Source organism: Carassius carassius, chromosome 9, assembly GCF_963082965.1.
Source record: "Carassius carassius chromosome 9, fCarCar2.1, whole genome shotgun sequence".
Taxonomy (NCBI): Eukaryota; Metazoa; Chordata; class Actinopteri; order Cypriniformes; family Cyprinidae; genus Carassius; species Carassius carassius.
The window spans coordinates 6,081,968-6,193,994 of record NC_081763.1 but is presented as its reverse complement, the minus strand read 5'-3'; the positions used below and the strand labels follow the sequence as shown (position 1 = coordinate 6,193,994).

The 112,027-nt window shown below is 39.7% G+C and overlaps 8 protein-coding genes and 1 long non-coding RNA gene across 10 annotated transcripts in view; 1 reads left to right on the top strand and 8 right to left on the bottom strand.

The window, feature by feature from the left end:
• Positions 1-5,859: 5,859 nt before the first annotated feature.
• Positions 5,860-29,448, bottom strand: mosmoa (modulator of smoothened a). The gene is made up of 3 exons (XM_059557516.1): positions 28,695-29,448; positions 13,276-13,488; positions 5,860-6,186 (listed from the first exon to the last, which is right to left on the bottom strand). Exons 1-3 carry the CDS (start codon positions 28,798-28,800, stop codon positions 6,002-6,004), a joined length of 504 nt encoding a protein of 167 aa, XP_059413499.1. The 5' UTR covers positions 28,801-29,448; the 3' UTR covers positions 5,860-6,001.
• Positions 29,449-30,479: 1,031 nt separating this feature from the next.
• On the bottom strand, positions 30,480-37,567 carry LOC132148722 (uncharacterized). Its single transcript, XM_059557423.1, has 12 exons — positions 36,838-37,567; positions 35,700-35,793; positions 35,607-35,658; positions 35,218-35,392; positions 34,144-34,498; positions 33,594-33,797; positions 32,746-32,861; positions 32,254-32,627; positions 31,862-31,928; positions 31,510-31,675; positions 30,808-31,037; positions 30,480-30,547 (listed from the first exon to the last, which is right to left on the bottom strand). The coding sequence occupies exons 1-11, from the start codon at positions 37,565-37,567 to the stop codon at positions 30,923-30,925; spliced, it is 2,448 nt and encodes an 815-aa protein (XP_059413406.1). The 3' UTR covers positions 30,480-30,547; positions 30,808-30,922.
• Positions 37,568-39,726: 2,159 nt separating this feature from the next.
• LOC132148721 (cytochrome b-c1 complex subunit 2, mitochondrial-like) lies at positions 39,727-45,782 on the bottom strand. Its single transcript, XM_059557422.1, has 11 exons — positions 45,696-45,782; positions 45,490-45,630; positions 45,342-45,406; positions 45,202-45,259; positions 44,372-44,436; positions 43,246-43,370; positions 42,175-42,374; positions 42,017-42,097; positions 41,767-41,843; positions 40,261-40,414; positions 39,727-40,023 (listed from the first exon to the last, which is right to left on the bottom strand). The coding sequence occupies exons 1-11, from the start codon at positions 45,780-45,782 to the stop codon at positions 39,940-39,942; spliced, it is 1,137 nt and encodes a 378-aa protein (XP_059413405.1). The 3' UTR covers positions 39,727-39,939.
• Positions 45,783-48,697: 2,915 nt separating this feature from the next.
• LOC132148498 (NHP2-like protein 1) lies at positions 48,698-50,027 on the top strand. The gene is made up of 3 exons (XM_059557189.1): positions 48,698-48,861; positions 49,248-49,368; positions 49,461-50,027. Exons 1-3 carry the CDS (start codon positions 48,859-48,861, stop codon positions 49,721-49,723), a joined length of 387 nt encoding a protein of 128 aa, XP_059413172.1. The 5' UTR covers positions 48,698-48,858; the 3' UTR covers positions 49,724-50,027.
• LOC132148499 (uncharacterized) lies at positions 49,924-50,787 on the bottom strand. Its single transcript, XR_009434920.1, has 2 exons — positions 50,302-50,787; positions 49,924-50,239 (listed from the first exon to the last, which is right to left on the bottom strand). It is a non-coding gene; the product is annotated as an uncharacterized LOC132148499 (long non-coding RNA).
• A 473-nt stretch (positions 50,788-51,260) lies between these two features.
• LOC132148799 (kelch-like protein 20) lies at positions 51,261-60,437 on the bottom strand. Of its 2 annotated transcripts, none has more exons than XM_059557514.1 (11): positions 60,317-60,437; positions 59,077-59,360; positions 58,647-58,973; positions 57,167-57,310; positions 55,168-55,354; positions 54,387-54,533; positions 54,150-54,278; positions 53,751-53,927; positions 52,118-52,264; positions 51,882-52,047; positions 51,261-51,500 (listed from the first exon to the last, which is right to left on the bottom strand). In XM_059557514.1, the coding sequence occupies exons 2-11, from the start codon at positions 59,341-59,343 to the stop codon at positions 51,329-51,331; spliced, it is 1,863 nt and encodes a 620-aa protein (XP_059413497.1). In that variant the 5' UTR covers positions 59,344-59,360; positions 60,317-60,437; the 3' UTR covers positions 51,261-51,328. The 2 variants fall into 2 exon arrangements, with proteins under 2 accessions (XP_059413497.1, XP_059413498.1); XM_059557515.1 differs by having other exon boundaries at positions 60,361-60,383.
• A 33,654-nt stretch (positions 60,438-94,091) lies between these two features.
• On the bottom strand, positions 94,092-100,394 carry pycr1a (pyrroline-5-carboxylate reductase 1a). The gene is made up of 8 exons (XM_059557188.1): positions 100,254-100,394; positions 99,975-100,047; positions 98,029-98,099; positions 97,737-97,916; positions 96,902-97,123; positions 96,717-96,809; positions 96,453-96,616; positions 94,092-94,594 (listed from the first exon to the last, which is right to left on the bottom strand). The coding sequence occupies exons 2-8, from the start codon at positions 100,039-100,041 to the stop codon at positions 94,429-94,431; spliced, it is 963 nt and encodes a 320-aa protein (XP_059413171.1). The 5' UTR covers positions 100,042-100,047; positions 100,254-100,394; the 3' UTR covers positions 94,092-94,428.
• A 1,032-nt stretch (positions 100,395-101,426) lies between these two features.
• Positions 101,427-103,482, bottom strand: LOC132148798 (myeloid-associated differentiation marker-like protein 2). The gene has a single exon (XM_059557513.1). The coding sequence runs from the start codon at positions 103,057-103,059 to the stop codon at positions 102,148-102,150; it is 912 nt and encodes a 303-aa protein (XP_059413496.1). The 5' UTR covers positions 103,060-103,482; the 3' UTR covers positions 101,427-102,147.
• Positions 103,483-108,657: 5,175 nt separating this feature from the next.
• LOC132148496 (palmitoleoyl-protein carboxylesterase notum1a-like) overlaps positions 108,658-112,027 on the bottom strand; it is an 8,603-nt gene continuing 5,233 nt past the window's right edge. Inside the window, exons 5-11 of the mRNA XM_059557186.1 lie at positions 111,833-111,891; positions 111,499-111,601; positions 111,229-111,420; positions 110,400-110,497; positions 110,143-110,290; positions 109,990-110,037; positions 108,658-109,818 (exon numbers count right to left, since the gene is read on the bottom strand). Coding sequence (XP_059413169.1) covers positions 109,512-109,818; positions 109,990-110,037; positions 110,143-110,290; positions 110,400-110,497; positions 111,229-111,420; positions 111,499-111,601; positions 111,833-111,891 — 955 coding nt within the window. The 3' untranslated portion in view covers positions 108,658-109,511. The remainder of the gene's footprint in view (positions 109,819-109,989; positions 110,038-110,142; positions 110,291-110,399; positions 110,498-111,228; positions 111,421-111,498; positions 111,602-111,832; positions 111,892-112,027) is intronic.

Genomic DNA, 112,027 nt, shown 5'->3' with positions numbered 1-112,027 from the left:
CTTCTCAAATTAGAATAGTGGAAAAGTCTATTCATTTTAGGAATTCAACTTAAAAGGTCCAATATGTAAATTTCTTCGCCGCTGGGGGTTGCTAACCTCTTACAAGACACACGCGACACGAGTCCTGGAATATAAAGCAATATTGACAATTCTACCGAAATACATGGAAGTGTTGAATTACTACTCACAGGTCAGTTTATTAGACGAATGAAACTTGCAGCGCTGTTTCACTTGGTCAAACTGTTACACGATCAAACTAAACTAGTGTTTTGTAAGTTATAATGTTATTCTATGTGTTAGTTTGTCTGTATGAGACTAGCAGTAATTTCAACATTAGAATAACATACAGATCTTATAATAACATTTCATCAAGTAAACTATATAACATTGATTAGTTTTACATACATTTTCTTACCTGTCTAATAAATTACATGTAAGAGCAGTGTCAAGTGGAAGTTAGTCTCGGACATAGAGCTCTCAACATCTTGAAAACACCGCGCTGATGTTGATCCACGTTTTAGTTTTTTTTTTCATCTAAAGTCTGCTTGCCATGGTCCATAATGTTTGAACGAAACAACAAGCGTGCAGGTAGACATTTCGAACTACACAGTTGTCCATGTCTGTCGCCTTGGTTACAATCAGAGGGCTCTGGTTACTATCCTGTTGTTAAGTGATGACGTAAGAAGCGCTGTTTCCGGGTCCAGGCCTCAACTCGCTTCACTTGAGAATACAACCTCAGCAGCCGTTTATGAGCACTGTTTATTCATATTGATAATTTAAGCTAAACGCTTTCAATCTTACGGTATACACCACAGTCTCCGTACTCACAGCGTCCCAAACACAAATAATTTTTATATACAGTATATTTTTTTATATATATATTTTCATTGTCTGGCTATCTGGGACTTCGGTATGGAGTTAAAGGTTAAGATTATAACTTTTTCGCTAGTATTCTGTCATATTGTGAGTTTATATTAGCACCTTTTGTTATTTTCTCGTGGTAACTGATGGAGCGTTTGGACACGGAAGCGCTGCTACGTTACGTCAGACTTAACAAGCGAATACAGCGGAAACCAGGGAGAACGCGGATATTACGTCAGTGACAGGCGACAAGTGAAAAAAATTTCTGGGGCGGATAATTATTTAATTTAAAATTTCTCTGAAATTAAAAATCTTTGGGGACTTTTGGGATATTTTAAGTACACAACTGCAGGAAATATAACACTGTTCAAGTGATTTGGGAATATTTTATTACAAAATTCCTACATATTGGACCTTTAACAGGTGAAACAAATTTATTATATAGACTCATTACATGCAAAGTGATTACATGCAAAGAGATTTCAAGCCTTTATTTGTTATAATTTTGATTATGGCTTATGAAACCTACAAATTCTAAATTTCAGAAAATTTGAATATTACATCAAAATTGATAAAAAAAAGGGGATTTTAAATCCAGTAATGTTGGCTCTCTGAAAAGTATAATCATGCATATGTACTCAGTACTTGGTTTTTTAAATGGAATTTATTTTATTTTTATGTATTAGAACAAAACTGTGTGGTGTCTATATTAAGGCACTGGGCATTTCAAAAAAATCTTTGCTTCTTTTCTAAATAAATTATTTGTTTCCAGTTTAATTTTCTGATTTCCCATGGGCCCCCCTCACTAGTTCTCTTGGTCCCCCCATTTTTTAAATCCTGGAATCACCCCTGCTGAATACATATGCATGATTATACTTTTCAGAGGGCCAACATTTGTGTATTTACAATCTTTTTTATGTAATATTTTAATTTTCTGAGATTTTGAAATTGGGGGTTTCATAAGCTGTAAGCCAATAATCATCAAAATTACAACAAATTTAAGGCTTGAAATATCTCACTTTGCATGTAATGAGTCTATATAATATATTAGTTTCATCTGTTAAGTTGAATTCCTGAAATTAACTTTTTCATGACATTCTAATTTGAGGAGCACCTGTGTATATATCTACTTTAGCTTACCAATTGTATTTCTTTTGGCAAGGTATGCAAATCCATGCAATTGATAATGTAAATACAATGTGTAGTATGTAAGATGATGTAAGACGTGGTTTATTCATGCACCATCTAATATATTTTCTTTTGCAGCCGCAGTAATGAAGTGGAGTAAAACAGCCACAGAAGTGGAAATCAGGGCTGCCATGGCTGAGACACTTAAACATGCTCCAGGGAGAGCTGGAGGTGGAGGTCGCAAAGTGTGAACATTTAGTGTACATTTTCTTTCTTAGAGTTGTGGTTTGTTGACTCTTGGAAAGTGAACTGTGTTGGTTACTGGACCGACCTGTGTTTATTGCACTACTCTAATGTGAAATCTGTGTTGGTTACTGACTGTTTGCACCATTTAAAATGTCTTGTTTTAATAAAGTTATTAAAAGCTAACCATTTAAAGCTTTATTTCTTTCATATGTTAATATAAAATGTTATTTGGCATGTTAATGTGGACTTGAGAATTGACAATAGGCATTTAGTAAATGTTAAAGATCGACCTGTTTTCAACGTTGAAAAGTAGGACAAATTCACGTCTTTTCAACCTTCAGTGGACCGCAATTAGACGTTGAAGATCGACCTGTTTTCAACGTTGAAAAGTTGGACAAATTTGACGTCTTTTCAATTTTCATTTTCAACCTTCAGTGGACCGTAATTAGACGTTGAAGGTTTACGTCTATTCAACGTCTAATAGACGACTTTTTGCTAGCTGGGATTAGAATGATTTCTGAAGGACGTTAATTAATCACCGTGATCCATTACATTTAAAAACACAGCCCACTCAGAAAACACTTATTTTTAATTTGTAGTAACGTTAATATTTCAAAATATTGCTGTTCTCACTGTAACAAATACCTTAAATGCAGCTTTGGTGAACATAGGAGACTTGCTTCAAAAACACGAAATCTTACCTTTATGTTGTTTGCTGCTGTGTTTATGTTTGCTGAAGCGCTTTACTGGTGTTGTTATTATTAGTAAATGATGATGTAGTCTCCTGCTCGTGTATTTTAACGATGTTTGAATTTAACGACATAAAGAAAAAGAAGCGGTTCTGAATGGAGACTGTATATGGTTACTGTAGAAACGAGCAGTAAACAGAGCGGTTGCCATGGTGAGGCGTAGCAGGGTTGTGAATGTTGACTCCTCGTGTTGCTCAAACACTGATCTCTAGAATCATTATATGATATAACTAATGGTTCACACTCAGCAGTGACGGACAGCTGCGCCTCCAGCGCACGCGCGCGCTCGTGAACACGTCTTCATGATCGCGTGAGTATCAGTGCAGTTATTAAAGGTCATCAATAAACACTGAGCGAACAGGTGTGCTGCACCTCTGAGGAAAACCTTGAATATCTGTTGCAAGGGAGAAAATATATAAACACTTTTTATAAATTATTTTACATATAAACGATTTTTTTCTATTATTTTTTTTTTTTTTTGGCAAAAACAATTTTATTATCCAACTATACGCATAATTGCTTACTGTTAAACAAGGCTGTGAATAAAAGAATCATGCATTATGCAGTGTAATGAGTATCACTGACAATACCGGTATAGTTTTTATTAGCATTCAATTTACAGTTAACATATTAATTTCAATAACATCCATCCATCAAAAATGCACCCTTGGTAAACATCAAGAGACTTCATTCAACAAGATTGATTTTTTTTTTTTTAATTATTCAACAATTTTAGTGCTTGTATGAGGGATGCTCCACATTTGAAGATACTGTAGATGGTTTGAGGTACTTCTGCTGGAGTTAAATCAGATCATTAAGCCCTCCTCTCAGCCAACACAAGGAGAGGAAACGAGAACGTGCAAGAGCTGAAGAACCTTTAACGTTACATTCCATTGAATTACATTGACAGTCTGACACTTTCATTCAACAAATCCTTTTCAGTTTTGCAAACTTGCAAAAGTACACTTCCAAAAAACGACACCAGCAATCTCGGGATTTTTTGTTTTACTTCAATATCAAATACTGACAAAAAGGGCCCGTTCTCTAGCTCAAACTGGGCGATGTTTTGAACATTGCAAATTTACCTAGCAGTTGCTAGGAAACCATTCCAAAAATTACACATAGTGCAATTAGCCCCGGAGTCTCCATGCATGCAAAGTTTGGTGAATTTTCACCATCGGGATGGAAAGTAGAGCAGCTGGATTCCTAAAGAAGTAAAGCTCAGTTGAACTGAAGCAGTTCGCCTTCTTTAATGCCTTTATTGTATACAGTGAGATACTGAAACAGAGAGAAGCAGAGAAAACAGCTGTCCTGTCAGTAATACAGATCTGTTAACAGTAACTGTGCACAAGGACTGCTAACATCCTTAGATAGATAATACTGTTACTCATACATTTGTTACCTTCCCTTTTAAATAACAGCTTTTTATTCCACTATATGTCCTTTTTATTCCATTTTATGATGGGTTTCCAAAAATATCCAAAGCAGAAGCAGTCTTTAGCACACAAGTTGTCCACCGTCGCTCTCACAGTTCACATTCATTTAGGTCCCAGTGCGATGCGGAGTCACATCTTTTGCCAAAAGAAATCGTACACATCTTGCCTGAATGCAGGAGGGAGTTTCTTAGAAACATTTTTTTTCTAATCAATTCTTCCAACAAAGGGTGCATGTTTTTACCCCATATATTTACGAGAATCATCTTAAATTTGAATAAATATACTTTACCTGTCTGCCATCCGTTTCCCAGGAAAATGCAGTCTTTCAAAGCATTAATGAAATTAATTTAGGAAAGAATGTAAAGGCGACTGTGAGCATGACCTTTCTTAAGTGGATTAAACAAAACAAGCACATTCAAATAAAACAACACACACTTTGAAAACAACAGCTTGTGGGCAAAATGTAACCTTCATATCACACATCCATCATAAACAAACACTTCTGCTTTTGTTCCACTGTAGAGACACTCAACAAAATACATCTGCATTACAAAATGGGGAACGGATTAAAAACAGAGCATTCTTGAGTTCCTTTTTATTCAGTGTCATATAAATAATTTGCCAAGATCGCAGCATTTGAACAAAACGTCCATGACCAAAGCAGAACATAACTTAAATGGCACATATTTTGTCATGGTGGGGGAAAAATAATTCTGAATTGCAAAATAATGAGGTAAGGAGTTCATTTTTGTACATCTGTAGTGCTTCACCTACTGAAATGGCTATATGGCATATACTGCTCCCTAAAACCAAACTCATGCCCTTAGCATTCATACATCAAAACAGGTTTATGGCAACTTAGCAAATCAAACCAAACAAATAAGGGCTCTGTAAACCCAGAGATCAAAACAAGAAGAGATGAGCAGGTGTAAAGTCAAAGTACTAATACATCCGCCTGTGACTGAGCTAAACTCGCCTCACGCTCAAGTGAGCTCAGGCGGGACTTTATTTTGGCATGAGGTCAGATTCAGAGACGCGTCCATCAATATCTGAGCGTGTAACAGCGAGGCACAGCCTTGCAGGGTCCTGACCGGCAGTCCTGGAGCGCTCGCCTCATGTAGCTTGCAAAATTGTTCTTAATACTGTTCCCTTTTTATTTTCCCTCTTTTGTAAACGTGCAGTGTCCAGGCCAGCTCTCGGGCCGCTAGAGAGAATGTGGGAGTCCCGCTGTAGCCCCTCTGGATGGACTGAGCGCCCGGTCCATTGTGTCGCTGCCCGCATTCGCCACCATTTCTTGTCTTTCCTCTCCACACAGGCAGGGGGCGCAATTGTGTGAAACTCTGCAAACTTAAATGAACTATATTCCAAAGTAAAGGAGTACTGGAAGCAGTCGCTGTGGATGCGCTCAGTCCTTTCCAGGAAGGGGAATATAGGTGTGTGCAGTAATCGTCTGTTTAGTTTCGCAGTTTAATGAGTTATTACCATAAACCACCGCCCCCTGTCATTGGCCCTTCTCAATGAGTGCTGCTTCTCTCGGTCTCAACTTTGAACACCGCAGCTGTCCCTCCTGGGAGCGTCCCCTCAGCCAGGAAGACAGACTTTTCCCGCAAACAGGAGCCCCACTATTGTGAAGAAGATGGAGAGCACGAACAGTACATAAGAGGAGCCCACCACGGTGTTGTTGGGTAATTTGTACGGTTGTCCCCCTACTTCGTTGATGTAGAATCCTATTGGGAAGATGAGGGCGGCCATACAAAACAAGATCACTGTAAAAGAGAAAAAAAGAAAGAAAGCGTCTCTAAAGAGGTGATACAGGAATTTACACACACAATAATGAGGAGGGAAAACAAGGGCAGAATCACTCATTTATGCAGGTCCACAGAATAAATTATATTAGATACAGTTAGCTCTGACCAACATATGGATCATTCATCATGATTTTAGTATCAGTATTAAATTAGAGGACATGGGAAATGAATATGAATGATTTTAGCATATTTTGTGTTAAAGGTGCTGTATGCAGTCAAGTTTTTGACTCTACTAAAGCATAAAAATACCATAATATGTTTGCAGATATTTATGAAACATACTAAAGTTAACATACTTGTTTATCTAAAAACAAAAACAATAATACGGTCAGTTATTCTCCTTTGAAAATGTGAGTTCTGGGCCAGAATGTCGGTCTTTGTTTAGGTTTGTGAAACCCGCCCACAGCCAGTTTACTCAGTTGTTTCTTGCCATTCCGGGGAACCAGTTGGTGGAAAACAAAGTGTATTTAATTTAATTCATTGTCAAGTGCTCTTGTTGCCGTTTGTGTTGTCAATCTGGCAACCTGTGTGTGCCAAGTCTGAGGAAGAGGGGCCGTGTGAAAAAACGCTCTCCAATATTTTGAATTTGGACTGCAATATCTAGTTCAACCACTCTGTCAATCCTACTTAAGCCTGGCTCACACTACAGGATTTTTTGCTCGATTTAGCCCCTCCCAAAAATCAGAGCAAACATCTTGTTGAGCACCTTGATCTATCCCGGATTATTTGGTAGTGTGAGGCATTCATCGATCTAATCTCTCACCTCCCGATCTGCTTGCACACAAATTGGGGCATCCCCGATTTTTATCAAACATGTTTGGGATGATGATGGCTATGTGATTACGTCAGTACTTTCACAGCCAATGCTCAAAACCGCAAAACAGCTGATGTATGGCTTCGTTGGATAGTGGAGATAGAGGAAACCGTTTCTTGACATTTTGTAGTAACACGAAATGCATCACAACTGTAAGCAGAAAGAGAAGCGCTGGAGTGAAATCACCTCACTCCAATTCTCTCAAGTATAAGAACATGATGATGCATGTTATCACAAATACAGTGAAATCACCCAGTCCAAGATATAGTGAACACACACACACACACACACATTATTTGATGAGGCGCCGGGGAGCAGTTGGGGGTTCGGTGTCTTGCCCAAGAGCACCTCAGTCGTAGTATTGAAGGTGGAAGAGAGCACTGTACATTCACTCCACCACCTACAATCCCTGCTGGTACAAGACTCGAAACCCGAACCTTTGGGTTACGAGTCCGACTCTCGAACCATTAGGCCACAACTTCACCAGAAACATATAGGTGTTTGATTACTTTAATAGTTAAATAACAGAAGTCCATTTAAAGGTGCAGTATGTAATATTGATAGCTAGTGGTTGAAATAAGCCTCAAAGTCAAGGTCAAGATAATAGAGAGTTGTTTCTCCTGCCCCCTCCTCCTCAGGCTGGATGCTTAAGTGGGTTGCCAGATTGAGGATATGCAACAGGAATGAGCGTAGTTGCAAAAGAAAGCCGACAAGCCATACACTATAAGTTTATGAGTTAATTTATCCATGTTTTAATATGATTCTGGTCATAGAGATTTTTAGATGGATGCCAACCTAATGCTTTTTAGGTTGGGAAGAAATCTGCGATCGATTGCGGACTCATTTTTGGCTCCATGGCTGCAATATGCTGTTTCCCCCACCAACTGCCAACCCACGGTGTTGAAATACTATTGGGTAAATTCACAGTGGGCAGAATCACAGAGCAAAACACAGACATTCCGACATGGAACACACACATTCCAAAGTAGAACACGGGCGGTAGCACTGTTTTTCTGAGAAACAAGTATGTGAATTAGGGCTTGAGGAAGCATATGATAAAAAGTTTGGCTGGGGTATATCATTCATGGTGACACTTTTGAAGGGGGAGGGGATCCAGTCTCCGTTCAATTCAGATCTCACAACATAACAGCAGTTTTACGTTCAGTAGCTGTGTTTCCACTATCGAGCTTAAACCGGGCGTGCTAGTGCGTGCCAGGGCTAGTCGTGTTTCCACTGTCACTTCCGGGGCTTGATCGTGCCTCGCTGGGGCTTCCTCGGGGCCAACGGCCAGGGTTTTTTGGCCCGACGAAAACCTTGGGCCAAAGCGGGCCAGCTGGGACTAGAGGAGGGGTTATGAACAAAGGCGGAGTTTCTCCCCATCTGGAGAGCTCAGCGCTGCGGATCATTTCAGAAAAATAACCGCTATAACACCAGCAGTATTAAAGACTTTTTAAATAAGTTGAGCTCAAAACTCACTTTCAGTCATCAGCGAGTGTTTGAAATAACTTGATTCGATGTGAATTATAATCACTAAAAATATTTATAAGCGATGCAAAAGACTGTGCACGCTAAACATTAACATTACCATAGTAAACATGGTAAATATGACCGCTTGAAGAAATCAGACGTCAGCTTCTTATTCTCTATCCCAATCGTGTATTTATTTAGTAACTTATATTATCTGTCACAAGCCTCGTCTCGAGAGATTAGCTCCACGTGGCCCATCATAAAAATATAATGTTTTTTGTTCGGGAGCTTTTATAAAAATAGAGATATCATTCATTCTACATGTGACGTATATAGGCTACTGTGGCTACAAATAAACAGAAACAGACTCGACTGAATAAGCAGGCTATTTCCATAAGCGTTAAAATTAAAATAGAAACACATTTATTTCTGTGTTATTAATTTTGAGTCCTGATAAATTAATTCATTATGCTCAATGTATCACCTATTCTATAGTAAAACATTGATGCTTTGAATTTAAATATCTACCAAAGCATACAAACACACGGCCGCTTTTATCGTGTTCGTTTTGTGATCGCGCATGTTCCAGTGACTTATTTCTTAGTTTTCTGATAACTTCACTTTGCTGGTAAAATGATGGGGTTTCGTGAAGTTGTCCTGAGAGGCGTGTAAAGGGTGTGGAAACCCTGCGCTATTCTGGCCTCGAGGCTATTAGCCCCACTCGGTCCGTTTTAAGTCCTGGCTCGCACTGGCCCGACAGTAGAAATGCGGCTAGTGTGGAGAGACAAACTGCTTGCTGCTGGAAGCTTTCTTGTCCCTGTGGATTTTGTCAAAAATGTAACCTACATATTTTGGCTTAAAATTGGGATTTGACAATCTTCAGATTGAACCTCTATGATCTTCTTTAACAGCTACGTCTGCAGTTATTTTAAGAAACTGCTAAGTTGTCTTTCTATCCCTTCCAAGAATCATTGATGTCTATGAGTTCATCATATACTAGACAATATACAGCATAGCTGTGATGAATCATTAAGCAGAGAGCCAAATTGTAGGCTTTCAAATGCATTTCTGTACCCATCTATCCAGAAATAGGTCTTTTAGCAACATAATTGGTGTCAGGGCCAAAACTCGTTTCTATTTCCTCTATCCATTCAATTATATTTGTTTTTGTGCTCAAAAAAGCACCCCCTTTTTTATGGATCATATTCTTCTTTTTTTTAACACCATGCATTTACACTGGCATTTACCACAGCAGGAAGTGGCTTTTTTATACTGCGCCGAGGGCATGACCTTTCGTCCAGCAGCCTAGTCGCCATTCATCTCCTTAACTCTCTCCTTTGTGTGTCTAAGAGCAGAGACCGATGAAAATAGTTTATGCAATAAATGTGCAAAGGCAGAAGCTTAATGCCGACATGCAGAGCCTCAGCCAGATCAGTGCACTTCTCTCGAGGCGAGTCGTGTTTAATTGCAGAGCTGCATTCTGCTGAAAGATGCTATTATCTTACTAATGGGCACCAAGATTGAGCCGAGACTGCACTCAGGCATCTATTAGCGGGGTCTGTTTTATCTCACTAAAAGCCCTTCTGCCAGGCTAACATGAACCCGTTCTGAGTGTTATCACTCCGGTCGAGTGGAGGTCTGTTTCACACCAAACAGGCCAGAGGTTTGAAGACTTGATCATTCAGAATAGATGTTCCCAGGGTTTGCGGTTGTCAACACGGTCATTTGGTCTGCAATTATAAATAGCTCAATTTTACCCACCACCGATAACAGATGAATTTTTATAATACAGCTGATGCCTGATATAAACATTGATATAATGATATTACACTATCATATATAACTTTGCCTGTTTGTTTAATAATAATACATTTAAACAAATTATATATTTATACAACAATAATAATATTAATTGTGCATTTAAATAGTTAAATGTATAACTAAATTCTATATAATACATGAATACAAACATACATATCAGGTTGATGTGACATGACTTATACATACAGTACAGAGCAAAAGTTTGGACACACCTTCTCATTCAAAGAGTTTTCTTTATTTTCATGACTATGAAAATTGTAGATACACACTGAAGGCATCAAGGGCTATTTGACCAAGAAGGAGAGTGATGGGGTGCTGCGCCAGATGACCTGGCTTCCACAGTCACCGGACCTGAACCCAATCGAGATGGTTTAGGGGTGAGCTGGACCGCAGACAGAAGGCAAAAGGGCCAACAAGTGCTAAGCATCTCTCGGGGAACTCCTTCAAGACTGTTGGAAGACCATTTCAGGTGACTACCTCTTGAAGCTCATCAAGAGAATGCCAAGAGTGTGCAAAGCAGTAATCAAAGCAAAAGGTGGCTACTTTGAAGAACCTACAATATGACATATTTTCAGTTGTTTCACACTTTTTTGTTATGTATATAATTCCATATATAATTCCACATGTGTTAATTCATAGTTTTGATGCCTTCAGTGTGACTCTACAATTTTCATAGTCATGAAAATAAAGAAAACTCTTTGAATGAGAAGGTGTGTCCAAACGTTTGGTCTGTACTGTATATATATATATAGTCTGAGAAGACAGCAGCTAATATTTGCATCTGTCCCCGCTGGCGCACCATACGCTGAAGCCGACGGGAGCGTGACCTGCTCAAGCTGGGCCTGGAGTGAGGGGACACAGGGGGCTTGTGTTACTCACACAAAGCTGCTCTTTCAGGTTCGGGAGGCTTGAGGCCAGTGGCAGCTTTAGCCCAGACACCTGTGTTAACCCCACCCGGAGAAAAATGCTTTAAATGGATTAGAAGCAGGCCGTCCAACTCTACTGGAGGAGAAGCTAGTGGAGCCAAATGTAAAAGATCTAGAGAGAGTTATGAAAGAAATGATGCATGGGATTATTTGATTTGATTTGTTGATATTTCTGGAATTTTATCACATTTTAAACATGTTTTCGCTACATCGTGGAAAAAAATAAATCTACCCATGTGTTTTTTTTTTAACCATTAGCACCATTAAATTTTTTTTGATTTGCACCATTTTGTGGTTGTTTATTTGTATTGTTGTTGGTCTTCACATGTGACCCCGGTGGTCCAGGTTGTGATCCCAGCCGGGGGCTGATGCTCTTTTAAACGGCGTAACTTCCGCCCACACGCAAGCGATAGAAAAGACAACTGAGTCACGAGGTTCAGACACGGTTAGCAGAACCTGGACAACTGGGACCATTTCTTTCCTGTTACCATGGCAACCATGTCACTATGTATGCAATGCTTGGTGAAGTGACTTCTCCATTCAGCAGCATCTCTGTGTGAGAGCTGCCAATGCCACCCATTAGACAACGGAGAAAGACTTTCATAATCACACTGTAATGGGCTATTGTGACACTACAGTGCCGATTATAGATACTGAGCTTTTGATTACAAAACCGAGACGACAGCCATAATCAGGAGCTCTTTATTAAAATAGCTTTTATTTGATAGACTCAAGACTCTGCACAAAACCTCAATCTTACAGCTTGTTCAGGAGAGGAACGCTGTAACTCTTCTAACTAGCAATGGGTCGGCTTTCTCCCACCAATGTTTTTTCTTCTTCTTCTTTCACTTCTTGCATGCGATGAAATGGTGATCAAATTTGCATAGACTTTGAAGGAGCAACCGGAGCCATATCTAAGCAAATAGACAAATAGCAAATTGACTACTCAACAACCATCACACAGCAATGTGCTAAAAAAAAATATAGCAACACCCTGCCAGTGCCAACAACAGCCTAGTGCAACAACTCGGACACTTCGGCTGACGCTAGAGATGATGAATTTACAGCACTATTGCTGCTGCTCATTTACCCTTGGTCCTGAGAGGAAGTCTTTACAGAATACACAAAGGATGTGTAAACTAGCTTGAGGAATAGAAAAGAAAGTTAATAGTGTCTCCAGTGAGCGAACACAGCAGATGTTACACACACACTGGACAGAAACACACAACTCAGCAGCGCCATTCAAGCCCAAAGCACACAGATCATCCATCTCATGGACTTTACATACTCCCCACAGCTGGGAACCCACACCTCATTTGATGGGGTAAAACCAATATTTTGTCTAGAGCATGTGCATGTCCGGCTGAGAAACAGGTCTGAGTGTGAAATAATGTGCGTCGTCTTTTTAAGTCTAATTATCTAATGTAAAAATAAGTCTATGTAAAAAAGAAAATCTCAAAGTAACTGTATTCATCTCACGCAGCACGGTCATTTATTGTTTTATGTTTGGGTAGAATCTATGATCTCTGGCTCACTTCCATGGCTGCCCTACGCTGGGTTTTTCCCCAGCTGGCATCCTGTGGTGTCGAAATACTGCTGTGTGAACTGGCAGTGTGTGGAATCAGACCGATCAAAACAAAAACAGACATTCTGACACAGAACACACATTCTTATTAAGTATTGTTTTCAGGTATGTGAACTTAGTATGTTCTGAAATGTCTGTTATTTTTAATGCTTTACTACAGTCCCCTTTAATCCTCAGTATACCTAGTACAACAGATGTAGACATATTTATGGTCAACATCCATATTTATCATTATACAGGACACATGCACAGACTTGTTTCATCATGCTCTGTGTATAGGTTAAAAAAGGAGTGTAGGTTCTGTACCCAATTTGAGAACAAGTTCTCTAAATTGGGAGCAACATCACTGGTGCACTGAACCTACACACTTCACATCTCTGGTGGGCGGGTCAAAAAAGACAAGAAGGAAAACAAATATGAAATGAGTCACTCACTTCCTGTGAAGGCGATCCACCTGGCATACTTCGTGGCTTCTCGGCGCCAGTGCGAGGCCACCAGCAGGCCGCAGGTGACCGTGAGGGAGATGATGCCCATGATGATAAAGAAGAGCGTGGTGACCCACTCTGGAGGGAGTCGAGGGGGGATGCAGGTTCGATCGCGTCCGTGAATGGTCTGACACTGACGAACCAGCCCCACAGTAAGAGCTCCTGGAATCAAATACAACAACATCAGTGACGTGTGAGTCCCATTCAACCCACGAAAACCTGAAGGGTGCTTGGCAGGATCTGCTCTTTATCAGGAATGGAGAAAAAAGAAAGACTCTTAGCTACGGACTAAACGATAACCTGGCACACAGGAGACAACACAGCCGTTGAGTATAAAGTTCAGAGCTTGTTTTCTGCAGAAAAACACAGTGCAGCTGTCAGACACACAGTCCCTGAGGATCGTTCAGGCAAGAAAAAAGCATTTCAAGACTGACATTTACATTGATTTAAACTACATTTCACCGGCTGAACAGCTGCAATGTGCTGAATGCACACTGTTGTCTGGGACAGGGACTGATATGAACAAAATAATAACATCCCTCCACCGTACCATTAGAATATTGGGATGACAGTAGTTTTAGTGCCTGTAAACCATGGTGCCTTACTTTACTCTTTACACACACTTGTCTTCACAGCCAGCTAAACCCTCATAGCTGCTTACAGTCAGATTACACACATGGCCACCCAAACAGATTAACCAGTAAGAGACTGTACATTAACCTGTGGGGATCAGTCACACCATCCAGTTAAGACCATACACAAGGTTAATGTGTTTGGACTAGAGGTTGCACATACAATTAATGATTAAGTTATTTTAGTAAATGAATGCATTAATTGCATTCCCAAAATTAACTGATAAAAACAATAAGAACATGTATAAAGCTTCTTGTTACAGTGCACCAAGCAGGACTTCATCCACACAAGTGTTTAATGTGTTTGGTTGCAGTGTGAGCCAGTCTTAACACGTATGGTATGTTCATGCTTTAACGGTGTAAACTCCTATATCATTGAAGTCACAGTCTATGTTTAGGGCTGCATTAGCCCAGACTTGGCAGAAAAGAAAATTGTCTCACATTTTAAGGCCTCGCTGCATTCCAGCCTGACTGGGAGGTTTGTTTATGCCCACGCTGGCAAGCATTTTGGCCTTTTGGTCTTAAAGTGCGTAGGATCCCTTTATCGAGCAGAAAAACAAGGGAGGCACTTAATCAGTTTAAGAGACTGGTCACTGGTTGAGCTTACATCTGGCAGCAGTCTCGTTCTGCTGAGCTCTCTGGAGTAAAATACAACATTTGCATGATTTTGATATGTGGCAAGCACAATGGCATCCAGAGCTCTGTGTTGATGAGTGCACCTGCTGGCGCTGATACTCAGACTGGTGCCGTGCGGTCTGTCAATTTACAAGAGCAGGTCTAGAGGAGCTGTAAGAGAACTTCAAATGCATCACTGAACCAGGGTTCACTTAGGGGAAGAATTCACATTACGCCTTGACATCCTTACATCAGCGGTCACATTTATCCAGATATGGTGAAACTCCGTGGGCAAAATGAAGCCATCTGAACAGGAATCCTCGCGGTTTGGAATTTGGTGTGAGCGAGCAACTACATTTGATTCAAGTTTGTTGAACCTTTAACAAGCAGGCCTACATTTACCGCATGTACCAATATAAAGCGGTTTGGTTTGGAATTGACCTCTGAAGGCCTGTTCGCACAAAGATGAATATTTGATGTGATAAACACTCTAATTTGAATGATCGGCTATTATTTCGTTTGTTTAGATTGACATTTTGTTTTGTTTTATAGAAACATGTTCTGATCTCTTTCTCATGCCCAGAGCTACTATCGTTACAAAAAACGACAACTTACGAACAGAGTATGCAACATTAAACAGCAGAGGAAAAATCCTTGTAATACAAATGTCTGAACAGTTGTTTGAAAACATGTAGCTAAATACTGTTGTGCTTTGGAGTAAATGCTACATTTCAGCTTTAAGCGCCACCTACTGTCAGGGCAAGAATCCCCTGCAGGGGGATCCTTCTGCAGGTTTGTTAAAGGTCATGTTTTTCATGTTTTTTTTAAGCTTTTATTGTGTTTACAGTGTAAAAAATATAACATGTTCATGTTTCGCATGTAAAAACACAGTATTTTTCACACAATTCACCTATCTGTATACCACTGTTTTCACTGTCATAAAAATGGGCTGATGACTTCCTTGTTCTATAAAGTCCGTCCTTCAGAAATACGTAATGAGTTCTGATTGGGCCAGCGGTTCCTGTGTTGTGATTCGACAGCAGCTGAGCGCACGCTGCCCTCCTGGAAACGCTATTGGGCTAGTTTTGAGAAGCAAGTGGGCAGGATTTGTTTTGAAAACCTGGCAATCCTGATCTGAACACACGTGCTGGAGATGTACTTATATTCACAGGAGCGTTTTTACTGACGACGAGATGCGCATGAAAATCGCATTCGTTTTTTTGCACAGCCCTAACATCTAGTTAACAAAGCTAAACAGTGTTGCCCTTTGTGTAATAAGTTACAGAAACTGTTAAACGCACCAACTTAAATAATAAAATACACTTACCCGTTGTGGTCCATAAACAATGCCTTCTCCAGAAAAAGAGGGAACTGCTCCATCTTTCAGGAATAATCTTTGTGTGAATCCGACATTAAACTGATTGAGATTGAGGAAGCTGTCCTCGGCAAAATGTGCTGCACATAGTTTTACATGTGGATTATAATTTTCGGGAACAGAGTTAAACATAAATTGTAACCATTAATCTCCAAGTACAGCGTCCCTGGGAAGCCCAAACAAAGATGGTTGGACTCTGAGATGAAAATAACAGCGTTTTGACGACATGGAGACAAACACAAGCGCAGCTCTTCCTCTTCTGCGTCGGAGCGCCACAAGACCACGCCCCCTTTTTGTGTATTCCTGTGGGCGGAGGTTAATCAAAAAACTGTTCTAGTGACGTCATTACTGCAGGAACTAGAGGGGTGTAGTCCAAACGGGTCGTTCGTTGTAGGCGAATTCTGTTAAATAAAATATCTCGCTTGGCATTGAACTTTGAGCTTAATTTTAAAGATATTATTTATACTCTAACAACAACATTTCACACTAACTGAAGTTTGAAACATGGGATCACGAAGAACAGGACCTTTAAGCATTTGGTCTAAACCGACAAATTGCATACTAAAATTCAGATTGAGTTTTTGTGCTGAACATTCATGTGCCTGTGAACAGACCTTGAGAAAAAATAAGCTTCTGCAAGAACCAAACGGTTGCGCTTCTGTTTATGTTTGGTGATCAATGTTTATATGTGAACAAAGCCCAAATTAAATCTGTTAAAGTGACCGTGCCTCTTCAGAAAACCTGGACCGAACTGCTCAATTCATGTGGATTTAATTCTCTTCACGAATGTTTTGAAGCATCAGAGTTTTGGGTAAATAGACTTTCAATAGACGGTCTGAAATCTCTCAGGTTTGATTAAATATATCTGTATTTGTGTTTTGAAGATTAATTCATTTCTTATGGGTTTGGAACAACACAAGGGCAAGTAAGCGGTGACATAATTTTCTAATTATAGCCATCTGATTTGACTTGACTTTTTTTTTACACAAAAAATATATAGTTCAGAGTACACAGCATAGCACTAAGAATTAAATTAGTTCAATAACCAGATGTATTCATTTTTCTTAGGGCAAAATAGGTTCATCTGCATTACAAGCTCTAGAGGATTTTCACAATTTATAAAGCAAGAAAGTTGATTCATGCTTGGCTTTATCATCATGAGCTGTTACAAGGTTGCAAATGTAAAACAGATCTTGGAGTTTAAGCCCAAGTTAGATGAAGGGAAAGAAGTATTGGTGGGAAGAAAGCCTTTAAAGGGCTTGATAATGACTAGTGTGTGCATCCGGTAAACATTTCCCTCATCACCCACCAATCCCCCGCTGATTCCTAACTTCACCATCTAATTCCATCATTACAACCAGCTGGCACGCTACGCTACACTAAAGAGAAAGACAACACGGACGCAATCGCACCCACAACTGCAGTTTAGACACTCGCAATCACAGGGCACAATCTCACCGAGCTCTTTCCCAAAACACATGCGCACACACAGAGACGGCATCATCTAGAACAACACATCTGGATAAACAAACGAAAAAATTTCATGATGCGCATCAAAGAAGTCTGTGACTTTGCACAATGGACTAAACAGAGGACTGATCTTATTGCACAAGATCTGAAATATTGCTTTGTTTATTCTGAAAAAAGTCAAAGTCTGTTGTCAAAGTTGTGTTTTCTTACGCGACTGCATTCTCAAACAGCAGGCATCCTCCTCCGAAAGCAAGATAACATGACCGTTTCATTTCGTCTGCATGCTCTGAGGCACAAGTAATTATGTACGAAAAAAGGCCCACAGTGGTAGCTTTTTCTAAGTGTCAATTGTCGCCAGTTTATCGGGAAGTGACGATCTTGTTTGCTTCGTCTCGCTGGATGGAAACGGTGCAGATGTTCCCATTTTGCACAAGTTAAATTGGCAACTCTGGATGGAAACATAGCTAGTAACGAAGTCAAGTTGTACTTTCAAGTGGAAAAACACAAGTTGCTGTGTCGTGACGACATAAGTAGCATTACGATATGAAAGATGGCAGAAATATGGATCTATAATACACATAATGAGCTTCATTCATGAAACACAAGCAGAATGATTTTTTAGTAAATCATTCATAAAGCTGCTCAGACACAAATTTTGAATTCATGAAAACTTTAGTTTGCACCTGCTCAATATAAACAGAGATATTTTTTTAACTTCAATAATATACATGTCATAATAATGAATGCCCAACTTGGAAGGACAATGATGCACGGAATAAACCTTTCAGTCAAACAATGACAAAAAATACATACATAAACTTCAAGCACTCTTGTTCTATTGCTTGTAATTATTTCTTCATTCTATAAGTGACCCTTTTTATCATTTTTCCCCTATTGTTAACTTCATTGAATAATACTCAACAACTATGCCACTGGTGAAGAAGCTATGAAGGAGGGAGGGAGGGGTTTCTCTCACAATAAGTGGCCACTGTTTGCATAAATCAGTAAACACTCGTAACCTTTGAAAAACTTGACAGGTTTAGACAGTCTGGACCACTCTCCTGTTCACAGTCTGTGTGTGGAACAACAGGAAATGGAGCGAATGCATCCTCTTCCTGAGCAGAGCTGTTCTCTCATCAGCTCTGGAGATCTGGAGTGCTGGATGAGTCAAACAGCCTCTGAACCCTGGTGGGTGGAAAGAGGAGGCCGCATGCGCCGCTACAGGCTTCTTCTTCTTTAACGCACTGAATCCTCTCAGATGCACACAGATGCATACACATCCTGTGCCCGCGATGAACCCTCAGTGAACACAAGGAAAATGTATTCATTGCTGGAAGCATTACGAGATTTTACCAAAGCAAAACTTGAAAAAAAAAAAAAGAATAATAACAATAGACTTAACAGTTGATGACAAACTACACACCACCAAAAGAAAAATGCCTCCTCTAGCTACAGTGATCCGTCACGACTTACCACACAGCCACAAAATGGTATTCATTGTTTGAATTTCCAAAACAAATAAAAAGAGACTTTGTTTCATACCAGAAGTAACCTGCTCTGCCTTGTCTGATGTATTTTTCACTGCGTGAGAACATGATGTGTGGCGTGAGAGTGCCATGGCTCGTCAGACATGGCAACAGAAACTAAGGGGGGTGGGTCTTTGCGAAAGGTCAATTGCTACAGAGATGTTGGTGGAGGGAACTGCTTCTCGCGCTCTTTAAAACTGCCCACATTGGTTTCTCTTCAGGGGATTTACCCGTCCAGGGCGGATGTTGAAGTTCATCTTGGTGCTAACCCTGACTCTAACCCTAACTAGGGTTGGGTACCTTTCACTTTTTAACCGATACCTGAAAATCAGTACAACAGTACCTTTTTGTTAATTTACTCTCCATGTAATGACAAAAACATTTCTTCCAGTCAAAAAATAAGTCCAAATGACGTATTCTGAGTTGTTTGGACACGGTCCTTCTTCGTGATCGATGGTCTCTATCATTCATTTCTGTTTTTTGCCCACTTTTCTTCTTCACTGATTAAGTCTATCAAGATTAAGGCATGATCATGAAACAACAAAACAAATTGGCTGTTAGGGTTACAAATACTCCTACTAAACAGACCTCCACGATTTTTTCCCTTTCTGGAAGTCTATCAAGTCACCCATTTGACACACAAGTGTTGAACAAACTAGATAATACACAGAATTCTTTCCACTGTAGTCTGCACAGATGTTATAAATCACTTTAATAACGGGTGTTCACATTATTTTGTAATAATGTATAGTGTTGTCAAGTCAAGTGGATCCTAAAACTATTCAAATGTGACAAACCCAGACTTTCAGCATTAGCAGTAGAACTAAACGACTATTCAGTACTGCTGATCAGCATGCAGTTCATACAGTGCCATGTGTTGTTAATATCATAACACTAACCATGAAACAACTAAAATTCAGGACATGACTAGATTAGATCATAAAACATTGGTTAAAAGGATAGTTCACCATCAGTTATCTGGTCTCTGTTGACTTACTCAGTGTTTTTTATTTTACTATGGGGAGCAGCAACTGAAGGTGAACTATCCCTTCAAGAGTACAGAGGAAAGTTAGTATTAGTATTGGTCATTATTTTTCAAGGGTAATCCAAAACTAGTGCATTCATTTTTTTAATTGTCATTTCAGAATATAGATACACATATCACATAACTGACAGAGAGACACAGAGTTTTAAAACATTTTTATTTATTGTTAAATGCCAAACAGCAACAAGAACATGCGTTTTCCAATATTTTTTTTTTTTTTAAGAAATCAAGTTCTAACATGTATTACATGTATGTGCGCGCGACTTTGGACAGCAGCGGAAATCTAGACTGATTATCGCGTCACCGCTGGCCCACCAGGACAGTGGATTCGCGCTGGAGTCGATGCACTCCTCAAGCAGATAGCGCGTGTGAGCTCGTTATCTGCTCACGCTCTCTTGGGTATGGGCACTGACGCAGAGGTTGTCCGTGACTTCAGCAGGTATGCCTGATACTTTCACGGCTGTATTTTACAGATTTCGCAAAGGCTTCAGCTACTCCTAACTGTCGGCCGGTCTCAGCTGTTCTTTTTGATGTTGCTCCGCGATCTGATGCTTGAGGGGGCAGCTGCGCTGGATGACAGGGGACACTCGAAAACGCTTAACATGGCCTAATGTAGGCTACTAAAACAGTGATATTAACAGACCAAACTCACTAAAAATCATACTAATAAAGTATACTATCTATAAAAAATCAGACGAGCCCTGAATATGAATGCAACTCGTTTAATAACACGTTAAGCCTTTTCCTCCCATAGAAAACCGTTATTTATAGAATTATTTATATAGAAAACGCTTAAATGTGGCTTAATGTACTAAGACAGTGATTTTTAAAAACCAAACTCACTAAACATTATACTAATAAAGTAGTATACAATGTACATAAACAAAACAAAAAAACAGATGATCCCTGAATATGAATGCAAGTCGTTTAATAACACGTTAAGCCTGGTTAAGATGGTTTTCTATGAGAGGAAAAGGCTTAACGTGTTATTTAACGCGTTGAATTCATATTCAGGGATCATCTGATTTTTGTAGATAATATACTTTATTAGTATGATGTTTAGTGAGTTTGGTCTGTTAATATCACTGTATTGGTACATTAAACCACATTAAGCGTTTTTCCCGTTAAGCGTTTTAGAATGTCCCGATGACCTCAAATTATATGTATTGCAGTGTAACAGGAAACATTTTTGCAGCACATTTTGCATATCGGTTCATCTATATTCGCTGGCTCGTCCTTTTCATTGGGTTGAAAGCCAAAATGTTCCCAAACTGGCAACGTGACATTAGGTTTTGGGACGAGATCGAGCGCCTCCCATCATTTCAGCCGGCCTATTCAAAACTAACGAAGCACCATAAAGCTACAACGGCTCACGAGAAAATTACAGTCGTGACCATATTGTATCATTAATATAATTTATTTAACATTGAATGCACAGTGACAAATTGAAAAAAAAAACAATAAGGCCACAGCCTCATAAAAAAAAAAAAAAAAACCTGAACACTGCGGTTGCCGCGGTTTCTGCGGTTGCTATCTTTCCTCTGCGGTTTGCTTGTCAATAGCGCGGTATTATAATTTTGCGGTTATCGCGACAGCCCTACTTCACACCAGTGAGAACATTCTCTCTCTTCTTATTCCTTTATTCGCAGCACTAAAGCGTCTCCTAACAAAGAGATTGAGACGGACCACGAAGTGAAAACAAAGAAAAGTACAGTCTTATAGAGTCTGTTAGCACACGTCTCACTGAGATCTTTTCGGATCCTCTGCACTTCATCGCGAATGTGCTTGATCCGCGTTATAAAGACCATTACTTGGATGCAGAAATAAGGCAGCGCGCACGAGAAATGATCCGCTACATACATACATACATAATATAAGATCGTAGCCATATTTCTGCTAGATTTCTGCTTTAATTTGATAAAAATGTTTATTTATGCCCTGGCCCTATTTAAATACACTCTCTCAAATATTTCTCAAATGTCAGGCAGATGACAAGCTCAACTGCTCAACAGCTAGATGGTTATCTGTCTGAAGTCCCCATCTGCAGAAGTGATAACCCTCTTGCCTGTACTGGAGAAGTAATGCACTTTCTAGTCCTACAGAGAACAATTTCGAATGCACTTCTCCTAAATGCACTTTGTTTTTATGAGAGACCAGTTCATTTTAAAACCTTTCTGCAGGCCAGTAGGCCTGTACATTATTATTTAATATTCACATGAGTGGGATACATTTTAGTTTGAATTTTATTTTATACTGTGCATTGTTGCAATGTGCTTAATAAATATTTGCATAATTTCTAATTATGTATTTTTGTTTTTAAATAATTTATGTAATTGTAATTATCTTTGAAACTAATATTAAGTTATGCAATTGCAATGTCTTAATTTTAGTAAAGTTAGTACACGGTCATAGCAATAAATGCAATGGTACTAATAATTGGCATAATTTCTTTCGGTGTTTCGGTTTCGGTTTTCGGCCTTGGTTTTCTCTTTTTCGGTTTTCGGTTTTGGCCAAGAATTTTCATTTCGGTGCATCCCTAGTATTATCAATTTATCAATAACATAAACGAATAGTTATAAATGATAAAAGAGGAACATTAACTAAGGAAATAAACAGGGTCAGTCTTGGAGCAGCAAGACCCCAGAACAGCTCAGGGTCAGCGAGATTATGTTCTCAAGCAGCTGTGAGTCAGTGTTGTAAAGCGACCGGCCTCTTCACTTTTAAAGAGGTCTGTCTCTCAGTCACTTCTTGTTCAGATAAGCATTGCTGAGAGCACGTCAGTCCTTTTCATAACATCCTTTTCTAAGAGCTCCTCAGTATGTAGCTCAGTGAATGACAATGACTGGGACAAAATAACCAGGCCCACATATAACCCTGTCCCTCACGGTTGAACTACTGATGTCACATGGACTATTATACGGATGTCCTTACTATGTTTCTGGACCTTGATCGTGCTAGTACAACTGCGGTCTATGGGAGGGTCAAAGAGCTCTCAAAAATATCTTAAAGTGTGTTCTGAAGATGAACGAAGGTCTTACAGATGTGGAGCCACTTGAGGGTGAGTCATTAAATGACAGAATTTCCATTTTTGGGTGAACTATCCCTTTAGGAAAGCTCCAGGGGTTTCCTCAGAACTGGAACGCCGGGCATTTACAAACATCTAGTAATGGTCTGCCCCTTTCACATGCCTGTTTTTGAAATATTTGCTATAATTTGATTATGTTCTCAGCTTCCAATAAAAGCAGGGCTCAGCAGTAAGAAAGTGAGAGAGGTTTGAAACTCATTTTTGTCATTCTAACGCTGCATTTATGCTGTCAGTTCAGTCTCTATGAAGCGAAGAGGGCAAAAGAGTGAACATGGGCAACAGATGAACTGACGGGAAGAGAATGGAAATGAACCAAACGTCTTGAGATGAACAGCATCTAAATATTGTGTAGTAAAAAAAAAAAAAAACATATGTTTGTCCATATTAACACACCCTTAAAACGGCTGTTATCATCACATCCAGTGGGCAATATTGTTTTGAATTATTTTTCTTGGATAATTGGTCTTTCCCAAGTCTAATTACAGGTTTTCCACTGATCATTAAATTAAGTACTTTGGTCATCCACTCAGATGTACTTTATGTGATACCTTGCACAGATAGCAGGAAGAACAGGTTCACGTCAGGCATTTGTATATAATACATGTCAAGACACCTATATGGAATTTTCAATAACAATATGACTAAACTCAAAGTGTTTTCTTAATGTCATCCCAGTTTAAGAAACAACATCTGCAGATTTCCCCCTTACAATCAGCTCAGAGAGAAAGTCTGAACACATCCTCCAGTCATATTTAGTTCTGCATGAGCAAGTGCTTCAGAAACAGTGGGAGGAGGTGGCATTTCTAGCTGGGCGCTTGTTTTTCTGCAAACAGAAACAGGACTGTTAAACGCCGTCGACACCTCTAAAACAAGCTCCAAACAATCAGCTCCCTGCCTGAGAGTGAAATGAGCACTGTGTGCCATCACTAATCATTCCTCTCACTCCAAGGGTTTCTCTGGGAATAAAAGGCTCCGAAGGCTTTTTTTTCATTTTGTAAATGTCACGAACACCAATGTCTTGTGTTTGGTCGCTGCGAGCTCTTGGGTTGATTTTGAAGGTCTCCGCTGCATAATTACCCATCTCTACGTGTAGAAACACAAACCAACCATCCTTACAGCGGTCTCACTGGCCCCACAGATGTGAATCGGAGCAGTAAACGCCAATCAAACAGATCTCCATTTGTTCAGCTAGGGTTCGAGGGACACTATAGCTGGAAGCGGATGAAAGCCAGACCCCCCCCCCCCCCCCCCCCCCCCCAAAAAAAAAAAAAACTACAAATGGCTGTGCTCACTCCAACGGGAAGAATAAGGTGGATAACAGAGCTATTTTCTGTCCTGTTTTGACTCCCCTCATTAGAAACCTCTGTCTGAAGATGCATGCTGGATCCACGTCTCTGAATACAGATGTCTCAACTGACAGACTGTGATACACAACAAAACACACCTGAACCGTTCGCTGAAGCAAATTATGATGGCTGGACAGAAAAGTGAATAAATGGTCAGAAAAAACTGTGCAAATACAAAACTGCAAAAATGCAGACTGCATCACTGCAGTCCAAACAAAGCACTGGCTACTGCCAACAAAAGCAGAGAATCTGATGTGCGGTTTCTACATTTTTAATAAACTTTTGGACATCTAAATGACTTTACTGTTGTTTTTCCACCCTGCTGATGTTGTAAATGTGAAATCCTGGGGAATTTAAAAGGCGAGCGTTTTCTAAGTCTCTGCAGATTGACTCATTAAAAAGGCTCCAGATGCTAAAGGCTAAACATTTTACTTAAAAAAAATAAAATAAAACTAAAAAAAAGTCTTTAAATTTCTTAATAATACGCAAGTGTTTTTTGTCAGTGTCAACACTAGGGCTGTAGCTATCAAATATTTTAGTAATCGAGTATTCTACCAAATATTCCATCGATTAATTGAGTAATTGGATAAAATGTGTTTTTGCTTAATTAAGTGCAATATTAATTATGCAAGAGAAAATAAGACTCCTGGGTCTCTTAAAATGAACAACTAAGTTTCCTTTTTTAGAATTTTTTATTTTTATTTTTTAAATGCATAAAATGCAATGCATACATCAAAAATAAACATTTAATTATTACCCATTGTTTCTCTGTCTGTACTTGTACTGTGAACAATTACAATAAAGTTGACAGATTAATTAAGTGCATTTAAGTGCCATTCAGTTGGGGTTTTAAATAAAGCATTTTCTGAGATGCACATTAAACATTAAACACATAAAACATTAATTTAATTTATCTTTTAATTATTAAAATTAACTTTTTGGTAAACAAAGGGAATTTACTATTAAAAATAAAACATGGAAGAAATGTTGTGTGATTAAACCTTAAAAAAAACAGACTTTTATTTTGACGGGTTGACGTACCTTTACAGTTCTGTGTATGTGATTATGTGTATGTATGTGTATGTGTAGTTTTACTCAAATAAAACGGTCAGATGCTCATGAAGTGACTCTCAGAGCAGTTCTGGAGATGTTGTTCATGTGTTCACGTCTTATTTAGTGAGACAGCAGACACTGAAATCACCGCGAGTGTCACGCGCGCTTCAGTGTGTGTAAATAAAGGAAGAAGCGCTTCTGATCCATTCATTAACAGAGACATGCAGAACATGCAGGATTCATATTTAAATAGACTGTTCCGGCTTAATATTAGGGCTGCTCCGATCACTGAGAAGATGCGCAAATCCACTTCATTTTCAGTGTTTATTTGCGCATCTTCTCAGTTAACAATGGCTCTGTGTAGTAACAGCTGCTCTATGTGAAATCACGCACCTGATGGAATTTACCGCTGATTAGAGAACTGGCTTTACTGACGAGATGCGCATTAATGATCAGCCGATCGTGATCGGAGCAGCCCTACTTAATAACTACTTAGTCCATATCGTGATTTGATGTAAGTGCAATGACGTATTTTTGATTAATTCATTCAAAATTTGGCAAATTCCGTGCCATTCCGCAATAACATGTTAATTCCGTTTTTATGACTGGATTCCGCGATTCCCGCCGTGTTTTCTGCATCGCGGAAATCATAGGGCCCTAGTTGTGGTATGCCAGCTCTGCTTCTGTCCCTACTTCAAAGCAAAGCATTTCTTCTACCAGGAGAAATTTGTTGCAAGTCTATTCATTTGTAACAAGCACCGATATCTGAGGGATCAAAGCTTTAAGGGACTCACTCTCAAGCCATCCAAAATGTAGATGAGTTTGTGTCTTCAGAGGTTTGGAGAAATTCAGCCTTCCATCACTTGCTCAGCAATGGAACCACTGCAGTGGATGGGTGCCGTCAGAATCACAGTCCAAACAGTGATCGGTTTACTCATCACATCACTTGCTTGGAAACCTCAACCATTGTTTAAGCGGGCCCTGCTGTGCAGTGGATAAACACCATTAGAGTGATTCACTTACACTGATAACGAGCATAACATTAGCAAACAGAAAAAAAACGTTTCTTGAACTGAGAGAATGTGTCTTTGTGTACCCATCAAGACAGAGAAAAATAAACAATCAATGACAGAAAACAAAACAACAACAAAATCCAATTGCAAACCTTTAATCCAAATGTCCAAAAGTAGATCAAAGACACGATTTCTGTGAAAGAGTCTAAACAATGTCTCGTCAGCCAATTATTCTGCCTCATCCCGGTCACAGACCACATCAAAGAGAGGGCAGGGACTCCACCAACACTTTAATGATCTTCCCATTCACAGGAAGGAAACTACCGGACAATGGCTCACAGAGAAGCTCATTCAACTACACACAGCCACGCATTCAACAATGAACTCTGAAGTCTTCAGCACAATCTGAAAAAACCAAGAGGGCTTTCCAATCCACTTTACCAGTTACCAGAGATAAGTGTGTGTGTGTGTGTGTGTGTGTGTGTGTGTGTTATCAATCATCTACTTTCATAACGCGTTTTATAACAGTGCAAAAAAAGGACTATAAGATGACAGTGTTATGTCACTTTTGTTTTGAATTCTATAATGAGAATTACCACAGAGAACGAGAACTACCAAAAATAATAATAATTAATATATATAGAGCATACTGTAATGTATATATTGCATATAAGTTATATAATATATAGAGTGTGTGTGTGTGTCAGAACCTTTATTTCCCAACAGACTTTACTGAAGAGTCTGAGAGATGTTTGTGTGTGCGATCCATCATCCGTTTTTTAATAACTTTTGAGTATAAAAAGGACTATAAAATGCAAAAGTGTTGTGTAACTCTAATTTTGAAATCTATACTAAAAATTACCACTGAGAACTAGAAAAAAAAAAAAAATTAATAAATCCTCAAAAGTAAAACAGACACCGGATACATTAGATAAATGATAATTTGGTGTGCAATGTGCTAACATGTCATTTAAACAACATCATTTAACGCAATGTATCTCAATGTCGCTAAACTGATTCATTCACTATATGAAAAACATTTTTATTATGTTTTCTGAATGATAGTCACCTATAATAATAACTCACCACTGGTTTCATAGCCATGGAACAACAATGCCTTCTCCAGACAATAAGAAAGCCTCAGACAAGTGGGCTGAATGAATTCAATAGGAAACATGTGCCGAGTCTCTTGTGCTGGATGGCTGAAAATGACACAAAGGGATCTGTACACATGGCTGCTTGTTTTAGCACCTGATTCACCGCCGCAGCATGTAAGACATGGAAGAAAACACCACAAGGCCAGCGATTGTTGCTGAACTGAGTGGATTGTGCTTGAACCCGTGCTGACCCACTTACCAAGCAGTCATGTGTGCTGAACAAAGAGCAGCTGTTTATCAACAGACACATGGACATCTGAAGACACTGTCATGAATTTAAACGATTAATAACAGTGTAGAGCCACATAAAACTGCTAAATAACCAAAACACGGCAGGTGAACACCTTGACATGGAGGCCCTGATGTAACTGGACTTGGAGAGATGTTAGTGCTCAGATGACTGTGATGTGGTCAAACATTACCAAAGAATCGTGATGCAATTCTCAACTGCAATGCTTGATCCCTTCATAATGATTGCTAACATGCTTTTACAGTGGATTTACTCACAAAATGAAGTCTGATAAATGTTTAATAATTGAGCTTAAATTGACAAAAAAAAAAAACAAATTTTTACATTTTATATTTAAATGAGATTACAATGTTTCATATTTCATTATATAAACCAGTAGTGATCTGCAAAAAAAAGACAAATATTACATACAAACCATTCTATATTGTAACAATACTGATTGTTTTTAGCATTAAAGGCCTGAAAATGAAACTTTAAATCCTGTGAGCGACAGTAAATATTAATTTAGTAATGATTTCCAGCTCAGTGGTTTATGTCTCTATATAATCATATTTGTATGCACAAGAATCAAAGCTTCATCTACACTCACGTGAACTATTGATCTGTTCAGCATTTTTCTTAATGACATTAATGCTAGTTATTATAAAGAGCAGCTGTACAATAAAATGCGATCTCGAAGTAGAAGACTTGTTTGTCAAAATCCTGAAAACTGATAAGGAGCAAGCAGGACATGAAATCAACGTCTGTTCAGTGATGCATGCAGTCCCCACACCTGAAGACATGATACCTCAGAGATCTCACCTGCTGACTCGCCAGTGTTGATCCAGTCTGGGTTGGCTATGCTCGCTATGGCGAAGATATCCGCAGCCAGAAAGAGACATCCTGAAATGATGGTGAGTTTATCCATCTCCGCTGACTGTGACAGACAGACGCGAGAAGAACCGAGCTAGTGTCTCAATCAGTGAACAGTCACGGCTAGAGGTCCAGCAGCTCCGGAGAGCGACACGAGCTCATCAGAGAACCGGATCTGTGCCTGATCTTCCTCCTGGTGAAAGCTCAGGGCTGAAGCTCGCTCCTCATCATCCCCCTCACACGGTGACTGCGCTCTTCTTCTCTGTCTATCGTTAGCTAGCAGGCTACAAATCCTCGCGGTTTGTTCGCCATCCGGAGGCCCTGCTGCCGCTCGACGTCCACATATCCATCTCCAAGAAGCTCTCGACTGCGGGAGTTTAACGGCTAGTGCGGCAAGACAACCAGTTAGAGAGGTATGGAGCCGTTTTCATCGACGGTGCTACTGTCCATCTGTCTCCTCAGCTGCACGCGAGCACAACAACACCGCCGCATCATCATCCTCAGGACCCCGTCAGAATCCCGCGCTCGTGCGAGGTCGTTAAACGAGTGTATTTGGAAAGAAACGTCTGGAAGACGCCGCAGAAGCGTGAGAAACAGCGGCGTAGACGCACCTCTCGCTCCGTTCCTGATGACATAAAGCAAAGCCCCCCCATGCAGCGACTCTCGTCAGACACAACAGGCCCGTGAGATCACGCTCAGTTGCTATCGCGAGACTTCCGGTGCTTAAAGGGGGTCTGTGATGAGTGTGGGCGTCATAAACATCCATTACCCGCTTAATGCGCACAGTCATTTCAAAGTGCATTGATGAATAAAATATATGTTCTGTGATGTAGAGAAATGGATTATAACTTATTTATTTTATGAACGAGCAGTGGGAGCGAAAAACCCGAGGTCACAATAAAAAAGCATTTATTTATAATACGTAGTTTTGATTTTAAATTAAATGCAATATGTGCAATTACTATTTAAAAGCATAACTATTTGAAATAATTAAAAAAAAAAACTTAATGATTCTGAACATGTATTAAAAAAAAATTTAAATACTAAAAAGGCATGTAATTTTTTACAATAGGGTTGTATTAACTAATTGTAACGGTATTAACATTCGAAAGGCTGTGAGTTCGAGTCCCGGGCCGGCAGGAATAGTGGGTGGGGGGAGTGCATGTACAGTTCTCTCTCCACCTTCAATACCACGACTTAGGTGCCCTTGAGCAAGGCATCGAACCCCCAACTGCTCCCCGGGCGCCGCAGCATAAATGGCTGCACTGCAAAATTTTTCGTTGTAAATTTACAATAAATAATTGGATAAATTTTGCATGACTTTCACAGTAAGGATTACAGCAATATACTGTGAAATATAGTCACAGCAATTTATTGTAATTTTATATCTGTGATATTACAATGCATTGTTGTAAAAGCACAACTGTATACTGTAACTTCACAGCTTCAATGTCAAAGCAATTACTGTGATATTACAGTACATAACTGGGGAATTACAATCTCTTGCTGTACATCATTACAACAAGGCCCTGTACTTTTACAGTGTGTACTGTGAAAGTAATGTACAAGTTGACAATAATTTACTGTGAATTTACAATGTATACTGTGGAAGTCATGCTAAAATTGTCCAATAACTTACTGTAAAAGTAATGCAGATGAAGCTTCCATTTACTGTGAATTTACAATCATTGTACAATTAACCCCCTCCCCCCAACAAACAACTCTGAGGTAAAGTCAACGTTAGCCCAATGGCATATTTATTAACAAAAAAATATTTTTCAATGTACAGCAGATGCCAAGAACTTCAAGAGTTCAAGAAATTCAAGTCTAGTCATTTTCTAGTCATAAAAGCCATCTTAAAATGCAGAAAATCCAGAGAAATTGTGCAAACTTGCAATTCAACTACCTGTCGCAAAATTCAACTATTCAACTAGCTGTGTCCCAATAACAGTAATGGACAGGATGAGAATGAGGCCTTCATGGCAAGATAAGAGAGCAAGGGAGAGAGCGATGAAGTAATGTCAGGCACTCCTCTCAGTCTCAAACATTATAATGAGTCCACACGCAACAGCATTGTGTAAAAATCTTGTAGTGCAAAGTTGTCTTGAAAAATTACAAAAAGAACAAGGCTACTCAAAACTGAGCCTGACAACTACCGCTGCAAAAAAAAAAAAAAACTATGATGCCCACTCAAAGTCAATAAGTTTCCTCAAAAGGGTGCTCACATGAGGGTTCATTGTTGTCCGCTTCTTGGTCTTTGAGCCTCTTTCAGGATTGATGCCCAGGAAGCATCTGTTAATAAACAAAGATAGTTTCAGTTTTAAATAGACTTACAGTATATAATGCAGACAGCATTTATCAAGGTGTGCTTTTTGCTGTGCTTTTTCCCCACATCAAACCCTAATAGATTTATAATTCAAACTTGTTAGATCTTCTGCTACCCATAATTTTTTTTGCCATTTTTAGCCAAGGTGTCTCAGGTTAGGTTTGCCTGAGGCAAAGTGGTTGATTTTTTACTATGAGAGGTAGCAAAACAAAATAAATAGTTGTGATTGGACCGGCAGGTATTTGTCAGCATAACATGTGTAGAAACCCAGACTGATCGGCAGAGCGAAACTGAATGAGTTCGCGAGATCAGGATGGTCTCACCAGGCTAGCCTCATGTACCTCGTTTGTCAGCATTTTCGACCTCAAGACAATCATTGAGTTGGAAACCTGTACTATAATGTGAATTACAAGATTAAATGTGATCTTTATAAAATACCTTTGAATGAACTCCAGTGTCGAAGATCCAGCGGCAGGATACTCAAGGTTGAATACGTAATAGCTGCTGAAGAAAGCAGCTACTCCGTGTAAAAAGAAAGGTTGTGGGCCCATCACGACATGTCCCTCGATGGATATAAGCCATCCAGAGGGCTTCATCATGACACCTGAAATGAACAGATACAACATTATGTGTTATAAGCACTTTGCGATCTGCTTAAGATACAAAGGGCTATACAAATGTAATTATTATTATAATTATAATTATTATTATTTATTGTGGTCATGTAGATTTTAGGATGAAAACAAAATAATGAGTTAGAAATGACGATACTAGATCAAAGTAACATTACCTTGAATGATCAAGCAGGGGGTTCCGGGGAGTTCTGCAGTATTGACGTCCACAGCAGTGGCACATGGCTGTAACATAGTTAAGAAAGAAAGTGACGTGACATTCAGGCAAGTATGGTGACCCATACTCAGAATTTGTGCTCTGCATTTAACCCATCCGAAATGCACACACACAGAGCAGTGAACACACACACACACACTGTGAGCACACACCCGGAGCAGTGGGCAGCCATTTATGCTGCGGCCCCCGGGGAAGCTGTTAACACACAATAGCATGGATTTAGGATAAAGGATAAATATTGTTAATTGGTCAGAGGTAGTAAATAATGCAAGGTAAATGTTGATAATGTAATAACTCATTTTGCATTTTAAATATTTGAATGAAAAATCTTACATCAACTTCAAGCATCAAACTCTCTTTCGGCTCTTTGAAGTACAACATTAGGAGCAGCAGAATGCAGGCAGCCTTGTCAGAGTCTGGATCATAGCAGGCCAGAACATCACGGATCTTGGGGTTGTCCAGTGTTGCACAGTAATCCAGGATGGTCTGTCCTCGTCGACTAATTGCCTCCTGTAGCTTCTGAAGGACATCGACGTCCGTCAGGAGGCCAAAGTGCGAGAATAGGCATTTCTGAGAGAAGAGAAATGGCCATTCCTGTTTGATCTCAGACATCGCTGCAGCAGGCACTTTGTTAAGGTATTTCCGCAGGATGACGTATGTCTTTTCCATCATTGGTTCTGCTCTCTCTGCCCCACTCATTCCTTCCTCTGTGTATACAGACATAGAAATGTATTGTTAGTACCCAAGTAACAATTTGTTCTTGTAGCCGCCCAACACACACAGTGTTCAGATCTTGACCAATTACTAAAGTCTAAACAAAATTACCCCAAAAGACAATAGATGGCATGCCTGAGTAGATGTTCAGCAGATCCCTCTTTATATTCTCCAACGTTGCCTCGGTCTCCCCCTCTGGCAAATCTGCTGGGCCCCACCTGACACACCTAGGAGTGGGCATCACAGGGTAACAATACTATTGGGGACGGTTATAACCCAGAAGGTGGAGCAAGTCGTCTCATGACTGAAGGGTCAGCAGTTTGATTCCCTATTGTGACTGTCTAAATAGACCCATCCCACAGAAGTTATGTTACAGTGTAATAGTGTTGTAAACACAGGTGTATTTTATCAAACTAATTAAAGGGATATTCCACCATTTGGGGAATTAAGCTAATTTTCCACCTCCCCTCGAGTAAAACAATTGATTTTTACCATTCTCTCGTTCATCCAGCAGTTCCCTGAGTCTGGCGATACCATGTATAGCTCCAGCCTAGCATAGATCATTGGATCGGATTAGACCATTAGCATCTCGCCCGCAAAGTGACTAAGATTTCCAGAATTTGTCCTATTTAAAAGTTGTATCCCTTTAAGGTCAAGGTATTTAGTGTACCACAACCATGCATGCCAGAGAGCCACTATGCACAATATCAGCGCCCTGGCTCAGATAAATCCTAAATGGAACAAGGCCATAATCACAGGTAATAACACCTGTGTTTACTACACTATTAACATCGCAACATGATTGCTGTGAAAAGGGTCCATGTCAAAGTGTCAATAAAGTAGTCAAGAGAAAAGTATGTTTTGTCCTGTTTCAGGGTTATTCATATTCATATACAATGCTTTCGAACAAATATTGACAGAATTTACATGTATATTGCCACATACATATTGCCACATACCCGTATTGGTCAACAGGACCTCTTGCCAGTCTGGCCTCTCCTGCCATTCCCGTGCGCGGTCTACTTTCTCTGCGGCGTTGAGCAAGAGTTTTATTCCTATTTTTGTACTCCACTCTCGTTTTTACTTGTTGCAGAAGAGAGTGACATCCGTCTCCAGCAGTATCACCGTACTTGCCAATGTCGCCAAATGATTTTGGATGGCTCCTGAAAATGTGGGTGGGATAATTAGAAAACACTTATGACAGAAGCGTACAGCTAATGTAAGGATTACTTAAAGGAAAGAACTATGCTTAAAAAAAAAAAAATCAGGCTGAACAAGACCAAAAAAAAACATCAGGCTGAAACAGACCTTCATAAAAACATGTGAATTATTATGGTTTTCTTGAATATACTAGCTCTGTTTAAGCAAACCATGTTTACAAAGTCTTCACTTTTGCACCCTTTTAACATAATAGGTGCAGGGAATGAATCAGTGAAAGTTACAAACAGTTGAAGGGGGTGGGGCTGGGGATTAACTGACAGCTAATATTGATAATAGTCCCATCCCTACCTGACAATGTTTCTCACAACGTTGTGGCACATGGCTCTGGTTGGGTTGCGGTCGTGCTGCATCATTTGGTCCACGAGCACGACCACGAGAGCCTTTCTCTCGTCTGGCAATGGTCTTTCTTCTTTTTCCACTCTAAGTCGAATGGCTGGTGACACCTGGTCCCAGTTGAGACGAAAGTCAACATGCCATGGTACGCCAGAGTGTAAAGCGCTTGACGTGCTTGGGGCAGTGCTTGGAGGGCTGGGCAACAGCTGATTTGGAGGCTGGAATGTTGTGTTTGGAGGACATGGAGTTAGGGAACTTGGAGCACTTGGATCAGGAGCAGAGACCAACTCCATATTAAGAGTAACAAGTCCTAGAGGGCACAAAAACAATTTATTAATTAAGATAGGGCAAGATGAAGGGCTATGGGGTCAATAGACTGTGTGCTTAACTGTAATCCTGCTCCAGTACTTCCCGGAGGAAGCTCACACATTGGTTTCCTGTCAGCACTATTGGATGAAGAAATTTGAATTTATTCACGTGAGTGCCATTTGTTAGAATGTGACATAATGGATTGGGAGAACGCAGAAGTGGCCATTGACTCATGTTAAAAGATTGCTCTGATAATGCCACTTAAAAAAACAATAGTTAAAATAACAGGCCAATACACTATTGGAATTACAAACTCATCATAAAAGGGTCTGATTGTTTTTCACTGCTATTGTTATTAAGTTTGGAAATGCATGCAAGTAATAAGCATCAGCTGCATTCACTTCTATGTATTTCCAGATGTAAAAACAACAGCAGTGAATAACAGCCCAGTTTTGATGAGTTTGTAATTCCATACACCATATACATTTCCCCAACCCATTACGTCACACTAAACAAATGCCACACACATGAATAAGGTCTATAAGCTGTGCTGCACTCCTAAGATTAATCACTTCATCCAATAGTATTTGACAGGTAACCAATGTGTGAGCTTGGGACTATATACAAAGCATATTGTCTACCAGTTTTGCAAATGTTCTAAGGCCCTACTTCAGTGACATGAAAGAGTGAAAAGTGTAATGGGTGAACAGATGAATTTACCGTCCTTGATGCCCTTCAATAACTTCCGACTTTGGATAGGTTTGAGGTATTTCACCAGATCCCTCTCCTCCACCAAGGTCAGATCTTCAATAGACTCGACCCCAAGCTCATCCAGCATGGTGGTAAGAAGGTCATCAGGGAGATCAGGCAAGTATGACAACACTGCCTCCTTGGCCTAGTCTCATTAAGTAGTGAATCATGAAACACTGTAATTTCTCATTTTTGCCATCCCTACACTGTATGCATATTTCATACTATAGTCTGTTCAATCAACAAAGCAAGTTAATGACAAAATCAACTTTATTCAAGGCTACCAAAAAAAAAAAAAAAAAAGGCTATATAGTCAAAGCTTTGTTTGCTTTGACTATATAGCCTGCTCTACTACTCACATCTCTCCTCACGTATCCTGTATACTCACTTTCCTCCCTGCTCATACTGCCTCTGGAAAAGAATGGTGGAGAGCAATAAGGGACTGATCATACACATTGTATGCTGAAAGAGGATAGTAGTCCAGTAGATCTTCCTGCTTAATGCACACATAATTGTCTTGGGCCACTCCTAGGTCACAGTACACACCTGTGTCACATAACTTTACAAAAGTATGTTTCTCTGAGACAAAATAGACCGAGTTATGAACAACAATAATTAGCATAATCTTCCCAATAAGAAGCCCTTCATCACTGTTCTCTAGTAAAATGTGCATCCCCCTTTTGTAATCTGTGCCTTTGACTGTAACATAGTTACAAGCCACTGCCGACTGTAACTGGAATAGACAACTGGCTACAGATGCCCTGATCTTGTCATTGTAATCGTCAACATGAAAATCAGTCCCCTTTTCTGCTTGTACAAGTGGAGGGAACAAGTTTCCTGCACTCAAATACGCTTGTAGAAGTTGGTGCCTCTCTGCTAGAGTTTTGCACAAATTTTTAAAATTGTGCAATTTTCTGGCACACTGTTTAAAGAATGTATGTTTGCTCTCAAATCGGAGTGTCCATAGGCGAATAAGTGGGCCAAAGTGAATAATGAGAGATGGATAGTGGCACAGATAATGGTGCTTTGGTCTGAGGGGGGCATTGGGGAAAAGCCTTGTCCTGTTGTCTATGTACTCCTCTATGAGGACTTTAAGATACGCAACCTGGCCCTCTGTAATGACCGGTGCACAGATAAGCTCAACAATCTCCCTCAGCTGCAAAATCATTTGCCACACCTCATTTTCGCAGGGATCTTTAATCCTGTCACCGACCATGAGTGGGAGAAGTCTAAGCAAACACCAGTTCTGAACTGCATGCCCACTGAGCTTGTCGCTGCTGGGAGAGAGGTCTGCTGGTTTGTCCTTACCATCGTTAACTTCATATCTGAACTGGTTCTTGCACCTGTTTAACTGCAGGTATGTAAAATGATTATCCTCAACTAAATGGCGAATATATAAAGGAAGGTCATAAGCTATGACTCCCTCAAATAAGTCATGGCCTAGACATGGTGGTAGGCCAGGCTGGCAAACATGGAAATGTGAAAGCTGATTGAAAGGAGAGTCAAACTTGATGCCGCATACAGAGTCAGTGGCAGTAGTTTCCTGCTCTTGCAAATTACTTGCATATGATTGGGCTGTTCTTTTGGTACCACACGATATAGGATTAGTCAGGAAATCATCTCTACACACCTCACAGTAACGACAAAAATAAGTAGACCGACTGAAGTTCTCCAAGAATCCCCCAATATAATGGGATCCCAGGTTGTCTCCTGCAATGGCAACCAAAGAGCCCTTTAGAACAATGCCATCAGATGTGACTACACCTCTCTGCTCCAGAATTTTGAGGTCCTCAATCAGGGGAGCAAAAACTTTATTTACCCCAAAATACTTAAAGTCCTGTTCCCTACATAAGAGAACAAGTTGCATCTGATCAATAGAAGATCTATTGTGAGGCAAGATATCAGTCAGAGTTAGGTAAACCGCTAAAACCTTGTGCTTTTTTTTCCCTGAGCCCAGGGGGTTGACAACCTCAAAGGCATCTTGGTACAGTATTAAACCAAGTGAAGAAGGGTCAGCTTTCAACATTGGAATACTTTCAAAGCCTTCTCCATCCTTGACATCCTGATAGACAGCATCAGTAGATGGCTGCAAACGTGTCATGGTATACTGTTCGCGTAGAGACTCATTTTTGAAAAGTGTCACCAATGTCTCATGAATAGGAACATACTGAGCAAAACATTCTTTGTCATTTTCATCATTGCCCAAGAGCAAAGGAACGGGATGAACATAGTTAAAAAACTCTTTAAAAGCAGCCTTCCTCTTTGCATCTGTACTGAGCATTCCCCTGTTATAGAGTGTGAGTAGATCATCTCTGTTCATGTCCTCAGTGATGCTGCTTATAGTGGCCTGAGGGATTCTGAGTTCTTTTAGTTTCTCACTCAGAATGTTTAGGGAATTGGACAGGCCAAGTTCATGAGCACTTTGAAAACCATCAATAATGGTTTGAATGGTGCTTGCTGGTAAGAGTAGCTTAGATTGCAATTTCAGGTAAAAAAGTGTAAGGTTCTGTAAAAATAGGTTTTCGTCGATAGCTAATGGCATTTGTGGTTCATTATGTTCCTCGGCAGCCTCTGAATATGACTGACTGGGTCCTGGCAACGGCTCTGTAGCAATAGACTTGTCTAAAACAAGGTTATCTAAAACTGAATCCTCTGCACACCTATGTTTTCTGGAAATATGTGAAGCAAAAGTCATTACGTATGTGAACGTGCAATCACAACCTCTAAATGGACATCTAGTTACCATTCCTTCCCTTATGTGTGTCTTCAAATGCTTAATAAGAGAGGTCAAAGTGTCACACTTAAATGCACAAGCCTCAAGCAGACATTTCAAGGGTGTGTCAGGTGGTAGAGCTGATGTGCCAGGTAGTATAGGCCCAGCAGCCTGCAGGTAGGACCTATGCTGCCTATACATATGAATTTGCAGTCCCGTGTGTTTTATGTACCTCCGTGGACAGTCAGGCACCCCACACTGGTAGTGATAATTGGGGGCATTGCTATGCAGTTTTGTGTGCTGAACATAGTTACACACATTCTCAGACACATGCTCACAGCCAACGAATTTACAGTTGAACATTGTGGTGCATGTTAACTAGTCACCTACTGTACCTAATCTATTTCTCCTCACTCTTAGCCTGACACTGAACAGAATGGTTAGCCTCGCCCTCTGATGACCTTAAAAATAATTAAAAATATATATATAATTAAAAAAATATATATAAGGACAAAAAAGTGTAAATTAAGTAAAAAAAAAACATCCCTGTATAGTAATTATTATTTTTTACTTAAAGAGTAACTAAACCCTAAACCAACTTTTTTTAGTTAATGATCTATAAGAATGGGGCTTTATTAGTGCTGTTCATTGATTCGAGTAACTTTTTTGACATTTGAGTATAAAGTGTTTTAATTCTACAATATATGGTGTAAAAACGTGTGAGTGCTGCCCTCTTCAGGTTGAACGGTGGCTACTGCAGTTGATTTTTCCTATTGGATGTTGCGGTGGCAGGTGACGTAAGCAGTTTCCAGCTCACCACGCCCCTTGGTACGAGCTACCACGCCCTTAGCAGTATAAAACCATCAAAATCACTGTAGTCAGGAGCTGGAATTGCGAGTATTGAAACGACCAGGATAGACTATTATAGCATCTATTTAGCATATCAATTATATAGTTATTTAGATCTTCAAGTTAGCATAGATTTATCTGTATTTAGTACAGTGGTCAGGATGGTACGGAGGTGTGTTGCTGGTTGCGACAGCACTGCTGGACTGCATAGTTTACCAGCAGACTTTAAAATTAAGCGCCAGTGGTTGCATGCATTTGGCCTGGAAGACCGCAAGTTCCCGCCTAGAGCTGGAGTGTGCAGACTGCATTTTACACGGGATTGCTTCTCCAATGCAATGGAGGTGGAAATGGGCTTCTCCACACAGCTCGCGCTGAAAAGCGATGCGGTGAGGGAGGTAAGACCGCAGTTTGAGCCAGCGGCTCGAATTGATATGAACAGACACCTCGACACCCTCCACTTCAGGTAAAAGTGGGGGAGAAAAGTCCTCTACTTCAAATGATCGCTCTGTTGCAAAGCTACTTGCTTCATTACAGTCACTCTCCATTTTAGCGTCTCTGACAGCAGCTGTCAATCAATCCGTCACTGCGAGTCTCAGGATCACGCCGCACTCGCTCAGCCCCGCCCTCGGTTCATCCCCTCTATCTCCGCTGTGATCTGCCCACTTTTCAGCATTTTTCAAATATTGTCAGTGGGTGGAGTCAGGCTCTGAGCAGGGGTTTAGTTACACTTTAACTTTTAATAATTCACATATACCTATTTCTTAAACATAACCACAAATTAAAAGGCGGAATGTTTTTTGTTTTAATGTGCAGCTCATTGTCTCTCTCTGCAGGCTAATGGAAGAACTACCAAAAGCAAAGGGTCCCTATCCATGATCCCAGACTCTTCAGGGAAATTATGACACAGACAAGGAGTATTTATCACTGATAGATTTGTTTTAATGAACATACATCAGATATACAGTGAAATGGATCCAAACTGACGCTCTGCTCTCAGTAAACCATTACTAAGGACCAGACTTCATGATGAACTGACCAAAATACAACCGTCAACAGCAATCAAGTTCTGAATGTTTTTACACTCAAATAAGCAGCTGCACAATGTGTGCACTTTAGACTGGGACTTACTCTCACAATTCATCAACAAATGGTGTGTTTGCCAGATGTCCATAACATGACATGGTCTTCTTGCTTTCAACAAACTTCTTTGCAGCCTATAGAAAAAAAAAGAAGACAATTCTGCTGTCATCCCATTGTTTGAGAGTAAGTGGTGCTGCTAGCAAAACCACCAGTTAAGCTAACAGTCATTATTATTTGACACTTTGAGTATTTATACCAATAAATGTATCTATGTTTATTGTTAGTATGTAGGTAGTGCTCCTGTGTACAGCATGGCACTAGCAACACCAGGGCCATGGGTTAACCTCCCATGATTTATATAAGAAACTTACTTTGACAACGTCACCAGAGGTCACCGACTCGATGCTCTGCGTCACAGTCTGTGGTGAGCTGTAGGTGCCACTGCTCAAAACCTGAGCTCCCAGCTCCTCCAGCAGACCCTCTGAACTCTCCAGAGACATCAGATAATCAACCAACAGCTGAGTCCTGAAACACACAATACAAACACCCTGCATCAAACACTGATGACATCACAGTCGACCCCTTTTAAAGCACAGAACTCTAAATAAAAAGCAGCACAAACTTGATCTCACAGTATTTCGGAACGTCTACTGTAGCCTACAGTTTTAGAGGAATACTTCCTGAAGTTACAAGCGAATTCATTCTTATTAGATCAAAAAGCATGTTGGCTTATATAGGAATGCATTATGGGTGTTAAAGGGATAGGTAACCCAAAAATTACAATTGGCCCACGATTTACTCACCCTCAAGGCATCCTAGGTGAATATGACTTTCTTCTTTCAGATGAATCCAATCAGAGTTATATAAAAAAAATATTTTTGAATAAGTTTTGTAATGGCAGTGAATGGGTGTTTTTTTGTCAATAGTCCAAAAGAAGTCCAATAAAGCGCGTCCATCCACCATAAAAAGTGCCTCAAAAGTGCATCAATGCATTTTTGTGAGAAAATTATCCAAATGTAAAAACTTTACAAGCAGCAATCTCTAGCTTCTGTTAACTGTGGTACACGCGTTCATTCCGCCGGATTACGTAGGATGAAGACGTAGCGTAAGGTCCAGTGAGAATATGCTAGCCTCGCGAGAACCAATATTTGTTTACAGGAGCAAATGAAGAAAAGTTTCCTTACATTAGCAAAGGAAAACCAGTCTCCTGCTGGCTTATATCGACATATAATTTCCGTGATTTGTGATATCACAAAGATCGAGGAACGGGATGAGACCTGGTTGAGCTGCACTAGAGAAGGCAGCGAGTGCAAGAGACATGCTAGTGTTACCAAAACAGACGAGCTTAGAGTGGTTACAATCATACGGGTTTAGATTGCGCTCAAAGTGACCCAATATTTAAACTGAAGTTCACTGCAGGTGGCTTTGGTAAGAGGCATGACGTTTCCCAACCAGGCGCAGAGTGCTGTCAATCACAACACACACTGACCCAGCTAACCAATCACAGCGCATTTCATATTTCAGAAGGCGGGTCTTCATTTGAGACAGGAACTATTAGAGATATTCATACCAGACTGGGGAGAGATGTGCTGTAATAATGTAAAATATGTGAAAAATAACATGTTTTACAAACAACCTAGTATGAGAGCCTGCACTAGTACACCTCCTAAACAAAATCAAGACTTGGTAAAAGAGCATAATAGGACCCCTTTAATATAACTGTGATTGGATTTGTCTGAAAGCAGTCAGTCATATACAGTACATGGCTTGAGGAGGAGTAAATTATGGGGTAATCTTCATTTTTGATTTGAACTATCCCTTTAAAATCGAATGGTGTTTGATGTACTCTGCTGACTGGCTGGTGTTGATGGACTTACTTGGCTCTGGTGAGGTCCTCTGCTGTAAGTCTTCCTTCATCCACAGCGGTCACCTGTGCCATGGCTGCACTGATCACCTGCACACACACAGAGATCAGTCACTCACACACTGTCAGCATTAATGGAACAGTTCAACCACAGATAAACACACAGTCACTGTGTGTGCTTAATGACAAACAGGTTTACAACAACATCAAAATGAACGAATAATGACAGAATTAAACCTTTTGTCCGTTCTCTAAACACTCACCTCGCGGCCTGAATCTGCTTGTGAGATGATATACACTCCGAAGAGCCCGGAGTCAGAGTAAGTAGCACTGAAGGCCGTGGCCTGTGAGGAGAATCAACTGACGTGAGATCTAATCATCTGTACTTTGAGGTAAGCGATAGCAGATGTCTAGCACTCACATCAAACGGCTGAGCGGTGGCCCTGGCGATGCCCTGACTGAGTTTGCTGCTGATGTTGGATCCTCTCTTGACGTGTGGTCCAACACCCAGAAGCCTCTGCAGCACACTGAAGGCGTTTGCCTCCACAGAGCCCACCGCGGCTCCTTCACACGCCAGCAGAGCATGCACCAGACCTCCACCGCTCTGCACACGCAGCTCACCTGCACACAAACACTCATTCAGTCAGACTTACTACAGTACAGCCAGGTCAAATACACACACACACAGGCCCAAAACCACATACACAAAATAAATGATACAAAGAAAACAAGTTATTTATGGACCATTAGGATTCACATATGACTTTTTATTAACAATCATAGCCATCAACAAAATTCTCATTACTTTAGTGCAAGTAAATGAACAAACTAATAAATAAATACCATCTCATCTCTATAACGCATGCATTTAATATTATTGCTATTGTTTTCCTCAATGCTGATTCATTTTTCATTCTAGTCGCAGTGAAAATACTGTTATACGAGACACGGCTTTCTATTTAACTTATATTTGTATAAATTTGTATAAATTCAATTTGTATAAATTTGTATAAATTCAAACCAATGGAACAAATATGACAATGATGTACAAATGGTTAAAATTATTTTATTCAATTCAATACCAATAATAATCCTCACTGTGGTAATAAAAATAAATTATTATATATATATATATATATATATATATAAATATATATATATATATAAATATGCATAATTAAAAAAAAAATCTTATACAAAAATGTGATTTATTATTATTTTTCTATAGATTTTTTCTATAGCAAGTTTTGGGCCATTAGTATTTTCAACATCAACAATTAATGACAAAAATAATGTTTGGAAATGTAAACTGATGTTTCTTACTGACATACTACAGCAAAAGAAATAACAGACTTAAAAACTTTTTTATTTTTTCTATAGAAAATACTAGAACTTTTACACTCTGGTAAACTGTTAATGTGGTTTTACTCTTCCTTTCGTTGTATCATCAGTTCATCTCCCTGTACAGGTCATGAAGTGAGGGTGTACTCACCGCCCCGGTAAACAGCCCCAGGTGCACCCGCCCCTGTATGGGTGCTGAAGAACTGCTCGCCCAGCTTCATCAGAGCAGCATGACTGACGCCTTCACAAACACACAGATGCAACATGATCAAACGTCTAACAGGGGACAGTCACATTCACTCCTCAGGGCCGATATTAAGCTCTTTTTATGGTTATCGGTATCGGTCATTTTTAAAGCCAATTTGCATTTATTAGTTTAACTAATTTCTTAAAATTTGACAAACTTTCATTTTTACGCCAGACCTATATATCGGCTCAAAATATCGGTTACTGGTCTATTTGATCTGTAATAATCGGTACTGACATCAGTCCTGAAAAACACATATCGGTTGACCCCTAAATGCAGCTACATTCAAGTGACGCACTAAACTACATAAAAGGCTGTTTATTTCAAGTAGAACAGCCAAAACACAATTTTGACCAAGCAGATTCAAGACACATCAAAAACGTATCACAAGATGTAAAACACAGTGAAAATCTGGTTTAAATTAAATAAACTCTATAATGTGTTTAAAATATAATGTTGCATTGGGAACACATGCTTCTTTTACAATGTATTTGTTACATGTTAATCGAATTACGAGTCAGTATTAAAATGGTCACAAATATACCATAAATATTTTGCCCAGCCCAGCTCAACAGCATCATTAAGTCAACAGTTTTTTTTAAAACAGATTTTTCTGGTTAAATGCCAGAAATAAGGTCTGTGGTGAACACAAAAGCCAAATATTTACACATTTTATTCTACAACATACAATATATCAGTAAAACCCACTAATGACTTTTTCTTGCCCTGAAAAGGTGGTTTCTAGCAAGTGTCTAACTGAGACTAGAGAGGTTGTTTGGGACAGTAAAAGCCCTCACACTGAAGAGGACATCTCATCTACTCACTGGTCCACTTTCACAGCCTGGTTGTGTACAACTGTGCTCTTGTGAACTATTCTAACACAAACTTTCAGGGAAAATGTTCTTGAAATCAAGGTGAGATAGTTGTCGAAGCTTAGTGATGCTCATGTGGAAGTTGTTCAACTGCGGTGTGTTTTTTCCTGTTTAACATTTTACTTCTGCCAATTTTATTCAGCCTTCAAAATTAATACAAGTTGTGTTCATTTGTGAAGACTGGAGCAGCTGTCACATTGATCAGGTACTCTGTGAGCCGTCCCTGCACAGGAAACACATCCACAAGATACTCGTTCACAATGCACACAAGTCCCATTCGATTTCAAATCTGAATCATTAAAACAGCTGTTTCAGTCTGAATGTGTCATCCTGTGATTCCAGCATCATTACCTCAGTCTTCAGCGTCACATGATTCTTCAGAAATCATTCTGATATCTGCTGATTTTCTCAAACATTACTCATTTTGGGTTTTTTTTTGCATTCTTTGATCAATTTAAAAAGCATTTATTTGAAATAGAAATCTTTTGTAACAATGAAAAAGTATTTATCACTTCTGATCAATTTAAAGCATCCTAGGTATGAATTGTTTTAAAATAAAAATGACAGACCCCAAACTTTTTTTTTTTTTTTCTTACAGTAGTGTGTCTTATGTACTTTGGGTCTTAGGTAACACTTCATTTTAAAAACCAATTCACAATATTTACTAGTTGCTTACTAGCATGCATATTACTAGCATATTGGCTGTTTAATAGAAATTATAAAGCTCATATTAATGCCTTATTTTGCATGACCATATTTTAAATCCTTTAATCCGATCCCTTAACAACATCCATTAATAAGCAGTAATTAGGAGTTTATTGAGACAAAAATCATAGTGAGCATTGGTCCCCAAACTAAAGTGTAGAGCTGACCGATACATCGTTTTGATATACACAAGTAATATTGACCGATATATCTTTTTTAAACTCCCTAATATCAGTATCGGCCCCAAAAAACCCACATCGGTCGGGCTCTACTAAAGTGTGACCGGGTCTTCTCTTAGACAGTCCAGAGAATAGACCATGTGTTCCCTTGAGGACATCACACTTTAAACAAAAGACAGCAACATCACGGTGAGAGAAATGACAGACAGGAAGTGTTTCGAAGCAGACAGAAATAGATCTAGACCTCAGACTGGCGCCCACTGCCTCCAGACCACGACAGATCCTGAACGCTGACGCACCTTTCGTGCTCTGAAACACACGGGACTAATTCAGAGCTGAGACACCTACACAAACACCCTCTGCATCCATCATCACTTCACACTGAACTTTACCAGATTGCTTGCCAGGCGCAGGATGTGCGTGACGCCCAGGTTTTCGGCGGTCTCGTAGCGACTGCCGGCCTTCACAAACACCCCGATTTTAGAGACGGGGGAGTAGTTCTCCAGAGAAGCGACGAGAAGACCGCTGGGAAGCTGGGTACTGATTAAGAAAGAGTAGCGGGTTTAAGCGGTGATTTGCATTCATCCGTTCCCTTTACCTGGACGTCCTGCAGCGGGAGGGCTGGTGCTGCGGCAGGCTTTCGGGTGACCAGAGGTTCAGTCAATGCCTCGATTCGACGTAGCATCGTCTCTGTGAAAAACACTGAATGTAAGAGTCTCTAGTAGTTAAGCTGAGCTCGTGCTATTAATTCTCCATAAGGCTTGACCATCGAGTCTGCGATCCTCAGAGAGGTGTACACTGTATTTGTCAGTGTTTGATCCTCTGAACTACTGTTAATGGCTCATGTTCGATGGTAAACTAGAGCACTGCAGATGACCTCTGTAATGTTAAAGACAGACCCATCACTATATGTTACAGATTTGAAGGCTTAGCTTCAGTTATATGTGATTACTAATCTTTTGACTTGTTTTTTTTTTTTTTTTTTTTGTATTTTTAAGTCCCTCTAACACTAGCATTGTCTATTAATTTTTATTCTATCTTCTTGTTTTCTTTTTATATATCATAAAAATGGCCCTCTAACATGAGCCTTTTCTATTCATTTATCTTTTCCTATTCTTTTGACTCGTTTCATTTTTTATTAAAAAGACCCTCAAACATTAGCGCTCTCTATTCTCTCAACTTGTTTTTCTTTTTATTAAAACCCTTGCTTCATGTACTGCTTTACCAAGACTTGTCAAAGCATTGCTTTTATTGTCATTTTATAAGTAGCTTTGGATAAAAGCGTCTGCTAAATGACTGTAAATGTAAAAATCAATTCATAGACAGCCTTCAAAAATAATAACTTCAATTCACTATTAAAAACACCGACTCATTTATGACACTAGCAGGGTCCTTAGCCTGCAGCACTGCGATGAGAAGCTTCTGGAGCCCCCAAAGGTTCGTGTGTATTATAAACACGACACTGAATAGAGAGGAGAAAGCCGTGCGGACTAAGAGAAAGAGGACTCACGGGGAGATGATCGAAACCTCTGAATCCCATCATGACTCTCTTCTCTCCTTCAGCCGCTCGGAAACACAGCTATGGCCGACCTGAAGACCTACCCACAATCCAGTGCGCCACGACGAAACACCATATATGGACACACCGGAACACCGAGCTGTTTAATATTAATATTGATCAAATATTCAAGATATATATTGTATATAATATTGTATTCAAGACCATTATATATTAGATATAAAATATTCAAGTACTAGGAAAGTGCGAGCAATGTCAGCGGTGACTTTTTTATCCTTACAAAACAACAGAAAATGTATACTTATATTATATTCAAAAGCAATAAATAAATAATAAAAACCGATTATTCTACTGAAATGTCTGACTTTTCATGATTTATAAAACAAAAAACAAATCTCTCTTTAAAAAAAAGTGAAGAATATTGAAGAATTTGAAAATGTATACAATTATAGAAATAGTATGCTCTGTTAAAAATGGAGAACTGATATTTGCTAAATGTCTTGAGTGATTTAAAGTGTATGTTTGTTAACTTTTTTTATTTTTACAAATGGTGTGGAGTGTTATAAAATCTCTCATTCTCTCTCTCTCTCTCTCTCTCTCTCTAAAAACAATAAAAATCTTTTCCCAAACTCTCTCAGTGTCACTAAAGCATATATGTAAATTCAACAGCAACTCTAAATTCTACCAATGATTTCAAAAAGAGACAACAGCTCAACATCCTGACCAGCATTTTTACATGGATGTGTTTTCAGGATTGCTAACTTGGCTTGTCCTGTTTAAAAAATTGGCAAGCACACACAGTTCACACCACCACCAAAAATTAAAAAGGGAATTGGTAACAGAAAATCCCAATTTCGTAATTCATGTTTCCAAAAGTACAAAAAGTGGAACCAACACTCACAAAATAAATTGAACCGTGTCAGAATCCTTACAGAAAGATAAAACCATTTCATTTAAGTTAGAAACAAATGTGTTTATTCATGTTTTTATAATCTGCTTGCGTTTTTTTGTGCATTATCTCTGTAATTTTTAGAAAAACTGTGTAAATTAAGTTTTAAAAATCTAAGTCTCTCTCTCTCTGTCCTTTATATGAGCACTGTCGCCTTCATATTGTGGTGTGAAATACAGAAATACATTAATATACATGATTTAGAGTTCAAGACTGCTCTTTTATGGGAGAATGTTCTGTTTGGCTTCACTGAATAATCTAAACAGGAGAAGCGTGCTTTTAATTTCAAATTTAATTCTAATTTTGAGCAAATTTAAGAAAGTTTGTTAAAAAAAAACACACACATCCACATCTATAGTTTTGTTGATTGAAGCAAGGCGTACAGAGTCAAAGTCAAAGTCAAAGTCACCTTTATTTATATAGCGCTTTAAACAAAATACATTGCGTCAAAGCAACTGAACAACATTCATTAGGAAAACAGTGTCAATAATGAAAAAATGATAGTTAAAGGCAGTTTATCATTGAATTCAGTGATGTCATCTCTGTTCAGTTAAATAGTGTCTGTGTATTTATTTACAATCAAGTCAATGATATCGCTGTAGATGAAGTTACCCCAACTAAGCAAGCCAGAGGCGACAGCGGCAAGGAACCGAAACTCCATCAGTGACAGAATGGAGAAAAAAACCTTGGGAGAAACCAGGCTCAGTTGGGGGGCCAGTTCTCCTCTGACCAGACGAAACCAGTAGTTCAATTCCAGGCTGCAGCAAAGTCAGATTGTGCAGAAGAATCACCTGTTTCCTGTGGTCTTGTCCTGGTGCTCCTTTGAGACAAGGTCTTTACCTTTTTTTTTTTTACCAGAGGGACGATAAAAGTTTACGCGTCCTAAGTATTTATTTGACAGTTTTATACCCGAATGTACCCAATTCTGTACTAGTTTTCTCTCTTGTTTTTGTTCTTTTTCCATTTTTGTATATTGTTCAAAATCTGTATTTGAACTTGTATGTTTATTATTTTAAAAACGAGTGCACGCAGTCTTCCATATTTTAAAGAGAAATTAAGGCGATTTTGTGTTTTTTTAATACTTTCCTAACATTTCAGACCTTTGGATCTCGCGGTCTCGTTTTGATGACGTACGACGAAGCGTCGAATTCCATGCACGTTTTTAGAACGTTCGCTACAAGACTCCCGCCAGACGATCCGTTTAAACTCTGTCCTCCGTGAAGCACACGCCGAGAGGACTGCTGACATTTATTTATTGATTTTTTAAATCAGTCTAAACCACAGCTCGCATAAATGGTAAGTATTTTCTTTTTAATCTCACATTTCAACTAGCGGTTAGATGTCCGTGTGTAGTCCGTGTCTGCGAGTTCAGCACGTGCTGCTGTTTTCCTCTGTATGCTTGATCTCACTCTCTTAGTTAAACATTCGTGGTAGTTTAAAGTCGTGTTCTTGTTTTAAAAAGTCGCGGTGTTTTGATGTATTTCATAATGTGACGTTAGCTCAGTAAATCAACAACAAACCGTGTGACACATGTAACGTGGTTGTAATTTACAGCAGCTTAGAACCATATTTGTCTCAAATCTCTGAAGATATTCGTGTAGGATATCATCAAACGTTGGTCTACGTTAGTTTACAGCTTGTAGTCAGTATTGGCTTTGTTCATGAATGCTGTTCTCTTCCAGGCTGAGTCAGAAGTCAATCCTAAAGCTTATCCTCTGGCTGACGCTACTCTCGCCAAAACCATCCTAGACCTGGTGCAGCAAGCGGCCAACTACAAACAACTGAGAAAAGGGGCCAACGAAGGTGTGTAGACATACTAGACGCTGTATTTGGGCACAGATAAGAAGTATGGCTGCACGGGACGTGACTAACGTTTATTGTGGGTTTGTTTTCAGCCACTAAAACCCTGAACCGTGGCATTGCGGAGTTCATCGTGATGGCTGCTGATGCTGAGCCACTGGAGATCATCCTTCATCTGCCTCTGCTGTGTGAGGACAAGAACGTCCCGTACGTGTTTGTGCGCTCCAAGCAGGCCTTGGGCCGGGCGTGCGGGGTGTCCCGTCCCGTCATCGCCACCTCCGTCACCATCAAGGAGGGCTCTCAGCTCAAGCCTCAGATTCAGTCTGTGCAGATGGCCATCGAGAGACTGCTGGTCTGAGAACTCTCTCCGCAGTTTTGGTTTTCCCTCGTTTATCATTCACCATCTAAATCTTGTTTTCAATTATTGTTTGTTTTGTGGATGTTCAGTTTTTAAAGTGTTTACTTGTCATTTTTTATCACTTTGCCATTGGATGAGCACATGTACATTTATATTGCGGAAAGAAAAAAATAGCTGTTTTTAATCATTTTGTTTAATTATGAGAATTCAGATTCAACATGGTAGAAAATGTAAGAGTAGTTAAGTTATATATAGCAATTATTGTACAGACTTATAAAATAAATTCCAGAATACATAATGTCCTGCATCATTATTTGTATAATTATACTGTACATGTGTACTTCAGTCAAAAATTGAGGTCAGTTTTTTTATAAAAAAGCTCATGCTAACCAAAAAGGCTGCATTTATTTGATTAAAAATACAGTAACAATTAAAAATGTAACTGATGGTGAAGCTGAAGTTTCAGCATCCTTACTCCAGTCTTCAGTGTCAAGAAACCATGTTGTAAATGTGCTGCTTCATACATGTAGACAGTTCAAAAGAACAGGGTTTATTTTTGAATGTAACCGTTTTAAGACAAGAAAAAAGTCTCACTTTTTAATCAATTTATTTTGCATCCTTGCTGAATAAAAGTTTATATATTTACTGACCTTAAAAGTACTGTATGTGGAAAGAATGCATTGGTGTTGGTATATACGTACTCCATATCACAAATATATATATTTTTTTATCTTAATGAGACAATCAAGCTGAACAAGTTGCATTGTGGGATACAGGACCCAGTGCAGTATGCTGTTATATACTAAACATTTTTGGCAAAGGTAGAAGGTAATTTTGGTATACATACATATTGCACAATACGAAGACTAAGGTTTAAAGGGATGGTTCACCCTAAATGAAAATTCTCATAATATACTCACCCTTAACTTGTTCCAAACCTGTATGACCTTTATAACCAAACAGTTTCAGGTCCCCATATACATATAAATGAATCTTTTTTCTTCATATTATTCAAGTCAGTAGGGACCAGAATCTGGTTACCAACATTTTGTGTTCCACAGAAGAAACTCATACAGGAACAACTTGAGAGTGATACATTTTTTGGGGTGATCTTTCCCTTTAAAGAAAGTAAATTAACATGTTTCAGTGTTTTTGTGCTAATTACTCCATAAATCTCTCAGTACAACAAAAAACTTCTCATAAATACAACACAAAAACAAAATCACTATACAAAAGTACAAAACATCTCACTACAACACTGATAGAAAACAAAGAAGTACTTTTATAAGTCACAATCATGAGGTGCTCAGCGCATGGAAGGAACCCTGTGCATCACTTGAACATCACATTGAACTGATACTGTGGAGACTCCGGGATAGCAGCTCACACACATACACACAGACAGACATCAATCCATCCAGCCTCACACCGTGGCAGTGGGCCGGACTGGAGAAAGCATAGCTTATGACATGAGTGTTTTCTGAAGACCCTCCAGCGTTTAGGTGGGACCTTTCCATTCTTTAATAGCCCAGGGGAACTGTGATGGAGCCGTGGGCCCCCTGGCCTTCTGTCCCGGCCGGCAGTGATACAGGAGCCCTGGTTCTCTCAGTCCACGGGAAACTCTGTCTCGGCTGCAGCGCCAGGATCGCTGCCCGTGTGAGTGTCCTTCCGGAGCTGCAGGGAGACACAGCTCAGCCAGCTGCGGCTGGTGGGCATCTCTCCCACGATCTCCCAGCGGTCCAATTCCTCACAGTACCGCTCTATAGTGTCATGATACCTGCAGGGGAAGTCAGTTTGGTCAGAAACACTCTTCAGACAGACAGAGCTGGCAGGCATCAGACTGAGTGTAGCAGGACCCCATGACTGTGACACAGAAACCAGTCCAATATAATTTAAAATATAACGTGGAACATCAAGGAATGAGCCTGATCAAGTTCACAGCACGACGACCGCGGTGACATTGTGTCAGGACCACGAAAGGTTCAGTAGACTTGTTGCTCTAAATGAATGGTTGTTGTCATGGTGTAGAGAACAGAAACAGAACAGAAGTTGTCGGAGGACGGGCCGAAACAGCCAGCAGATGGGCATCATGCAAATATATTTAAACATGGTGACGTGGCCATGTGACAGAGATAATGGTGCGTGTAGTATCTCTCACCTGTCCCATCCCTCCTCTCCTCCTAAAACATAAATCTTCCCATCCACCACCGCCACGCCGGGTCGATAGCGTCTCTCCTTCATGGGAGCACACATGGTCCACCTGTTGGTCTTGGGGTTGTAGCACTCCACCTTATCTGTATTCTCGGTGGAAGCATGCCAGCCACCTTGAGAGGAACAACTGTGAGCCACTGCTCTACAGGATCAGGATTAGGAAATAAAAGCCTCCATATTCACCTATCACGTATATTTTGCCCTTCAGGACGCAGGCAGCAGATCCAGAGCGAGCGATCTGCATGGGGGCCACCTCGGTCCACACACATGTTTTAGGGTTGTACACCTGTGCCATGTTTGTGCCGTCGCCATCTTCTAAAACAGCACCTCCTGTGGTTTCAGAAGGGAATATTACTCTCCCCTTGACCTATTTACGCAAAAAATACTTAATATAACCTAGGGATGGGACGGTATGAAAATTTAATATCACGATTATAGTGACTAAAATTATCACGATTATCAATATTATCACGGTTTTGTTGAAATGAGATGAAAGTGTTCAAAAATAGTTGATGCTCACACTGAAAACATTTCAGCAAGTTTTATATTTAATAATCAACAAACAACTAATAAAACAAGCAACTCTATGCACTTAATTTAAAGAAAGATTAAATTCTGTGGCATTTCCTTCCTTACAATGAAAAGTGTAGAAGCATAGAAAAGCATAGAAAAGTCACTGACTTTCGCCATTCCTTCTCGAAAAAAAACAAAAAAAACATTGTGCGCTGCGCTTGCGTCAGACTGTTGCTGGCTGGACATGATTTAATAGTGAGTTATTAAAACCGCGATAATCAAACACGGTTTTAATGATAATTCATTTTTAAACGATATTACTAACCTTCAGCACATTTTATCACGGTTATCAATAAAACCGGTTATCGTCCCATCCCTAATATAACCTACTTTGATTATGCTCAGTTCACAAAATAAAATAAAAACATTTTACTTCAGCAATCAAAGTTCAAAAGTTCTAATGACAAAAATAACAATTTTTAGGGATGTAACGATTAACCTCAAGCCGGTCGAAAATCGATTCAAATGTGATGATTCAAATTGTTTGAGATGCTAAACAAACAGCGATACATTTGGAGTAGTTTCTTTACTTTAATATGTTCAGAGATGAAGCTCTGCTTTGTTTACAGCTGTAACCAAGGAAACACTGCTGTTCATAAGCGCCCCCTGCTGTCAGAGAGTGAACTGCATCTCATTCAGATCAACTGTGCTTTCTGTTTCATGCAGATCATTTTTATGTCTAGTTTCACAAAACTAAAGTCACTGTCAGACTATTCTGTTAATTTTAATTATACAATCTAATTTAGATTAAAAACTACTCATGCTGCATCTTTGTTTGGATCATGATTAAAATACAGTGGTTCATTTTTAATGGAAAGAGCACAGACGAAGCCTTGGTTCATAATATGAGACTTGTTTTATTAGTGTAAATTGTTTGATTTGGGGTTTGTTTAAATATTTCAATTAAGTTTAGTTAAGTTTCAGTTTCACAAAGAAACGTGCAGCAATAGCCTAATAAAACAACACCTTTTTATTTACTGTATAATGTCTTCAATCTCATTTTGTAAAAAAAAAAAAGAGGAAATCACGAGAAAATCTAATTCGTGAATTGAAGATGAGTGAATCATTACATCCCTAATAATTTTCTTACAATCAACAAAGGAAAGGAAAAATATATTCAAATACTCAATTTAATGTCAAAGAACATAACATAAATATGTAATTTCTGATTTTCTGACGCTGTTTGTTCATTCATTGTTGAAATGTTCATTGTCTGGAGTTTAAGTTGGAGGAAGCCTGCTACCTGTCACATAGAGTAATCCATCCAGCGCCACCACAGCTGGACTAGTGACCGCCATCTTGACCGAGTCCATGAACTGCCATGTGTTTGTCTGTGGATTATAACACTCAACAGAGTCCAGGCGAGAACGGCCTTCCCAGCCGCCCACAGCAAACACATATCCATCCAACATCACCAATCCTGAGGAAACACAAACAGAGCAATGCTCTTGTGCTCTCTTATTCATTACAGGACAACAGTATCTGCTTTATTTCCAAACAATGGTAAGACATAGGGCAGGGTGTGACGCTGCATTCCACCACAAGCTGGAAGTGACCATAAAAAATGTCTGATATTTTGAAAATGATGTTAAAAAAACACCTGCTCTTTTGTATACATTTGTACAAATTTGGTGGCCATTACCCAGTTCTGATCTAGCCACGTTCATGGGTGCCATCTCTGACCAGGAGTCAAAGCACGGGTCGTAGCGCCACATCTCTCTACTGGCCGAGCCGTCTGGAAACTCACCGCCAGCCAAATACAGCATGGAGCCTGAAAACAGCAACATCCTTACAAATGATGCATGCATACTTAATGTACCACCAGCCCTAACTATCAACTAAACCATCACTGAGCAGCTGACTCGGGAATGTCTCTCACCGGACACCACTAAACCGTGTTTGCTGACAGCGAAGGGCAGGCAGGCCAGACTCTTCCACTGTCTGGTGAGGGGATCGAAACTCTCCACGCTGCGCAGCACCACCTTATCATCCTCACCTCCTACAGTCACGATCACCTCGGCCGTGCCTGACAGGGACAAACACAGCAGCCGCTGGATCATTACAGTCTTCAAGACACTTCTTCCAGATGAAAGCATCCCAGGATGCACCTCATGATGTTGGCTGAGAGAGCAATGTCAAGAGCAGATACAGCAGTTCAGATTTGTTCTGACATTTATCACAGAGCAGGGTATGGAAGCCCGTTTCTGCCACTGAATAAAAAATAAAAAAAGGTAAGTTTCTCATAATTGCGTGATACAAACTCGCAATTGTGAGTTAAAAAGTCAGAATTGTGAGACAAAGTCACAATTCAGAGAAATACAGACAGAACTGTGATATCAACATACAATTCTGACTTTTTTCGGAGATATGAGTTTATATCTTGTAATTCTGACTTTATAACATGCAATTGCGAGTTTATCACATTTCAAGTTTCTATGACTGTTCTGAATGTTCAAAGTAGTAATAATGAGTAAATGCATCAAATCGTTTGACTGGCCTTTAAATGAACACATTAAATATGAATTGTTCTCATACTTATCGCTCACTTTCTCAATGGTTACAGACTGCATTCAGTAACTTTAGCTCAGCTCTCTGTCTTACAACAATGACAAAGAAGCCAGACTGAAGCAGCTGTTGTAGCAGGACAGGTTTGGGGTCACCTGTTGCCCGTCGAGGTCGAGCTCGGGGGCTGTACAGCTCTCCTCTGCGGTCCTGCAGCAGTAAATAGTCCTTGGCTTCAGAGATCAGCTTCTGGCACCTGATCGACTCCTTCACAACGTCCAGAGTCTCGATGACGTCGTGAATGTAGTACGGACTGATGAGGGGCAGCCTGATGTGCTCCAGAACCTGGTGACGGGAGGAACTATAAATGAAATCTTATGGGTTTGAAGTGACATGAGGGTATGATAACACCATTTTCAATTCTGGGTGAACTCTCTCTTTAATCCAAATGAGGAGTAATAGTGATAATGACACTTGTCTTAGCAAACTCTACTTAAAATCAGTCCTATTCATTCAGAACTGCTTTACATTCCCATGAGATCTGCAATGAGCTTTTCCTAAGAGCTGTAATTAAGGTCTAGTCTTTAAATAGCTGCATAGCAACAATGATATGTAAACACCGCAGTCTGAACTCATCCAAACAGGGCTAGATTTACGCTTCTCGCACATCGCTGTGAAAAGAGACGGTTCTCTTCATAATCATAGGAGCAGGTGACCTTTCGCAGGCTTAGTTCATCAAAACACACAAGGACGGCTGATCCCAGACATCTGCTGGAGCACCGATCCCCCCCGCTCTACTGAGATCATAACACACACCTCCCTTGAAAACACCACTCAAAAAACACCCATGTGTGGAGCATGCTAACACAGGGTTACACTGGGACTAATGCAATACAATGATAAGAGAAATGTTATTTCAGCTATTAAAATCATTTTGTCCTAGCTGCAACCTTAGACTTTAAATGCAATGCCTATTACAACGTACGATCAACACGCATAGATAAAGCACATCAACTATGATAAATAACAGCTGTTTTGTACTCTAATTTACAGCTTTTAATATGATGTATGAACCGATATTGGTTTTTTGACAGCCGATGCCTTGAAAAGCTGGGTGGATGATATAAAGCCGATATAACTATTTATTTTAATTAACATTTAGGAAATATTTTGAAAACGGATAAAAAAAAGTGTTAAATACTTATTCTTTAAATAGGTAACACTCATTTTGCACACAGCAGCACACAGAGAAAATGACATGAATATGACAGTGGGCAAATGCATAAAGCACAGCATAATTTTTAATAATTAATAATTTAATGTTAAAAGCATTCAATTTGCATGGATCGACCATCACACAGAGAACACACACTCTTTCTGGATAAAAATGCACACTTCTCAAGATCTCACAACTGGATCTGACTAAAGTCTTCAAGGTTTGTGAAATTAAATGTTCATTAGTCATTCAAACTAACTGACGGCAAACAATAAAGTATCAATGTTTGCTTTTCTATCAATAATAATAATAATATAAAAGCAATCATTATAATACTTTTTGTATACATTTTAATTCCTTTGTTTAACGGTTCTATCTGATTATTAGACAAACTTATCCTTATAGACAGAACTGTTAAAGACGACAGCGAACAAGAGGGAGAATGGATAAATTGGGCATTCAAAATAAAAGCCCCGCCTCGAACGCATCTGCCAAACAGGAAAACATATCGGCCGAGGCCAATGTTTGAAAATGCCAAATATCGGCCGATATATCGGTCGACCACTACTAAAAAAATCAAAAATGCAAGATCATTTTAAAGAGGTTTCTCATTTTGGTTTGGTGAACTCTGACCTGCTAAATCGTATCATACACGAAGAGGTCTGATCAACAGAAGACTGATACTTCACAGCGTGACATTTTAGCAGAGCTGGAAGAACACAAACTATAAAGCTGCAGGAACATTTAGAATTTCGCATTGTTTGCTATGTTGAGTTTATGTTTTAGAAATGATGAGTGTGATATTATATCATATCATATTTAAATTCTGTGCGTTCAAAAGGCCAAGTGTGACCACAGCATAAGTAAGAGAGCATTACTGGAGTCCGTCAATAGAGAAGTCGAATCAGCTGGGTCTCTTCCTGAATACATGAAGAGGTTACCTTCTCGAAGCTCTGTCTGCGCGAGGTGTTCTTCTCCAGCCAGACAACGGCCGCCTCAAACACCGTCTCCTCTTTTGGCACGTTCAGATGGTCACTGGAAATGATCTCAGTCAGTTTATCGGCACAAAGAGACAGAAACTCCTCCTGAGGAGGCGAAACAAGAGAAAGAAGGCATGAGCTCAAAGTATAATGAACTCTTAAAAGAACGGTTATCTCCAAGGTTTTGATCCAGTGTGTTAATTCTGTTTTAATATCTCTGTACAACACTTTGGTTGCAACTTCTGTAGTTTTGAAGCGTGCTTTATAAATTAATAAACTAAACAATGGCACTTAGAAACCTCCTGAAGTCAAACATTTAGAGCGAAGAGGCTAAAATAGTTACGTTACTTTTTTAAACTGAACACTTCGGAGAAAATTTCCATAAATCACAATGTTTTAGTTCAGTAATAATGTTAGTCAAGGGCTCTTGTCTGCTTTCACAGATAACAGAAATAACTATAGCAGAGGATACAGCGGTAAAGTTTTTTTTAGTAATGTAAGAATATGTAATTTACACCACTTTCAGCCATTAAACGGGTATTTAACCACTAGCAAGATGGTAAAAAAATTATCTTTCTATGGAGTAGATAGGCAAAATATTTTCTGAAATCTGAGCTATACATGACTATAGAAAACAAAGGAAAAGGGCTGTGGCCTCTCATGATTCCTCTTTAACACTCATGATTCACTTTTGATTTTGGCAGCATCCATCTGGACAGGAATACAACTACGTGGAAGTATTTGTCAGCATTCTTTCCAAAAACCAACCCCTTCTTTCCCAAACCTGCAGAGGCACCACTGTACAGTTAAATAACATGAACGTGTCGACTGTGATATTATATTTAGATATGCTCACGTTGCAGTAAAGATTTGTTTATGCTAGAAAGATTAACAATTATTTTTGCTGCATTTAAACCATTTACACATCTATCTGCAGAGCATCTGAATGCAATGGCCAATCAGAGAAATGTAGATGTATAAATAATGGTTCTTGTTTGTTTTGTCCGTGCAGCCTAAAAAAACGCTACTTTTCTAATGCAGTCCGTCAATTATTATGAAATAATCTTTACTATAACATCAAAGACAATAATCAACAATTATGACAGTCATAATATTGCAGCTCCAGCCTATTATGAGTTCCTGATATTTTAAATGTATTTAAAACTGCATTAATCTCATCGTGCAGCATTAAACAGTCATAACGTGTAAATAAACATAAACGCCATCTCAGATGCAGCTTCTTGTAGATATTTAACATTAAACACAGACACAATTAATAGTATAACTATAAAACTAAATGCATTTACAATTGTAAAACTGACCCAGGAAATGACTTCCAGGGGTCAAATATTGCCCGTTGATGGTAAAGTTGAATTCTGACCCTGTCAAGACCCTGCTGTGGTCACTGAGCTTCACTTTAAGAGCTCATCTGAAGTGTCACCTGTTGGCAAACGGTTCTGAAGTGCTGCTGGATGTACTCCATGCTGCGTCGCTCCAGCTCTCGGCACGAGTGCGCCTCGGCGAAGCAGTGAATGCCCACACAGTTCATCTCGTCCATCTGTCGCTCCATGAACCTGCAGCAGGCCTCCCGCACCGCCATCACGTCCAGCAGGTTGGCGGCCGCCAGGAGCGCCTGCACGTTAGCCCTGGAGATCACCACCTCCGCCGTGTAGGCGTAGCTCACCAGCATCCCGATCATCTGCGGCTCCACTCCGTTGATGGCCACACGCTCCTGACGAGACTCCATCAGGTCGGTGGAGAACATGGCCTGCTCCAACAAGACAGACACCACACGTCTGAGTTCATCATATGGCATATAACTGGCAGTTATCTACGTCAAGGACTATTCCTACTAGGCACATGAGTATTACCTGGAAATAAGAGCTGAAGGAGGCCAGTACGATACGGTGGCAGGGAAACTCTTGTCCTCCGCAGCACAGGGTCACGTCGCAGAAGGCGTTATTGAGCCGTAAGCTGTTCAAGCCTTCCAGCACTTTGTTGGGATGCCGCGCTTCCACAAACACGTAGTCCTCGCTGTCCAGAGAAGACAGAGGGAAGGAGTCCTCCTCACAGGGAGAGGGAGGGAGCGTGGAGGTGGACGGAGACGTGGCCAGCAGATTCACAGCCATGATTTCCATCTCAACACTCAGTCAGGCTGACAGAACTAATGAGAAGAGCACACGAGAGTTTAAGCAATGCAACATACTTTACACCATATAAAACAGCAGATTCTAATTCGTGTAGAATAAATTCAATATGCACGAAGGCTTTTGAACTCATATCATTTAAAAGGCTAACTGGAGTGTGAGTGTGTGTGTGTGTGTGTGTGTGTGTGTGTGTGTGTGTGTGTGATTGCAACATTAAAAATAAATCATGTTAAACAGAAAAACTCTAAGAATATTTTTTTTTGGTCAATTACTCAAGGAAAATATGAATTCAAAGAGCATGTTAAAAACGTGCTTATTTATTTGTCATTATAACATATTAAATAAAAACAAGTATAGTACTAATGTACATAATTATACATATTCTTCTAATAAACAATCAAATATTAAACATACTGTTTAATCATTTATATTGAATTTATCTTAATGTAATATATATATATATATATATATATATATATATATATATATATATATATATTGATATTATAAATATACATTAACATGTAACTTTATTATATCAATATAAACCACAAAAACAACAGCAAGTATTATATTAAACACAATCATGTCAGGAAATACAAAAAAGAAAAAGAAATAAACTGGCATAAACAAATAAACTCAAATCAAACTTGACTTCAGTTCAGTTCATATTATTCCTGCTATTTATGTTTATTCTTCCAAATGTATCAATTCATATAAAGATGTTGGTGTGGTGTAAATACAGAGACTATCAGATGTACAAACGTTAAACACGCTGTATAATAAAATCAAACACGCCAGGGAGTAGTTGAGTTAGTAATGTTAGTGTATTTCTCGAATAATGAGCGACATCAGAGCCGGAGTCACTAAGCGGCAGCGACACACAGCCGAGAACAACAGTGATATAATAATAAATAATATAATAATAATATATTGTTTGATAACAACAGCAGAGAGATCTGACCAGAAAACAGGTGTGAGTTGATCCCGTAGCTCTTCATTCTTCACCTGCTGCTGCACTGTCTGTGAAGAGTCGTGACGCCATGTCTTCTTCTCTACACACAGACCGAGGCGCAGGAAGAGCGCGGTGCACCACCAGCGCCACCTGTCGGTCTGACGGCACGGCACGGATCCGCTCGCGAGCAGCCGGTTACTGCCGCTCCTTACACACAAAAAACGCAGTTTGCGTAGGGTACAAACTCCCGAGGGCACCATTCCAAAATAATAAAATAATAATAATTAAAAATACAAGAAGAAGAAAAAAATATATTTGTTCTATATTAATATACACACGTAGCGCGCCATTCTGGCTCTACGCTCGCTCTCTGCTCTCACCTCATGTTTGTGGCTGAATATGATCACCATTATTAATGGACAATAATCCTTGTTTAATATTGACCAAGCATTTGATTCAAATATCCACTATTTGCGATAGCAATGCTACAGCGTCTTTAATGTCTTCAACAAAAAAACGTGTGGACATCACAATCGTTACCTAAATTAACCATGGCTTTATCACAGTAAAACTGCTTAATATTATTTTGTGTGATTTCTGAATACTTGAGACTATAAAATCAATCTGACAACGGTATTAATAAAATCATAGCCATAACTGTCTAGAGCTACAACTGTAATTTATAAATAATAGCCTACAGTTTAATTACAATGTATTTGTTTGCTTTTATATTTTATTAAAGTTCTAAATCTGACCCCTTATAGTAGGTTTTTTGTTGTTGTTGTTGTTGTTGTTGTTTTTTTGTTTTTTTTAAAAAGGGGGCACAACAATACTTTTCTGCTTAGGTCAGCCATCTGGCCAGCAGGGGTCCTAAGTGTTAGCAAGCTTTAAAACTCACTTCTGACGGATTGGTGTTAACTGTCTATGGTGTTAACCTGTTAGCCAGCACCCCCCATTATGGGACTCACAGCTGAAAGTGCTCTACCAAACTTATAATTGTAACAGTTTCCTACTTCGGTGTGTTACAAACATAATTTTGGTGTCTTTAGAAAGAAGACCCTTTGGGCTTTACTTTTTATCAACCAGATTTGATAATGCTCAAAATATTAAAAGTTATAGACACTGAAGTGCCTTGAATTTTTTTTTTTTTACCACACTTAAATATTTTTTTTGATATTTAAATTTGATATAAGAATACATGAAATTAGTTCTGGAGCAATCTATAAAAGTAATGGGTTGAAAGCCACATGTCTCATGAGTTTCTATTTCAAATCTGAATAAGGTATCATGAAAAATGAGACTCCTACAAATATTTTTATGAGACTATGTCTACACCCCCAACCCCCAAATATAAGAAAATATATTCCCCAATAGTATTGAAGGCTTCTACAAACTATTTAGTCAGTAAACATACCACTGCATAGTTTTTTTCAATTATAAAACACTAGACAGAAACTTAGACATCATATAAGTGATTTATTTGAGCACTAGAAAAATACAATAAGAATAATTTGAGTAAGAAAAATAAGATGCGTTCACTTTGATAGCCGTGATCATACAGTAATAGCGAGCTGATTTGGGCTGATTTGCTCTCAAACAGATGGTAATCATGCAGATACATTCACATTCAACATAAAACACATTCTCACATATATAAAAACTGTTGAAAAAGAAAACAAACAAAGAAAAAGGCGATCGCTATAAGTTCCGCCTCCATCAGCTGACAGGTGCATCAGAGCGCGTCACGAGGGAGCGGCAAAATTCATAATACTATCTAGGGGTGCACCGAAATTTCGGCCGCCGAAAATTTTCGGACGAAATGGCATTATCGGTTTCGGGCCGAAATAAAAAAAACTGCCGAAAACGTAAACCGAAAATGAATGTCACCCGCCCCTCCCATCCGTGCGCAAGCGCTTAGGTTTCACTCACGGTCGAGCTGTTATCACGCGTCTGCCTATCAAAGATTAAGCATGTCAAAGGGCTGTCACAATCAAAAAAAGCTTGTCACAAAAGCTGCACAATCGATCGGACCAACCAACACAAGTTTCGAAAACGAAAATAGGGAATCGATTTTAACGGCCTTCTCTCGGAGCGCGTCCAGCTCGCCACTATACGCTCGCAGCGAACGCGCATCACACAGCAACTGCAGGTTCTGACACACACACACACAGAGAGAGAGCCTATTAGTGCATAATATCAGTGTAGCCTTCAGTAATGTTTTTCATTGATGTTATGGCAGTCCACATTGCTGACTTGTGCGCGTCTCAAGCGCCCTCTTTACGTTCGCCCTAATGCCTGTTTAGTTGTCGGTGGATTTGCCTATATTTGGCGTTGAAAAACGGATCAACGCCAAATATAGGCAATTTACTAACGATTCAATGAACACTTTGCCTGTCTCAAAAATCGAACAGGATTTTTTTTTCACAAAAGTGACAGCCCTATACGAGAGGACACCAAAGTTGCAATATGTAGCATTTGTTCTGCAAAAATCTCCAAAATTGTGGATTTTTTTGCACAATTTTTTAAAAACTATTTTATTTGATGGAACATAAAACTTGAAGAATAATTATTATTTATATTTATTGTTAAAAATATTTTATGTTTTGTTATGTAGGCTAACTGTTAATAAAAGTTTGATTATTATATTGTGATTTTTCAATTCAGATCCATTAAATCCAAGCAATATATATATACGTTTTTAAAAGAAGCCATTTTCGGCTTCAGTTTCGGTTTTCGGCCAAGTGCATCCTAAATTTTCGGTTTCGGCGCAGAATTTTCATCTCGGTGCATCACTAATACTATCTTGTGCCTATCTTTCATTCATTCTTTTTTCCGGTGGATCGTCTCATTCTGTTTGTGACACTGTACACGTTAACGCAGGGGAGAAACAAAGCTTTTCGAAGATCTTAATCAAATGAATCATGTTTCGCAAATTGAGTCTGTGTTTTGACACTAGCATAGAGGCTGGTGACTCCTGCTGGTCAACACGGTGTAAATACAACAAACACACAGCCTAACTAAACATGACGTCTTTTACAAAAGTATTGCAAATGTTTCAAGACAGTTTAATCTATCAAATGGATAGGATAAGTCTCAGGCCAAGCTGGGCTCCTCTAACACTGACCAACAGGAACGCATTTTTTAAAGATATATGAAAACATTTGATCATAGTTGCTACGAGCGCGCTCAGTTGATCAGAAGATTCTTGCCATGCAGCCTTTCTCTCGGGTTCCCTTCTTGAGGTGGTAACTCAACATTACGTCAGCTAAGAGACGTATATGGGAACTCCTCCTTTCTCCACTTTTCGCTGAAATCTTATGGGCTAACGCGAGCTGGGGACAGCTGGCCAATTGACGCAAAGCATGCAAATACTGACAGGTCAGCGGGCAGTATAAAATGCATGGGCGCTAAAATTACGACAGAATCTCTAAGTCATCGTGGAAGTGGCAATAGAGGACTACTCACCCTGTTTTTCCTCTCCGCATCCGATGGCTGCTACTGCTAGACTCGGACCTTCACCAGTTCTGTGTGACCTGCCAAAAATGGGCCTCACACGGACCACACGTGCGCCCACTGCACCGAGCTGCCAGTGCGCGTCCTCAGAGCCTGAGTTGCTCGGACAACAACGGGAATGAGGCCCACTGGGTTTGGGCATCTCATTCGGACCACCCCGACCAAGAGGGCCCTGCAGACCTCCAGGAGGAGCTCGTCAGGGTCTTCGGCAAGGCCGTCACGGAGCTGGGTCTCGCTTGCAACGTACCTGACAAGCCTGTGAAAAGCAGCTGGACTCGTGGCTCCTCCAGTGGAGCCGCTGCCAGATGGCATTGAGGCATGCAAGAGCCCGTGGTGAAGTCGTGGGCTGCACCCCAATCGGCGCGCACCCACTCTGATGTTCACGCACGTGGACGGGGCAGAAACCAACAATGGTAAGAGCCTGGGAGGAGTCGTCAGGGTCAGTTGAGGACCCCGCGCCGTGAGAGAGCCAGCGCGCCATCCTTGGCCACCGAGCCGTCTCCCTGACGGAGCGATAAAGTGGAAGAGTGAGCGCTCGGGAGGCCCCGTCCCCCAAGCGCCATGTTCAAATGCATCATGTCCCCCATGTTCCTATGGGCAACGATTGCTATGTGTGTTTAAATGCTGTTTTTGTGACTTCCACAATAGAAGAATGTATACAATCAACAAAAGAGCTTTTTCTTCCTCTTACACCCAACACTGTGTCACTTGCCCTGTCTCAGAGCAGGGCAGAGCCACAAACCATGATTATAATGGCCTCGCGAGGGCGCGAGAGTGCCAACACCACAAAAACACGGTGTCACTCTCCCTGTTCAGATGCGTCATGTCCCCCATGTTACTACGGGTGACGATTGCTAAATGTGTTTAAATGCTGTTTGTGTGAGTAAAAATTCACAATAGAAGCATGTGTCCAAATTCAACCAAAGAGCTTTCTCTTCTTCTTGCACCCAACACTGTGTCACTCGCCCTGTCTCAGAGCAGCACAAAGCCACAACCCTTAATTATATTGGCCTCTCGAGGGCGCAAGAGTGCTACATCATACAATGGCCGCCGTGAACCGTCCTCCCGCCAGTGCTTCTAGCCTTGTGGGGGCGGGGCCCTAGTCAAAACAAGCCATCAGTGGCCGTAGAGCTAACGCATCCGCTGTTTCACTCGAGGTCCGCTGTTCTCCCAGGAGTTCTTTTATTCGACGAACGCGTCTACTTCAGGCTGGGGAGCAGTGCATCTGTGCATGCATGCCTCAGGCCTCTGGCCGGAGTCACAGAGAAGGTGGCAAATAAACCGTTTGGAATTGGAAGCGGTGTCCTTAGCCGTGCAAGCCTTTCGGTCGAAATTAGAGTGGCAACATGTACTGATTCAAACCGACAACACGTCTGTGGTCTCGTACATAAATCGCCATGGCGGCGTGCGCTCCGGAGCTCTATTCAAACAGACAGCGAGTCTCCTGTTGTGGGCGGACCAACACTTTCTCTCCATAAGAGCGGCGCACATCCCCAGTATTCTGAACCGTGGAGTGAACATGCTTTAGAGGAACGGGATTCCTCAAGGAGATGGAGGCTTCACCCAGGATCAGATCAAATGATATGGGATCGATTCGGGAGGGCGGAAGTGGATTTGTTTGCCACGAGGGAGAACACTCACTGTAAGACGTTCTCTTCACTATCTCACTCCCCACTGCCGGGAATGGCTCTGACAGCGCGTTGGCCGGAAGCCAGGCTTAACGCGTTCCCTCCGGTGAAGATTCTGCCTATAGTGTTGTGCAAAATCAGAGAGGAGAGAGCGTCAGTTATACTTGTGACCCCGAAATGGCTGAATCAGCCCTGGTTCGCGGACCTGAGAGAGTTGGTGATGGCTCCCCCATGGCGAATCCCCCTCAGGAAGGACCTGCTGTCTCAGGCGAACGGCACGATATGGCACCCCAGCCCCGAGCTGTGGAACCTTCATGTGTGGCCGCTGCGTGGACCCTAATGAGCGGGACGCTCTGCACTCACGACTCACTTACGGAGATGCGGGCACCTTCTACCAGGTGCTGTTACGCTCTGATGTGGGGAGTTTTCACAAAATGCTGCGAGGACATTTATATTGACCCGGGGACCTGTTCCATGTCGGATGTGTTGTGCTTTCTACAGCACAGTATGGATAGCGGGAGTTTGCCATCCACGCTGAAGATGTATGTGACAGCTATTGCCGCTTTTCGTTCCCCAGTTGACGGGCAAATGATCAGTAAGCACCATCTGGTAATCAGTTTAAGAGATTGTGTCCTTCACATCTAGCTCTAGTTTAGAGGGCTCTATCTCTACTACCATTCGAGCCCTTAACTTTGATTGCGGTTAAGGAGCTTCCCTGAAGACTGCCTTGCTTCTTGCTCTCGCCTTGGCGCAGCACATAGGAGACTTCCATGAGTTTTTGGTGAACGATATTGCATCTGTTTCGGACCTGGCGACTGTAATGTCACTCTCCGACCGAGACCGGGTTATGTTCCAAAGTCACTCAATACACTGTTTGGAGCACAGGTTGTGTCCCTGCCCGCCTTGTCCGCTGAGCCGTCAGCCTCGCGTGACGCTGATGATCAGAGCGCCGGGACCCTGTAAGGGTTTTACGGATGTACAACCCGAATTCCGGAAAAGTTGGGACGTTTTTTAAATTTTAATAAAATGAAAACTAAAGGAATTTCAAATCACATGAGCCAATATTTTATTCACAATAGAACATAGATAACGTAGCAAATGTTTAAACTGAGAAATTTTACACTTTTATCCACTTAATTAGCTCTATTAATGCCCGCTATTTAAAATTTAATGCCTGCTACAGGTCTCAAAAAAGTTGGCACGGGGGCAACAAATGGCTAAAAAAGCAAGCAGTTTTGAAAAGATTCAGCTGGGAGAACATCTAGTGATTAATTAAGTTAATTGATATCAGGTCTGTAACATGATTAGCTATAAAAGCTTTGTCTTAGAGAAGCAGAGTCTCTCAGAAGTAAAGATGGGCAGAGGCTCTCCAAACTGTGAAAGACTGCGTAAAAAAATTGTGGAAAACTTTAAAAACAATGTTCCTCAACGTCAAATTGCAAAGGCTTTGCAAATCTCATCATCTACAGTGCATAACATCATCAAAAGATTCAGAGAAACTGGAGAAATCTCTGTGCGTAAGGGACAAGGCCGGAGACCTTTATTGGATGCCCGTTGTCTTCGGGCTCTCAGACGACACTGCATCACTCATCGGCATGATTGTGTCAATGACATTACTAAATGGCCCCAGGAATACTTTCAGAAACCACTGTCGGTAAACACAATCCGCCGTGCCATCAGCAGATGCCAACAAAAGCTCTATCATGCAAAAAGGAAGCCATATGTGAACATGGTCCAGAAGCGCCGTCGTGTCCTGTGGGCCAAGGCTCATTTAAAATGGACTATTTCAAAGTGGAATAGTGTTTTATGGTCAGACGAGTCCAAATTTGACATTCTTGTTGGAAATCACGGACGCCGTGTCCTCCGGGCTAAAGAGGAGGGAGACCTTCCAGCATGTTATCAGCGTTCAGTTCAAAAGCCAGCATCTCTGATGGTATGGGGGTGCATAAGTGCATACGGTATGGGCAGCTTGCATGTTTTGGAAGGCTCTGTGAATGCTGAAAGGTATATAAAGGTTTTAGAGCAACATATGCTTCCCTCCAAACAACGTCTATTTCAGGGAAGGCCTTGTTTATTTCAGCAGGACAATGCAAAACCACATACTGCAGCTATAACAACAGCATGGCTTCGTCGTAGAAGAGTCCGGGTGCTAACCTGGCCTGCCTGCAGTCCAGATCTTTCACCTATAGAGAACAATTGGCGCATCATTAAACGAAAAATACATCAAAGACGACCACGAACTCTTCAGCAGCTGGAAATCTATATAAGGCAAGAATGGGACCAAATTCCAACAGCAAAACTCCAGCAACTCATAGCCTCAATGCCCAGACGTCTTCAAACTGTTTTGAAAAGAAAAGGAGATGCTACACCATGGTAAACATGCCCCGTCCCAACTATTTTGAGACCTGTAGCAGAAATCAAAATTGAAATGAGCTCATTTTGTGCATAAAATTGTAAACTTTCTCAGTTTAAACATTTGCTATGTTATCTATGTTCTATTGTGAATAAAATATTGGCTCATGTGATTTGAAAGTCTTTTAGTTTTCATTTTATTAAAATTTAAAAAATGTCCCAACTTTTCCGGAATTCGGGTTGTATATGGATTGCTCGGCAGCCTTTCTTCAGTTGGACATGCCGTTCGTGTGCTTGGTGGATGTAATAAGGGATGTGCTGTTTCTAAACAGAGACTTTTTCACTGGATTGTGGGCGCTATCGAATGCCAGGGGAAGGATTATCCCCTCAACATCAGAGCTCATTCTGCAAGGACAATATGAATGCTTCCTCAGGGGCCTGGTCTAGAGGTATGTCTATCCATTATTTATGTTTTGCTGCTGGCTGGTCTTCCCAGAACACATTCGCCAGGTTCTAAAAGCTGGATGTACCCTCTGTAGAGTCACATGTACTTTCGGTGAGTTAAGTTTTATTCATGTGTTGTAAACTGTTAACCCGCTATACAGTAGTTACCATGGCTGCTAACTCTGTGTTATGGTTTATGCGGTTTATGCAGTTGTCACCGCAAACGCCGTCGACTCTGTGTTTAACTCTCATGCTCTCATGCTTATTGCGTTGTGTCTGCCCTGTTTAGTGTAGCCTTCCATTTATTGCTTGAAGATATGCAAATTTTGTTAGAGTCGGAGAAGATGTCTCATTGGTCTAGTTCCACCTATCAGATGTGAGCACTCTTAGGGACACGGCCATTGGCTAGAACTGTCTTGCTTATGTGTGGGGGTGATTGATTCCGTTCAGGGCTTATCATCACTGCTCTCATGGCGGGATTTTATACAGTTCCCATATACGTCTTAGCTGACGTAATGTTGAGTTACCGCCTCGAGAAGGGAACGTCTCCGGTTACTATCGTAACCTCGGTTTCCTGAGAGGCGAGAACGAGACATTACGTTAGCCGCCGTGGTCGCTGTTTGATCAGCTGTGCTAGCGTTCAGTCGTGATTCTGACATAATTTTTGCACTAGGGGTGGGCAGATCGATCTAAATATCGATAGTATCCATGCCATCACTGGTATTGGTATCAGATCGATACATTTGTAATTGAATCGATATTTTAACATAAATATCTCTCCTCTACGTTCATACTTAATAATTATATTTTGCTCCTGTCTTCTACCTCTACAATCCTGAGCAAACGCTGCTTTCACATCCTGGCCCACTTTGCAACTCCTCCCCCTCCTGCTGCTCTGCTGTGATTCGTTGTTTTGTCATCACGTGACTCACTGACACAACGCGACAAGGAGCAGGGAACTGAGTGAGCGAATCTGATAGCACATTGAATGAGATATCAGGGGTGCGTTTCCCAAAACCATAGTTGCTAACTAAGTTAGCAACTTTGTTGGTTGCAATGCAATTTCCCATTGCCAACCAACGAAGTTGCGAACAGGTTAGCAACTATGGTTTTGGGAAACGCACCCCAGGATGGCCGAGAGGAAGAGAAGGGTTCAGAAGGGTGTAAAGAATTAATTCTACAGTGCCTAATAACTAATAATTTTGTGGACTTCAATACATTAATAAAAAAATATTGCCTAAAGAATTGATCATCCATTCACCTCAGAAATAATGACATACTGCTCTCCCCTACACAAAAGTATTTTTTTTTTAAGTAAAAAGTATCGTATTGGTATCGGCAATACTGACCCTATATGTATTTGGTATCGGATCGATACTAAATTTTGCAGTATCGCCCACCACTATTTCGTGCCCATGCATTTTATACTGCCCGCTCACCTGTCAGCATTTGCATGCTTCGCGTCAATTGGCCAGCTGTCCTCAGCTGGCATTAGCCCATAAGATTTCAGCGAAAAGTGGAGAAGGGAGGAGTTCCCATATACGTCTCTTAGCTGACGTAATGTCTCGTTCCCGCCTCTCAGGGAACCGAGGTTACGATAGTAACCGGAGACGTTTTATGACAGCTGTACCTTTTATGGTTATTAGTAGAACATTAAACATTACAATATAAAACTAAATCACTTAAAGCACTAAAAACAGGAAACTACAGGTTAAAACAACAGAATTAAATAAATAAAATAAATCAGACTACATTTTAACTGATAAGAGGAACACATGTATACTCATTTGAGATTGAAGGCTGTATTAGCCAGTTTACATTGGATTTACAGTTACTATTATGATATAAATGCAATTATGTAGGGTTAAAATTCGGCATGTGTCACATGGATGCTGCTCTTTCTGCATCACCGCTCCAGTTACTAACATAACCTCGGTTATAAGGTATGATTACTGACATAAGGGAAAGAGCATTGTGTAGGCTGTCGTGCTATAAGGCTGCATGCAAATCGAAAACTGACGCTTCAGTCAAAAAAGTCTGATGAAATGGTGCTCAGAGCCGACTTAAATAGAGGTTGCCACCTCCACTTTTCCTCCACACAGGCCATTGGTTTGTGCAGTTACACAAACGTGAACAAAGCATGGCTTCAGAATCAGAGTGAACAGAAGTTTCTCCATAAGTGTCAATGCAATACCCGTTCCCTTATCTCAGGGAACTGAGGTTACATCAGTAACCGTTCTGTTTTACTGCTCTTGCAGCATTGCTTTTTACCAAGAATGGATTTATATCAACATTTAATATATTAATTATCATTAACACACATACCAAACATCCCATAGTTCCTATAAACTATTCAGTAGATATTCGTAATGGTAGAAGGTTATGTGAAATAACAGGGTATGTTTAAAAGAAGCTGATAGACTCAGCTTTTGGTTCCAAAACAGGAGCTAACTTTCAGTGTATTTAAGTAGGCAAAGCAATTTATGTTCTGAACATAACCACAGCAGATTATGTTTCATGGTTAATTAATACCCTTCATAGATAGATAGATAGATAGATAGATAGATAGATAGATAGATAGATAGACAGACTTGTGTGTTCACTGTGAACTCTGAGTTGACTGAAAATACTCCTGGATGTGATTTTGAAACCCCCTCAAGTAATCAAGGTTTACTTGACAATCAATACTTCAGGGTATATGTGATGGTAAATTAACCGTTCTTTCTGGAATATGCCCCAATATGTAACAAAGTCTTATCTTCACAGGATTAGTGTCTGCTTTTACTAACTGCGAAGAAAGCACAGTTTATGCTACTGCTCAAAAAGCATATCTATATCTAAATAAATAAATAGATAAATAGACAGATAGAGACAGATACAGATAACAACTCTGCGTTTTCTCCTAGAATGCCTGATGAGTTTGGACAACACCTGAAAAGATACTGAATCTCTACAGATCCATGTTGGTGCATCTTCTCTTCAGTTCACCCCACTCATTTCCTGTAGGGTTCAGGTCACGGAACTGGGAATTCGGCAATGGCAGAAGCATAATTTTGTGCTCAGGGATTAATTTTTGTGTTGATTTTGATGTTTGTTTTGGATCTTTATCCTGATGGAAGATCCAACCGCGGCCCAGGCAGGTTAAGATTTTTATCTGTTGATTTTTCCATGATGCCATGTATCCCAACAAAATGTCCTGGCCCACAACATTAAATATCCGGTAGTTTTTTTAAACATGGGCATGGTGACTTTAGTTGTTTTCTTATAGCCACTTTCTATTTGTGAAGATTGACAATCTGGTTCTGTACATCAGGGCCCGTTTCATGAAAAATCTTAGTGATTAGATGCAGGGATCATGTTTGTGACTGATATTATTAAAGATATGCTATCATCTCTGAAACAGTTTAAAAATGCCGGAAAAGGTGCCAGAAAGGAATCACTAAATTAACTATGGCCACGTTCACACAGCTTACTCTACAGTAGCATCTCGTATACTATCTGTATGAATACAGATATGAAATTGCGTCATTTTCTGCATCTCAAACATGAGTCATGACACTGAATTTGAGTCACGCACAGAACACAAAACCTTAAAAGTGATATTCAATGCAATTAACACTGACAATTTTTACATTGATTCCATGGTTTTCGTTTGCTCTCTTGCTATCAGGGTAAGGTCCTTGCACAATACGTGCATAAGGAAGTGTGATATTTGCCACAAACAGTCCGTTGCAGGAATCAGAGTGTGAAGAACAAAAGGTCATATGAAAATACAAGCAATTCCAGTGTGAGAAGCAACTGCTGAAGTTTTCATATTAATGAATCATGACTATTATTACAACTAAGGGCCAGATATACTCACAGCTTGCACAAGCCCAAACCATCTTTTGGCATTAAATCAAGTACAAATAAAAAGATGCCCACTGAAACATTAGCCATTAAAGGTAGACAGTTATTTTTGCAGCTGACCTTAAGCCCAATTCATGCGTCCCACAAATTGAGACTGTGTCACGCATACAGGGCCGGCCCTGACCAATTTGCTGCCCTAGGCAAGATTTTGCCTGCATGGCGCCCCATGCATCACAGCCCATTTCACCCTGTCATTGTGTTCATGATTTAGCATATGTATATATATATATATATATATATATATATATATATATATATATATATATATATATATACACACACACACACACACACATTACAGCAGAACTGTTTCCAACACATAATAAATCATCATATTAGAATGATTTCTAAAGGATCATGTGATGGACCGGATGTCACATGTGACACTGAAGAATGATGCTGAAAATTCAGCTTTGCATCACAGAAATAAATGATAATTTAAAGTATAATAAATTGAAAACAAATTATTTTAAATTGTAATAATATATCACAATATTACATTTGTTTCTGTATTTTTGATCAAATAAATGCAGGCTTGATGAGCAGAAGAAACTTCTTTCAAAAACATTAAAAATAGTAATGTTTCCAAACTTTTGGCCTGTACTGTATCCCCCCAAAACTGCACAACTGTAGAGTAAAACATTAATAAAAAAGTGATAATTAAAAATGCGTCTTAAAACTGACATGATTGTACAAAATCACAGTCTGGGGACTCAGAACTCAGAACAACTGCTAACATTAAGTTTAAGGTAAAAATAACTGCCATGAAATTATAGTATCTTACTCCTATGCAATAAATTGTTCTTTCACTACATCTCTTTACCTCTGTCTTTATCCTCTTCTCTCTCCTCTTTTTGGCACTGTATCTATCGCAGACTATGCTCATTTATAATGTGTCATGTAAATTCGGCCTTCCGTCACAATCTGGAAACTTTCACCGTGTCTAGAACTGGCGCGAGCTGCCAGGCCCGTTTCTACGAGCTGTGTGTTAACAAAAGCAGTGCTGTCTACATTGGATGCGGCGTCGGGCACGCTACACAACAAATTACCAACAACTGATCGTGCGCGCGCTCTGTTTCTGACGCACTTCAAGCACTCGATGGGCGGGGGAAGATTGAAGAGCCGGACTTTTTTTTTTTTTTTTTTTGCTTTATTTGGTAGTATTTCGAATTAATGGTTTTCAAATAGTAGCCTATTATATAAAAAAAAATATGTAAAAAAAAAAAAAAAAAAATCACTCGTTCACTCATTCTGGCGCCCCTATGGATGAGTGGCGCCCTTAGCATTTGCCTATACCGCCTATGCCGCGGGCCGGCCCTGCACGCATAATCAATGCTTGCTCAAAAAAAGTTGGTCGCTCTATATCTTCGAGCCCCAGGCAGCCAAACGAACATTACTTGACAGTTCAGCACGCTACTGTTGCCCCACCCACCCCTCAGTTGAACTGCTGACTAGGTTGTTGTCAACTTTTTCGTTGTTGCCATGACAGCGCACGCACGTGCATACCAGACACACTGGGAAGGACCTTTTAGATGCACGCTTTCCAATTCGAAAAATGGAGAAAGAGACTCTGAGGCACCGCCATCATGAATTAAAAAAGAGAAGGTGTGTCCTGTTTCAAACTTTTTTTTATGCGCCTGCCTTTACTAACATGCGAGTTTCACCATCCTTCCTCCCCGTGGTATGGGATTTAAATCCTGCCATGATTCACTGCAGTCACGCCATCTGCGTTTCAGAGTAGCGCGGTCACGCCATCTGCGCTTCAAGTTCATTGCGCGTCTACTCGACGGAGCGTGGTACATTAACGTGCGAGCGCTACGTACAGCCTATTTATTTTAGTAAATCCTCCTTCGGTTGTCATATTTATTCATATTCATGAGAATGATTGAATTCATTCACGTTTTAAGTGTTATATGTGCATGTTATCATTCGATCTGTACCTGCTGTATCCTGCTTATGTGGAGAGAATCTAAATTATTATTTAAAAAATATTTAAAAGGATAAAAACCAAACTGCCATGTCATTGTTTCATTCTTTAATAATTGCATGTCAAAATCAGGAACAAAATAAAAAACATAAATCATAAATCGACAAATCATGAAGAATGCAATCTTTTTCACTATACAGTTCAGATTGGAAAATTCATATAAAATTAAAATCAAATTGTTTTCTGCAAACTCCACCAGACTCTTGTTCTACATGTGCCCATGTACCACTGTGGTGATTTTCATATCATTATACTGTATCATTCTTTAATAATTGCATGCCAAAATAATGAAAAATGCTATCTTTTTCACTATACAGTGAAATTTGAAAATTCATATAAAATTAATATCAAAGTGTTTTCTGCAAACTCCACCAGACTCTTGTTCTACATGTGCCCATGTACCACTTTGGTGATTGTCATTTAAATTTACTGTATCATTCTTTAATAATTGCGTGCCAAAATCATGAAAAATTATATAATTTTCACTATACAGTCAGATTTGAAAATTCATAAACGATAAAAATCAAATTGTTTTCTGCAAACTCCACCAGACTCTTGTTCTACATGTCCTCATGTACCCCTTTGGTGATTGTCATATCATGTTACTGTATAATTCTTTAATAAATGCATGCCAAAATCATGAAAATTATATATTTTTCACTATACAGTCAGATTTGAAAATCCATATAAAATTAAAATCAAATTGTTTTCTGCAAACTCTACCAGACTCTTGTTCTACATGTCCTCATGTACCACTTTGGTGATTGTCGTATCATGTTACTGTATAATTCTTTAATAATTGCATGCCAAAATCATGAAAAATTATATATGTTTCACTGTACAGTCAGATTTGAAACTTTATAAAAAATTAAAATCAAATTGTTTTCTGCAATCTACACCAAACTCTTGTTCTACATGTGCCCACGTACCACTGTGGTGATTTTCATATCAATTTACTGTATCATTCTTTAATAATTGCATGCCAAAATCATGAAAAATTATATCTTTTTCACTATACAGTCAGACTAGAAAATTCATATAAAATTAAAATCAAATTGTTTTCTGCAAACTCTACCAGACTCTTGTTCTACATGTCCTCATGTACCACTTTGGTGATTGTCGTATCATGTTACTGTATAATTCTTTAATAATTGCATGCCAAAATCATGAAAAATGCTATCTTTTTCACTATACAGTGAGATTTGAAAAAATTATATAAAATTTGAATCAAATTGTTTTCTGCAAACTCCACCAGATTCATAAACGATTAAAATCAAATTGTTTCTGCAAACTTTTTCACTATACAGTCAGATTTGAAAATTCATAAAAAAATTTGAATCAAATTGTTTTCTGCAAACTCCACCAGATTCCTGTTCTACATGTGCCCATGTACCACTTTGGTGATTGTCATATCATTTTACTGTATCATTCTTTTAATAATTGCTTGCCAAAATCATGAAAAATTATATATTTTTCACTGTACAGTCAGATTTGAAAATTCATATAAAATTAAATTCAAATTGTTTTCTGCAAACTCCACCAGACTCTTGTTTTACATGTGCCCATGTATAACTGTGGTTTTTTTTACATGATTTTACTGTATCATTCTTTTAATAATTGCATGCCAAAATCATGAAAAATTATATCTTTTTCACTGTACAGTCAGATTTGAAAATTCATAAAAAATCTAAATCAAACTGTTTTCTGCAAACTCCAACAGACTCTTGTTTAACATGTGCCCATGTATCACTCTGGTGATTTTTACATGATTTTACTGTATCATTCTTTAATAATTGCATGCCAAAATCATGAAAAATTATATCTTTTTCACTATACAGTCAGATTTGAAAATTCATAAAAATTCCATATCAAATTGTTTTCTGCAATCTCCACCAGACTCTTGTTCTACATGTGCCCACGTACCACTGTGGTAATTTTCATATCATTTTACTGTATCATTCTTTAATAATTGCATGACAAAATCATGAAAAATGGTATCATTTTTACTATACAGTCAGATTTGAAACTTCAAAACAGATTAAAATTAAATTGTTTTTTGCAATCTCCACCAGACTCTTGTTCTACATGTGCCCACGAACCACTGTGGTGATGTTCATATAATTTTCCTGTATCATTCTTTAATAATTGCATGCCAAAATCATGAAAAATTATGTAATTTTCACTATACAGTCAGATTTGAAAATTCATAAACGATAAAAATCAAATTGTTTTTTGCAAACTGCACCAGACTCTTGTTCTGCATGTGCCCATGTACCACTTTGGTGATTGTCGTATCATGTTACTATATCATTCTTTAATAATTGCATGCCAAAATAATGAAAAATGCTATCTTTTTCACTATACAGTGAGATTTGAAAATTCATATAAAATTAATATCAAATTGTTTTCTGCAAACTCCACCAGACTCTTGTTCTACAAGTATAATTTTACTGTATCATTCTTTAATAATTGCGTGCCAAAATCATGAAAAATTATATAATTTTCAATATACAGTCAGATTTGAAAATTCATAAACGATTAAAATCAAATTGTTTTCTGCAAACTCCACCATACTCTTGTTCTACATGTGCCCATGTACCACTTTTGTGATTGTCATATCATGTTACTGTATCATTCTTTAATAATTGCATGCCAAAATCATGAACAATTATATCTTTTTCACTCTAAAGTCAGATTTGAAAACTCATAAAATAAATTGAATCAAATTTTTTTCTGCAAACTGATATGACAATCACCACAGTGATACATGGGCACATGTAGAACAAGAGTCTGGTGGAGTTTGCAGAAAACGATTTGATTATAATTGTTTATGAATTTTCAAATCTAACTGTATAGAGAAAAATATATAATTTTTCATGATTTTGGCATGCAATTATTAAAGAATGATACAGTAAAATGATATGAACATCACCACAGTGGTACGTGGGCACATGTAGAACAAGAGTCTGGTGGAGATTGCAAAAAACAATTTAATTTTAATCTGTTTTGAAGTTTCAAATCTGACTGTATAGTGAAAATGATACCATTTTTCATGATTTTGGCATGCAATTATTAAAGAATGATAGAGTAAAATGATATGAAAATCACCACAGTGGTACGTGGGCACATGTAGAACAAGAGTCTGGTGGAGATTGCAGAAAACAATTTGATTTAGAATTTTTATGAATTTTCAAATCTGACTGTATAGTGGAAAAGATATAATTTTTCATGATTTTGGCATGCAATTATTAAAGAATGATACAGTAAAATCATGTAAAGATCACCACAGTTATACATGGGCACATGTAAAACAAGAGTCTGGTGGACATTAAACAAAACAATTTGAGTATAATTGTTTATGAATTTTCAAATCTGACTGTACAGTGAAAAAGATATAATTTTTCATGATTTTGGCAAGCAATTATTAAAAGAATGAAACAGTAAAATGATATGACAATCACCAAAGTGGTACATGGGCACATGTAGAACAAGAGTCTGGTAGAGTTTGCAGAAAACAATTTGATTTTAATTTTATATGAATTTTCAAATCTGACTGTACAGTGAAAAAGATATAATTTTTCATGATTTTGGCATGCAATTATTAAAGAATGATACAGTAAAATGATATGAAAATCATCACAGTGGTACATGGGCACATGTAAAACAAGAGCCTTGTGGAGATTGCAGAAAACAATTTGATTTTAGTTTTTTATGAATTTTCAAATCTGACTGTATAGTGGAAAAGATATCATTTTTATGATTTTGGCATGCAATTATCAAAGAATAATAAAGCAAAATGATGTAAAAATCATCGCAGTGATACACGGGCACATGTAGAACAAGAGTCTGGTGGACTTTGCAGAAAACAATTTGATTGTAATCGTTTATGAATTTTCAAATCTGACTATAGTGAAAATTATATAATTTTTCATGATTTTAGCATGCAATTATTAAAGAATGATACAGTAAAATTATATGAACATCACCACAGTGGTACGTGGGTACATGTAGAACAAGAGTGTCTGATGGAGATTGCAAAAAACAACTTGATTATAATTGTTTATGAATTTTTCATTCTGTGTATAGTGAAAAACATAGCATTTTTTTATGATTTTGGCATGCAATTATTAAAGAATGATACAGTAAAATGATATGAACAATCACCACAGTGGTACGTGGGCACATGTAGAACAAGAGTCTGGTGTAGATTGCAGAAAACAGTTTGATTTTAATTTTTTATGAAGTTTCAAATCTGACTGTATAGTTAAAATGATAGCATTTTTCATAACTTTGGCATGCAATTATTAAAGAATGATACAGTAAAATGATATGAACATCAACACAGTAGTACATGGGCATATGTAGAACAAGAGTCTGGTGGAGTTTGCAGAAAACAATTTGAATTTAATTTTATATGAATTTTCAAATCTGACTGTACAGTGAAAAATATATAATTCTTCATGATTTTGGCAAGCAATTATAAAAAGAATGATACAGTAAAATGATATGACAATCACCAAAGTGGTACATGGGCACATGTAGAACAAGAATCTGGTGGAGTTTGCAGAAAACAATTTGATTCAAATTTTTAAAGAAATTTTCAAATCTGACTGTATAGTGAAAAAGATAATTTTCCATGATTTTGGCATGCAATTATTAAAGAATGATACAGTAACATGATATGACAATCACAAAAGTGGTACATGGGCACATGTAGAACAAGAGTCTGGTGGAGTTTGCAGAAAAAAATTTGATTCAAATTTTTTATGAATTTTCAAATCTGACTGTATAGTGAAAAACGATATAATTTTTCATGATTTTGGCATGCAATTATTAAAGAATGATACAGTAAAATGATACGAAGATCACTACAGTGGCACATGAGGACATGTAGAACAAGAGTCTGGTAGAGTTTGCAGAAAACAATTTGATTTTAATTTTATATGAATTTTCAAATCTGACTGTATAGTGAAAAATATATAATTTTTCATGATTTTGGCATGCAATTATTAAAGAATGATACAGTAAAATGATATGAAAATCACCACAGTGGTACGTGGTCACATGTAGAACAAGAGTGTGGTGTAGACTGCAGAAAACAATTTGATTTTAATTTTTTATGAAGTTTCAAATCTGACTGTATAGTTAAAATGATAGCATTTTTCATAATTTTGGCATGCAATTATTAAAGAATGATACAGTAAAATTATATGAACATCACCACAGTAGTACATGGGCACATGTAGAACAAGAGTCTGGTGGAGTTTGCAGAAAAGAAACTGATTCAAATGTTTTATGAATTTTCAAATCTGACTGTATAGTGAAAAAGATATAATTTTTCATGATTTTGGCATGCAATTATTAAAGAATGATACAGTAACATGATATGACAATCACCAAAGGGTTACATGGGCACAAGTAGAACAAGAATCTAGTGGAGTTTGCAGAAAACAATTTGATTCAAATTTTTTATGAATTTTCAAATCTGACTGTATAGTGAAAAATATATAATTTTCCATGATTTTGGCATGCAATTATTAAAGAATGATACAGTAACATGATATGACAATCACAAAAGTGGTACATGGGCACATGTAGAACAAGAGTATGGTGGAGTTTGCAGAAAACAATTTGATTTTAATAGTTTATGAATTTTCAAATCTGACTGTATAGTGAAAATTATATAATTTTTCATGATTTTGGCACGCAATTATTAAAGAATGATACAGTAAAATTATACTTGTAGAACAAGAGTCTGGTGGAGTTTGCAGAAAACAATTTGATATTAATTTTATATGAATTTTCAAATCTCACTGTATAGTGAAAAAGATAGCATTTTTCATTATTTTGGCATGCAATTATTAAAGAATGATATAGTAACATGATACGACAATCACCAAAGTGGTACATGGGCACATGCAGAACAAGAGTCTGGTGCAGTTTGCAAAAAACAATTTGATTTTTATCGTTTATGAATTTTCAAATCTGACTGTATAGTGAAAATTACATAATTTTTCATGATTTTGGCACGCAGTTATTAAAGAATGATACAGTAAAATGATATGACAATCACCAAAGTGGTACATGGGCACATGTAGAACAAGAGGCTGGTGGAGTTTGCAGAAAACAATTTGATATTAATTTTATATGAATTTTCAAATCTCACTGTATAGTGAAAAAGATAGCATTTTTCATTATTTTAGCATGCAATTATTAAAGAATGATACAGTAACATGATACGACAATCACCAAAGTGGTACATGGGCAAATGCAGAACAAGAGTCTGGTGGAGTTTGCAGAAAACAATTTGATTCAAATTTTTTATGAATTTTCAAATTTGACTGTATAGTGAAAAATATATAATTTTCAAGATTTTGGCATGCAATTATTAAAGAATGATACAGTAACATGATACGACAATCACCAAAGTGGTACATGGGCACATGCAGAACCAGAGTCTGGTGGAGTTTGCAGAAAACAATTTGATTTTAATCGTTTAATGAATTTTCAAATCTGACTGTATAGTGAAAAAGATATAATTTTTCATGATTTTGGCAAGCAATTATTAAAAGAATGATACAGTAAAATGATATGACAATCACCAAAGTGGTACATGGGCACATGTAAAACAAGAATCTGGTGGAGTTTGCAGAAAACAATTTGTTTCAATTTATTTATGAATTTTCAAATCTGACTGTATAGTGAAAATTATATAATTTTTCATGATTTTGGCACGCAATTATTAAAGAATTATACAGTAAAATTATATGAAAATCACCAAAGTGGTACATGGGCACATGTAGAACAAGAGTCTGGTGGAGTTTGCAGAAAACAATTTGATTTTAATCGTTTATGAATTTTTTAATCTGAGTGTATAGTGAAAAAGATAGCATTTTTCATGATTTTGGCATGCAATTATTAAAGAATTATACAGTAAAATGATATGAAAATCACCCCGGTCTACATGGGGACATGTAGAACAAGAGTCTGGTAGAGTATGCAGAAAACAATTTGATTAAAATTTTATATGAATTTTCAAATCTGACTGTATAGTAAAAAAAGATAATTTTTCATGATTTTGGCATGCAATTATTAAAGAATGATACAGTAAAATGATATGAATATCACCACAGTGCTACATGAGGACATGTAGAACAAGAGTCTGGTAGAGTTTGCAGAAAGCAATTTGATTATTAATGTTTATGAATTTTCAAATCTGACTGTATAGTGAAAATGATAGCATTTTTCATTATTTTGGCATGCAATTATAAAAGAATGATAGAGTAAAATGATATGAATATCACCACAGTGGTATGTGGGCACATGTAGAACAAGAGTCTGGTGGAGATTGCAGAAAACAATTTGATTTAGATATTTTATGAATTTTTAAATCTGACTGTATACTGAAAAAGATATACTTTTTCATGATTTTGGCATGCAATTATTAAAGAATGATACAGTAAAATAGTGTAAAAATCACCACAGTGATACATGGGCACATGTAGAACAAGAGTCTGGTGGACATTGCAGAAAAGAATTTGAGTATAATTGTTTATGAATTTTCAAATCTGACTGTATAGTGGAAAATATAGCATTTTTCATGATTTTGGCATGCAGTTATTAAAGAATGATAAAGTAAAATGATATGAACATCACCACAGTGGTACGTGGGCACATGTAGAACAAGAATCTGGTGGAGTTTGCAGAAAACAATTTGATTGAAATTTTTTATGAATTTTCAAATCTCACTGTTTAGTGAAAAAGATATAACTTTTCATGATTTTGGCATGCAATTATTAAAGAATGATACAGTAAAATCATGTACAAATCACCACAGTAATACATGGGCACATGTAGAACAAGAGTCTGGTGGACATTTCAGAAAACAATTTGATTATAATTGTTTATGAATTTTCAAATCTGACTGTATAGTGGAAAAGATAGCATTTTTCATGATTTTGGCATGCAATTATTAAAGAATGATACAGTAAAATGATATGAACATCACCACAGTGGTACGTGGGCACATGTAGAACAAGAGTATTGTGGAGATTGCAGAAAACAATTTGAGATAGATTTTTTATGAATTTTCAGATCTGACTGTATAGTGAAAAAGATATAATTTTTCATGAATTTGGCATGCAATTATTTAAGAATGATACAGTAAAATGATGTAAAAAAAATCACCACAGTGATACATGGGCACATGTAGAACAAGAGTCTGGTGGACATTGCAGAAAACAATTTGATTATTGTTTATGAATTTTCAAATCTGACTGTATAGTGGAAAAGATAGCATTTTTCATGATTTTGGTATGCAATTATTAAAGAATGATACAGTAAATTTATATGAAAATCACCACAGTGGTACATGGGGACATGTAGAACAAGAGTCTGGTAGAGTTTGCAGAAAACAATTTGATTTTAATCTTTTTTGAAGTTTCATATCTGACTGTATAGTGAAAATGATAGCATTTTTCATGATTTTGGCATGCAATTATAAAAGAATGATACAGTAAATTGATATGAACATCACCACAGTGGTACGTGGGCACATGTAGAAGAATAATCAGATGGAGTTTGCAGAAAACAATTTGATTTTGATTTTATATGAATTTTCAAATCTGAACTGTATAGTGAAAAGGATAGCATTCTTCATGATTTGGCCATTAATGATTTTTTTTTTCCTGATTTTGGCATGCAAGTATTAAAGAATGAAACAATGACATGGCAGTTTGGTTTTTATCCTTTTTAATATTTTTTTAATAATATTGAATGATAACATGCACTTATAACACTTAAAACGTGAAAGAAATTCAATCATTCTTATGAATATGAATGAATATGACAACCGAAGGAGGATTTACTAAAATAATTAGACTGTAGCGCTCGCACGTTAATGTACCACGCACCGTCGAGTAGACGCGCAATGAACTTGAAGCGCAGATGGCGTGACCGCGCTACTCTGAAACGCAGATGGCGTGACTGCAGTCATGATTCAAAACTGAAAATACAGGTCTGAAAGGTTGAAACTAAGTGTTCGAAAACTCAAAATCTTACAAAAAAAAGTTTTGCAAGATCAAAAAATAAGATTTGCAAGCTTGCAAAATGTAAAAAAAATAAAAATATCTCTGCAAACATTATGTTGTTTTTGAGATTTCCTTCTTCAGAACTGCAACATTTTTTTACGATGTTGCTGTGGCGAGTGGGGCGGGGCCGAGGGACGTGGGAACAAGGAGGGAGGCCGGCAATGATTGGGCTAATCAGTGGCACCTGCGGCCCACCGCCGGTCTCGAGTCCCACGTAGGAGATGGAAGGATATAAAACTGGAGCGACGACAGTGAAGGCCGAGAGAGGACCAGGCCTGGGCATTAGTTGTGTTTTGGTTTTTATTTGTGCGCATCAGTCATCCGTGAGGGGCTGGTGCGCTGTTTTGTGTTTATTTTGTAATTAAAGTCTTTGTTTGATTGTCCGCCGGTTCCAGCCTCCTTCTTCCCGATGACTAGGAAGTCTTTTATCATTACAGTGGTGCCGAAGCCCGGGAGAAGGAGGGACGCGCTGCTGAAGATCCCTCGCCGCTGTGGTGAATCCGCGGTGCCAACGAGCAGGCGAGGAGTGTGCCGCCATGGACGCTCGAGGCGGTGGGCTGGAGCGATTTGCAGGGGACAGGCGAGCTCGCTACCGGCCGCCCACGATGTGGAGAGACGGCTGCCGTCCGTGAGGGAGCGGAGGAGTCGGCGCCGTTCGCCAGGTGGCCGGAGCCTGCTGCCATCCGCCGGAACGGGGAGGAGCAGGGAACGGGGGACTCCTGCCGGCTGCCCAAAACCGGAGGAGCCGTCGCCGTCCACCAGGCGGCGGAAGAGTGTCGTGCCGTCCGCCGAGGGCCGTCCAGTGCCACCGCCAGGCACCGCGGAGGAGATCACCCACCTGGTGGAGGGCCGAGCAGCAGTGCGTCTGGGAACCGGAATTTTTTATTTTATTTTTCTCTCTCCCCTCTCTCGTCTCTGTCGCTCCTCCTTCCATCTCCTTTTCTCTCGCCTCGTCTGTCCTACCCCCAGGTTCCCGCAGGTCCCCGTGAGCGGTCCCCCCCCATAACATAAATAAGTAGGCTAATAAATATATAATGTTTAAAACATATGATAAACTATTTGTTCTCCACCACATGCTAAAATTGATACTGTGTGTGAGTGAAAGAGAGTGCTTTCTGCATTGAGGATATTCTGTAGTCTCAGACCTTCGTTTGGGTAAATCTTTACTGGATTGTCTGTACCCAATCCTTATCTTCAAGAATCGGCTTAAAACACATCTCTTCCAAATGTATTTGACCTTCTAACTTTAACACTCACTATTCTTAAAAAAAGAATAATGTTAAGCTTTCTATTATTTTGTATTCTATCGGTTTTTTCTTTTATTATACAATTAACAAAGGCAAAAAAGACCTCTAACTCTAGCTTGCTCTATTCTTTTTCTATTCTATCTGTTATCTGTATTTCTTTATTATATTATTTAAAAGCCTTTGTTATGTGTAAGCTAACTGAGACTTGTTATAGCACTTGTATATTTGTTGTTTTTTATTGCTTCCATTGTCCTCATACGCTGTTTGTGACGGATTGTGTCACGTTCGGTGTTACAGGAAACACAGGAGAGGGAACCAATTGCAGGTAAGTCCTTTATTTAAGGGGTAATCCAAAGGGGTAAACAGTCCAGGCAGGGTCAAAACCAGAATATCCAAACATAACATAAACAAGACACGAAGACAAGGTAAGGCAAGGCAAGGCAAGAAGCGACGGACGTGAATAACTATAAACATTAAACAAGGACTCCGTCACACAGACTCAGACAGACCGGGTATAAATACACAGAAGGATAATGAGGGAACAGGAGACAGGTGGGGAACAATCAATTACTCAACAAGGAGGAAGGTGACCAAATAAGGGAATATGAAGTGATAAGGTGATAGACACCGTGAGAAAGGGGGACATCTAGTGGAAACCCAGGGACACAACCCAGACACTGTGACAGTACCCCCCCTCTACGGAGCGGCTCCCAGACGCTCCACGACAGACACAAAACAGAGACCAGGAGGGAGGCGGACAGGTGGAGGTTCAGGGGGAGGGACGGAGGGCCAGACTGACAGAGAGGAACAGGGACAGGAGTGAACACAAGAACAAAAAACAAAAAACAACATGAAGCCTCCCAGGGCGGAGCAGAAGACCACCACGTCCTTGTGGTCGAGGCCAGAGTCCTCCAGGGCGGGGCAGAAGACCACCACAACTGTGTAGTTAGGGCGAGAGCCCCCCAGGGCGGAGCAGAAGACCACCACGTCCTTGTGGTCGAAGCCAAAGTCCTCCAGGGCGGAGCAGAAGACCACCACAACCGTGTGGTCAGGGCGGAAGCCCCCCAGGGCGGAGCAGAAGACCACCACAACCGTGTGGTCTGGGCGGAAGTCCCCCAGGGTGGAGCAGAAGACCACCACAGCCATGTGGTCAGCACGAGAGCCCCTCAAGGCGGAGCAGACCTCCGTGCGGCCGGACCAACGGGACGAATAAACTCTGGTAATCCCCTGGTGTCTTTACTGGACTCCAGAAGATTGGTGCTGGCCTGACTCTGCTTGCGCAGATCATTGGTGACTGGCATTTGTTCATGAAGAGCATCGGTGACTTGCACTTGTACATGAAGATCATTGGTGACTTGTATTTGCTCATGTAGATCAATGGTGACTTGCCCTTGTTCATGAAGATCACCGGTGACTTGACTCAGTCCTAGAAGATCACCCGTGACTTGACTCAGTCCTTGAAGATCACCAGTGACTTGACTTGACTCTGAAAGGTCAACGGTGACCAGCCTTGTCTCTGGAGAGTCCATGGTACCTAGCCCTGGCTCTGGAAGGTCATCGGTGACTAGCCCTGACTCTGGAGGGTCATAGGTGACTAGCCCTGACTCTGGAAGGTCAGCGGTGACTAGCACTGACTCTGGAAGATCCGCGGTGACTAGCCCTGACTCTGGAGGATCAGCGGTGACTAGCCCTGACTCTGGAGGATCAGCGGTGACTAGCCCTGACTCTGGAGGATCAGCGGTGACTAGCGCTGACTCTGGAGGATCAGCGGTGACTAGCCCTGACTCTGGAGGATCAGCGGTGACTAGCCCTGACTCTGGAGGATCAGCGGTGACTAGCCCTGACTCTGGAGAGTTCACTGGCACCTGACTCGACTCTGGAGAGTTCACTGGCACCTGACTCGACTCTGGAGAGTTCACTGGCACCTGACTCGACTCTGGAGAGTTCACTGGCACCCGACTCGACTCTGGAGGGTCAACTGGCACCTGACTCGACTCTGGAGGGTCAACTGGCACCTGACTCGACTCTGGAGAGTTCACTGGCACCTGACTCGACTCTGGAGGGTCAACTGGCACCTGACTTGACTCTGGAGGGTCAACTGGAACCTGACTCGACTCTGGAGGGTCAACTGGAACCTGACTCGACTCCGGAGGGTCAGCTGAGACTCTCATCCTTTGCAGCGGCGCTGGGCAAGCAGCCATCTTGGGCCATGACTCTGGACAGGCGGCCATCTTGTACTGTGGTGCTGGGCTGGCGGCCATCTAAGGTTGTGGCGCTGGACTGGCGGCCATCTTGTACTGTGGCCTTCGACCGGTGGCCAATTTGGGCATTGGTGCTGGGTTAGCGGCCATCTTGTGCTGTGGCGCTAGGCTGACGGCCATCTTGGGCTGTGGCGCTGAACCGGTGGCCAATTTGGGCATTGGCGCTGGGCTGGCGGCCATCTTGTACTGTGGCGCTGGACCGGTGGCCAATTTGGGCATTGGCGCTGGGTTAGCGGCCATCTTGTGCTGTGGCGCTGGACTGACGGCCATCTTGGGCTGTGGCGCTGAACCGGTGGCCAATTTGGGCATTGGTGCTGGGCTGGCGGCCATCTTGGGCTGTGGTGCTGGAACGTTGGCCAATTTGGGCATTGGCGCTGGGCTGGCGGCCATCTTGTACTGTGGCGCTGGACCGGTGGCCAATTTGGGCATTGGCGCTGGGTTAGCGGCCATCTTGTGCTGTGGCGCTGGACTGACGGCCATCTTGGGCTGTGGCGCTGAACCGGTGGCCAATTTGGGCATTGGTGCTGGGCTGGCGGCCATCTTGGGCTGTGGTGCTGGAACGTTGGCCAATTTGGGCATTGGCGCTGGGTTAGCGGCCATCTTGTGCTGTGGCGCTGGACAGACGGCCCTCTTGTGCTGTGGCGCTAGGCTGACGGCCATCTTGGGCTGTGGCACTGAACCGGTGGCCAATTTGGGCATTGGCGCTGGGCTGGCGGCCATCTTGGGCTGTGGCGCTGGAACGTTGGCCAATTTGGGCATTGGCGCTGGGTTAGCGGCCATCTTGTGCTGTGGCGCTTGGCTGGTAGCCAATTTGGGCAGTGGTGCTGGACTGACGGCCATCTTGGGCTGTGGCGCTGAACCGGTGGCCAATTTGGGCATTGGTGCTGGGCTGGCGGCCATCTTGGGCTGTGGTGCTGGAACGTTGGCCAATTTGGGCATTGGCGCTGGGTTAGCGGCCATCTTGTGCTGTGGCGCTGGACAGACGGCCCTCTTGTGCTGTGGCGCTAGGCTGACGGCCATCTTGGGCTGTGGCACTGAACCGGTGGCCAATTTGGGCATTGGCGCTGGGCTGGCGGCCATCTTGGGCTGTGGCGCTGGAACGTTGGCCAATTTGGGCATTGGCGCTGGGTTAGCGGCCATCTTGTGCTGTGGCGCTTGGCTGGTAGCCAATTTGGGCAGTGGTGCTGGAGTGGCGGCCATCTTGGGTTGTGGCGCTTGGCTGGTTGCCATTCTGGGCAGTGGTGCTGGGCTGACGACCACCCCGCCGGAAGAGACAGAAGTGGCTGGGGCATCCCACCGAAGCCGATGCTGCAGGTAGCGCACGAATTCCCAGAATTCCAGTGTCTCTAACTGCGCCATCTCCTCCTGAGACACTGGATCATCCAGCCCGCCATTAAAATAGTCCTTGAGGGCTGCATCGTTGTAGCCCATGCCCTCGGCCAGGGACCAGAACACCTGAGCCAGGGCACCCACTTCATTGCCCTCTTGGCGAAGGGCGGTCAACCGAAGGTACTTGATTCGCCGCTCCGCCATCTTGGCTGGGGAACGGAAAAATGACATACCGCTGGTTCCTGGTGTGACGGAGTCCTTCTGTCACGTTCGGTGTTACAGGAAACACAGGAGAGGGAACCAATTGCAGGTAAGTCCTTTATTTAAGGGGTAATCCAAAGGGGTAAACAGTCCAGGCAGGGTCAAAACCAGAATATCCAAACGTAACATAAACAAGACACGAAGACAAGGTAAGGCAAGGCAAGGCAAGAAGCGACGGACGTGAATAACTATAAACATTAAACAAGGACTCCGTCACACAGACTCAGACAGACCGGGTATAAATACACAGAAGGATAATGAGGGAACAGGAGACAGGTGGGGAACAATCAATTACTCAACAAGGAGGAAGGTGACCAAATAAGGGAACATGAAGTGATAAGGTGATAGACACCGTGAGAAAGGGAACCAAACCCAGGGACACAACCCAGACACTGTGACAGATTGAGAGAGGATAGAGCTGACATTTTGAGTCACCGACTTCGCAAAAACCCAACAAAAACACGTCCTAAGAGTCCAAAAGCATTCACTTCGCAATGAAGCCTGTTAGAATTAATAAATACAGTTAGAATGTCCTTATAATTTAAGTCATGAAAAAAAAATGGTGTACGTTTTTATATTCATTGAACATTAATTATTGAGTATCAGCACGTGCGCGAACAAAAATGTGCTATTAATTTTATAGCTACAACAGTGCATAGGAGCGCAACTGCCCGAGCGCTTTGGAAAGAAGGAGAAAGCGACGCGTATTTAGTCGCGTCATGTGAACGGCCCTTAACACGGTGTTTTGTTCCTTGAATTCATCAGATTTTCAACGAATCAAGTGAGCCAGTGATTTAACAGTCCATTCAAATGGACTCTTTTGTTTCCTTTCTAATAGAATCAGGCGTTTTGAACGAAAAGTTTGATTTGAACGATTCAATAAATAGCCTACTTAAAACCATGGTTTTGCTGTCACCTACTGGCGTTTTTATTGTCATCATTATTTATCAATGACAGGCCTAAACCAGACAAGGTGCAAGTGTGTATACTGATGCACCGCCGGTCTATCAGTGGTAAATTCAGTGGCTACTGGCAATTGTATGGTGAATTTCAGCGACAAGTGGGTAAACCTTTATTTTAGAACTGGACCGCGACGGGACCGCCTTGTGGACAGAAATCTGTGCATCCTCTGTTTGCGTATCCTGTGTGCTTTTGTCATTGGCGGAGCAGTCGGTCAATCCCACCTTTCCAGTAAATACGACTTGTGATTGGACTGTACGTCAGCAGACAGCAAAGCATTGGCCAAGAGCAGAAGGCCCTCCCTCCAGGCTTTTTTTTATTTGCGAGGTTGCGAAGCTTCATTTTCGCTCAGTCTGAGTTTCAGAGTTTCAGAGCAGAGCTTCGTGACAACACTGCCACAAATCATGTGAGTCGCAAGCTCGCAACTGTGTGTGCGTATCTCCGCAAAGTGGGTGTTGTAAACTCAGCTCTGAAAAAATATTCTGCAATAGGAGTGCAAATGTAATGTAATAAGTTTCGCCCTTTCGAACCTCAGTTTTCAGAGTTTAAAAACTTTTTTTCACCTATTCTCACACCAGTTTTCAGATCACTATTTACAAGGTTTCAAATCTTGAAAACAGACTGTACAATGGGAGAACAGTGACAAATTCGAAACTCTGAAAAAACGATTGCACAACACCATAAAAAAGAGTGTTGCACTTCTGAAGAGGGAAAACTCAAAAACAAAATTACGTTTGAAGAGATGTAATTTTTTTTTACCACTTTGCAAGCCTGCAAAGCTCTGTTTTCAGAGTTTCAAAAAAAAAATTCACACATTCGCACACCAGTTTTCAGATCACCATTTACAAGGTTTCAAACCTGGAAAACAATCTAATACAGTGGGAGAACACTGACAAATTTGAAACTCTGGAACAGACCACACAATCGCACATCTGTATAAAAGTGAAATAAACGCATTTTGACCTCGTGGGTTTTTGTGAGAGGAGTTTGACTTTGAGATAGCGAATTTTTGGTGATATAGTGACATAGTGCGATTTAATTAGTTATAGGCAATTTAGACTTACATTTAAATTTACACAACACATTGACTGAGAGGCTAGAGACAGACAGAGTATACATATAGTGACACATTAATAGATACATAGATATAAATATATATAGACAGCTAGATTAATAGATAGATACATATATAGATAGATTACAGATACATATATAAATACATATATTATAGATAGATACATATATAGATAAATAGATTATAGATACATATCTAGATACATAGATCGATTCATATATAGATAGATAGATTTGGATAGATAGATAAAATGGAAGCTCCCCAGAAGAGATGCCGTACATCTGTGGTGTGGGAGCATTTCCATTTAGAAACCCCAAATAAAGTGAGATGTGTGTATTGTGATCGGCAGCTAGCCTACTGCAACAATACATCATCCATGATGCGCCATTTGAGGAGCACTCATCCTGCCATTTTGCAGGGTGCAGAGGATGGCATTCCCCCTGTACCTAGGCCTGCTACTGACACTGCTGGGCCATCTAAGCAAGGTATGCATTGTTTGGGATATAATTATAATTGAAATATAATTACAACCTTTTGGGACACTGTTTATAAAGTTTATAAGTTATATAAAGCACTGATTATAAACACTGGAAGGTTTCCAAATAATGAACCAGTAGGCTATACTTTTAATAGATGTGCACTAATTGAAGCTGTATTTTTCCAATGTATTTGTCTGAAAGTATGTTTTGTCTTCTCTTTTAAAAGTCAGACAGAGGGAATTGGATGAGGCTCTTATAAACATGGTGGTGAAGGATCTGCAGCCCTTCACCATCGTGGACGATGAGGGATTCAGGGCATTTGTGAACAAGCTTGATCCAAGCTATGTCCTCCCATCCCGGAAGGTGCTTAAAATAATGGTCAGCGAAAAGTACAACAAAGCCAAGGAGAAGACAATGGAGGACCTACAAAAGGCCGAATTTGTTAGCCTTACAGCTGACATGTGGTCCTCCATTAATATGGATGGATATCTTGGTGTGACTTGCCATTACATAACACCAGAGGCAAAAATGGCAACTGTTGTACTGGGTGTAAGGAGGTTTTACCAAACCCACACAGCCCAGCATCTCATGGAGGCTAAAGCCTTGCTAATGGCTGAGTGGGGAATAACCTCCAAAGTTCAGTGCATGGTGACTGACAATGCATCTAACATGATCCTAAGTGCCCAGCTACTCCACCTTCGCCATGTCCCATGTTTTGCTCATACTTTAAATTTGATTGTGAAAAAGGCACTAGATCAAACCCCAGTCATCAATGAAATACGCCAGAAGGCCAGAAAGATAGTGGGGTTGTTCAGATCCAGCTGCAAAGCAAAGGACAAGCTTGTGGAGATGCAGAGCTTGATGGGAAGACCAACTCTGAAACTGATACAGGAGGTTGACACGAGATGGAACAGCACATTTGACATGCTACAGCGCTTGTATGACCAACGTGAACCAGTGGCTGCTGCACTTTCCAACTTAAACAATGATACTGCTCCCCTGACAAGTATTGATTATGACATTATTGAACAATCATTGTCAATACTGCAACCATTCAAACTCGCAACAACAGAGATGTCAGAGGAAAAGAGAGTGTCTGCTTCAAAGCTTATACCACTGTACAGGATGTTGCAGCACAAGCTTGCACAGAAAAAAGGAAATGCAACGCGGGAATCAACTGTTCAATTAGGTAGGCCACAATGACCATACTACCCATGTGATTGGCCATAACTGTCATATTATTGTCATTATTATAAATATGTGTTTCTCCTGTTTTGGCTCATAGGCTCACATCTGCAAGAAGGTCTGCACTCCAGATGTGGAGGTTATGAGAGTTTTAGAGCCTTGGCACTGGCTACACTGCTGGACCCAAGGTTCAAAAATGTGGCATTTGGAAATGCTGCCAAAGCCCAGGAAGCTGAAAAGCATATCACACTGGAGTGTGCTTCACTGATGCGTTCAAACACAAATCCTGGTGAGCAGTTTCAGTCTGTGTTATGTTATGTAATCTGAATCATGTAATATAATATATCCTTCATATATGCCGTCAGTTTAGGATTTGTTACTAATTGCTGTTTTCATTTTTATTCAGACCCAGAAATGTCAACATCACACCCATCATCATCATCATCACCATCACCATCAGTAGAAACACAGGACAGTTTATGGGAACTTTTTGATACTCGCATCCATCAAACCAAGATGATACACAATGCTACAGCTGATGCCACAGTGGAAGTGAAAAAATACATCAACGATGCGTATTTGCCCAGAACTCATGATCCACTAACTTACTGTGGGGGGAGTGCATGTACAGTTCTCTCTCCACCTTCAATACCACGACTTAGGTGTCCTTGAGCAAGGCATCGAACCCCCAACTGCTCCCCGGGCGCCGCAGCATAAATGGCTGCCCACTGCTCCGGGTGTGTGCTCACAGTGTGTGTGTGTGTTCACTGCTCTGTGTGTGTGCATTTCGGATGGGTTAAATGCAGAGCACAAATTCTGAGTATGGGTCACCATACTTGGCTGAATGTCACTTCACTCACTACTGGAAAGAGAGAGCAGTAATCTTTCCTCATTTGTATGTCCTTGCAAAAAAATATCTTTGTATGCCAGCAACAAGTGTCCCTTGTGAGAGGATTTTTTCAAAGGCTGGAGAAATTATCTGTAAAAAAAGAAGTAGGCTAAGTCCTTCCACAGCAGATAAATTAATATTTTTGAATAAAAATCTCTAAAAAAGTGAGACATTGTGGCTTGATTTCTTTTATTAATATTCATTTTTCATGACCAAAATAACATTATGCACAGTGAGGAGCCTATAGGTTACAAGCTTCACATATTAGAACATTATAATAATAAAAAAACAACACATTTTTTTAATGGCTCGTCAAGGTTGTTTCAGATCAACACCTGCAAGTGACCACTAGGTGTCACCGTTGAGACGGGTGTCGGATTGATTCGAAGCCTCGAAACAATATGGCACATTTGGTTCAACTGTTTCATTGGTTAACGAGGCCTCGATTTTGCCATCACTAGAAATACTCAGACCGGCCCGTCTGGCACCAAAAACCATGCCACGCTCAAAATTGCTTAAATCACCTTTCTTTCCATTCTGACATTCAGTTTGGAGTTCAGGAGATTGTCTTTACCAGGACCACACACCTAAATGCATTGAAGCAACTGCCATGTGATTGGTTAATTAGATAATTGCATCAATGAGAAATTGAACAGGTGTTCCTAATAGTATATATGAATTGCCTAACAGTGCACTATATTTAGATATCGTGGACTCCAAATTGTAATGAATGCAAGCGTTTGCTCTGCAGGGCACTACACATGTACACATTGATAGATCATCTCACAGGAACTGAAGGGGTTAGAATTACCTTAATGAATAAATGAATGAATGGGAATTGTGTGTTTACAAATCTGCCATCTTTGATCCATACCATCATGTTGTTTTCTAATCTCTGGGGCCACAAGAAAATTACATAATGACAAAACTGCCTGGCTGATAGAACAGATACAGCAGAGCTGTTAAAAGCCTGCTTTGCTATAATAAAAAAGAAATTGCTTCAAATAACCTAATGGGCAATAATTTAGTATTTTTCTCTATCTCTCTATTTGTAGTACACAGAAATATGAAACAGTACTGAGAGTTTATAAACTGTCCAGAAGAAAAAACAGAATGTAAATTTTAAATGTAAGAACTAATTTTAATAAAAGGGGGGAAAAGGTCAACTTCAAAATAAGAAATCCAACTATAAATGCTTTAATTATTCAAGTCAGCCCCGATACACTTTGCAAAATACAGTATGATCTGACTAGATCAGACATAGATTAATAAATCCAAACAGTGTATAGTTTACAGTGTATATCAAGAGAAACTATTGCTTAGAGTTGGTCCAAACCAGCATAATGCTAAAGCACAATATAGAAAATTAAGAGAACACACCGTGCAGTTAAAAAAAAAACCTCATTAACCAGTTTATCTGAGAACAACTGAAAACGTTTTTTGGTGTTTTAGTGTCTAATCTGCAGTTCCTGGAGTGGTTTTACCCTTCAACCAGCCGTGGTGCTGATGAAGTTCAGTTTTTCTTGTGTTTGGAGGTGCTGCTGTTAAAGAGGTTGAGTCCGGTCCTAACACCGACCCCTGATGCCGTCACACCCGGCTGCTGAAGAACCTTGTCCAGAGTCGTCTTCTTTATGGCAGCGGGAGAAATCTTCTCCTGATCGGCCAAGTGCTGAAGCTCCCTGTCAAAAAGAGTGAGCATGAGTGAGCAATGTCCTTCTGGAAGACAAAACTGTTTAAAGGGCCCATCAAATAGGAGCTTTGCGGCCATGTCTGCAGATGACTGCATGCAGGTAAACTTGCCTGATTAATAGGCCCACTTTATATTAAGTGTCTTTAACTATTACGTACATTTACATTAAAGGTCCCGTTTTTCGTGCTTTTTTGAAGGTTTAATTGTGTTTACAGTGTGCAATATAACGTGTTCATGTTTCGCATGTAAAAACACAGTATTTTTCACACAATTCACCTATCTGTATACCGCTGTTTTCACTGTCATAAAAATGGGCTGATGACTTCCTTGTTCTATAAAGTCCGTCCTTCAGAAATACGTGACGAGTTCTGATTGGGCCAGCGGTTCCTGTGTTGTGATTCGACAGCAGCTGAGCGCACGCTGCCCTCCTGGAAACGCTATTGGGCTCGTTTTGAGAAGCAAGTGGGCAGGATTTGTTTTGAAAACCTGGCAATCCTGATCTGAACACACGTGCTGGAGATGTACTTATATTCACAGGAGCGTTTTTACTGACGACGAGATGCGCATGAAAATCGCATTCGATTTTTTTTGCACAGCCCTAACATCTAGTTAACAAAGCTAAACAGTGTTGCCCTTAGTTTAATAAGTTACAGAAACTGTTAAACGCACCAACTTAAATAATAAAATACACTTACCGGTTGTGGTCCATAAACAATGCCTTCTCCAGAAAAAGAGGGAATAATCTTTGTGTGAATCCGACATTAAACTGATTGAGATTGAGGAAGCTGTCCTCAGCAAAATGTGCTGCACATAATTTTACATGTGGATTGTAATTTTCGGGAACAGAGTTAAACATAAATTGTAACCATTAATCTCCAAGTACAGCGTCCCTGGGAAGCCCAAACAAAGGTGATTGGACTCCGAGATGAAAATAACAGCGTTTCGACGACAAGGAGACAAACACAAGCGCAGCTCTTCCTCTTCTGCGTCGGAGCGCAACAAGACCACGCCCCCTTTTTGTGTATTCCTGTGGGCGGAGGTTAATCAAAAAACTGTTCTAGTGACGTCATTACTGCAGGAACTAGAGGGGTGTAGTCCGAACCGTCCCGTTCGTTGTAGGCGAATTCTGTTAAATAAAATATCTCGCTTGGCATTGAACTTTGAGCTTAATAATTTTAAAGATATTATTTATACTCTAACAACAACATTTCACACTAACTGAAGTTTGAAACATGGGATCACGAAGAACGGGACCTTTAAAATAAATAAGTATGAATTTAATTGAAAAATAAATTATGTAATAAAATAAATCTTTCGAATAAAATAAATACATATGAAATAGATTACAATAAGTAAATAAATGAGAAAATCAATATAGAAATTGCATATAAAATTAGCAGCAAATGTGTTTTTTACAATAAAACATGAACAGAATAAGTAGTGTAACTGACAGTTTAACAGTTCTGATGTCAGTGCACATTAAAAAACACCTAATATTCAGAACTGAGACTTGATTGTGACTACTGGGTGAGAACTGACCTGGATAAAGACACTAGCTTTACAAGAATGACACTGTAACTGAACTGAACTCAATCAACATGAAATTGAATAATCACACTGTGTATAGTGTTCAGATTTTTTTATATATCCAGCCTCATCTTCCTGTTTCAATATAAAATATGTGAAAACGGGAAACAAAACAACACTTATCAAGTCATTTTCAAGGAATATGACTTAATAGATTATAAATTATGATAAAAGGCAGATGAACACTAGCTGAAAATCACTCATCTGAAATTCCAATGTGACTTCTTTCTAGTCTAGTTTTTTGTTTTTGTCTGCTGTACCTTGTTCTAATGCATGATGCCTCCACAGCATTGATCAGGAGGCTTCGGAAGCCGCCGCTTTCCAAGACATGCAAAGCGTGGATCGTAGCACCTCCAGGCGAAGCCACGTTGTCTTTCAACTGTCCGGGGTGCTGCTCGGACTCCAGCAGCATTTTTGCCGCCCCCTCGCAAAAAAAAAACAAAAAACATCACTGCACTGTAAATCTCAGACACAGAGAACCATCAGACTACTGTATCAATATCAGAAAGGTTTCAGAGACTGACAAGAAGGGCCTGAGCTCCAAGTCGCACAGCTAGTCTTCTGGGGAGTCCCATCTTCACCCCTCCATCAGCGAGAGCCTCCACAGCTAGGAACGCCTAAATGAAATATAAAGAAGTGAGAGGTGGATGTACAAAACAAGCTACAAGGAGCACAGTGGCTGTTTAAACTCCCATAGGTTGTCGCTTACATAGGCCGGGCCGCTGCCACTCAGGCCAGTGACGGCATCAATCAGGTCCTCCTCCACCTCTGTGCAGTAGCCCACACTGGCCATTAGCTGCTCCAGGAGCTTCCCGTCCTCCACCTGTGCATGGCTGCCCGTGGCGTACACCGTGGCCCCTTCACGCACCACCACTGGAGTATTCGTCATACAGCGCATCACTTTAGGTGTGGGCCGGTACTGCAGCAATTTCTGAAAATATAAGAAACTATGAACTGACAACTAATTTAATTGATGTGCTATCGCATACAGAATTTCTAAGCGGCCAGGCATTATTATTATTATTTTTCCATTGTTTTCTCGTTATAACGACTTAACCACTTGAGCTGTTATTTTGATTTTTTGAGAATTAGGCATATGCAATATTGGACCCACCGGTGGGTCCCCAGAGTTGATGTGGTTAATTTTCTCCTGATCTCGACATAACGAGAGTTTGTAATATTGTAAGATATCATTAAAATTTTAAATAACAGTTTTTTCTATTTGAATATATTTTAAAATGTAATTTATTCCTGTGACCCTGAAGACTGAAGTAATGACGCTGAAAAATCAGCTTTGTATGACAAAGAAACAAAAAAAAAAAACATATACAAATAGAATGCATTCCTTTAAAAAAAAAAAAAGTAATATTCTACTAACCTCAAAGTTTGAGTGGAGGTGTGAATAAATACATACCAAAAAAAGAAAAATGATACATAAATGGCTATAACATATTTATCACTCATTTTGCTTTTTCCTCGTTTATTTATTATTGTGTTGAATGCTTTGCGTCACCAAAGCGTCAGGATCTGTGTGGTATTCTGACCTTCTCTATGGAGCTGATCGTCACTCCTGCAGCACAGGACACAATGAGATGACGGTCTTCGATGTCTGGCCCGATCTCATCCAGAACGAAGGGGATGATATGTGGCTTGACCGCAAGGAACAGAACATCACTCTTGTTCACTGTCTCTTTGTTACTGGTGGTGAAGTATGCTCCCATTTTCTGAAATACGGAGAAAGTGCCTTTTTTAAAGATGTTCATAATTGTATGGCTGCTTTTCAAACTATTTTGCAGTCTCTTCTTAGCATGACTCAGAAGCTGGTCAAACACTCACTCTTAGCCCAATGACAGTCGGCAGGTCTGTATCTGGAGAGCTTGCTGTTATCCTGTGTGTGGCGATCACACCTGATGGCCAGGACAGAGAAGTGTATTGATGTGAATCAGATTATGTGTTATTATAAGGGAAACTACCGGTACAAGCATATATAGTATTTTTGCAAATGTGATGTAACATAATATGGCCTTAATTCTTTCCTAGATTTGTAAACATTATCTGGGAGTTTTGTGTGTGTGTGTGTGTGTGTGTGTGCTCTTGTTTTTGTGACATATCAGGACACAACTCTATAATGACATGGGTATGACACAGGTATTACAAGGAGAGGGTGACTTATGAGGACATAACCCATGTCCCCATTTTTCAAAACGCTTATAAATCATACAAAATGAGTTTTTTTTTTGAAAAGTAAAACTGCACAAAGTTTCCTGTGAGGGTTAGGGTTAGGTGTAGGGTTGGTGTAGGGCCAGAGAATATACACTTTGTACAGTATAAAAACCATTACGCCTATGGGATGAACACACTTTACACAAACATGTGTGTGTGTGTGTGTGTGTGTATATATATATATACAGTACAGACCAAAAGTTTGGACACACCTTCTCATTCAAAGAGTTTTCTTTATTTTCATGACTATGAAAATTGTAGATTCACACTGAAGGCATCAAAACTATGAATTAACACATGTGGAATTATATATGGAATTATATACATAACAAAAAAGTGTGAAACAACTGAAAATATGTCATATTCTAGGTTCTTCAAAGTAGCCACCTTTTGCTTTGATTACTGCTTTGCACACTCTTGGCTTTCTCTTGATGAGCTTCAAGAGGTAGTCACCTGAAATGGTCTTCCAACAGTCTTGAAGGAGTTCCCCGAGAGATGCTTAGCACTTGTTGGCCCTTTTGCCTTCTGTCTGCGGTCCAGCTCACCCCTAAACCATCTCGATTGGGTTCAGGTCCGGTGACTGTGGAGGCCAGGTCATCTGGAGCAGCACCCCATCACTCTCCTTCTTGGTCAAATAGCCCTTGATGCCTTCAGTGTGTATCTACAATTTTCATAGTCATGAAAATAAAGAAAACTCTTTGAATGAGAAGGTGTGTCCAAACTTTTGCTCTGTACTGTATGTATATTGTTTTAGAGCATATATCCATGCCTTAGCCATTAGTGAAAGTGACGTACACACACACACACACACACACACACACGAGCAGTGGGCAGCCATTTATGCTGCGGCGCCCAGGGAGCAGTTGGGGGTTCGATGCCTTGCTCAAGGGCACCTAAGTCGTGGTATTGAAGGTGGAGAGAGAACTGTACATGCACTCCCCCCACCTACAATTCCAGCCGGCCCGAGACTCGAACTCACAACCTTTCGATTGGGAGTCCGACTCTCTAACCATTAGGCCACGACTTCCCCATAGATGAATCCTATCCCCAACACCTAAACTTCACAACTACCTAACTATTACTAACTATTAAATGCAGCAAATTAGGAGTTTGAGGCAAATGTTTTGGTTCATAGTTAGTTAACCACGAGAATTGGTCCGCAAACTAAAGTGTGAACTTTATATATTAGATAAATAGAAAGACTGATTTTCTTCATATATGCATGTGTATTTAACAACCATCAGTTTACTCTTTTTTTAAATGATATTGCTAAGGACTTTTTAAAATAATTTTTTTTCTTGGCATTTTATTTGCAATTTTATCATAAATTGGGGCAAAAGTGTTTTCATCTACATGTCTCTACATGTTTCACTGGTAAATAAACAGCTTTTTGACAATTTTCATACAATCAGTAATTTTCTACATTTTGATAGGGATAAGTCTTGTTTTGTTCGCCAGTTGTAGAGTGTTTTATGTGTAATCGATACAGTAAAGTCTTGTGTTGTTGGGGATGGTGTGGTGTTTTGGCTCCTCTAGGGGCTGTCGTTGTGTGATGTTACCTGCTGCTGTGAAGCCCTTCACCAGAGCATGAGCCAGCTGACCTGCTCCGATGAACCCAACGCTCATTTTGACCTGTTACAAGCACACCGATCAGCATTCACCAGCTAACACTCCGTCTAGACACACTTCATAGAAAAGGTGAAGTGATATTAGGACGGAATCTGCTCGCTGTATAACGTTACTTTATTTCCTGATTGATTACAAAACAGTAACGCAGCAGAGACAACGAGATAAATGCAGAAAACTTTATATGTTATAAAGCTACCTAACAAACGTACCTGAAATATCCTCTTTTGAAGAGCTGGTGCACTTATGTTTCGCTTAAATCACGTTTGTTTATTGTGTTCACACGTTGTCTGCGGACGTTTCCTGAAGTGGAGTAAAAGGCTTTGACCTATCACGATTGAGCAGTGCTTGGGTCTCAGCCAATCGCTGTACTTCATGAATGCATCATGCGTCCTGATAGGCCAGCTCTGCTGTCAGTCAAGCCAGTTGCGTCACTCTTCCTGAGCACGTGGGCTGGTGTCAACAGAAAGAGCAATCTGTATCCGCCTGTCTGATAAATTAACCAGATTCCTCTTATTTTATGTTTATTTTTTTATTGATGTATATTTATTCCTCAATATTATTTTCTTGCCCTCTATCCTACATATGTTTAACTGGTTTCCCTTATTAGAGACTTACCATAGATCTGTTGTTTTCAGTTGAAGCTAAATATAATCGTTAATTACAGACCAACCCAAAACCTCCTCCCAACTCTCTGTATTTTTTAAATTCATTGAAACGTTATGTTTGTCTATTTATAAACATTTTCCCTAAATAAAAATCCCCAAATAAGTTAGATTTAGCTAAATGTTCATAATCAAGTATGTTATAAACACATCCACACACCAAAACAGAAAATAAATAAATACAATAAAATATAAATACAGTTTCTTCTATTCCAAAAGTATATTTCATTGAGCTTAATTGTTTGCAACATTTATTTAGCATATATTTTAAATACATTTTGGTTTTTAATATATATATATATATATATATATATATATATATATATATATTTTTTTTTTTTTTTTCTTCTTCTTTTTTTTACTACATGTTCATTTTCATACAGAAAAGTGTCTTATATTTTTGTTTGCTGTTATTTTAAAGTGGCGAGAAAGAAAGAGAAACTGATCTGGGCACAACATAATGCAGTTTACTTACCAACATTTAATGTATTTAAATATTGACAATAAGTAACAATATATTGTTACATATTATAAAAAATAAAAATAAATAAACATACTGAAATATTTTTGGAGTCTGAGTAGATTGACCAGATATACAGGGATTGCTTTCTAAGCTGAAAGAAAATAATTATAAATTAATAATAATAATAATAATAATGATAATTGCATGGTATTTATTTAAGTGGTAGGCTATATATTCATCTCCTTCAGAGGTCTCAGATCTCACATCTTTGGATAAGCAGCTGACAATCTGACTGTGTTAGAAATTATAATTTCCAAATGCAGGCATTACCATATTAGTAATCAAATAATACTAATACAAATACGGATGTGACATATAACACAACATTATATCCATATTTAAATTATGAAACATACACTTGAAGTTGTACTCATGGTAAGCCATTTAATAACTGTTCTAATACACAACAAACTTAAGTGTTGAGTATATAAAAACAACAACCATTTTTAAAGGGATAGTTCACCCAAAACATTTCTGTCATCTTTAACTTACCCTCATATCATTCTCAAACTCTAACTGTGAGTTTTTGTAGAACTTAATATAACATTTTTAGAACATCATAAATGTGAGTAAACAATAGCAGAATTTACATTTTTGGGCGACCTTTCCATTTAAGAGATACAGTGTCAGTGAATTGCAGAGAGGTATTGCCAATGAACTCAATTTTACACTGATAAAGAGTCCAAAAGTACTTTGATTTAATTCTACAAAGCAAAATAACAACTTTATTATTAATAATAATTATATATGTAACAATCAAGTCTCAACATTTTCATTCTAATCAACAAAATTACAAAAAATCCTGAATATTTTAAAGTATTACAAACACACACACACAGCTGTATTTTATTGGCATGGCTGTCTGTTACAACACTTCCAGTATTAATATATATCCACCGGACTGGAGACGAGCTGCTCTCATGCGGCTGAATGTGAGACAAATCGTATTCTTTGAGAGTACACCAGATCGGTGAAGTACAGCACCAGGTTGGCACAAGTGAACACGGCGATCACCAGCTTGCTGTCCCATGGGCACTTTTCTCTTGGACAGTTTTCTGGTCGCCCCGGGCTGCCATACTTCTTATCAAAACTAAAAACCGGCCAGACCACAGCAGCACTCAGATACAGCAGCACAGCCAGGAAGGTGTAGATGACCACAAAGCGGTCGAAAGGGAAGCGCAGCGAAGACGTTCTCCCTGAGACCGTGAGAGCCACCACCACCACGGTTACAGCGAAGCACAGGCTGTAGACCACCACGCAGTACTGAGTAGGGATGTGGCGGTTGTATTCACTGCCATTGGCCAGAGCGCCAAAGATGATGCAGGCTATGAAGGCTTGGACCACTTTAAGCAGGCCAGACATTGTGGCCATGTAGCCAACCACATGGCCCGGCTTGGCCCGTGTGATGAACACCTCGGCTCCGTAAGCGAAGCAGCAGACGCTGGAGCAGACGGTGACGGCGATGCGATAGTTGCGCACCTCGCAGCCCTCAGACGGGCACTCGGACCTGAGGAAGTAGACCGGATACACGACTGACGCCGTGACGTACATGAGAGTGGCCAACATGGCGAAGGCCACGGTGAAGTTGTCCCAGGAGATGGGCATACACCCGTGTAGCCTCGTCACGTCCAGAGTGAAGACCACTAGTGTGACGGCAAAGCAGAAGCACCAGACGAACATGCAGTAGGTCCCGTAGGTGGCACTGAAACCCGCACTGTGGGCCACCAGGGCCATGGTGGTGCAACCGAGAAGGAGCTGGCACATCCGGGCAGCGCCGAGTCCGGACAGCACTGCTGCCTTGTTTAGATAATGGCCTCCTTGGGGGTCCATGGGAAGCTTCGGATGGATCTCGATGAATCAGATGAGTGTCGTTGCACCTCCACGGCCCAATCCACAAACCTCGCCCTTTGCCTGCCTCTTTATTTAGGCAGCCTTAATGACAAATCTCCTTTACTGCTTCCCAGCTCTGCTTTATAATTACTGCAGAGTGTGTGGGATCAGATTGCAGTAAAAACTAGATGTCCTCTCTGTCTGTGAGTGAAGAGGAACTTTGCTACAAGTACTTTTAGATTTTCAAAAGACCGTCTAGCAAAACCAAAGCAATTGGATCAGTATAAAATAATTGTCTTTTCAATTCAAAACAATTGTTGTTATTTACCTAAAGTTCCAAACTGCAGTCAATGGCTCCCTAAAGCTTGGGTCTTTACATAGTCCCCTTGTCCTCGCAGGTATTTGTCAGTTGATTGTGATCACTGATTCTACGCTGGAAGTTCCACACAAGTCGAATGAAGATGCTGCTTTAGCTGAATTGTCTCTTCATAACAAGATCCGGTTTTGATTTCTTCAAACTTTCTTCTTTTAATGCTGATTCCTTAGATCTGTTACTCTTTCTAGCACTGTTTCCACTGTCTCAAACTCACACTGGCGTGTGCTGGGCTTTGAGTTGAAGTGTACCAGGGAAAGCGGTTTTAATGAGCACGTTCTGACAAACTCATGGCCACGGGCTCCACCAGCTCTATAAATAGAGCCCTATATTCCACTGTGGTATGGGGTGGGAATCCAAATGTCCGCGTCAAGCAACAGTGCAGGGAGTCGTGTTTCATATGGCTGCAAACTGCGTGTGTATATGTTTGTGTGTGCTATTTAGGGACAGATACAATGTGTAGGACCTGGCACATCTGTCTGGCTCAAAGAAAAAGTGCAAAGTAATGGCCCCAGATTAAACAGAAGGTGAAAGTTTGCTTGTCAGTTTTGCACATGCTACTCAAGACATTTTCTTTCTTTTATCAACTAATGCTAATCTGAATGTCTTCTTTTTTGAATGAAGAAGTATTTTTGTATACTAACCAAACGTTTTTAGATGCTTCTTCCACAGTCATCAATAGTACACTCTCAGAGAGTAAAAAAACAGTTGGCACTAGGGCTGTATCCTCAAAAAATTATTAATATGTTCAGTCCAGGTAATAGTACGTACCTTTAAAGAACTAATAGGTGCAGAGTTGTGTGTTTGTGTGTTGTTTTGAAACCCCTGCTCTCCAAACACTTGGCTCCAATTGGTCTTAATTCAATTCAGTTCAATTTCTAAAGCACGTTTTAAATTCAACCTTTGTTGGCAAAAGTGCTGTACAAAGTAAAAAATAAAATACAACAAACAAGTAAACACATACACATTATAGAGAGTTAAAAGCACAAGAATGTATATATATTGAAACATTGTCTGTCTGTGGCCTGAATGGCATGAACAGCGGTTTCAAAAACGTGCCTGGTTAGGAAAGGTTTGACTTTGGCTAACCAATGAAGATGATAAAATCTGGTACTAACTATTGTATTAATTTGTTTGTGTAATTTGAGGCTATTATTAAGGTTGAAACCTAAATCCTTGACATCTGAAGTAAGATATGGAGTAAGTGCATCGAGGTTGAAATGAGTTTCCACCTGAATGTTCTTTTGGCCCAAATTATATGATTTGGGATTTATCGTTGTAAAGTAACATACAATTATTAGTGAGTCACACCGTGATTTCTTGCAAACAGGCTATGTAGGTATGTAGAGTTGTGTATCATCTGCATAGCAGTGGTACGGTAACCCAAATTTACTCATAATAGATCCCAAATAAATAGCAAAAATAATAATGGTGCTAAAATTGATCCCTGGGGTACACCACAAGTAAGTTGAGCCATCGAGGATGAAAAAGCGCCTAAGCTCATGGAAAAACTTCTGTTTGTCAGGAAGGATTGAAACCATTTCAAAACTGTGCCAGAAATGCAGATAGAAGTCGAGATAAAAGAATCATGCGGTCCACAAACTCAAAGGCTGAACTCAAGTCTAACAACACTAAAGCCATAGTATCACCAGCATCCGTGGTCAATAAAACATCATTAGAAAATGTTCAAGAGCGCAGACTCTTTAAAACCAGACTGAAAAATGTCAGAGATGGAGTTGCATTGCAAACTATTTTGCAACTGAATGAAAACGGCTTTTTCAAGAATTTTGAATAGGAACAGCAAATTAGAGATGGGTCTATAGTTTGCATAGTTAGCTGCGTCAAGTGAGTTTTTTTGAGAATTGGGGTCACAGTAGTGAGTTTAAAACAGGCTGGGACTGTCCCTGTCAACAGACAATTATTAATAATACATAAAATGTCTGGACCAACTGTATCGAAGATCTGTTTTAAAAAACCGGTGGAAGGATTTCGTGAGGAGAAAAAGTGGGTTTCAATTTTAACACGATTTCTTTACATGTCTTATGAGAAATCAAGAATGAGATCGGAAACAGGTTGTATCGAGGTAAACATTTGAGCTCGAGTAGTGTTGATTTAGTTGGAGAAGAAATTAAGAAATCTTTCACACAAGAAGAGCAAGCAAAGGAAGGCTTAACAGAGGGATTAAGAACAGAGTCAATGGTTGAGAATAAAGTTCTAGAACAGTGGGAGTTTTTTACAATAATATCAGATAAGAATTTATGCTCAGCAGTCCTGTGTAGGTGGTGAGTGCAACTCATAGATTTTTAGAATAGAATGGAGCCCAAAACGTTTTGGCATAGCATGATAGATACCAATAAGCTGTTGGCGATCGTAAAAATAAACAAGGAATGACTGAATGGAAATATTAGAGTCAGTAAAAACCAGGTGAGTAACGGAGACAGTGGACGGCACGGCATGCACACCGGCGCCATCTTCCTTCTGGCAGGAAACAAAAGATCCTGTTAGGGAAGTTACTTTTAAAAGAAATTCATAACAATAGGGTGACCAAACATGCCATTTTCCCAGGACACATCCTGGCCAGGATTTCTATATTGCCTTAAATAACCACATTTGGCTGTGGATATGTTTTCATACTTAATGAAGGTAATGATCGTTTGACCAATAACATGCAGACATTGTACATAATCGACCAATCGTGGTGCGTGAGAAGGTGGGATCTACAGAAAACAAAGTGATCCAAATATGTGTACATATTAGTGTGTATTAGTGTGTATTAGTGTTCCTGTAGCTCAATTGGTAGAGCATTGCGCTATGAAGTGCAAGGTTGGGGGTTCGAATCCCCAGGAACACATGGTAGGTAAAAATTGATAGCCTGAATGCACTGTAAGTCACTTTGGATAAAAGTGTCTGCTAAATGCATACATTGTAAATTTAGTGTTTGACTTGAAGCAGCACTGAGCAGACCGATGAAATCAAAGTACAGTGAGAGTGATTCAAAAGCACAAGAAGCCGTCTGCTCTCAAGAGCTCACACGGAACTTTGTCAAACAACAATTGGTCTGCGGAGTGCAAAGTCAAAATTTGGATATTTTAGGCAATATAGAAATCCAGGCCAGGACGTGTCCATTGGAAAATGCCATGTTTGGTCACCCTACATAACAATGTTGTGTTACTGCCTTTAAAAGTAACGAATTATGTTACTTTTTATGGAAAGTAATACCTTATGTTACTTTTGAATTTATTTTTCAAATCTGAGGTGGGCTTGCTTGTTTGTTTTTAATATTAAAAAGTTATATTTTTGGCAAATGTAAAAAGTTCTTTTCACACTAAAAGAGAAATGAATAAGGCTCAGGCTGAAGAAAATGTAAATTCATTCACAAATGTTTTGTTTGTCTAAAGTGATTTTTGCTTAATAGTCTGGTTGAATTAAAGGGCAGTAGCAAAGACAATTAGTTAATAACATGGGATTAAATCCATAAAGGATATTTGTGTTATTGCATATTCCCTCCATGTTCTGAGTTTGCATGCAACTGTTTTTATTTATTTTGAGTAATACTGAATCGGTTTTTGTGAAAGTGAGTAAATGCATGTTCACATTTAGTCCAGAACTACAGTAACATCATGTTTACTTACACAACGCCTCTGCACTTTCTCCAGATTTCTCTCAACATGGGGACAGGAGACTTGTCAGTCATGGGAAGTAACTGGTGTTACTTATTTAAAAAAGTAACTCCGATATTATCTTGTAAATTAAAGAGTAATACACTTGACAAAAAGTAATCAGATTGCATAACTCGCGTCACTTGTAATGTGTTATCCCAACACTGATCTAAATCCACATCTCACCATCCAATCAATTCCCTAACAGAATTAGGCCTGTTATGTTATGAATATAAAATATTAAAATATCATGGTTCCTAATTCAGTAAGACCATGAGGTCTGCAATGAGGCATTGGCAATTAAATGTGTTTTAAAAAAATGAAAAGGCAATACTGAATGTTTCTTTGAAATAACTGTAATGTGTTCTCACATGGAAACATACATGCATTCAACACAAGAAAATAAAAACAGCATTATTTACAATTGACAAAGAATCACTTCTCTGTGAAAATAGCATTATAAATATGATTTACATAAAATAAATATGCAACTTAGCAATGTAGATTGAGTTTTCTGTAAAAAAAAAAAATGTTACAGAACAAAATAGCAATTAGTAATACCTTCACATCTGTTTTCTTCTCTTTTGGTTGATTATTATTATATTTCATGAGACCGCTACATAAAAGTTGTATTAAAAAAGTAAATATTTTAACAGTCTAGAGTGTCTTCATTTGACAAAAGTACTCACAAAGGAGACAGCTGTTCAGAAAACTTATACATAGATAAAGAGCGAAATACCCAATCAAGTGAGAAGTTGCATTGTATAAAACTGATCAACCATCGCCTTACTGTCATGTCAGTACAATGGTGGTTTATTACATGAATGGGAATAGCACTCAAACAGTGTAATTTTGCTTATTTTACCATTAGAATACAAAGAAAAAAAGATGTCCCAAGAGTTTCTACACAGTGAAATGAGTGAAATCTCCATTTTAATACAGAGTGAATGAGAACTGAAAGTACATAAAAAAGGCAAAGAGACTGACCTGAGTAGCAGGGTCACATTCAGCATACAGTGTGCCTGCAATGTGACTATGAAAAGGAGGATCTGTTTACAGGAATTAGCTTTTCATCCTGGATTTGTGAGCTTGTATACATTTTGTACCTTAGAAGAACAGTTCACCTAAAATTCGGTTGTCATTCACTCCCCCTCGTGTAGTTGAACATTTTTCAACAATGTCCAATCTTGTGTTTTTGTATACAAGCACAAGCTGATTTATACTGCTTCAGAATTCTCCACAAATAGTCCATATGATTGCTTTCCTGTATATTTCTCATCCATACCACGATACATGTTCTGAATTTAGTGCCAGAGCTCACAACTGTCATTCGCACCTGAGTCCAGGTAAAAAGGCCTAAAGTCACTGATGGTTGTTTATATGTCCACTTGATCGCAAATGAGATTTGAGAGCTATGGCAGAGCTGAATAATTCTGAATGACTTCAGAAGACTTGGAATATAATGTATGATCGTATGGACTAGTATTATACTTTCATGGCGCAGTTATGTCCTTTTTGGCTTTTGGCAGTATGAATGACCATGGAATCAAGTCCAGAATACTGTTTAATTGAAGAAATAAATAAGTCATGTTTCAACTGGAATTGGAGTTAGTAAATGGTGACAGAATTTATAATAGGGCTGACTATACCTTAAAAAACTTATCATTATGACATATTTAATCATAACTTGACCATACCCCAAGAATGATGTTGGTTTATAGCAGGCTATCCAGTGTCTGCCTGTTCTGAAGTTCCTGTTTTTAAGATTCTTTATAGTCTTGAGTAGATCCATTTATTTGACATGTACTTCATAAACTCTGTAATCTGCATTACAGATTATAGACTCTATAAATGATAATCTCTGTTCTCTTGTTCTCTGTATATGGACATAAAAAACTCTAATAAACCGTGGCAGACTATAGTAGTGAAAAAATAATAACAAATACAAAGCAAACAACAATGCTGAAGATCCGTAAAACTGGATTACATTCGTGATACTTTTATAACCAAAAGATAAATTAAGAGCAAAGATGCAGGTGTACCTTGTCCTGGTTACATGGTTCTTCAGTACTTTCACTGGTACTGTTTTGTGTTGGGAACCTGTAAACAGTCAGCAGCCCATGGTTTATCTGAGGTGGATCTGGCAAAGGCTCGGTTCCAAATCTCTGTTTTGGGCGTCTCTTCCATCACCAAGCTACTCAGTGATAATAGTGTAGACTGGAGCAAAATGGAAACCAACTGATCATTAATGAGGAGATCTGGAGATGGAAGCCTGTAGAGAGTTGACACAGAGCCCCGACTAAAGGCAGGGCTCAGCCTGAGGTCAAAGCTGAGGCGGGTGAAGGGGGTTTGGGGTTGGAGGTATCAAACGGACTGATAAGAATCACGGTCCCAACCGGGAGCGAGTCCTTCCACGGTATTTAGCTGCCACTGCTGAGCATGCCCAGGAGCTTACTTGGATCCATGCCCTGCTGATGGGCCATCTTCTGTACATCAAAGCCCATGTGCATGAGGAACTGGATCACGTTCATCTCCTGTCCTGTCGACTGGTCTCGGATCGTTGGGCACGTCGGGTTGCAGTGAGGCCATGGACAGCTGTCGATCAAGTGCATGGGACAGCCTTTGGGAGGGGATTTATTATTTCGGCTGTTTTCTTGTAGACTGCGGTCCCAGCAGTGGAGCGCTCTGGGTAAAGACGTGCCTTTGACTTGAACATCAGTCCAGTAACTACAACAAACACAAGAGGGAAGAGCTAGTCAATGAGCATCTATTTCATTATGGTAATGGGGAAAATAACAATTGGAACTTCATTTGAATGACTAGAAATTGGTAAAACACACGCATAAATATACTCCTGAAATGACATAGATGCACAAAATAATGAAAGAGATCACTTACTTTCTTGTTATGAATTCATGTGAAAGGCAAGCAGGAGCAAACATGGCACTGGAGGCGAGAAGCAGAGGATTAGAAATAGCAAAAGTGTCCACATCAAAAGTAAATTCATGCTCTCTTCACAATGAGCGTCTCTGAAGGACAGGTCATACTTACGGGACATCCTTCAGAGTGTTCCTCAGCTCAGTCCCTAGATTCTGAATATAACGCCACTGTCCTTCTTGAACCGGCTGTCCCGTCAGATGAATGTTGTCTACCGTTAGCTGGGCTTCATCAAACAGCCACTGCACTATAAACACAGGGCCTGTGACAAAGAACACATCACAATGGGTTAACAAAAAGTAACCAAACTCAACATCGTCTGTGAAGAAGTAGGAAAAATGTGGCTGGTGCCTGGCATGCCGTAGACTCACGTTTAATGGTAGGATAAACTTTATATCCAAAGAAGCAGTTCCATTCTTTTCCTTCATAAGCCTGTCGGCATCGTTCAGGTACCACACCGCCCCATAATCTGCCAACAAGAAGTTCAGGTCATTCCTAAATGTCTAATTCAGTCAAGTTGACATGCATTTAAGGAATAAAGTAATCATGGAATGCTAATTGTATTTGAAAGATGCACCAAGTTTAATATTCAGTGCGATAAAGCAATAAGCCCCAAGAAGCCGTGGTTTACAGTGAATTTATAACAGCTAAGGGGCGTTGTTATGCATGACGCAAAGCAGAGTGAAAAAAAACCCCTTAGCTGTTATAAATTCAGTGTAGACCACGGCTTCACGGGGCTTACTGCTTTTATAATACTGTTATTCCAAATACGTAGGTTTCACAAAATAAGAGCAAATAAAGTGTAATGATATTAATAAAAACAGCATTCTTCCAACAAACAATGTAGTTCTTCAGAATCAGTTGTGGTCCCAACAAAGTTGTTTGTTAAGCAACACAAAAATGTTAACAAATTCTCACTTCCCTATGGATTTCATAAACTTTTTGACACATTGAGCATCACTTCCATATTTTTTTCACTACATCCTTGCAACACACCATCACCATTAAAATCAATGTTCTCTGACAGCATAAATTCTATCATGTCATCATACTTAAAGGCATCGTTCACCCCAAAATGAATATTCTGTCATAATTTACTGAACCTCATGTTTAAGGTTAGAGTTCAAATCCCTGAACCCTACGTAGGAGCAATAGCAAGATCAAATGTCTTTGCATTGTTAAGAAATGTAATATTCTTACTTGATTCCTCTCTTGATGACCTCAGTGGGGGCACAGTTGACGGTGTCCACACAGTCAGTGCAGCGGTATTGTTTGTTGTCCAAGAACCAGCCAGAGTCAGACAGACCCCTGACCTGGATGTTTGTGTGACCCAACTCCTCCAGGAGCTCAGATACTGGGTCCACATTCAGCAACACCCCGGTGCCACCCGCACTGTGGACAAGATGCACGTATTTAGTCAAAATGGATATCACACTCAGAAACCACGGTCTGTATGTAATATGGACTCACCTGCTTCCAGCCAACAGCAGGATCTTAGCATTGTCCAGACCCTTGGTGAGCAGGTCCTTTACAACTTCCTTTATGATCAGTGAACCCATGAACGCGTAGTCATCTGTACACAATAAACAAGTCAATGACAGCCAACTTATAACAGCTCTGTGTTGGACTGCTATACAGTGATGGTATCAAGTGGTAATATATGATACTGTAATATAATAGAGAATTTTCTGAATGGAAACAATAGATGAAAAAAAATCTAATATTTCGTACAAAGCAGTTCACATGCTTAGTGACACAAAATGACACACTATTACTATACCATCTATTATGCAAGGAGTCTTACTTTTATCGGTTTTTGGTGTGGCTCCACTCCATACATCACTTGAGCAATATGGGATGAACCTGAAAAGTGATAAACACAAAGATTTCAGGTCTAATAACGTGCCAACATAACCTTTATGAAAATCACCCTGTTTCAAAAAGTAACAGAATATTTACTTCCCTTTTACAATAACATTTATAGTCTAAAAAACTACAG

Excerpts from the sequence above, each read along its gene's own strand:
- pycr1a (XM_059557188.1), bottom strand. The coding sequence starts at position 100,041 with ATGAGCGTTGGGTTCATCGGAGCAGGTCAGCTGGCTCATGCTCTGGTG. Across the intron at positions 98,100-99,974 it reads GAAGGGCTTCACAGCAGCAG|GTGTGATCGCCACACACAGG; the intron begins GTAACATCACAC and ends CCTGGCCATCAG. Across the intron at positions 96,810-96,901 it reads GTGGCAGCGGCCCGGCCTAT|GCGTTCCTAGCTGTGGAGGC; the intron begins GTAAGCGACAAC and ends TATTTCATTTAG.
- LOC132148498 (XM_059557189.1), top strand. Across the intron at positions 49,369-49,460 it reads GAGAAAAGGGGCCAACGAAG|CCACTAAAACCCTGAACCGT; the intron begins GTGTGTAGACAT and ends GTTTGTTTTCAG.
- mosmoa (XM_059557516.1), bottom strand. The coding sequence starts at position 28,800 with ATGGATAAACTCACCATCATTTCAGGATGTCTCTTTCTGGCTGCGGAT. Across the intron at positions 13,489-28,694 it reads CAACACTGGCGAGTCAGCAG|GAGCTCTTACTGTGGGGCTG; the intron begins GTGAGATCTCTG and ends ATTTGATTCCAG. Across the intron at positions 6,187-13,275 it reads GTGGATCGCCTTCACAGGAA|TGATCTTGTTTTGTATGGCC; the intron begins GTGAGTGACTCA and ends TCTCTTTTACAG.
- LOC132148722 (XM_059557423.1), bottom strand. The coding sequence starts at position 37,567 with ATGAACAGAGATGATCTACTCACACTCTATAACAGGGGAATGCTCAGT. Across the intron at positions 34,499-35,217 it reads ATTGAAGGGCATCAAGGACG|GACTTGTTACTCTTAATATG; the intron begins GTAAATTCATCT and ends TGTGCCCTCTAG. Across the intron at positions 31,038-31,509 it reads ACACTGGAGTTCATTCAAAG|ATGCTTCCTGGGCATCAATC; the intron begins GTATTTTATAAA and ends GTTTATTAACAG.
- LOC132148799 (XM_059557514.1), bottom strand. The coding sequence starts at position 59,343 with ATGGAAATCATGGCTGTGAATCTGCTGGCCACGTCTCCGTCCACCTCC. Across the intron at positions 54,279-54,386 it reads ACACGGTTTAGTGGTGTCCG|GCTCCATGCTGTATTTGGCT; the intron begins GTGAGAGACATT and ends TGCTGTTTTCAG. Across the intron at positions 51,501-51,881 it reads GGAGAGGAGGGATGGGACAG|GTATCATGACACTATAGAGC; the intron begins GTGAGAGATACT and ends CTTCCCCTGCAG.
- LOC132148798 (XM_059557513.1), bottom strand. The coding sequence starts at position 103,059 with ATGGACCCCCAAGGAGGCCATTATCTAAACAAGGCAGCAGTGCTGTCC.
- LOC132148721 (XM_059557422.1), bottom strand. The coding sequence starts at position 45,782 with ATGCTACGTCGAATCGAGGCATTGACTGAACCTCTGGTCACCCGAAAG. Across the intron at positions 45,631-45,695 it reads TCCCGCTGCAGGACGTCCAG|CTTCCCAGCGGTCTTCTCGT; the intron begins GTAAAGGGAACG and ends ATCAGTACCCAG. Across the intron at positions 45,407-45,489 it reads TGCGCCTGGCAAGCAATCTG|AGCACGAAAGGTGCGTCAGC; the intron begins GTAAAGTTCAGT and ends CGTGTGTTTCAG.